Source organism: Panthera uncia (assembly GCF_023721935.1).
Source record: "Panthera uncia isolate 11264 chromosome A3 unlocalized genomic scaffold, Puncia_PCG_1.0 HiC_scaffold_11, whole genome shotgun sequence".
Taxonomy (NCBI): Eukaryota; Metazoa; Chordata; class Mammalia; order Carnivora; family Felidae; genus Panthera; species Panthera uncia.
In genome coordinates this window covers 84,897,307-85,031,509 of record NW_026057578.1, presented here as the reverse complement: position 1 = coordinate 85,031,509, position 134,203 = coordinate 84,897,307, and the positions used below count along the sequence as shown (strand labels likewise).

At 40.5% G+C, this 134,203-nt stretch overlaps 5 protein-coding genes and 1 non-coding gene across 27 annotated transcripts in view; 5 read left to right on the top strand and 1 right to left on the bottom strand.

Moving 5' to 3' along the window:
• Window positions 1-54,443: 54,443 nt before the first annotated feature.
• On the top strand, window positions 54,444-59,389 carry FAM136A (family with sequence similarity 136 member A). 2 transcript variants are annotated; one of them, XM_049651635.1, is made up of 3 exons: window positions 54,444-54,584; window positions 55,495-55,635; window positions 57,883-59,389. In XM_049651635.1, exons 1-3 carry the CDS (start codon window positions 54,498-54,500, stop codon window positions 58,069-58,071), a joined length of 417 nt encoding a protein of 138 aa, XP_049507592.1. In that variant the 5' UTR covers window positions 54,444-54,497; the 3' UTR covers window positions 58,072-59,389. The 2 variants fall into 2 exon arrangements, with proteins under 2 accessions (XP_049507592.1, XP_049507593.1); XM_049651636.1 differs by lacking the exon at window positions 54,444-54,584 and adding an exon at window positions 54,869-55,082.
• Window positions 59,390-60,564: 1,175 nt separating this feature from the next.
• SNRPG (small nuclear ribonucleoprotein polypeptide G) lies at window positions 60,565-71,500 on the top strand. Its single transcript, XM_049651638.1, has 4 exons — window positions 60,565-60,679; window positions 64,286-64,308; window positions 65,591-65,715; window positions 71,303-71,500. Exons 1-4 carry the CDS (start codon window positions 60,648-60,650, stop codon window positions 71,351-71,353), a joined length of 231 nt encoding a protein of 76 aa, XP_049507595.1. The 5' UTR covers window positions 60,565-60,647; the 3' UTR covers window positions 71,354-71,500.
• A 512-nt stretch (window positions 71,501-72,012) lies between these two features.
• On the bottom strand, window positions 72,013-83,701 carry PCYOX1 (prenylcysteine oxidase 1). The gene is made up of 6 exons (XM_049651634.1): window positions 83,522-83,701; window positions 82,234-82,440; window positions 81,004-81,178; window positions 75,826-76,037; window positions 75,341-75,493; window positions 72,013-74,917 (listed from the first exon to the last, which is right to left on the bottom strand). The coding sequence occupies exons 1-6, from the start codon at window positions 83,631-83,633 to the stop codon at window positions 74,259-74,261; spliced, it is 1,518 nt and encodes a 505-aa protein (XP_049507591.1). The 5' UTR covers window positions 83,634-83,701; the 3' UTR covers window positions 72,013-74,258.
• Window positions 83,702-88,550: 4,849 nt separating this feature from the next.
• TRNAG-CCC (transfer RNA glycine (anticodon CCC)) lies at window positions 88,551-88,621 on the top strand. The gene has a single exon. It is a non-coding gene; the product is annotated as a tRNA-Gly (tRNA).
• A 171-nt stretch (window positions 88,622-88,792) lies between these two features.
• TIA1 (TIA1 cytotoxic granule associated RNA binding protein) lies at window positions 88,793-122,084 on the top strand. 21 transcript variants are annotated; one of them, XM_049651624.1, is made up of 14 exons: window positions 88,887-89,169; window positions 90,640-90,744; window positions 97,767-97,869; window positions 101,748-101,846; window positions 102,606-102,660; window positions 102,833-102,865; window positions 104,091-104,178; window positions 107,359-107,434; window positions 115,482-115,590; window positions 115,986-116,081; window positions 116,198-116,282; window positions 116,658-116,781; window positions 117,951-118,096; window positions 119,399-122,084. In XM_049651624.1, the coding sequence occupies exons 3-14, from the start codon at window positions 97,852-97,854 to the stop codon at window positions 119,523-119,525; spliced, it is 1,056 nt and encodes a 351-aa protein (XP_049507581.1). In that variant the 5' UTR covers window positions 88,887-89,169; window positions 90,640-90,744; window positions 97,767-97,851; the 3' UTR covers window positions 119,526-122,084. The 21 variants fall into 21 exon arrangements, 16 of the variants coding, with proteins under 16 accessions (XP_049507590.1, XP_049507589.1, XP_049507583.1 ...); XM_049651617.1 differs by lacking the exon at window positions 90,640-90,744 and having other exon boundaries at window positions 88,885-89,169; window positions 117,954-118,096; XM_049651616.1 differs by lacking the exon at window positions 90,640-90,744.
• Window positions 122,085-133,231: 11,147 nt separating this feature from the next.
• Window positions 133,232-134,203, top strand: part of CA3H2orf42 (chromosome A3 C2orf42 homolog) — a 31,259-nt gene continuing 30,287 nt past the window's right edge. Inside the window, exon 1 of the mRNA XM_049651615.1 lies at window positions 133,232-133,286. The gene's annotated coding sequence lies outside the window, so the exon portion shown is untranslated. The remainder of the gene's footprint in view (window positions 133,287-134,203) is intronic.

Here is a 134,203-nt window from a genome sequence, read left to right as displayed (position 1 = left end):
AAATAAAATAAAATAAAATAAAATAAAATAAACAAAAAAAAAACAACAACAACAAAAATGGACATGTAAACAAAGAACAAACAGATGGTTGCCAGAGGGGAAGGGTGGGCAGAGGAGGGAATGAGTGAAATAGATAAAGGGGATTAAGAGGTACAAACTTCCAGTTATGAAATAAATAAGTCATAGAGATGAAAAGAGCAGCATAGGGAATATAGTTAATAATATTGTAATAATGTTGTCTGGTGACAGATGGTGACTATACATGGCATGGTGGCATTGAGTAATATATAGAATTGTCGAATCAATACCTTGTACATCTGAAACTAATATAACATTGTATATCAATTATACTTCTATAATTAAAGAAAATAAAAACCGATGGGCGAGAAGAGCAATGTCCTTTGAGAGCTCACTGAGAACTGCAAAAGGAAACTTCCACAGAGCACCTAGAATTGGCTGAGAAGCTCATAGTAGCCAGAAAAAGGAGGAGCACTGGACCCAGTATGTTCGTTTTCTAGGGCTGTGCTATCAGCAATACCACAGGCTAGGTGTCTTAAACGAGAGAAATGTTATTTCCTCACAGTTCTCGAGGCCAGAAGTCTGAGACTGAGGTGTCAGCAAAGTTGGTTTCTTCTGAGGCCTCTCTCCTCAGCTTGTGGATGGCCACATGCTCCCTGGGCCTTCACAAAGTCTTCCCCCTTGTGTGCAGCTGTGTCCTAATTTCCTCTTCTTATAAGGATACCAGTCACATTGGATTAGGACTCACTAAATCTCCTCATTTAAACTAAACTACTTCTGGGGCGCCTGGGTGGCTCAGTCGGTTAAGCACCCAACTTCAGCTCAGGTCATGATCTCGCGGTTCATGGGTTCAAGCCCCGTGTTGGGCTCTGTGCTGACAGCTTGAAGCCTGGAGCCTTCTTTGGATTCTGTGTCTCCTTCTCTCTCTCTCTGCCCGTCTCCTGCTTGTGCTCTATCTCTCTCTCTCTCTCAAAAACAAATTAAAAAAAAAAAATTAAAAAAACTAAATAAACTGAACTACTTCTTTAAAGGTCCTGTCTCCAAATATAGTCACATTCTGAGGTACTAGGGGTTAGGACTTCAACAAAAGAATGGGGGGTGGGGAGGACACAATTCGGCCCATAACACCCAGTACGTTTTTTTCTGAATATACTAGTGGGGAGTTGTCTAAATTCTACAAAGGGAATTTGGGTGAGTCTGGTGGACATTGGCCTACAAACCATAGTGGGGCTGGAGTCCCTTGAGTCCAGCAACCAGAGCAGGACTCCCCGAAGAGTCACAGGTCACCCTGCTCTGAACCATGCCACACAATCTTGTCAGATTCTCTTCACCGATCTCCACGATCTCCACGATCTCCACGTGCAAGTACAGAAGAAACAGAAGACTTTCTGAGGTTCTCCCGCTAGTCCATCTACGTGGAACACAACTTCTGGGTTAAAGAGGAAGAGGCAGATACTAACAAGATGAAGGTTCTGCTGCAACCCTGGCCTGGGCCCAAATGAGCAGTGTGCCCTCAGGCCTTGAGGCTGTCAGGCCGCTGCCAACCCAGCCAGCCTCTACCGAGCAGGCGAGGGGTGGGGGGGGCCTCACTCCTCCTCCGGCTTCACACTTTCTTCATATTCTTCCCACTTCTGCAGCAGCTTCCTGCAGACAACTCTGTCAGTGCCTGCCTGGGTTTGGAAAAACCACAAAAGCAAAAAGCAAAACAGTATTCTAATTAGTAAGAAATACTGTTTTAAGTCTTGAAAACAGTCAATCTTGGGATGCCTGGGTGGCCCAGTCAGTTGAGCATCTGACCTCCGCTCAGATCATGATCTCTTGGTTTGTGAGTTCGAGCCCCGTGTCGAGCTCTGTGCTGGCCACTCGGAGCCTGGAGCCTGCTTCGGATTCTGTGTTTCCTTCTCTGCCTCTCCCCCACTTGTGCACGCGTTCTCTCTCTCTCTCTCTCTCTCTCTCTCTCTCTCTCTCTCAAAAATAAATAAATAAACATTAAAAAATGTTTACAAAAAAAGAAAATCTTAAAGAATCTTATAATTCTATAAGAATTATATTATATTATATTATATAATTCTATAAGAATCTTAAATTCTATAAGAAACCAGCCATAAAGATAGCACAGAAATTATATCACACAGGGCAAAGTGCATGTTGATTTAAAAAAAAAAACATGCAGGCAGTAGGAACTATGTTATGAATTATGCCCCATATTTGGGGCACTGGGACAACAAAGTTCAAAGAAACACCAAAAATGCTACTCTAACCTTGCCTGGACTCACCTGACCATTCACAAGTGAGCCTGTCCACCTACAAATGTGCAGGTCACTATTAGATGAAACTTTGGTTACTTGTTTACCTAAAATCACACAGCCCTTTGGCCCACACTTGTCAGAAGGAATACATAATATTGGACACAAAGCAAAATGCCAAAAGCCACCCAAACCTTTTGTATTCACACTCCCTTAAAGTTACAGTGCTTTCCTTAACAAAGTCAGTGGGGCAGGCCAGTCACATGAGATATCCCCAAATTAGTTAAGGTGACTTCCCACTCACAGCTTCATGGCCCCTTTGCTTCCCACTGATAATTCAGCATTAGCCAGTCCCAGGGGGGTTTTATGGGCCTGGCACAAAGCACTGCCTTTATGGAAAACATGACATGTTCAAGGAATAGCAAACGGTTCCTCGTGCCTAGCAGCACCTCGGATGTGTTTTGCTTTGTAGAAAGTGAATTTTTCCTCTCAATGTCCAACTACACATGAATTCTAAGGAAGACTGGCTAACCAGGTGTGTGCTATATAGGAATTTAAAAATTAGAAAATCCAAAGTCCAGGGCGCCCTGGGTGGCTCTGCCGGTCAAGCGTCTGACTCTTGATTTCGGCTCAGGTCATGATCTCACTGTCAGGATCAAGCTCCGTGTCAGGCTCCATGCTAGGCATGGAACCTGCTTAAGATTCTCTCTCTCCCCCTCTCTCTGCCCCTCCCTCATTTGCTCTCTCAAAAAATAGTAATAATAAAATATGTATGTGTGTATATACATATGTATATATGCATATGTATGTATATGTATATGTGTATATGTATATGTGTGTATATATATGTGTGTGTATATATATATGTATACATACATACATATATATATATACACACATATATATGTGTGTATATATATATAAAAGATATACTATATATATATATATATATAAAAGATATATCACAATATATATATATATATATATATATATATATATATATATGAGAAAATCCAAACTCCATGTGTGGAAAACAAATCATACCGATGGAAAATGTTGTCTTCTCATTTGTTAGTACTTAGCAGATGCACAAGAAAAAGTGAATGAATGAAGGATCCTGACCATTTGGTCCCACACTGGTTCCCATCCTCAGTGAGAAAGAGAAATGTCCATGGGACCTTCATTCCCTTGCATCTGGGTTCCCAGAGGCCACTTCATAAGCTGCCCAGGAGAGTGTAGGAAGTGAACACCCTATTTCTTAAATGTGTATTTTTTCTGCTGGAACATCAATGATAATAATTAATATCCACATTGGTTTAATAAAAAGTGTTCATTTCCCCCCCATATAATCAAAATAAAAGTTGACACCAAAATAAAGAGCATCAAAAAGAGCTCCAGTATGTAAATGTAATTAGACATCCCCATGACATTCATGGCTTTCATAGCAACAGAATGTTAATTATTCTGCAAAAAGAGAACAAGGCAGGTAAGCATTCATTTGTGGTGATAATACAGTTTGGTTTTTTTATTCACTAGGGAAAGTCTGCCACTAGCCACACTCTGACGTTATCCTAATCAGGGAAAAGGTCCAGCCCTGACATACTACAGCCTTAAGGAGAGCACAGGGCAGGATGAATCAACCCACCTATTAGGATAACAAATCGAAAAAGAGATTGGACGTAGGATAGGTTTAAATGTAGCCTCCAGAGCCTGGATGAGATGGGAAGTCCCAGCTCTGTACAGGAACTGGCTGTGGGCAGATGAGGAGAACCTTCTACCAGGACCCCACCTCCTACTGTGCCTGGTGCCAGCCCAAACCCCCAGGGCATGCAGATGAGGTAGACAGTACAGCCCTGCCCTACCCTTGTGGAAGTGACAGTCCTTCTGGGAAGAGGAGACCGATGCCCATAGAATTATCAGGAAACAATCCAGTCCAGGTGCAAGGTGCTGGGTAGAGGCTCCAACCACGCAGAAAAGGGAGGGACGGATGGCCTGTGTTAGCAGAGTAGGTTCTCAAAGGAGAAGGACTTAAACTGGGTGCCTAGGGAGACGAATGAGGGAAAGCATCTGGAATGGAGGGAAGAAAAAAAAAAGGTAGAAAGAGATTTCTTAATAAAATGGAGTCATATCTAAAGAGTTGTTGGGAGTTTTCTACATCATGGGTTATTAATTATGGAAAACTCATGAGAGCCTGGTTCTCTCTTTCTCTCTCTCTCTGTTTCTCTCTGTGTGTCTCTCTCCCTGTCTCTGTGTCTCTCTATCTGTTAATGTGCATTTTCTCCAGTTATGAAACCAGAAGACAGCATTCTGTAATCTGTACTTTCAAGAAAGTAGAGGCAGACCTCTGAGGTGGCTCAGAGTCATTTAAAAATTATCATTAGCTACTAAGGGTGACTCTCCACAACGCCCTGTAAGCGGGTAGATCAGGTAGGAGTGGGTCATGATTCATTCTTCCTCACACCAGAAACCAGGCACCCTGGTGGGGTAGGACGTGGCCCCTGACTTCTCTAGAGCCACTGACAGAGACTTTCTGGAGGGTTGGATGAGCTTGCTCAGCCCGCCTCTCCTGAAGGCTGCTGGGACTTACTGGAAAGGGCGCAGCTCAGGAAGGGAACACCACATCAAATCTGGGGAATTCAAGAATGAGGCATCAAAGCCTGAATCCACTGCACCCTTCACCCACAGAACTTCTTTCCCTAAGCATCTCATAGGTTCAAAACATAGGTCCCAGAAGTTTGGCCACAAGGATGGGCCTTATACATCATCTGCTTGCTTCACAAGCAAGGACATTAATCCTGAAGCGTTGACAGATCTACCAGAAGTCACAGAGTTCATGCCTATCAGACTGGAGCCCAGGCTTCCTGGCTCTGAGTCAGGACTCCCTTGACAGTACTTGGTAATATTAACAACCAGAAACCAGCAAACTATTTCTATAAAGGACTAGAAAATACTTTAGGCTTTGCAGCTATCACAGCTACTCAACTCTGCCTTTATAACTTGAAAGAACTCATATAAAATGTGTGAACACATGGATGTGGCTGTGTTCCAATAAAACTTTATTTATAATAACAGGAGGCTGACTGGATTTGGCCCACTATCTGCAATTTGCTGACATCTGAACAAGAGTATTGATCATTTATTGATTCCTTACAATGTTCCAGAGCCTGTGCCAAACATTTTGCAGGTATTCTCTCAATTCTCAACAGTCCTGTGAGATTGTTATTCCTACAGTTCCACAGATGTGAAAAGCAAGGCTCAGAATGATAGATAACTGGCCCAAAGTCTGGAAACTGTAACTAACAGAGTCAAAAGTCTCCCTAGGCCAAAAGTCTCCCTAGGTCTTAAACTCCAGGGTCTTAATTAATCATCAATAGTCCATAGTACCTCCCAGATGCATTAAAACCTTTGGCTTCAGATATATAATGAAACTCCTTTCAAGATTGCTCCTATCTAGACATACTGAGAGAGTAAGCAACCCATTCCAGTTTGCCTGGGGCTAAGGGGCTTCCCAGGATGCAGGATTTTCCATGTAAAACTGGGATACTCTCAGGCAAACCAGCATGGTTGGCCACCCTCCAGTCAGGCATTTTGAGGGTACATTTGTGGCCTGCTCAACAGAACAAAGTAAACATTTGTGGCTACCTGAGGCAGGATTTGAACTGAGGCCCATTGCCCTGGGTAGAGCAGAATGCTATAGAATAAAGTCACATGACAGACCAAGGGAAGAGGGTTTCTGGGAAGAGAAGGATGACAAGGATGAGTAATTTCTCTCAAGAAGCCATGAGGAAGTCATATTTATGCTTCCTGGTTGGACTGAACCATTCTTTCTATTTCTCCTTAGACTTACTCAGTCCTCCAGGACCCTTGAAGGACTCCTGCTAGAGGTCTACACACTCCTATTTGCACAATAATCAAATAGGGAAGGAGAAATCACTGGAGCACTGGTCCTAGTAGAGGGCCAGTTGGGGCTTTGTATGTATCTGAAACATACTTGGGTCCCCTACCTACTTTCCAAGATGTCACAATCCAATCTGCTTCCTTTGAGAATCCTTTCCCCCTTTTGCTCTCCCAGTTTCCTCTCTGCTGTGTTCCTATATCACTCTGTACATCCCTCCCATAAACTGTGTTGCTGTCATGAGTGTATAATTATCAGTTTGGCTTGTCTATCTTCCTGATTAGACCTTGAGCACAGTGCTGGCCACTCCCATTCAGCACCATGTACCGGGTGCCTAGAAAAGAATATGTCAGAAAGAAGTTCTCAATAAGTGTCCATTGAAAAAGAAATGTGTTAGTCCAAGGGAAGAACATTCCCATTAGACTTTTAGGATACCATAAATGCTCCACATTTCTTTTGTTTTTGATAAATGGATACATGTATGGTCACCAACTAGGATGCTGAACACACAGTGCATATCCTTTCAAGCTTCTCTCCAGAGGTTGGTCCAGTAAATTTTAGTCTTTCCAATCTCTTAAGACACCATTTCTCAGGACAAAGGATAAGAAAAAGAAATTAAAAGTATCTGGATTGAAAGGAAGAAGTAAAACTATCTCTAGTCACAGATGATCTGATCTTGTATGTAAAAAATCCTAAGAAATCCACTAAAAATACTATTAGACCTGATAAACTAGATCAGCAAGATTGCAGGATACAAGATCAAAATACAAAAAATCAATTATATTTCTATGCATTTGCAATGAATAATCTGAAAATGAAATTAAGAAAACAAATCAAATAAGAAAGAAAGAAAAGAAAACAAATCCATTCACAATAGTATCAAAAAGTAAAATATTTAGGAATAAATTTAACAAAAGAAGTGCAAAATTTTATACTCTATTCTAAAGACTACAAAATGGTCTTGAAAGAAATTAAAGAATTTAAATAAATGGAAAACCATCCCATGTTCATGGATCAGTAGACTTAAAATTGGTAAGATGGCAAAGCTCCCCAAACTTACCTACAGATTCAACCAAAATACCTATCAGAATTCAGCTAACTTCCATATAGAAATTGATCAGATAATTGTAAAATTCATATGGAATTTCAAGGGACCAGAATAATCAAACAGTCCTGTAAAAGAGCAAAGTAGGATTCACACTTCCCAACTTCAAAATTTACTACAAACAACAGTAATCAAGACAGTGTGATAATGGGGCGCCTGGGTGGCGCAGTCGGTTAAGCGTCCGACTTCAGCCAGGTCACGATCTCGCAGTCCGTGAGTTCGAGCCCCGCGTCAGGCTCTGGGCTGATGGCTCAGAGCCTGGAGCCTGTTTCCGATTCTGTGTCTCCCTCTCTCTGACCCTCCCCCGTTCATGCTCTGTCTCTCTCTGTCCCAAAAATAAAATAAAAAAAAAATAAAAAATAAATAAAAAAAAAAAGACAGTGTGATACTTGCATAAGGATATACATATAAACCAATGGAATAAAAATAAGAGTCCAGAGGGGCGCCTGGATGGCTCAGGTGGTTAAGTGTCCGACTTCGGCTCAGGTCATGATCTCACAGCTCGTGGGTTCAAGCCCTCCGTCAGACTCTGTGCTGACAGCTCAGAGCCTGGAGCCTGCGTCAGATTCTGTGTCTCCCTCTCTCTCTGCCCCTCCCCCGTTCATGCTCTATCTCTCTCTCAAAAATAAAATAAAAACATTTAAAAAAATTAAAAATATTAATAAGAGTCCAGAAATAAACCCATACATATATGGTCAATTGTTTTTCAACAAAGGGTGCCCAAACCATTAGATGGAGAACACTCTTTTCAACAAACGATGCTGGATAACCACATGCAAAAGAATAAAGTGGGAACCTTACCCCATACCGTATTCAAAAATTAACTCAACGAGTCGTTAAGGAAATGCAAATCAAAATTACAATGAGATACCACTTAATAACCACAAGGATGGCTACTACAATATTAAAAAAAAAATAACAAGTTTTTATGAGGATGTGGAGAAGTTGGAACTCTTCTGCATTGCTGGTAAGGATGTAAAATGATACAGCTGCTGTGGAAAATTGTTCCTCAAAGAGATAAACATAGAATTACCATATGACCCAGCAATTCCACTCCTGGATATTTACTCGAGAACTGAAAACATATGCCCACATAGAAACTTTTACATGGTTGTTTATAGCAGCATTATTTATAATCACCAAAAGGTAGAAACAACCTAAATGTCCATAAACTGATGAATGTATAAACAAAAGCACCACATCCATACAATGGGATATTATTTAACCATAAAAAGGAATGAAATATTGAAACATGCTACAACATGGATGAACGTTGAAAACATTATGCTAAGTGAAAGAAGCCAATTACTAAGGACCACATATTATATGATTCCATTTATATGAAAGTCCAGAATAGGGAAATCTATAGAGGCAGAAAGTACATGGTTGTTTAGGCCTAGGGTGGGGTGGGAAGTTGGAGGTGGGAGGGTTGCTAAAAGGCACAGAGCTTCTTTTTCAAGTGATAAATGTTCTAAAATTAATTTTGGTGATGGTTGCACAATTCTGTGTGTATATTAAAGAGCAGGGAATTGTACACTTTAAATGGGTAAATTGTATGGTATGTGAATTATATCTCAATAAAGCTGTTCTTAAAAAAATGAAACTCTATTCCTCCCCCACACTTCCATACACCCACACAAAGCCATGCTGTCTCCAGATCTGTTCCTGGAACTTTTTAAAACTGGGTCAGCTCATTCCCTGACTTTAGGAAACTGATCCTTACTTGAGACTTCTGGGCCCTTTTGACAGTTTGAGATAATTGGCCATTTACGCACAAGGGCAAAGTAGTACCTGGATAATTACTAAAGCCACAGTCCTGAATCACAGGAGTTTGGAGTTTGGAAAAACACATCAACCAACTCAACAGCCAGGTTTCCATGAAAGGAGGCCTCAGCTTCTGATAACTCTCAAGTACATTCCTAACACACTCCACCCTTCTCTAGCTCCTCCTTTACCATTTTGGCAAATTTCCCTCTCCCTTCCCCCTTTCCCCACCCCAACAAACTCTTGACTGAGGAAAAGCAAGAACATTCCTGCCATCCCCTTTCCAACCGAACTCAACCGCCTCCAGCCCCCGGCTCACAGGCTCACACGTAAAGGCCAACTGAACTCTCTGATCTGAGTTAAAAGCTTTGTGTTGTGTGTGCTAACAAGCTGTGTGTGTGGGGGGGGGGGGTGCCTTTTTCCTCTAGCTTGGATTACCTAGCTTCCAAGTGGGCCAACTCTGGGAGAAACCCTCCCAATCAATGCCTTCAGTTGAGGTCTAAATGTCCATGCCTCTTACTCCAGAGGAATAAGAAACAGACCAGAGGAAAAACATGTTGCAACACAATTATTGCATTATTTCTCTATAACCAAGGTCTCCAGGTGGGGGGTGGGTGGGGGATGAAAGGTTTTCATACTTAATGAATAAATGCCTTGTAGTTCTCTTGGCTTTTCTTTAAAGAACTCCAAACACATCGCAAATGTTCTCTCAGTCTTCTGTATACCACCCCCTCATCAAGGAGAGAGATGGAGAAATAAAGCCCATTTCACAGATCCAGAAATGAAGGCAGCAAATAACCTGATAACTTTACTGATCGCCAAACAAGTTCTCAGGCTACAACTCTCATCCTCAAATTAATTTCCCACATTCCTTCGAATGTTCCTCCTAGAGTCCCACTAGGCCAAACTCCCTTCTTCCATGATGTCACCACCAAAACCCAGTCCACGCTGATCCTTGCTTTTCTAGAGCACACAGTCACTAGTTATACTGTATCATATTCGCTAGTCTTTTTCATGTGGATGGGGTATCCTAGCAGAGTGGTGCCCTGCAAGAGATTAAATTTGTGGGGTTTTTTGTTTGTTTCTTCATTTTCTTTTTTGTAAAAGGAGAATTCCCCGCTTCTTCGAGGCATTGGCCATGATAGGAGATAAAATGACCTAGAAAATTGTTATCTGAAAGAAACAAATATATAAGATTTTTAGGACATGACAAAGGAAGAACATCTGTTGAACTAAAAAATAAACTGAACTGAAACCCAATTCAATGGAAATGGAAAGGAATAACCAATATAGAGTGTTGGGATGGTTGGTTGGTTATTTATAAAATAATTTAGGGGTGCCTGGGTGGCTCCGTTGGTTAAGAGTCCAACTTCAGCTCAGGTCATGATCTCACTGTCTGTGGGTTCGAGCCCTGCGTCGGGCTCTGTACCGTCATAACAGCTCAAAGCCTGGAGCCTATTTGGGATTCTGTGTCTCCCTCTCTCTCTGCCCCTCCCCAGCTCACGCTCTGTCTCTCTCAAAAATAAGCGTTAAAAAAATATTTTTAAAAATAAAATAAATTAATTTAGATTTTGACCTTACACTGTATATCAAAATCAATTCCAGGATAATTGAAAAGCTAAATGGAAAAAAAAAACAGATCATAGCTGCTGTGATGGTTAGTTTTAGGTGTCAACTTGCCTGGGCCACAGGATGCCCAGATATTTGGTCAAATATCACTCTGGTTGTTTCCGTGAGAATGTTTTTAGATAGATTCTCATTTAAATTCATAGACTGAGTAAAACAGATTGCCCTTCATAATGTATCTGGGCCACACTTAATCAGTCAAAGACCTGACTAGAAGAAAAGATTGACCCTTTCTTGAGCAAAAGGGAATTCTCCTGCCTGATGGATCTTTGACTTGGAACATTGTCTTTTCCGGGTTCTACAGTAGCCTGCACCCTTCAGACTCAAACTGGAACACCAGGTCTGAAGATCTGGGGCTTACCAGCCTCCATAATCACATGAGTCAATTCCTTATAATAAACCTCTTTATACACACACTCACACACACACATACACACACACACGCACACACACACACACACACACCCTGTTGGTTCTGTTTCTCTGGAGAACCCTGACTCATACAATGAGGGGGAAAAAAAAGTAGATTATAAACCTTGGATTTAGACAGGAATTTCTACTCTTAAAAATGATGATAGGCAGATTCTACTCCTGAAATCATTAATGCACTGTATGCTAACTAACTTGGATATAAATTTAAAAAGTAAGTAATAATAAAAGTTTTTAAAATGATAGGAAGGACCATATGGCAGAAATCCTCAAACCTCACCTCAATCTGTGCCTCAGAATTATCGAGGGTCCTGAGCCACTCCCAGGAGTCTAGTGGAATTCGTCTGGGACAACACTATGGCACTGGTATTTTGTTAATGCCTCTCAGTGATTCTAATACACAACCAGGCTGACAATCACTGCCTTAAGGAAAAAGACTAACATGTTTGACGGCATAAAATGTAATGCCTAGCAGGCTTCCAGATTTAAAGTCATGCACTAAAGGTATGCCTTCCTCCTTCTCGCAGAAATCATTTTTAAACAGTAAGAACAAGAACCAGAAATATAAACTCCACTTTTGATGAAATTAAGAGCCATCTAGAACCCATATCATAATCGTGCAAGTAGAAGAAGAGAAATGATGAGGCAGAGGAGAAACATAAGTACCTAAAGAAAGAGTACCAATGAGAAGCAAGATATTGCTAAGCAGAACTCCTAAGCCACTCAGAAACTGGAGGCACCCAGAAACACAGAAGAGAGAATAAGGTGTGGGGCTAAAACAGAACGATTGGTTGAAAGCCCATAAATGGAAACCTTTAAACCTACAGTGATCCCTTCCTCAGGCAAGCGAACAGGTGACAGCATTTTCCCCATCTCCAGGAAGTTTAGTCTCTGGAGAAAGTGAACCAGATAGACTCCAAATCCCAGGCACCACCAGGAAGGAGTGGATGAAATGCAGACCCCAAACCAGGAGCTAAACCAAAGTCTGCACGTTGAACCATAGTGAGAACCTTAGCCCCTTTTGCTTGAATGGCTACCAGAATGCTTACTACCTGATTTATAACCCCAGGCAGGGGGGTGATGGCTTGACCAAGTGTCTAACTTGGGGTATTAAAGGTAAGGGTGGGGAGCACGAGCTCTTCAATAGAAATGTCATTTGCGAGAAAGACAAGAGTCTGTACAACTTGCCCCATGAAGCTTCAGGTGCAGCAGGAGGAGCCCCTTTCCTTGCATGATGAGAAGTTACTAGAAGTGAGAGCCTCCACTGACTGGTGGCTTCAGAGCTATCTCAACTCCATTGAGCAGACTTCTAGAGGAGTGGGTTTATCCTCTGGGACAACTGTCAACACAGACAAAACTGGCCTTTACAGGAAAAAATGACTTCTTAAATGTTCCTGTATCAAGAAAGGAAAAATGAGGCTCACTTCGGTCATAGGATAAAGTACTGAGAGCCTCAAAGCCCCTCCATGGTTTGACCCTGCAGCCCACCTCATTCCAGGGACCCTCACAGACTCCAACACTAGCCAGGTGGAGATCCTCTTAGCAACCCCCACATGCCAAGCTCTCCCCTGCCTCCCAGCTTTCATCAGCTCTTCTCTGTCCCTGGAACCCTCTCTCTACCCCCAGCTCCTACTTGCTCCAAATGGTCCAGAAGCAAAGATGCACTGCTTCCTCCATGATAAGATGTAGAGAAAGTTTAAGCAATGGTTCTTAGAAAACAGAACTTTGCGCGTCTAACTTCTGCACATCTTTCAGGTCTCACCCACTGAGAAGCTTTCACTGTCCTCTCTCCCTTACCCCTCAGAGCTTCTTTTTTTTTTTAAATATTTTTTTTTAACGTTTATTTATTTGTGAGACAGAGAGAGACAGAGCATGAACAGGGGAGGGGCAAAGAGAGAGAGGGAGACACAGAATCTGAAACAAGCTCCAGGCGGTCAGCACAGAGCCCAACGCTGGGCTCGAACTCACGGACCGTGAGATCATGACCTGAGCCGAAGTCGGACACTTAACCGACCGAGCCACCCAGGCGCCCCTACCCCTCAGAGCTTCTTTGAGGTACCACCAAGCAACTACTCCTCGTGTTAGAAAAGGAGCTCCTCCTACTGCCCCTGAAGCTTCATGGGGGAAGTTCCATAGGCTCTTGTCTTCCTCTCAGTTATGAATACCTATGTCCTCTAATGTACATGTAAGGAGATGTCCTGTAAGATGATGGGGAAAGGTTGGGGCAGATGGCATGAGCCACTTCACAGCCTTCTGGACACTGCAGAAACATTGGTGGAGCGCCTGGGTGGCTCAGTCAGTTAAGCATCTGACTTCGACTCAGGTCATGATGTCATAGTTGGTGAGTTAGAGCCCCGCTTCGGGCTCTCAGTGCAGAGCCCACTTTGGATCCTCTGTCTCCCTCTCTCTTTTCCCCTCCCCCACTTGTTCGCAAGCCCGCCCTGTCTCTCTCTCTCAAAAATAAATAAACATTTAAAAAGAAACATTGGTAAAGGACCTGAGAGACCAATTGCCCATCCCATTGGTTCCCATGGATGCAGAGAAATAGTTCCAAGGATGGAAGTGGCCCTGTAAAGGAAGGAGGAAGGACCTTTGGGTGTCCAATTGTCTTTCAGCCCCACTATTAAGCCCTTGGGTTCAGTAAGACAAAAAACAACAGAAAGTAAGTGGCAAGCTCTGATCACTAAGGAACTCAAGACTCCATCACTAATATTGCCTCACTTCCTCTTTTTTTTACAATTCAGAGTTTTCTAAAATTTTCAACAAATATTAGTTTGGGGGAGGCTATTTATCTATTTTTATTGTGGTAAAATACACGTAATGTATAATTTACCATTTTAACCATTTCACATCATACATCTCAATGGCATTTCATACATTCATCACCCCAATTCGTCAACATTTTCATCACCCCAAAAGGAAACCTCATACTTACTACACAGTCACTTCTCATTCGCCCCTCCTACTAGCCCCTGGCAATCATTCATCTACTTTCTATCTCAGTGAATTTGCCTATTCTGCATTTAAACTTTGTAAAAATGGAATCACCCAAAATTTGTCCTTCTGTATCTGGCTTCTTTCACTTGGCATGTTTTCTAGGTTCATGGTGCAGCATTTTTCAGTACTTCATTCCTTTTTATAGTTCAGCAATATTCCATTTTATGGATATACCTCATTTTATTTATCCATCCATCAGCTGAGTTTCCTCTAACAAGTATTACTTTTGCAATCAGGAAAAAAAAATAATACAGTTTTGGATTGTTGTTTGTTTTGTTTTACTTGGGTTACCAAATCCCTTCTGTTCATGAGGCAGGAGGAGATTCATGCTCTAGTTTTTCTCCAGCCACTGAACAAAGGCAAATACCATATTTTCTCAATTCTAAGGCTCATGGTGTGTGTTTTTGTTTTTTTGTTTTGAGAAAGACAGCGAGTGTAAGCAGAAGAGAAGCAGAAAGAGAGGGTGAGAGAGAATCCCAAGCACACTCAGCATGGAGCCTGATGCAGGGCTCAATCTCATGACCATGAGATCATGACCCGCGCCAAAATCAAGAGTCGGATGCTTAACCAACTGAGCCACCCAGGAGCCCCCTAAGACTCATGGTTTTTGTTTGTTTCTCGGTTTTGATTTTTTTTTAATGTTTCTGAAATGTGAGTGCATCTTGTAATCTATTTACTTTTACCGGGGTGTCTCTTTCTCCTTTCTGTAAGGGTACTATGTTTAGACAATTTTAAAACACCATCAACGGGGCGCCTGGGTGGCTCAGTCGGTTAAGCGTCCGACTTCAGCCCAGGTCACGATCTCGCGGTCCGCGAGTTCGAGCCCCGCGTCGGGCTCTGGGCTGATGGCTCAGAGCCTGGAGCCTGCTTCCGATTCTGTGTTTCCCTCTCTCTCTGCCCCTGCCCCGTTCACGCTGTGTCTCTCTCTGTCTCAAAAATAAATAAACGTTAAAAAAAAAAAAATCACTTTAAAAAAAAAAAAAAAAACACCATCAATAGTAAGAAGCACCATTTTTTTATGTACCAAAAAAGCAAAAACAATGGCAATTTATTACACAATGCTTTGCTACTCTTATAATGTATCTGAACTTATTAAAAGAAGAGTTCTTTTTATTGAACATGGATTTTTATCTTATTCCATCCTTGGGCTTACATTCAAAAGGAAAATTAACAATCAATTAAGATTTTCCTAGGGGCGCCTGGGTGGCTCAGTCGATTAAGCATGCAACTTTGCCTCAGTTCATGATCTTGCGGTTCACAAGTTCGAGCCCCGTATCAGGCTGTGTGCTAATGGCTCAGAGCCTGGAACCTGCTTCGGATTCTGTATCTCCCTCTATCTTTACCCCTCCCCCACTCGTGCCTCTCTCTCTCTCTCTCTCTCTCTCAAAAATAAATAAAAACATTAAAAAATTAATTTAAAAAAAGATTTTCCTAAACTTTCTACACATTCAGAGTCCAATCCTTCAGAATCACTTTTCAACTCAGAGTCCTCGATGTTCTCTAATTGGTTACGTACATACTCTCTTCTGTGGTCCCAAAGCTGTTGGTGACACAAACCTTCTAAAAGGAGAGTTTCATCATCTTCCAAGCCACTGCCACCCATTCTTCATGGATTAAAACTGACATTTCCAGAAGTTAATAGAAGGTTTTCAGATAATAACCAAAGAGTCTTATTCCTTCCTTAAATGATTTGCTGACTAAAAGGTCTAAGAGTGGAAGCTGCCCATTCAAGCCAACAGGAATAACAATCAAATGAACATGTGTGCGTGCATGCACCATGAACACCACATCATGATTACCACCTGCTCAAAAGCCCTCCTAAGGCATCATCTTTTGCAAGAAAACCCCCAATTAAAGAGTTGTTTAAAAATTGTTTCAGGGGCACCTGGGTGGCTCAGCTGGTTAAGCGGCCAACTCTTGATCTCAGCTCAGGTCTTGATCTCAGGGTCATGAGTTCGAGCCCCACTCTGGGCTCTGCAATAGGTGTGAAACCTACTTAAAAAAATTTTTTTAATTGTTTTAATTTTAGAATCCATGGAATGTGATGTTAAATCTATGAGGCTCTAGAATCAAATTCATTCCAGCCTGTATGATCTTGCTGAAAAGACTAAGAATAGAAATACACAAAGAAATAGCTATGCATCCCATGTGGACCTTTACCTTGAAGTAATTGGGGGAGCTGTGGACATCAGAGCTTCAGAAAAGACTTTCAGAAACCATCCAAGCTATCCTCTCACTACAGATGAAAACCCTGAGGGCCCCCAAGAGGCTCAACGGCTCGCTGCATCTGTCTCAGATGGAAGAAAGCCAGTCCTCCTGTCATACATGCCAACATGTAGGCGCACCACACACAGTCCTAACGGCTAAGTAAACTCATATTACATCTTGCCGGGAAAAATTGTAGGAGGCTTTCAGAGGGCCAAAAAAGATTATGAGCGCCTTTCATTGTCTGTGAATAAGGTGTAGAAACAGATAAAAATGGGAATTCCTTGTATCCTTAGAAATGCAAATGAATTATATCTAGTGGAATGTGTATCACCCTCCGGATAGTCCGGTTTAGCATCTACTTGTAAATTCATTCCAGCATCCCTTATTGTCTGTATCTCTGTAGTTCTTTCAATTCCCCTTTGAACGAGTTGCAGCATTTTCTGGGTCCCTTATTCATTAATGATTTAAATAAAATCTCTGGTGTGCTCATTTTACACTTGTATGAGAGTCGTACTTTTACCTTTGAAAAATTATCCAATAACTGTCTCTAAGACAGAATGTCAGTCAGCCACTAAAAATTATGTTTACAGAGTTTTTAGCTTGAATGACAACAAAACTGTATAAGAAATAATGTCAGGTGAAGAAAACAAGATATAATATTGAAAAATACAATGTGATTCAACTATGGCAAAAATATAAAGAAAATCAAATGGAAAGAAATAAGACAAACTATAAATAAGAATTGCCAATACTTAGTACTTAGGTACTAGGAGCATGAGTGGGGTTTTTGTTCCTACTTCATTTTTTTAAGTTTATTTATTTATTTTGAGACAGAGAGAAAGAGAGAGAGAATGAGCAGGAGAGGGGCAGAAAGAGAGAAAAAGAGTCCTAAGCAGGCTCTGAGTTGCCAGTGTAGAGCCCAACAGGGGGCTCAATCTCACAAACCACAGGATTTTGACCTGAGCCAAAATCAAGAGTCAGATGCTTAACCGACTGAGCTATCCAGATGCCCCTGTTCCTACTACTTTTTTTTTTTTTATTTTTTAAGTTTATTTGTTTATTTTGAGAGAGAGAGAGTAAGAAAGCACAAGTGGGGTAGGGGCAGAGAGGAGAGAGAGAGAAAATTCCAAGCAGGCTCAGCACCATCAGCACAGAGTCCAATGTGGGGCTCAAACTCTCAAACCATACATCATGACCTAAGCGGAGATCAAGAGTTGGATACTTAACTGACTGAGCCACTCAGGCACCCCTGTTCCCGCTTCTTTATATCATTCTGCACTTGGCACATTTTTACAGTGAACATGAATTCATGAATTGCTTTTACAGTCTCTCTCTCTCTCTCTCTCTGTCTGTCTCTGTCTCTCTCTCTCTCTCACACACACACACACACACACACACACACACACATCTTTGAAGAGGAAAAAATAAAACATATTCTATACTCAAAGCAATACCTAAGACACTGAGAAACAGGTAGAGCAGGGATTAGGAAACAAACGGCACCTGCAAGACAACAAATGACCAAGTGCCTCCACAGGGGAGATGGAACTGGCACTTTGCCAAGAACTGGAAGGGCCTCTTGCATTTCATGGATATTTTATTTTTCCTTTTAACAATGGAAATATGCATGGTTCAGTGTTTGCTCCTAAGAAAACAACTTCTAGACTAATCAGTGTAAAATAAATAAAGATTTAAATTTAAATTATATGTATAGCCTGGAAAAAACACCTACTCAGACTTTAATCTCCACCAAGATGCTCATTAGGCAGTTTAGTGAATGCTTATTACCTGTCCCTGTCAGAGATAGTACCAGGGCCTTTTCTTTTCATCAGGAGACCTACCAGAACCACATTCTGGACCCTTCCAGAATTACATAAACCAGAAAAACACTCCAAAACTTTGTGCTTAACAGAGTCCAGTTACTGGTGCAAAAAGACACATGCCACATAAGGATGAAGTTCAATGCTCAAATACGGTAATGAGTTTGTTTATAACCATTTTTATATCTTCCTTTATAATAGCAGTGTATTTGTATGTTCATCAGATGCCTTTCTTAGGCCAAAGCTCAGCTCCCTCCCACCCCCCCCCCACTTTCCCTGGGTCTGATTCTCTGACAGTTGCTACCACATTAAGAAAGGAGAAAAGGCATGGTGACCCTGTGTAGTTAACTGGTAGCTCAAGCCCTCCATTAACCCCCCAAGTTCTCCTCCCTCTGGGAAGGGAGAGGAGGGTTAGCCATGGAATCCATCATGATCCATTTGTGGACAATGAAAGTGACTCCTTCCTCACTCTTGCCTGAGTAAAAATAAATTCACAGAGGGGCGCCTGGGTGGCTCAGTTGGTTGGGCATCTGACTTCGGCTCAGGTCATGATCTCACGGTCCGTGAGTTCAAGCCCCACGTCGGGCTCTGTGCTGACAGCTCAGAGCCTGAAGCCTGTTTCAGATTCTGTGTCTCCCTCTCTCTCTGACCCTCCCCCATTCATGCTCTGTCTCTCTGTGTCTCAAAAATAAATAAACGTTAAAAAAAATTGTTTTTAATAAAAATAAATAAATAAATAAATAAATTCACAGAGAGATAGAGAGGACCCGAAGTGGGGTGTGCAGTAAGAAGGCTTAGAGAAGAAGAGATTTGCAAGAATCGGCAGTTCTGAGCAAAGCCCCCAGCTGCTGAGAGAAAGGGCTCGTTTCTCTGACCATTTCTCATCTGGGGCTACACTTGGGATATTCATGTTTATTATTTGCACCACCTGCTATGGACTAAATTGTGTCCCCCCAAAATTCATATGTCGAAGCCCTGACCCCCAATGTGACTGTGGAGATGGGGCCTTTAGGAGGTAATTAAGGTTGAATGAGGTCACAAGGATGGGGCCCTGATTCTACAGGATTAGTGTTCTTATAAGAAAAGACACTGGAGAAGTCACTTTCTTTCTCCTTGTAAATACTCAGAGGGAAGGCCTTGTGAGGACAAAACAGCCATCTACCACCGGTAAGAGAGGCCTCATCAGAAACCCACCATCCTAGACCTTGATCTTGAAATTCTCAACCCCCAGAGCAGTGAGAAAATTAACTTCTGTCATATTTTGTGATGGTGGCCTGAGTAGACTAAGATATCACCCCTTATGTTCTTAAAGAACCTGTGACTTTTTCTTAAAAAATTGTACATCTATCCTTATTTCATTTAAAAACATTATGTGGGTTGGGGCGGCTGGGTGGCTGGGTTGGTTAAGTGTCTGACTCTTGGTTTCAGCTCAGGTCATGATCTCACGGTTTGTGAGTTCAAGCCCCACATCAGGCTCTGTGCTGACAGTGCGGAGCCTGCTTGGGATTCTCTCTCTCCCTCTCCCTCTCTGCCCCTCCCTGACTCACTCTCTCTGTCTCTCTCCCAAAAATAAATAAATTTTAAAACATTTTTTAAATAAAAATAAAAACTTTATATGGGTCCTTTCAAGAGCAACAGTTTTTAATTATTTGATTTTATAAAATCAAATAAACTAAGACATTTTTTTAAGCACTTACTATGTGCCAGATACATTATGTGAAGCTCTGGAGGCATAAAGATAAATAAGACACAGCCTCTGGCTCAGAGAGCTTATCATCTGGTGCTGGGAGGACCAGTGTTCTCAAATAGGGGCTAATGCCTGAGCTAGGTCCTAGGCTGACCCAGCCAAAGTCTGGGGAGCTGAGGCTCAGCAAAATGAGCCTTGATTTAGAACAGTCTGGAAATTCAGTTTCTGATAATTCTGCTCCTAGAAATGTCAGGGCTGCCCTGGGAGCCTCTATTGGCAGGTTTGGGAAATGTGGAGCCCAGGAAGAGAGGAGAGGGCAGTCAGTGGCCATCAAAGATTTAGAAAACCTTTCTGCTTCTCACACATCCATTCACCCTGTGCCCCAGCAGGTGAGTAGGACCACCCACACCAAACCCACACCCTCTTGGCCACCCAGCGCCTTCCTCTGGCTCCCTCTGTTCTGCCCACCTCCAGAAACTATCTGTGCCCAGAAGCACGTTCCCTGGGATTTTTAAACCTAGTTTGCATTTCAAGAGGAAGTTAAGTTGCATTCCTCGATTGACTTTATATTTACCTCTTCCACTGGCTGGCGCCAAGCTGCTGGAGCCCTCTGGACAATAAGCCTCTTCTCTTTGAAACAGGAAGTGTCATTTGACCCAGCCTAAAAGAGTGGTCCTTCTTGGAGCCTCCTGGAGGAGTGCCACCCAGGATTGGCTCTGGTGCCTCCGTCTGCCTCCTCCACCCCCTCCTTGGGCTGAGGGGGCCGTAGGGTGGGATCAGGTAGTCTCTGAGGAAGCAGGGGATGGGGACCCAGGAGAAATCCTTACTTAAAACTTTCCTATAGCTAGAAATGGAAAAACTGGGTCATGTTTGCTAGAGAAAGACCAGTGTTTTGGTCTCTACCACTTTTAATCTAAAATAAAGTAAATGATAATGGGGCACCTCTGTGGCTCAGTTGGTGAAGTGTCCAACTTTTAAATTCGGTTCAGGTCATGATCTCATAGTTTGTAAGTTCAAGCCTCACATCCGGGCTCTGCGCTGATGGCATGGAGCCTGCTTGGGTCTCTCTCTCTCTCTCTCTCTCTCTCTCTCTCTCTCTCCCTCTCTCCCTCTCTCCCTCTCTCCCTCCCTCTCTCCCTCTCTCTCTGCCCCTCCTCCACTCACACTCTCTCTTGCTCTCTCTCTTAAAATAAATAATAATTTTTAACTTAAAAAAAATAAAACAAATGATAAAATTATTGTAATGTAATTATAGATTGTCTGTTCCCCAAGCTGTGAGTTTTTCCAGGACAGCAACCAGGTCTTACTCATTTCAAATCTCCAAGGACAGAATTCTGAGTGCCCTGGAGAATGAACATATTAAGGCAGGAAGGAAAGATGGAAGGAAGGGAGGAAGGGAGGGAGGAAAGATTCAGTGGGGCAACTTCTTTCCATTTCTCTAAATAATTTTAAGTTATGATAGACTGAGAATTTAGATGTTCTTCTATCCAGTCCAGGTTACACAATGCCCTGGGACATACATGCAAAGTTACTTGGCTAAAGTACAGAATATTTGTATTATTTCCCCAGGGGTGCCCAAGGCAAGGTTGCAGAACTGAGATAAGAAAATTCAGAAAGACACCTCAAAGCTGTCAGTTCCCACCACTGTTAGTTTGCTCCTGAAATCAGATTGACAGGAAAAGATCAGTGAAGTTGGCTTTGTTTCATTGAACAGGTTGCTCAGTACAAACAGACTATTTCACATAAAATGGTCTAATTACATTTCAATGAACCTTCTATGACATATTCAAGCAGCCCAATTTGCCTTCTCTCTTGGGAAGGTATTATATATGAAAACAGTTTTGTCAGATTGTAATGCTCTATAAAAATGTCAGCTAATTAATTTTTCTTTTTAGTGTATTTTTTTTACATTGTAGACAAGGCTAGAGTCCATGTGCAATATAGAACAGTAGGTAGTTTCAAGTATCTTTGAAGTCACACAGATCTTAGGTTCAAATCCAGACTCTACCTTAATCGTCATGTGACCCTAAGCTAGTTAATTTCTATGAGCTTTAATTTCTTCTTCTGTAAAATGACGTCACAAGAGGTAGTGGGCAGCAGACATAACACATGTAAGTTCCCAACAGAGCACCTGGCCCAAAGTAACTGCTCAAAAACATCAGCTAATTAATAATAAATAATAACAATTAATAATAAAAACATAATAAGTATTAGCTATTACTAATCAGTTTATTACATGTAGGGAAGTTAAACTCTTTTGAGGAAGATAAGATGTCTGATCCTTTCACCCAGACAAGCTGGGGCCTGGGATATTGAACAAAGTTGTAGCTTTGTGTCCACCCCCCCCCCCATCCATCCCCCAACCCAGAAAATCTACTGCCAGGCAGCCTCTCCAGGAGATTCAGCAACCCAAAGACATTGTACAGAGAGGAGGAGACTCTGAGTTTGAGAAGGCTGAAGGGATACCATCAGAACCAGATGAACTCAAAAGCGTCCAAGTAGAAAGTAGAAGAAGAAGAAGAAGAAGAAGAAGAAGAAGAAGAAGAAGAAGAAGAAGAAGATGATTAAGGAAATTTGAGACCCCAGAAGAAAGGTTGCAACTTTCTCTTACTTCCTTTTACTACTAGAGTCTTCATTTACCTGTGGCTAGGAATTCATAAAAGCACCACCAGGGCCCAGATCTCTTCCCCATCTTTCTCCAACCCAGTGTTGTACTAGTAAGTGTTTAACAACCAGCTTGGGTGGGATGGCCTTTGGCATATAAATTTTACTGATATAAAGGATGTCTAGTACATAATTTACAAATAATAGTAAAATATACAATACTCTTGATTGTGAATTCCATAGAGCCAAAGGCTTTCACTGATTTTTAACAACCTCTTGTATGGATAGACAACCTAAGATCACAGTTGGCAAATGAGTATAGATCTGAATAATTGTGGGTTCATATTTCATTTATAGTAACAAGTGAGTTGTTCATTATAATACTAGAAGAATATTTCCTCATTTGTGTGCCATTCCCAATATAACAGCTACAGATATGATACACTTGTAAATTCAATCTTTATCATTAATATTTTCTCCATCACCTCAAGTTCCAGAATCATTGTATTTGTATCTTCACTGAGAATATTCTTTCCTCAGATATCCACATGGCCAGCCCCCTCACTTCCTTTACACCTTTACTGAAAAGTAACTTTTTTAATATAGCCTTCACTGTCAACCCTACTAAGATTGCAATATCCCATATTCAAGCATACATAGATATGTTCAATCCTCCTTCTAGGCTTTATTGTTCTTCTTAGCATGTACCACTTCCTAACATTCTCTATATTTCACTTGCATATGTTAGTTATTCTGTCTCCCTTACTATACTATACTATAAGCTCCACAAGGATAAGGATTTTTGTCTGTTTTGTTCACTGTTGAGTCCCCAGTGCCTTGAACAGTGCCTGGTACATAATAGGTGTTAGTAAATATTTGCCGAGCAAATGAAAGAATGTAAGAACTCACACATCTAATCAATCTAATGAATCATCTGGCCTCACTGGTTCTACCTTCTAATAACATTCTTATTCATCCTCTGGTCTCTATCTCACTGCCTCCACACCACTGCAGCGGGCTAGACATGGAGATGCACCACGTAGACCCCTCTTCAAGAAAGGACTTGTCCTGCCAACAGCTCCATATCAGCTGAAGAGAGCCACCATCCTAAGGCAGCCCAAACCCAAAGACTGAACAAGACAGGGGTGTAAATTCCTGGCTTTTCCATGCTAATGAAGGACATCTGTCAAGCCAAATACACTCCAGAGCTTCCAGTGGGGTTGGCCATGGCTTTGTCATGCTGTAGAGGGGAGGAAAACTTCTCCCTTCTTCCCTTCTAGAGTCTTTGGCTGATCTAATAATTAAATTGACATAAGACAGGTTAAGAAGAAAAAAATTGGGGGGCACCTGGGTGGCTCAGTCGGTTGGGCATCCAACTTCAGCTCAGGTCATGGTCTGACAGTTTGTGGGTTCAAGCCCCACATCAGGCTCTGTGCTGACAGCTCGGAGCCTGGAGCCTGCTTCAGATTCTGTCTCCCTCTCTCTCTGCCCCTCCCCTGCTCGTTCTCTGTCTCTCTCTGTCCCAAAAATAAATATACATTTAAAAAAAACTAAAAAAAAAAAAGAAGAAAAAAATTTAATTTCATATGTACAGGAACCCCAAACATATGAGGCTAAAGACAGTCAGACGCTTGAGACTCATATGCTATCCTGAGCTAAAGAGAAGGGGGTGGGATTTCTGACTTCAGGTGAGACAGATCAGAAGCATTCGGGGTGTTATGGCCATAGTCAGGGAGGGTCTGGGACTTCAAAGGGGAGGAAGGCAATTCACAGGAAAATGGGAAGGGCAAAAGTTTGGTAAACAAATGTTTGCCATACCATGCAGATAAGTCTTTTTGATATAAAAGTTATCTCTGGTATTAGCCCTTTTCCTGGTACAGGCTCTCTATTTAAATTCCTTTAAGTGGTTAAGGGAGAAGTGAAAAAAAAATAACAAACTCTCCCTGAGTCAACTGGGCCTTGATAACCTTCAGCTTACAACATCCACGTGCCACCATGGCATGTTTTGGGTCACATATTTTGCTCCCCCTCACCTGCATTGCAGTTTGTCTTCTCTCTCTGCCCACTCCTGCTTTCTCTACTCTCCTCCTTATGAAAGAATAAATGCCCTGCCCACCAAACTCATCCTAGAGTTTTCTTCTGGGAACCCAAAAGGCAGCAAACAACTACTGTCTCTCACTAGCGTAGCCCATTAACTGCCTCTCTGGTCTCCCCAGTAAGTCTTCCCTTCCAACCAATCCCCCACCCCCACTGCAGCCAAAGAGATCTTTTCTAAACCCAACTCGACCCCATGCTTAAAACCTTCAGCAGTTTCCCATTGCTCTTAGCACACAGAAGCAAAACATAACCCAGAAGGCCAGGCATGGTCGAGCTCCTGCCCACCTCACCTGCCTCAGCCCCTGCCACTGTCCTGGCACTTGGTGCTCCATCCAGATAAGCCACTTTCTGATGTATCATAACCCTTCCCACTTCTGGATTTTACTCATGTGATTACCCCTGCCTAGGCCAAGGGTTCTCAACTCTGGCTTCACGTTAAATCCCCTGCATGCTAAATCTGCCTTTCTTTAAATCTCAATGCTCAGGCCACATCTAAGACCAAGCAGATCAGAATCTCTGAAGAAGCACCCAGGCTTCAGTATTTTTCAAACCTCCCAGATGATTTCACAAAGCAGCCAAGATTAAGAACCACTGGCATAGAACCCTGCTACTCAAAATGAGGTTCCCAGGCCAATAGCTTTGTCATGTGGGAGCTTTTTAGAAATGCAGAAATGTGGGCCCCATTCCAAAACCAAGATGTCTAAAAGACTGGGTGCACAGTAAAGTCAAGTGCTGGCCTAGAGCACAACCTCCCACCCTCACCTCACTTCACCTACTGACTCACACTCACCCTCTCAGTCTTACTTTCCCAGTGAAGCCTTCTCTCACTTTACCATCCTGACACAGTCGAGTCCCTGGGTGCTTTCCTGGCGCCCTGTGCTGCTTCATGGCTTTTATCACCACTGAGCTGCAGTCATTATGTAATGATTCTATGGATGTCTGGGTCCCCTGGTAGAAGGTGAGTTCCATTAAAGCAGGAATCAGTTCCACTTTGTCCATTATTATGCCGCCAGCACCAAGAAAGGTGCCCGACACATAGTAAGTCTTCAGTAAACATTTGTTAAATCTTTAAGTAGCTTCCAAGTCAGCTGGAGATCTCCCAAGTATTGCCCACTGCTGGAGGAGGAGGTGAAGAAGTGGCAGGGGTGAAAGCTTATTTGCTATGAAGAGAGGTGTTCTGAGGCTATGTGAGAAACTGCTTGGCAGCCCCTGGAGGCTGCGAATCTCACTGATAAATAGGTTGGTGCCAGACCTGAAGGACACAGGAGGTGTGAGGGATATAACGTATCATCTGGATGAGGCAGAATAGAAGTGGGTAAAGGAGGAAAGAGATGAAATCTAGAATGGTAGAGGATCAAGAGTGTTCACAGACCAAGAGAAGATGAAGCACAGACAAGTACTAGTAGATGTTAGACATACTGGACACTCCATCTTAGTATATTCATTGATCTCAGAATTTTATTCTCTCTCTCTCTCTCTCTCTCTCTCTCTCTCTCTCTCTCACACACACACACACACACACACACACACCCTTTTGCACTGATAGAGTTCAGCATCCTCATCGCTCTCAGAATAGAAAGCTCTTGTTTTAGCAAAACCTGAGTCGAGCTGCAGAAATGTACCATCCTGAACCAGTGAAGACCCTGTGTTATAGTGGAGAAGTAGAACGTGACGTGCCACTTATCTCAGGCATGGATGGAAAACAGAGCTCCTGAGCATAGAGTTCCCAGCTCCTTGGATGTCAGCAAAGTGGTGGGTACAGGGAATGAGCCAAAGGGGTCTCTCAAGCCTCTGGTAAGAGTAGGCTATCAGTGGTGGCCTCGAGATGGTGGTAATGGGCCTCCAAATGAGCTTCCCTTCTCCAATAAGGATTATTAGTTTGGAAAAACTGAAGGGTTGGAAGCAGTCGGCTATATCAAGCAGGGCTTCTGAAAACCATGTCCACTGATCAGTTCATCCCACGCAAACTTCTAGACAAGAGGCTGGAATCCCACAGCATAGTAGCCACTAACCTCATCTTTACCCTCCCAATCACCCTCAGGTTAAAGATTCACTCATGATTTATTCACTTATTTGGCAAATATTTGCTCAGTGTCTGTTATGTACACTGTGCTAACTCTGGGGACACAGTAGTGAAATTAAAGATCCTCCCCACTGTCTCAGAACTCAGAGAAAAGGGAGATGGTTTTCAGACATTATTGAGAAGAGCCATCAACCATATCATCATATATAGACATATAATTTTGGTTTGTTTTTATTTACATAGCTGTGATCATACCATATGTACAAATATATTATTATACTTACTATTATTATACCTTATAATATGCATGTCCTTTGTTATTTTGAATTTTTATGAACATCACTTTTACGACACATAATTTGCCACACAGTGGACTTTTTATTTGGTCATCCTCTGAGTACAAGACATTCTGTCAATTTCAACTTATAATATTATATATAATATTTATAAAATATCTTTTGGGGCACCTGGGTGGCTCAGTCAGTTAAGCGACCGATTCCTGATTTCAGCTCAAGTCATTATTTCACCATGGTGAGATCGAGCCCCATGTGGGGCTCTGTGCTGGGTGTGGAGCCTGCTCAAGATTCTCTCTGTCCCTCCACCCTTCTCCCCTGTTTGCACTCTCTCTCTCCCTCTCTCTCTCTCTCTCTGTCTCTCTCTGTCTCTCTCTCTCTGATTGATAAATAAATAAATAAATAAACAAACAAACAAACAAACAAATAAATAAATATCTTTGTGCATAAAACTTCACTTAGATTTCCAGATTCGGGTTTGGGGTCAAAGGAGGAGAAAGAAAAAAAGTAACACTTGGGGAAGCTCATGGTAGTCTTTTTTTTAAACATTTTTTAAATTTAAATTCTAGTTAATTAACATACAGGGCAATATTGGTTTCAGAAGTAGAATTCAGTGATTCATCACAATTACATATAACACCCAGTGCTCATCATAACAAGTGCCCTCCTTAATACCTATCACCCATCTAGCCCATCCCCCACCTCCCTCCTTCTATGAAAGTTCACGGTATTCTTAAATCTGCTGACATACTTTAGGACACAGCACAATTCCTCAAATTTTAGAAGACCACACCTTTGTAGGAGGCACATTTCATTCCCCAACCTGCCCCTGGAGTTTCTGGAGGAATTGCCACACCCACAGACAGTGGAAGGGGCAGATCCCCACTCTGCCTCAAGCATACAAGTTGATTGGATCAGGTTTGAACACATGACTCAAAATCAGCCAGTCCATTGGCTGGCTAGAAACCAAACATATTTTTATCCTCATAAATACTAAACTAGGAGACCCAGACATCATAGAAAATCAATGGTAGGTATTTATGGAAAAAAGACATTAAATTAAAGTTAAGATGGCCAGTCTAGACCAGATACGAGATATATGAGCAGAAGCACTTGGTCGGAACGAAAAGGGAGAAAAGAGGGAGATGAGCCTAGAAGAGCAGAGAGGATGAAGGAGAGAGAGTGACCTTTGTTTCTGCCAGCATTCCAGTTCTTATCCCAGCCCGGCTCTATTTTCCACCTTATGTTCTGGGAGATACCCCTGATCTCCCCCTCCACCCCCAAATAAATCCCACTTATCACTTGATCTAGCTTGAGTAGGTTTCTGTTCTTTTCAACCAAAAGATCATTGATTAAACAAACAACGTCAGTATTTCTTGCAGTCAGAGAGTATCAGAACTGGAAAGAGTCATACACAATAAACAAAGCCCTCCTCTACTCAGCAGTAGTCATGAGGACTGTGGGACTGACCCAGTCCCCAGATCCAAGAGCAGTCTGTAAGCCAGTCAGGCGAATCCCACTTACCTTCCCCGCAGTGGTAGATTCTCATATCTCCTAACAGTGATAGGCTCAGAAATCGGCATGTCACTTAAGATGGTCCAATGAAAGCAAATAGTCCTCCTCTATTTGCTTGGGCCTGCTTTAACAACAACAAGAAGAGGGAGGAAGAGTAAGAGAAGAAGAGAACACCCTTCAATATTATGAAAGTAGCACATGTTTCCTGAGGAAAAAATTAAGTTCAGGAAAGGATGAAGAAATAAATAAAAATAGCCTCACTGGTAATCGGGAAAAGGCCAAAGAAAACCAATGAGACATCACTTTTCATTCATCAGACCCGCAATTTTTTCCTTATGATCAAGTGTTAATAAAGTAGTGGAAAGCGGATACTTTAATACTGTAATGGGAATATCAATTATTACAGCCTGAATGGAGGGCAAGTTTCAAGTACCTAATGAAATTTAAGATCTTAGGACCCAGTGTTCTATATATCTGCCTAGAGGAGACTATTGTTCCTGTGCCCAAGGAGTTGTGTTTAAGGATGTTGACTAAAGCATTGTTTGCAATAGTGGAAAATTAGAAAAAAACCTACATATCCATGAAGAAGGGACTAGCTACATCAATATAATAAAGCCATACTATTGACTAGCATGCTGTAATTAAGAGTGAAGCAGATCAATGTGTCATAATAACCAAGACATGTTGTTGAGTGAAAAATACAAGTTGAGGAAAGAAATGTGCAGTCCAATGTCATTCATGTTTTTACATAAGCCACCAACACAAAACAACCTGATTCTCATCTGTGTGTTCCTATATGTGTATGAATGCACAAAAAAAGCCCTAAAAGGAGCAATGGCCAAAGGGGACTTTGTTACTCTTACCATAAAGTAGTAATTTTGTTCAAGAATGCAATAACATGTTAACTGTGTGATTTTACATTAATAAAATTAAGGTTTTAAAAATCTGTGTGCATATACATATAGACAAAAGAAAACCTGGAAAACACACAATGAACAAAGAAGCAAATAAAATAATCTCTAATCCCACTGTAACTGCTAACCCTCCGGAGCCCTTTTGGAAAGCGTCAGGGATCTGCTCAGTCCACTCAAAGCATGCCCAGCAGGCCATCAGCTGCCCTTCTGCCCACAAGGGAGCCTGGCACCATTCAATCCAGACTTCCTAATCCAAATAGCACCCTAGACTCTGCAAAGGTCACGGTGCCCACCCACCATTTGTAATTCAAATACACAGCACAAAATAAAATTCTGAATTTTCTCATGACTACTTCAGTGCTTTTTTTTTTTTTAAGCAGTGAATATCAAAATGTCTCCAAACCAATGCTCTCCCCTCCCTTTCTTTGTTTGGGTATGTGTTTTGTGTCCCTGCTTCTTGGTGCCCTGAACCCACTCACAGTGGGCCTGTTGACTAATCCCACACTGCTCCTCTCCCCACCCCCAAGAAGGCTGTGTTTGCAAAGACACACCCAGGTTGCCTGCCCCCACCCCACCCCACATCTATCCCTCCTGTTTCAGTCTTGCCATTGTGTCCCAGGCAAGTTGCAGAACAATGAATTCTTAGCAGATGATGATGTTGCCCTATCTCCACGTTCTGAGCCAACCCCAGTTATGCCTGGCATCTGGAAGTCAGCATTTTGTAGGCTTCTGTGACATTTGAGAGTTCACATCCCACTTCTTCCAGCATTTGGAGAAGAGAAGGAAGGACAGAGGGCTGCTCTTGTCACCACCAATGAGCTCATCCTTCTCGGAGAAGCAATTAGAAAGCTGAATTTCACCCTATGAATCAGGAAGCTTGAACTCAGGAAAAAGCACACATTCCCCAGCTGCCTGACCCACCCGGCTGACCTTTCTATAAAAAGGAGAACTAGACTGAGGCCTCCTCCCTAGAATGAGATAAGTGACTAAACAAGGAAAGACAGTTTTGACAGAAACAAACCCTTCATGCCATCCACCTGAATCCTTTGATTTCTGTGTTCCTTCCAACCTCATTCTTTGGGTTGTGGCTCAAGTCACATATCTCTAGGAATGTTCCAAACTTCAATGCTGGGGGCAATCTAACACTGCAGGGTTTCAGTTTCTCAACCTGCAAACTCTGTGATCCTAGGGCAAAATGTCCCTAAGCATTACCATCTCAAAAGCATGGCTATACAACTACTGCTAGATAAATGGCCCAAGGGGTCTGACTTGACCCCTTATCCATATTCACTCTAGACTGAAGCCATTGAGTTGCCATCCATAGTCTTACAGGATAGTGGCCTGGTTGTCCTACCACAGGCTCCTCAGAACGGAGAAGTCTCCATGTTGTTAGCCATCTGGTCTTTCAAACTCAGCTAACCATGACAAGCCTTCAGGGCAACTATCCTCCCATCCTTTAACAGGGCGAGACTGCTCCTGTTTTCTTACTAAATTATTGCTTTACATTTACTCAAGCATATCTCTGACTTTGCTTTTACTTTCCTCGGTGGGAATTTTGAAGACTTTGGCACCAGGTCTACAGGTTCTTCTCTCCCGGTTGGCCAGCAGCCATGGCCCTCCCCCTCTCTGCAAGGTGTCTGATTCATCCTTTGAGGCTTCATGAGACAGTTGTGAAGATTTTGCACTGATTCAGGTTCTGAGTTTGATTCAGGCTTAGAGTTTGCACCCCTGAGTGCAATAGCCTCTTTGCAGCTTTATAATAAATGGTCTGTGTTATTGTAAAGCACGGCATTGGCACACATTAATTCTAAATGATCCTCTGGCTCTTCTGTGGACTGGTGGTCATTGTTCCATATATCCTCTTTTATGGTACTAAAATCACTAGTGTTTGATAATATTAGAATATTCAAAAATCACAAGGAACGAAAAGAAAGTTCTTGGGTTCTTGCTCTGTAATTGACTCTATTGATTTAAAGCTTGTGGAAGGAAAGGCAACACTATGAAGACAATAAAAAGGTCAGTGGTTGCCAGGGATGAAGAAGGGGGGAAGAGATGAAAAAGCAGCACACAGAGAATTTTAAGGGCATTGAAAATACTCTGGATGATAATATAATGATAGGTATATATCATTATACATGTGTCCAAACCCATAGAATGTACAACACCATGAGTGAACCTTAATTCACTTGGGTGATTATGATGTGTCAAGGTAGACTTACCCTTGGTAAAAAATGTACTACTCAGATTAGTGATGTTGATAACAGGCAAGACTATCCCTGAGTAAAGACAGGAACATATGGGAAATCTCTACATTCCTCTCAATCCTACTGTAAACTTAAAACCACTCTAGAAATACTTGGGTGGCTCAGTCGGTTAAGCCACCAACTTCAGCTCCGATCATGATCTCACAGCTTGTGAGTTTGAGCCCCACATCGGGCTCTGTGCTGATAGCTCAGAGCCTGGAACCTGCTTCGGATTCTGTGTCTCCCTCTCTCTCTGCCCCTCCCCCATTCACACTCTGTCTCTCTCTCAAAAATAAATAAACATCAAAAAAAAATTTTAACTCTAAAAAAATTAAGGCTTAAAAAGAAAAAAGAAAGAAGAAAAAAAAAACTCTGGAAGAGATGTCTGCTGTCCATCTTGGCTTAGCTAAAGAGCTTCCAGGAGGCTGCTCAGAGGTATAAATTCCAAACTTCTAGGAACCTGACCTCAGAGGCATTCTCCTTCATTCTCCATAAGGTCTTCATTTTGCTTCTTTTAATCTCCCTTTACTCTTCTTTGATTACCTCCACCCCTTTTTCTTCACTGGGACCCACTTTTCTCCTTTCTTTCTCTTTTCATTTTTCTGCCCTTATTTGTCATGAACATTTTTGTCCTCAAAGAGGCTTAAATTATGTCCCAGCCTATATACTAGATTAGGATGGACCCTAAATCCAATGACTAATGTCCTTATGAGAAGAGGAGAGAACACACAGAGACACAGAAGAGAAGAGCATGTGAAGATGGAGGCACACCCAATGAAGACTGGAGTGATGCAGCCATGAGCCAAGGATACCAAGGATGGTCAGCAGCTACCAGAAGTAGGAGAGAGATATATAACAGATTTTTCCTCAGGGTTTCCAGAAGGAACCAACCCTGTCATCACCTTGATTTCTGACTTCTGGCTTCTCTAGAAAAGAATAAATTTCTGGGGCACCTGGGTGGCTCAGTTGGTTGAGTGCCCAACTCTTGATTTCAGCTCAAGTCATGATCGCACAGTGGTGAGATAAAGCCCTGTGTGGGGGTCAGGCACTGGGTGAGGAACCTGCTTAAGATTCTCCCTCTCTCTCTGCCCCTCCTCAACTCATGTGCATACACACATGCACGCTCACTCTCTCTCAAAAAAAAAAAAAAAAAGAAAAAGAGAAAGAATAAATTTCCATTGTTTTAAGCCAAAAAAAAAATCAAATAAAGTCAACAGTGATTGATTAGGGTAATGGTTGCTCAACTTCATGAATATACTAAAAAACACTGAAATGTATACTTTAAATGGATGAGTTATATAGTATGTGAACTATATCTCAATAAAGCTGCTATTGTTTTAGCTATTATTTTTTTTTAGTTTATTGATTTATTTTGAGAGAGACAGAAACAGTGCAAGTGGGGGAGGGGCAGAGAGAGAGAGAGACAAAGAATCCCAAGCAGGCTCCTCACTATCAGCATGGAGCCTGACATGGGGCTTAACCTCACAAAATCATGAGATCATGACCTAAGCCTAAACCAAGAGACGCTTAATGGATTGAGACAACCTGGTGCCCCATAGCTATTTTTTTAATGTGTCCTGACCCACCAGTAGCCTCCTTTTCTCCCACTTTCAGGACCAGTTTCAGAGGCTTCTGTATACATTCCTCATAGAGGTGTTTGCTCCACTCATGCTACTTGGGCTTCTACATCAATCCCAGTCCTAGGGCCTTCCCACCACATCCACTACCCCACCTACCCCAGCCAGGCAGAAAGAGAAAGAGAGAGAAGCAGAGACAGAGGAGGAGGAAGAAGAGGAGGAGGAAGAGGAGGAGGAGGCAGTGGATGGGGAAGAAACTGTTCAAAGAGAAAATACAGAAAATAATATAGCACATACCTACTGAGGAACATTTAGGTTGTTCCCACTTTTCCCCTCTACAAAGAAACACAATGGCCACTCTTGTGCACTAATGTGAGAGTGTCTCTAGGGCATAGACTAGAGTGAAAATGTTGGGTTATAAGGTATACATTCAACTCCCCTAGACACTGATAAGTTATTCTTCAAAACAGTTGAAATAACTTACATTCCTACCAGCAATATGTAAGAATTCCCATTTACCCATATCCTCACCAGCCCTTAGTAGATCAGACTTTTTTTTTTTCTCAGCATGATGATTATAAAATATTATTTTAGGGGGGCCTGGCTGCCTCGGGTAGAGAATGTGACTCTTGAGCTCAGGTTTGTGAGTTCAAGCTCCATGTTGGACATGGAGCCTACTTAAAAAAAAATTTTTTTTTAGGGGCACCTGGGTAGCTCAGTAGGTTAAGCATCCAACTTTAGCCCAGGTCATGATCTCATGGTCCATGGGTTCGAGACCCACATCAGGCTCTGTGCTGATAGCTCAGAGCCTGGAGCCTGCTTCAGATTCTGTATCTCCCTCTCTCTCAGCCCCCCCCCTGCTTCCCCACTTGTTCTCTCTCTCTTTCTCTCTCTCTCAAAAATAAATAAATGTTAAAAAAATTTTCAAGGGTATAAAAATTTTTTTAATAAAATAAAATGTTATCTTATTCTAGTGGCTATTTCTATGATTACCAGTGGAGTTAAGCATCTGTCAAAAAGATTATGGATATTCAGGTTCTTTCTCTATGAATCACCCATTTATATCCACTGCCAATTTTCTGCTGCATTATCTGTCTTTTACTTACTCATTTACAAATCTCTATATATCCTGGTTACTTATTATGTGTCATTATATGCATTGCTGACATCTTCACTCAGTCTATAGCTTGTCTTTTAACTTTGGTTATATTTCAGTATTTGCCAGGTTTTAATTTTAATATTATCAAATTGGTTCATGGGAGTTTTGGGATTTATTTGAGAAATCTATCTCTATTCTACAAAAGTATTCTTCTGTGTTTCTTTTTAAAGTTTTACACATTTCTTTTACATTGGTGTTTATATGGGATTTACCTTGTATGTGCTATGAGGAAGGGATTTAATTTTATTTTTCTCAATGGAGAACCATTATAGAGAGAATCTGAGCGTATTTATTGAATAGTCCATTATTCCCTATAATTCATAATACTTCACCATTAAATTCAAGTTCCCATATATAGATGGAGACCTCAGAAACTCATCCTTCTCCAAAACTTGCAATTTTAATTTCTATAGATTTATGATAAGTCTTAGTAACTTAGGGCCAATATTCCCACCATATTTTTCTTCAAAATTCTTAGTTTGTCTTGATTCTTTAACTCTTTAATATTAATTTTGTTGAATTTCATGAAAATCCTACTCAAAGATCGACTTGAATTACATTAAATTTGTAATTTATTATTTGGAAGAAAATTCTTCTCATTCATGAATGTAGTGTATCTCTCTGTGTTGGTCTAGTTTCCCTCAAAAAAACAGAAAAACAGGGTGTGTGTGTGTGTGTGTGTGTGTGTGTATACAGAGATTACTTTTAAGTAATTAGCTCATACAATTGTAGGGTCTGGCAAGCCCAAAATCTGCAGGGCAGGCCAGCTGGAAATGCCAGCAGGAGTTGATGTCTTAAGTCCTAAGGCAGCCTGACGACAGAATTCCTTCCTCCACTGGGACCTCAATCTCTCCTCTTTTTTTGTTTTTTTGTTTTTTTGTTTTTTTGTTTTTTATTTGAGAGAGAGAGAGAGAGAGAGAGAGAGCATGAGAGAACAGGGGAGAGGGGCAGAGGAGAGAGATAGAGAGAAAGAATCTTAAGCAGGCTGCATGCTCAGCACGGAGCCCAACGCAGAGCTTGATCCCATGGCCCTGGGATCATAACCTGAGCCAAAATCAAGTCAGATGCTCAACTGACTGAGCCACCCAGGTGCCCCTCTTTTTTTTTTTCCCAAGTAAGCTCTACGCCCAATATAGTGCTTGAACTCATGACCCTGAAATCAAGAGTCGCATGCTTTACCAACTGAACCAGCCAGGCACCCCCTCAGTCCCTTCTCTTAAGGTCTTCAACTGATTAGATGAGGCCCACCCATATTATGGAAAGTAATGTGCTTTACTCAAAGTCTACTGACTTAAATGTTAATCTCATCTAAAAAACACCTTCACAGTAACATCTAGACTGCTGTTTGACCAGTTAGGTACCATAGTCTAACCAAATTGACACAGAAAATTAACCTTTATACTTTCTGTATTTTTAGGTCTTCTTTTATGCTCTCCATAAAGTTTTTGCATATCTGTTTGTTAGATCTATTCCTGGACTTAAAGTTTTTGTTACTGTTGGAAATAGCATAAATATTTTTGAACATTGAATTGAAGCATAGCGTTCATATGATAAAGAGCACAAACCATAAATGTACAACTTGTTGAATTTTCACAAACTTAATACATATATAAAACTAGCAAACAGAAAACACAGAACTTTATCAGCATCCTAGAAGCCTACTCTCTCCCAGGAGCTATCCACCCCCTTCCCAAGAGGGACCACTGTTCTGACTTCTTTCTTTTTATTCAAGTATAATTAACATAGTATTAGTTTCAGATGTACTATATGATTCAACATTTCTACACATTAGTGAGTGCTCATCACAACAAATGTACTTTTAATCCCCATCACCTATTTCACTCATCCCCCTACCCTCCTCCCCTCTGGCAACCACCAGTTTGTCTCTATATTTAAGAGCCTGTTTTCTCGTTTGTCCCTTTTTCATTTTGTTCTTCTTCTTCTTTTTAATGTAGTAAGCTCTATGCCCACCATGGGGCTTGAACTCATCACCCTGAGATCAAGAGTTGCATGCTCTACCAATTGAGCAAGCCAGGTCCCCCTGTTTTTTTTTTTTTAATGTTTATTTATTTGAGAGAGAGAGAGAGAGTGCAAGCAGGAGAGGGGCAGAGAGAGAGGGAGACACAGAATCTGAAGCAGGCTCCAAACTCTGAGCTGTCAGCACAGAACCCAACATGGTACTCAAACTCACAAACCATGAGATCATGATCTGAGCTGAAGTCAGATGCTTAACCAACTGAGCCACCCAGGGGCTCCCCTGTTTTGTTTTTTAAATTCCACACATGAGTAAAATCATATGGTATTTGTCTTTCTTTGACTTATTTCACTTAACATTATACCTTCTAGATCTTTCCATGTTGTTGCAAATGGCAAAATTTATTTTCCGATGGCCGAGTTTTATATGTATAAATATCACATCTTCTTTATCCATTCATCTATCAAGAGTCCACTGTCCTGACTTCTTTTTATTTTTATTATTTTTTTTAATGTTTACTTATATATTTTTGGGAGAGAGAGAGAGAGAGCACAAGTGGGGGAAGGGGCAGAGAGAGAGTGGGACACTGAATCTGAAGCAGACTCCAGGCTCTGAGCTGTCAGCACAGAACCCGACACAGGGCTCGAACCCATGAACTGTGAGATCATGACCTGAGCCGGAGTTGGACACTTAAACCAACAGAGCCACCCAGGTGCCCCCCACTCTCCTGACTTCTAACACCATAATTAGTTTTACCTGGGTTGGGGCTTTGTCTGAATCATATAAAGTATGCTATTTTTAATAACTGATATCTTTATCTTAACATTATATCCTATTGTGACTCTTGTTCTAAAGGGGTTTGGACCCTCAGAACAGACTGGAACACCTATTCATCACCTTTTGATTCCAGAACATATGCCTGGGCTTTTTGAGGAAGACCCTCCAATGACAGGATTTTAGGTCTTTTGGATGGGAGGAATACAGGGCAACGTGAGTAATAAGGGGGGGGGGGGGGCGCTGCATAATTGCTTACAAAACCTCATTCTCCCACTCTCATGTTTCTAGGGCCCCCAGGGAAGGTCAGGGAAGGAATTCTTGGAGAACTCAGCAACATCTGAGGGACCCTCTAGGACTCCTAAAGCTGAGCAAGACATTTATAAAACTAGGACTAAGGCACAAAGGACTCAAAGGAAGAGTCTGAACTTAAAAGTGGGGGCATACCCAGCAGTATAATTGAGGAGAGTGTAATAAAGAGATGAGTTCCAATGATGTGAACAAAGGTAGGAGTACTGACAACACTGACTCCATCTTTGAGCTTCCACTGTTCATGTCCGCATAATGACCTCCCTCAGGGCTCCGTGTTCTAGGTCCCCTGCAGGTTAAGTATGCCCTGCCCAGAACATGAATGTCTTGTTTCCATCTTCCCTAAAGTGACACACAGAAGGCTTCACTTTAGATAACCAGTAGAGATGGGGCGTCTGGGTTGCTCAGTCAGTTAAGCATCTGACACTTGGTTTTGGCTCAGATCACGATCTCACAGTGAGTTCGAGCCCCACATTGGGCTCTGTGCTGACAGCACAGAGCATGCTTGGGATTCTCTCTCTCTCTCTCTCTCTCTCTCTCTCTCTCTCCCTCTCTCTCTGCCCCTCCCCTGCTCACTCTCTCTCAAAAATAAATAAACATTAAGAAAAATACTTTGCATAGCCAGTAGAGATGACTGGTACACAGAAGGTCCCACTTTAGATAACTACCCTGTGACCTCACTACCATGCCCCTTGCTCTATAAAAGCTGAGGATTAAGATCTGGACTTGGTGGAGAATAGCTGTGTACCGTCTGGATTGCCCATCCAATTCCCCTGTCAACAAGCTACCCTGAATAAAATTCTGTAAATCGTATAGGGGGCCTTGCTTGTTTTGCTTTTCAGTCTTAAAGTGCCTTCTCAGTCTGGATGATACTTGATACGGACCTTCCTGCACCTTCAGACAAGATTAAAGGAAACCAACAATCTTGTGCTTCACCCTGTAGCTAGCAATTATGGGGAGCTGTTGTTGTCTCTAGACCTAGAGGAGAACGGGAGGGATGGTTGCTAGAATCAGAGAGATCCACAGCTATGGGAGAGAACTATCCAATGGGATCCCCAGCCTTCAGTAGAGAGAAGCAGCCATTGCCAACCCATGGCCCAGCCAGTCCCATTAAGCATTTAGCACCCTGCTCCTTTTTTTTTTCTTTTTTTTTTTATTTGGGGCACAGCACAAGTGGGGGAGGGGCATAAAGAGGGGCTCAGAGGATCTGAAGCATGCTCCGTGCTATCTCACAAACCTCGAGATCATGACCTGGCCAAAGTCAGACACTCAACTGACTGACCCACCCAGGTGCCCCTAGCACCCTGCTTCTTAAAGCAGAGGCCCATTGATTGAAATAAACAAAGTAAAAATCGCAAAGGACCCTCTACGTCTTTTTTTTCTTAAGTTTATTTATTTATTTTTGAGAGAGACAGATTGACCGTGAGCAGGGAAGGGGCAGAGAGAGAGGGAGAGAGAGAGAATCCCAAGCAGGCTCCGCACTATTAGCATGGAGCCCAACTCAGGGCTCAAACCCATGAAACTGTGAGATCGTGACCTGAGCTAAAACCAAGAGTCAGATGCTTAACTCACTGAGCTACCCAAGCGCCCAAGGGCCCTCTACTTCTTGACCCCATCCCTTGGTCCTAAGATTGGTTGAGTTCTTCTTACAGTCAAGGCAATCTGCAGGCTTATGTTCATTGGCCCACAGAGCTGTTTCAGTCATTTGTCCTGAGCAAGGCAAGGAAGAGCTAGGTTGGGTCCGACCTTGGTGTTCCTGGATCAGATGAAAGAGGCCATCAAAATCTCCCCACCTGTCCTCACTCAAGCAGTTATTGACTGATGAGCGATGCAAGTAAGGTGAGCACAGAGGGGTACATACGGTGATCAGGGTAAACGCAGGAGCAACAAGGAAACACAGAACCAAACCATCTGGACAGCCATCCAGCCTCTAGGCAGTGCAGGTGACACACTGGTGGGAAGTGTTAAGGAAGCCCTCCCTTTGGATATGACATACTGTGGGCTGCCTCGCCTGGGTCTCCTCCCGGGCCTGCCTTTCAGCTGGGCGCTAAGACCCCTCCTGGACACTGGCAGTCCCCTTTTCACCCAGCAGCAAGCCCTCTCCCTACAGCTGCAGCCACATTGGCCTCTGGTTCTCCTCCCAGCTTTCCCGAATTGAAGTGATGGAGTAAGACACCATCTCCCTGACTCCCTTTTTGTATCACTCCCCAGAGATGAAATACCCGGGAATCTTGATTTTAAGAATTTAACTGCTAATCATTATAGGATAAGAGGGAATACAAAAAATGATAAAAATGGGTATATGTTAAAAATATTCCAGAGTTAAACCACGTTCTTGAAGTCCTGGGGTTGAGACAGGAATTCTGACGATCTCTGAGATGGAAATAATAATAACAATATAGCAGATATGGGTGTTTAGGATTAGCAGGTACTTTGCATTCCATAAGTGCACAGAGTCAGTAGAATTAATCCTTTTTGGCAGATGAAAAAACAGAGGTTCAGTGTTATGTTCCTTGTTTAAGAGTACAAAGCTAGTTGGGGCACCTGGCTGGCTCAGGCAGAGGAGTATGCAACTCTTGATCTCAGGGTTGTAAGTTTGAGCCCCACATGGGATATAGAGATTACTTGAATAGATAAAACTTTAAAGGAAAGGGCGTACAAAGCTAGTAAGAACCGAGCACAAGGGCCACAATGTTTGCACTGCACTGCCCTGCCTTGGTGGACTTCACCTTCCACATTTACACATTTACTCCTGAAAAGGCAGATTTCACTATTTGCTCCTCTTCCCTTTAACTAGACCCTGAGCAAATGTCATCAGAACCCTTTCCTTCACACCGGTTCCTCTTCCTGGACTCAAAACAGAAACATGGTTGCTCTGTCTTGTCTCAAATAGGCAATTTGCCTTGCCAAGGGTCCCTGAGCTAAGTGATACCCCTTCTGTGAGCTCCTGGATGGACCTGGAATAAGCACATCCCTCTTTGCCTCACAGCCATATTCTTTCCATGTATAGGTGAAGCAAGGAGCTCACCAAAGAAGAGGATAAAGCCTGCAAAAGGAATGATTTCTATTTCACATATTATTGGAAGGATAGAGTAATTTCTGTGAAAACTCTTAACGCAGAATAGATCCTAATTATGTGTGAGTTGAAACCAAACAGGCTTTTTGCTCATCTCTGACTGAAAACTCCCCCAAGCCACCATCTACCCCTTCCTCACTGCTCACTCTGGAAACAGAGGCTGTTTGAACCAGCTCAGCTAACCACCCCTTATCCCTCAACCTTGACCTCTTTCCTGTGTTATCAGTTTCTCCTTGTCTCTCTTGCTCTCTGTCTCTCAGAAGCAAGGGCCACCTTACTCTTCTAAGGCTAACTCTCCATCTGGACCTTGACCCCATCCCCTCTGGGCCAAGATGTATCAATTACTCCTTTTTAGGCTGATTTCTCCTCACCTGTTTCCTTTCCCCACCTATGTACAAACTTAGTCTTGCCCAAGATTAGAAAGAAAGAAAGAAAAAGAGAGAAGGACAGAAAGGGAAGAAGGAAGGAAGGAAGGAAGGAAGGAAGGAAGGAAGGAAGGAAGGAAGGAAGAACATCTTGACTCTGTCTCCCTCTCAAGTTTCTCCCCTTTACTCCTCCCTCCCATTACCACTGAATTCCTTATAACATCCTGCTCACTCCATTTCCTGCCAATGTCATCAGAAAAGTCACCGACAATTGCCATGTTGCCAAATCTGATGGCCTTTTGATTTTGCTGCCACACTAGACCCATAGTGCCACTCCTTCTTCCTGGCAAGTCTGCCCCAGCCCCTGTCACCATTCATTCCATTCTCCTCCTGCCCCTCTGACCGTCTCTCATCTTCTGAGTCTCCTTTGCTGCTTCCTCTTCTCTTTAAATGCTAAATTTGCTTAGTTTCCTCTCCTTGGGCCCTTTCTCTTCTCACTTTATACGCTGTCCTGGGACAAGCTTACAATATTCTTCATTATTCCTCCAAATCATCATGTCTAGTCCCTGAGTACTAGAGGCATGGAGCCAGCCATGCTTTATTGAGAATAGTGGGTTCCATGAGGGTTCTAGGGGTGGCACTATCATACCCATAGCTTGGGCTTATGCCTGGTGACGTGCAGGCACTTTATACTTAGCTGGCAAAGCAGACCATACGCAAGGCCTTCTGCTAGGCACTGGGGTAAATGTGCACAGACCTGAAACCTTGCACGCAGGTCACCAGCTCTCCTCCTCCTTCTTTGCTGGGTTCCTTTACCCTGGGGTATCCACAAGGCCATACACACCCATCGTGGCCATCACATGTTCTATGCAACAGAAAGAATGATCAGTTCAAACAGGATAAGCTGCTCCACTTTTGCCAACATTCAAATTCCTTTTTCTCTCTTCCCAACATCCCACCCATCCTCCAAAGTGAAACAGATCGAACGTCACATGACAACAGTGCCCTCTAGAGGAATGCTTTTCAAATTGCAATGGTGCCCTCTATGTGGTATTGGCAGCACCAGTACCTTCCATCACACTGGCTCTTCTTCCAACGTGACTTCGTCACTGCACCCATCAACAGGTGGAGTTCATGTTCTTTCATCGGCAGTTGGGGTGGGCTTGTGATTATGGAGGAAGTGACGTTATGTGACTAAGCTATCTTCTCCCTGGCTCTCAGCCTTGGAGCCCTGAGCTACCTGTAATGTAATCAGTTCAACTGCCCTGAAGCTGCCATGCTGGGAGGAAGCCCACACTAGCCCATGGGGAGACTACATGAGAAAGAGTCCAGCCCTACCCTCTCCCCGTCCAGTCACTAACTGACTACAACCACTTAGAGACCTAAGTCAGAACAGCCCTGCCAAGCCCTTCTCAAACTCCTGTACCACAGAAAACATGAGAGGTAATAAAACCATTGGTGCTGCTTTAAAATACTAACTTTTGGGGTAACTTGTTATGCAGCAATAGATCAACTAGAATAGTGGGTCATGAATTCAATTTGGTGTGTCATGACCGGTATGTCTAAAAACTAAGTAGAAGAGAACAGAACAGAACAGAACAGAACAGAAAATATAATAATAAAGGTCTAAGTATTGAGAAATTTTTTTTCAATAACCATATGTGTTTGTATATGTTATACTGGATCAAGAAATAAAATGTATTTGTTCCCATGAGTCATATAAAATGCTTCAAGTCTTGAAAATCCAGACTATTAGTGCAATCCCAGAGGTTACAAAGACCAAAGCCCAATGAAGCTGATGTGATTGCAGTGAGTCAAGAGCATGAGAGTTCTACGATCTTATGAGCACGTTACAGGTGGGCCCATTTAGCTTTACCACCCAGACTGGAAAGAGGTGATTCCCAAGAAAAGGGTGTTTTAGGTGGTTCTCACATGTTTTTTCTAGAATACTTAGTACCTTGATTCTCTCAGTAAATATTCTATTACATCAATAGGATATCTGAAACAGTATGATGACAGTTTCTCCATGAAACTCCTGTATCAGATTCACTTGAGGGCTTGTAAAAATTCAGGTCCCTAGGCCTCTGTTGCAACAGACAGGATCAGAGGTTTGAGGCCCAAGACTGCACCTCAACCCAGCTCTGCAGAGAATCATCTGCATAAGAAAGTTTGAGATGTACTAAGTCACGGGGAGGATTGTCAGCGACGTATTTGAAATTCAAATTCCCTAGCAAATGAATTCCCGTATCACGCAAAGGCCTTTAAGCTAGTCAGAGTACTGAGAGGTCTCACTGTACCATGGAAGTAACTGGAAATGGCCCTGGTTATCAAGAAACCTCATCTAAAATTCCTTTCAAGGGAGGGCCAAGCCTGGAACATCTTCATCTTTTAAAGAAGAGATTGTATGGGGAAGGGAGGGCGGGAGGAAGTGGAATAAAATACTATTTTTACTGCCCCTGAATTTAAAAATTCTAAAAAGAGTGTCTCTGTGTGTCTGTCTAGGTGTGTTCTGTAACATATATTACAATATATATACAACATATATTACAATATATATTACATACATTGCTATTACATGTTATGTATATTACAAAACACACTCAAACACACCCAGATATATTATAATAAATACTCTTTTCTGTACATTATGATGTTTTGACATCTTTCAAAAATCTTCCCTGCCGAGGAGAGACTGCCTTTCCCTGTGGCCCAGCCAGGAGCATACACTTGATATGGAAACTGAGCAATCAGAGCCAGGCCTTACCTCCTCTGTCTGGCTGGAAGCAATACTCCTGTTCCTTAATCATTCCAGAACCAGGTACAAAAAAATTGTCCTCCCACCCCAAGTAAGAGCAGATTTGGATTGATAAACTTTGCAAGGGTCGCTGTGCTTCAGCTCGAGAAGCGTAGGTCTTACAAGTTTTATCAGACTGTCCAGCGTGCGCCAGCATCTAGGGACCACCCCCTATAGCTTAGAGCGACTGAAACTATTCAAAGTAGCCAAAACTGTTCACCCTGCTCTGCCTTACCTTTCCCAAGGAAACCCCAATAAAGGCCCTGGGCTAAGTGCTTCCCTTGCTCCGGTCTCCTGACCACATCGATGTCTTTCCCATGAGACCCGGTAGGGTGTACCGTGCTTCCTGTCTCTAGGACCTGTGAGTATAATCAGCTGTTTTCCCGAGACTTTCCTGTGTCCTCTTATGGCTGCACCTGATGGACTGTAGTCTCATAAAAGAATACAGTTCTGAGGCACCTGGGTGGCTCAGTCGATTAAGCATCCGACTTCAGCTCAGGTCATTATCTCACTGCTTGTGAGTTCGAGCTGAGCCCTACGTCAGGCTCTGTGATGACAGCTCGGAGCCTGAAACCTACTTCAGATTCTGTCTCCGTCTCTCTACCCCTCCCCTGTTCTCTAGCTCTCTCTCTCTCTCTCTCAAATATAAAAAGTCAAAAAACCAAAACCAAAAAAAAATTTTTAAAAAGGAATACAAAACAGTGTTTGCATGTGTCTCTGTGCCTATGCCTGAGTGTGTCCACACACACACACACACACACACATGCTTTACTTCATCTGATCTCAAGGTTCCCACTGGAGGGGAACCTATACCTTTTTTTCTTCTTTCATTCCCAGAGTTCCATCCCTACTAATATAGATTCACTGGCCTGAAAGAAAATTTAGAGATCCTCCAACCCCGTGCTTCCTTAAGAACTTTAACAATAAAATGCTCTTTTTTAAATCATCATCCATTGACAGGGGCTCCTGGGTGGCTCAGTTGGCTGAGCGCCTGACTTCAGCTCAGGTCATGACTTCAGCTCAGGTCATGATCTCACAGTTCCTGGGTTGGAGCCCCGCATCGGGTTCCGTGCAGACAGCTCAGAGCCTGGAGCCTTCAGGCTTCGTATTCCCTATCTCCCTCTCTCTCTGCCCCTTCCCTGCTGACACTCTCTCTCTCTCTTAAAAAAATAAATAAACATTCAAAAAAAATTTTTTTAAAGAACATGATGAAAGCTCATTTTTAAAAAATTAAAAATAAATAGGGGCGCCTGGGTGGCTCAGTCGGTTGAGCGTCCGACTTCGGTTCAGGTCATGATCTCGCGGTCCGTGAGTTCGAGTCCCACGTCGGGCTCTGTGCTGACTGCTCGGAGCCTGGAGCCTGTTTCAGATTCTGTGTCTCCCTCTTTCTCTGACCCTCCACCGTTCATGCTCTATCTTTCTCTGTCTCAAAAATAATAAAAAATAAATAAATAAAATAAAAATAAATAAATAAATAAATAAAAATAAATTTTAAAATGTAAAAAAAATTAAAAATAAATAAATAAATAAATAAATAAATCATCCATTGACAGAATGTGAGCAGGATCACTTGACTTCAACTAAGCAGCCAAAATGGTCTCACAGGGAAGTTAAGTGCTATACAAAACGATTCAAAGTGTATTTATATGCTGTTTTATCTTATAATAGAGTGAAAATGTTAAATCATTTTTATTGCATGAAGAACAAAAAGCACAAACTCTGACCAAATTGTGTAACGATTACAAGAGGCCTGACAGGGCAGCGATCATCCAGGAGATGGCAGACCTCCACCCCCACCAGTGTTGGTCATCACTGCCTGTCCCTGCAGCATACCCCCCACCTCTGGGTCCCAGGCCTGGGTCACCACCCTTCAAAGATAGCCTATTACAGAATCATACCCACCATGTGTGTGTGTGTTTCTATCCTATTGCATGTTTTTAAATACATGTTTTAATGTTTGTGTATTTATTTGTTTATTTTACTTTTTTTAATGTTTATCCATTTTTGAGAGACAGAGCATAAGCAGGGGAGGGGCAGAGAGAGAGGGAGACACAGAATCCGAAGCAGGCCCCAGGCTGCTTCAGTCAGCACAGAGCCTGATGCGGGGCTCAAACTCACCAACTGTGAAATCATGACCTGAGCTGAAGTCAGACGCTTAACTGACTGAGCCACCCAGGCGCCCCTGTTTTTAAATACATTTTTTTTTAAAATACCTGCATTGTTTTGACAGTTTGGCTTTCATTGATTTTAGGAATTGGGGAATCATCTCACAGAAGAGAAATTTATTAACACTGATTTAACCTTATTTTTGGTTGGGAAAACTGAGTCCAAGAAGAGGAAATGATCTCCTCAAGGTGGTAGATTATTCTTGGTTTCAGACTCTTAAGAGGAAAAAAGATTTAGAGAAGATTCGCAGGCATGCTAAGGACATCTCCTGATCTCCATCCTGAGGGGAGTCTGGGGCCCCCGAAGGACTGGTGGGCTGCTGGCAGTCGTGGGGAGAATCAGAAGAACTGGAGCTATTTTTTTTTTTTTTTAACATTTACTTATTTTTGAGACAGAGAGAGACAGAGCATGAACGGGGGAGGGGCAGAGAGAGAGAGAGAAGGAGACACAGAATCCGAAACAGGCTCCAGGCTCTGAGCTGTCAGCACAGAGCCCGACGTGGGACTCAAACTCACGGGCTGTGACATCATGACCTGAGCCGAAGTCGGCTGCTTAACCGACTGAGCCACCCAGGCGCCCCATTGCTGGAATTTTCAAGATGTTGAGTAGTTAAAACAGAGATTTGGTCCTTGGGCCTTATTTGGATATTTTATTATTTTCTTAATATGTATAACCATCTAGAGAGTTTATAAATAAGTCTAAAATGGATGAGTCTAATTTGCCTGTGTGTCCTTAGTCCCAGCAAGACTCTACTCCCACACTCTGTTGACAATGCTGGCAGAAGCCACGATGACATTAGATCCATTCAGCTCCGCTGTGACAGTGGCATCATTATATAGACCTCACGGGATAAACAACTGGCTCTAAGCTGCCCTGATTTCCCTTGAGTTCACAGGAGGAAACTGATGGGAAAAAAAAAAAAAAAAAAAAAAATCTGCCACCTGGTTACAACTTTTCGTGTAGTGACACCTGCTGCCAGGACCTGGAGACGCAACGTGAAAACCTTGGTGCCTATTTTGGGAGAGGCTCTGGACCTTCTGTTCTTGTTCCAAAGGTCTTGCCCAAGCCCTCACTCACCCACAGCAAAGCCCATGGATTGGAAGCAGGTGTTTATGCAGATTCCAGTTGTGGATGAGGAGGTGACACTACAGAAGAGCCTAGGAAGCAAGGGATGGCTGGAGAGGCTTCAAAGTGGGCACAAGCACTCGAAGGAACCTCCTGGTACAGGAAGTGGTCTCAGAGCAATCTCAAACAGTTATGTTGAAACTTGAAGAATGTGTAGCCTTCTTTTGAGGAGGAAACTTCCAGGCATGAGATTGTTTTTGCAGACTTGTCCACTGACCTACCCAAGGTTATAGTTAGAGAAAATACTTCAATATTTAAGTTAAAAAAAAAACATTTTGGAGTATGATTTAGTGCCAATGTGATGGTAAACAGATACAAACATCAGTCCTGAAATCATATGGGAGAATCTATACAAGATTTGGTCATCCAGATAGTCTAAGACATGCTTGTACTTTTTTAAAGATTATCAGCAAAATATAAATCAATATTAAAATTTTGTACAGAATGAACAAACTCTAAGAATACTCTGAGGCCCCCAGTGGTTCATGGAGAAATATTGGGTAGACCCAGTTTGGACTTGGATGGATGGCTGTGATCAAGAGAATCAAGGTGGGCGTGCAAGGCTCAGAGGGCAGTTGGACTCTGGTTAAAAAAATTGTCCCTCCACCCCAAGTAAGAGCAGATTTGGACTGATCAACAATGCAGGTGTCCCTGGGCCTCACCTCTGGATGAACCTTGAAAGTTTTACCAGACCGCCCAACCTGCTCCATCAGTCATAAGGGGGTCGCCTAGAGTCAAGAGGAAGTTACTGGAAAATGCAGAGGGGGTCAAGGGGCAGAAGAACAGCTACCCATCTTTAAGTGGACTCAAGACGACTGAGGTCAAGGCTGAGCTTGTCCTAAATAAGGGACAAATGGGATGGGTCCCTGGGGTCAGAGACACAAGCTGAAGCAAGACCCCAAAAAGTCACCATCCAAGTCACAGCACAGAGGCAGAAGGTTGGAGACATAGTGATAATTGGACTAGCCTTTCCATTGATACAGCAACCACTGACCAAACACTGGTTAGTGCAATATAATCAGAGACTTCCTCCTCCAAACTCATTTAAATGTAGACTATAGAAAAGGGAAAGATTCCAAAATCTTACATAATGTGGAATCCAACATCAAGAAAAGTACAAGGCAAAAAAACTACAGACCATTCTCCTTTCTTTTTTTTTCTTTTTTAAAATTTAGATATCATTGACATAGAACATTATATTAGTTTCATTTGTACAACATAATGATTCGATATCTGAGGTTTTTTAATGTTTGTATATTTTACAAAATGATCACCCCACAATAAGTTAAGTTAACATCCATCACCATACATTGTCACAAAATTGTTTTTCTCGTGACGATAACTTTTAAGATCTACCCAGCAACTTTCAAATATGCAATACAGTACTATCAGCTATAGTCATCATGCCATATATTACATCTCCATGAGGCCACTCATTTACAAACAATAGTTTTTAATCCTAAATAAAACACCAGCAAATTGAAGCCAGCAGTATTAAAAAGAATTACATATCACAACCAAGAGTGATTTAGCTGAAGAAGGTAAAGACAATTCTACATTATAAATATTAGTAACACAATTTATTACATTAATAGGTTGAGGGGAAAAAAGCCATGTGATCATCTTAATAAATGCAGAAAAATAATTTTGTAAAATTCAGTACCCATTCTTGGGAATGGATCTTGCTTATTCTGTCAAACTAGGCAGAAAGCCAAGAGAAATTGGCCTGGGTATGGGTGTGGGGCCATGAGCTAGCAGAGGACAGGGAAGGGTTGGTAGCCTGCAACCTCTCAGGCTGTGACCTGCTTGAGGAAATGGTCTGCACGAGGGGTGGAAGCTCCACATCTGACATCTCTGGACCTCAGCCCTCAGCCCAGGGAGTTTTCCAGTCAGGGCTCTCTTTTTTCTTACCACATTAAAATTTTTTTTAATGTTTATTTATTTTTGAGAGAGAGACAGAGAAAGAGCAGGGGAGGATTAGAGAGAGACAGAGACACAGAATCTGAAGCAGGCGCTGGGTTCCAAGCTGTCAGCACAGAGCCCGACGCAGGGCTGGAACTCACAAACCGTGAGATAGTGACCTGAGCCAAAGTCGAATGCTTAACCGACTGAGCCACCCAGGCGCCCCTTTCTTACCACATTTACAAAAGCAGTACATGATCCTTAAAGAAAACTTGACAAAATACTGAAAAGTAGAAAGACAAACACAATTATAACTATTTCCACCTTCAAAACAACTTTGCAAATGTGTCAATGTATCTTAAACTGTTACAAAATTTGCAAGTTTGTGGAAGTGTCTTTATTAACATAGTTACAGTGATCGGATCAAATATGCTTGGTGGTCCCAAAGTCATACAATGAGGACAGGCACTGTTGCATTTAGAATAAATTCAAAGCTCCTTTACACATCCTGCAGGCTGACGTGGGATGGCCCTGCCTGCCTCGCCCACTCCTTCCTCATCCCCTGACCCTGCTAATAAGATGCAGTCTCTTTCCTGCTTCTCTGCTTCAGCTGCAAGGTAAACAGTCCTCTCTGCTCCCACTCAGCCTGACCCCAAAACAGCCACCTGAACCTGGCCCCAGAAGTGCCTGAAGAGTTCATCCTGCCCCTAGAAGCAGGCATATCCAGTGACATCAAGCTTAAACTATAAGTTTCTACAGGCACCTCTGGGCTGGGGAAGCAGGCAGCAACCTAATACCGGTGCCTGGACAACAGGGTGCCGAGGGGAGAGAGCTCCGCTCTGAGCCTTGTCAACCAAATGCTGGAGGCCAAGGCAGGGCCTGCCCCCAGGGCCCAAGCTGCAGCCTCTTGGAACATTGATGCCTTGCTTGAGATGTTCTCTAGCTGCCTAGCTCAGCACTCAAACCTTCTTAGGCACTTCTGAATCTTCATAAGCAGAAGTCCACTATCGTGGGTGAGGCAAAGTATAATCTATTCTCATTATTCACATAGTTGTATAAATTTGCCATGAGCACTGAATTAGCGAATACTGAACTGCTCCAAGGGAAAGTACAGGGAAAACAGGGAGATACAGGGTTCCTGCAAACCTGTGGTCACATTTTTATCAACTGATTAACACACAACCTTTTGTGCATAAATGAACTATTTACTACCCAATAGGTGCCAGGGCCAATCACGTGGTTATTTCATTTACTCCTCAGAACAACCCAGAAAGGGCACCGTTTTTGGAGAATGAAACAAGTAACCCAAGGTCTTTGAACAAGTAACCCAAGGTCTTTGAACATGCTCTTTGGGACCAAAGTGGTTATTAGGCAAATACCAAGTATTCAGTAAATGTCACTTCTCTCTTCAGAAAGTCAATGGTCACTAAGGAACAAAAAATACAATGCAGGACCCACCCTCATTGAGAGGCTTAGGCTCCAGTCACAGATCTCTCCTTAAGAGGAAAAGCAACTCCAGAGGCGCCTGGGTGGCTCAGTTGGTTAAGTGTCATGATCTCAGCTCAGGTCATGATCTCGTGGTTCATGGGTTTGAGCCATGCATCAAGCTCTGCCCTGGTGGTGTGGAACCTGCTTGGGATTCTCTCTCTCTCTCTCTCTCTCTCTGCCCCTTCCCCACTTGTGCTTTCTCTCTCTTTCAAAATAAATAAACTTAAAAAAAGAGGAAAAGTGACTCCAATGTCCATCCTTAAACTTTTCTTTTTTTTTTTTTTTAATGTTTATTGGCTTTTGAGAGAGAGAGAGACAGAGCTCAAGAGGGGAATGGCCAGACAGAGAGGGAGACACAGAATTCGAAGCAGGCTCCAGGCTCTGAGATGTCAGCACAGAGCCCAACGCAGGGCTCAAACTCACGAACCGTGAGATCATGACCTGAGCCGAAATCGGACGCTTAACCGACTGAGCCACCCAGGTGCCTCAATCCTTAAACTTCTTTTCCACTTCATTGTTGTGCTCAAAAGAATCAAGTGAAAAGTGAACCAAAAGTATCCCTGGTAACAAAGTAACAATTATAGAACACTATACACTCTAGACAGTGCATGTGTGTGTATATTTGCATGTGAGTTTATGTGCATGTGTGCACACACATATATGGAGAGATTAACAGCAGATCCTCATGATTAACTACTATAAACATGTTACCAGGATACTTCTATCAGAAATACTTTGTGTACTCTAGCAATCCCATTAAACCTGCCACACACCAGTTTACCTGCTTTCCTAAACTTACAGACAGAAAGATAATTGTTAACCCTTAGAGAGCTTTACATGGGCAGGAGAGGAGAAGTGAGTTAGGAGAGTGTTTTCTTCAAGTTGAAGTTGCTGAGAAGAAAACGAAAAAAAAATCCCATGGTAGCAATCAGATTGTTGGTACCAAAGATGAGTGACCCAGGGCGGGTCCCCAGCAAGCAGGTACTAAACTAGGATGGGCCACGCCCTCGAGAATCAGAATAGCATTCTATGATCAGAGGAGGCAGGAATGCATCTGCTCAGGAAGTGGGGCAAGGCAAGGCTGTTATTAAGGCAATCTGGGCACAGCGGTGATTATAGGCGGGCCAACCTGTCAGAATGAAAAGAGAAATGCATAGCACCAGCTCCTGCCATGTAGCGAGCTTTTGCATGCTGACTTGTGTCCAAATAATATTATCTGGGCAGTTACATGGCCTTAAGTCTTTGTGGGGAAAGCACCTAATAGTAAAAATAATATTTTTTTAAATGTTTATTCATTTTTTGAGAGACAGAGAAAGACCCAGCATGAGCAGGGGAGGGGCAGAGAGCGAGGAAGACAGAATCCCAAGCAGGCTCCAGGCTCTGAGTTGTCAGCACAGAGCCTGATGCAGGACTCAAACTCACAAACCCGGACATCATAACCTGAGCCAAAGTCAGATGCTTAACCGACTGACCCAGCCAGGCGTCCCTAAAGTACTTACCATTTGAAAACAAGATATCATAGTACTGGATATATATTTTATTACTCCAGTGTTTAAGAAAAATATATCCACATAGGGAAAAAGACTGGAAAGTAATCAATCAAGACCATGTGGGGGAGGGTGTGGCCCTTAGAGATGATGGAGCAACAGAACTGAACTGAAGTCATGGAGCTGCCATATGAGGCCTAGCCTGCTTACCTTCAGCTGATCTATGTTTATCATGTTTAATCCAAAAACTTTAAGAAAAATGCCAACAATGGCATTTAAAATAGTGAGGTAGTATTTATGGACTTAAAGTTTTTAGTTTATTATTGCTTTTGTCTGGTTTCCAAATATTTTTCATTAATTACTTCCATAATGAAATAAATGTATTCATTCAGGGGCGCTGGGTGGCGCAGTCGGTTGAGCGTCCGACTTCAGCCAGGTCACGATCTCGCGGTCCGTGAGTTCGAGCCCCGCATCAGGCTCTGGGCTGATGGCTCGGAGCCTGGAGCCTGTTTCCGATTCTGTGTCTCCCTCTCTCTCTGCCCTTCCCCCGTTCATGCTCTGTCTCTCTCTGTCCCAAAAATAAATTAAAAAAACAAACAAACAAAAAAAAAAAACCGTTGAAAGAAATAAATGTATTCATTCATTAGACAAACCTTTACAAAGGGGTTAGTATGCACCAGATACTAAGCAAAGATCTTTATAAAGATAAACATGGTCCCTGTCCTCCTAGAGATCTTAATCTAGCAAAAGAAATGAACACAGGGGGGCGCCTGGGTGGCTCAGTTGGTTAAGCGGCCGACTTTGGCTCAGGTCATGATCTTGTGGCCTGTGAGCTGAAGCCCCGCGTCGGGCTCTGTGCTGACAGCTCAGAGCCTGGAGCCTGTTTCGGATTCTGTGTCTCTCTCTCTCTGACCCTCCCCTGTTCATGCTTTGTCTCTCTCTGTCTCAAAAATAAATAAATGTTTAAAAAAATTTTTTGTAAGAAATGAACACAGGACAAGTGAGCAGTAGTCACAGACAAGTACAGGATGCTAAGAGAATGCATGACAGAGGAGCATATGGTGTGGGGAAGGATGCAGTTAGACAAGTCTTTCTGATGCCATAAAGCAAGTTTCAACAAATTTCAAAAGATGGAAAATATACAGAGCATGTTTGCTAACCACAATACAGTCACCTCTCCAAATGATAGGAAAAAGTTACCTTAAAAATAGCTGGGTGGCTCCGTTAGAGGAGCATGTAATTTGACCTCCAGATCATGAGTTCAGGCCCCATGTGGGGTGGAGAGATTACTTAAATAAATAAAATTTAAAAATAAATTTTTACCAAAAAATCCATATGCTTGGAAATTAAGAGATACATTTCTAAATAATCCCCAAATCAAAGAAGAATTCAAAGTAGAAGTTAGAAAATGTTTGAACAAAAAAAGTAGGGGTCAGGGGGTGCCTGGGTGGGTCAGTCAGTTGAGCAGCCAGGTCTTGATTTCAGCTCAGGTCATGATCCCAGGATGGTGGGATCCAGTCCTGCCTCAATCTGTGCTGAGCATGGAGCCTGCTTGGGATTCTCACTCTCTCTCTCTCTCTTTTTCTCTCTCTCTGCCCCTCTTCCCTGTTCACATGCTCTCTCTCTCAAAAAAAAAAAAAAAATGGGGGGAGGGTAGGAATATTTTTTAAAATGCTTGAACAAAAATACCATATATCAAACTTGGAGTGGGGCACCTGGGTGGCTCGGTCGGTTGGGTGTCCGACTTCGGCTCAGGTCACGATCTCGCGGTCCGTGGGTTCGAGCCCCGTGTCGGGCTCTGTGCTGACAGCTCAGAGCCTGGAGCCTGTTTCGGATTCTGTATCTCCCTCTCTCTGACCTTCCCCCATTCATGCTCTGTCTCTCTCTGTCTCAAAAATGAATAAATGTTAAAAAATTTTAAAAAAAGCAGTATAAGAGGTACACATGTACAGCTGACACCTGAACAACATGGGTTTGAACTGCATCAGTCCACTTATAGAGGGATTTTTTTCAGTAAATACAGTACTATAAATGTATTTTCACTTCCTTATGATTTTCCTAACAACACTGTCTTTTCTCTAGCTTACTTTACTATAATATAGCATAGCATACATTTAATATTCAAAATATGTGTTAATTGACTGTTTATGTTATCAGTAAGGCTTCTGGTCAACAGTAGGCTATTTATTAGTTTTAAAGTCAAAAGTTATATGGGCAGGGGGGGGGGGGCGGGTGGTCAGGATCCCTAATGCCACATTAATCCCACATTGTCCAAAGGTCAACTGTGTATGTGTGTGTGTGTGTGTGTGTGTGTGTGTGTATGAAATTCCAGAAAGATAAAATTCATCTGTACTAACAGAACCCAGATCAGTGTTTGCCTGGGGTCAGGGTGGTGGTTAGGAGGAGAAAGGGTGGAGACTGACTAGACCGTGCAAGGTTTGTTAAAATTCCTCAAACTGTTCATCTAAAATTTGCGCTTTGATCTGGATGTTAATTATATTAAATATTTTTTAAGACTCCGAAGGAAGACAGGGAAAGAGGGAGGAGGGGGGAGGGGAAGGAGACAGGGAGCCCCAGCGTTCCCACGAACCCGCTAGGGATCAGGCTCAGCACCGCACAAGAGGCGCGGGGTCGCAAGCCGAGGTCGGTCGAGGTCGGTCGAGGTCGCACTGGGATTGCAGGCGGGTGGCGTGCAGTTCCTCTTCTCCGACGCCAGGCGGCGGCGTGGGCCGGGAAGAGCGACAGCGACCCTGGAAGAGGCGGCGAGGAGGCGGGTCTGAGCGCCGGAGTCCATGTGGATGTAGCGCGGGGTCGCCATGGCGGAGCTGCAGCAGCTGCGGGTGCAGGAGGCAGTGGACTCCATGGTGAAGAGTCTGGAGAGAGAGAACATCCGGAAGATGCAGGTAGCGGGCGGGGGCCATGGCGGAGAGTTCCAGCGGTTCGCAGTTCCCTTCCCGCAGCCGTGACGCGCTGCTGCCCGCCTTCCCGCAGACTCGAGTCGGGGTGTCCCTGGGGTCGCCGCGGCGTCCTCAGAAGCACCTCTTAGTCTCAGAACTCCTGGAGCTTCCGCCGAGAGGTTGAAATCTGTGATCCCTCACCACGCGCAAGGCCGTTCCCCCCCTTCCTCCCCTCCCCCGCCCCAGGCCAGCTCGAGGGAGCTGGTGTTAGACCCCGGACCAGGGTTAGAAAGTTCCCTGGGTGAAGCGTTCTGCCTACCCCGCTTGTCTGTCTTGAACGGCCCCTTCCTCAGGTGACGAGGCCGAGACCCAGAAAGGGCACGGCCAAGGTGAAACACCGGAAAGGCAGAAGCGCTTGGCCTCCTCCGTGGCCGGGTGATACCTGCTTCTGTGTCGCTCCACACAGCTCTGGTTTATATGCATTTCTGCTTTGATCCCCTAAATGTATGTGGCTGTTAGTCCTGCCTCCCTTACTGAATTGTGGGTTTCTCTTGTAGTGCTCTGGAGTCATTGATTAATGGATCAGTGGCCCCCTTGTGGAATGTAGATTTCTAGGTTACTGACCTCTGAACCCTGTAATATAGGTACTGGGTTTTCAGAACTTGGCTTCAACTTGACCAACCGCCACCTTCTTCGTCCACCTAGCCATCTGTGCAACAAGTGCCAATGAGCTAGAAGCAAGAAGACCACGAAACACTCTGCTAGGCTTCGAGGATAATTTTCCCATTTGTGGTTTTAGGTTGTTGATGTCTGTTAGAAGGAGAGGTGCAAATGTAGGCGCTCCTCTGTTGCACTCCATGGTTATCTCTGCCCCAGAGGCTTTCCTACCTAACTTCACTCTGCCCACCCTCCCCAGGGCCTCATGTTCCGGTGCAGTGCCAACTGTTGTGAAGACAGCCAGGCGTCCATGCAGCAGGTGCACCAGTGCATTGAACGCTGCCATGCACCTCTGGCCCAAGCCCAGGCCCTGGTGACCACTGAGCTGGAGAAGTTCCAGGTGAGGAAAGCCCAAACAGAAGACTCCGGTCCTTGATATTGCTCTTTTGCAGGAGATGATAAGTGTTTGGTTTTAATGTCTTGGTTCTTTTAACATTTGAACAGTCCTATGGCCAGCCAGTCTTCACAGGGTTTGAAATTTGTGAAAAACTCCTGGAGGTTGAGTGCTATAAGTATTTCCCATAGAAACAGTGTTGTAAAAGGGAGTTCATGATCAAAAGCCTTTTTCCCCCATAGACAAAAAATATAATACATATAGTGTATAGTATAAAGCTTTCTAAAACATGTATTAATTCATTCTTAAAATAGTACAATCCCCAGGAAAGTGAAGTAGGCTAGTCTTAAAGAGGTGCAGATTAGGGGCGCCTGGGTGGCTCAGTCGGTTAAGCGTCCGACTTCAGCTCAGGTCACGATCTCACGGTCCGTGAGTTCGAGCCCCACGTCGGGCTCTGGGCTGATGGCTCAGAGCCTGGAGCCTGCTTCCGATTCTGTGTCTCCCTCTCTCTCTGCCCTTCCCCCATTCATGCTCTGTCTCTCTCTGTCTCAAAAATAAATAAACGTCAAAAAAAAAAAAAAAAAAGAGGTGCAGATTAGAGCAATATCCTGCCATCATTTTGTGGATTTTCCCACCCAGAACCCCCCCCCCCGTTTGCTATACCCAAAGGGCAGCTCCTGTGTCACTAAAGAGCAGTCATTTATATGAAGCATTAGTATTGCTGACTCATTGATGCCCTCCTCACAAGCCCTTCTGAGGTCGCTAAGAGCAAAAGGTATCCACTGTATCTGTCTCTGGAGAAAAGGGTAGCCACAACTTCATTTTATTCCCTTCCTATGACTATACTTTCCTGCAGGTTGGAAAAGCAGAGCCCCCTTCTGAACCAGTTTTTCATAGCCTGAGATTCTGTCTGCATGGGAAAAATTGTATCTAGTATACAATTTTTACATTCTGCTATACAGAATTCTTAAAATGACTGACACTGTGAGGAATAACTTAGTCCAAGGTCCCGAACTACAGCTAATTTTGTAGATAGGCTCTTTGAAATTTTGATTCTTGAATTGCTGTGTAACTTTCTCCTTCTGTTAGTCCTCTACAATTAGATTTACTCTCAGATTTACTAATTAGATTAGATTTACTCTTCTACTCTGCCAGAACTGCTCTGGCCACTCCCCTCTATGGAGCTAAATCCAGTAGTCCTTTCTCATCCCTCATCTTACTCAACCTGTCTGCATCACTGACACAGTGATCACTCCCCTCCTCCTTGAAATAGTTTGTTCAGTTGGGCACCAAGACACCTCTGTCTGGTTTTCCACCTGTCTCCCTGCCCATCCTTTCTTGGCCTCCTTTCCTGCCTTTCCCCTCTCCAGCATGTGAGCATGAGAGTGCCTAGGGCTGTCCTTGGACCTTTTCTCTTTTGGATCTAGTTCTCTAGTCTCATAGCTATAAATATCTGCTATAAATATCATATATAGCCTGACAATTCCTACATTCATTCATATCTCTAGACCAACTTCACTCCTGATCTCCAGATTCATATATCCAACCTCCACTTATTTTGTCTATCTTCCCTCACTGAAATATAAGTTCAATGAGGGCAAGAACTTTATCTGTTTTACTCATTGCTATAGTCACCAGCATTAGAAGAGTACCTGGCACATAGTAAATACTCAATAAATACTTGTTGAGTGTTTTTCTGTTACAAGGACAGATATTAAAGAATCAAAATATTTCTAAGTCTTTGTTTTTAATTTTTTATTAATGTCTGTTTATTTTGAGAGAGATTGCACCAAAGCAGGGGAGGGGAGGAGAGAGAGGGAGAGAGAGAATCCCAAGCAGGCTCCAAGCTGTCAGCACAGAACCCACTAGAGGCTCCATCTCACCAACCATGAGATTATGACCTGAGCCAAAATCAAGAGTCGGGCACTTAACCAACTGAGCCACCCAGGCACCCCAAAATGTTTGTAAGTCTTAACTATAGCTGACTAACAGTAGCCACTGGGTACTTCTCATTTCCTGGGAGGGGCTTCTGTATAATTTATTCTGTCTTGTAATGCTTTGTCTGGAACCTCCCATGCTACCCTCCATTTCAGTCAGGATAATCTTGGTTAATTGCACTATAGTGTCCCTTTAATTGATCAAGATTATATTTGTCAAGCCAAAATATGTAGCAGAGGGCCTAGCACATGGTATGCACTTGGTAAATGAAGGCCAGCCTTTCAACCTTCTCTACCATCTTCCTTCTTGCCACAGGACCGCCTGGCCCGGTGTACCATGCATTGCAATGACAAAGCCAAAGATTCAATAGATGCGGGAAGTAAAGAGCTTCAGGTGAAGCGGCAGCTGGAGAGTTGTGTGACCAAGTGTGTGGATGACCACATGCACCTCATCCCGACCATGACCAAGAAGATGAAGGAGTCTCTCTTGTCCATTGGGAAATAGAAGTCTTTGCAACTGGCCATCTGGGCTGACAGCAGGAATCTATTTAAAAAGAGAAATGGGAGTTTTGGTCTTTAAAATGAAGTTTATGAAGAAATTAAGGATGGCAGCAAGTTTGAGGCATGTGTCACTTGCCTCTGGACACTGGTTCCTTTATGTTTCAACCCTGGAAAGTGAAATGAAAAAAAACTGGTGCTAAAATTTGGGTCGGAGATAGCACAGGAGAGTTTTTGATAACCTAAATTTCACATGCTTGTCCTGGCACTAGGGATCTCCCTTGTACTAAGCCAGAGCCCTCCAAGGTACCAGATTCTCTTTAGCATACAGGTACCAACAGGCTGGCAGGTTCCTGTTAACCTTTCTGTGATCTGGTGGTATGAGCAGAGGTGTTTCTGTTTGTTGCCAACCTCCTGTTCACCAGAAGGGTCACTAAATCGTTTTCCATAAGCTGTAAAACAAAGTCCGTGAGGTCACTAATTTAGAAGGGAAAAAAGGTTTCTGAGTCTTTGTTTTGCTTGGTTTTATTTTATATACAAGGGCATGAAATTGATTTAAGATGTGGCATTGGGAGAGGTAGTTTGGATAAGAACTTTGAACAGTTCTTATGGATATCTGTTTCTGCCAACGAGGATGTGGATATGCATTTCTCGAAAGATGCATTACGTCTTTCAGCTGGAGGACCCTGCAAAAACATGAGAGGCGATGTTACACTGGGTATGGAGAGACCTTCCGTCTCACTGGCTGCCATGGTGGGCCCTGAGACTGTCTGCAGCAGAGTGACAGGAAAATCTTACAGTGATACTCTCCCTTGAAGGGAAGTGGGGGGGTTGATTGCACTATATACCGGTATCCAGGAATGAACATTGAAGGAGGAACTGTTGCCTTCTTAATTAAGAGAAATATTAAGTACTGGATATGGAAAAACATGGTTTTTACAGAACAGAATGGAATGAAATCCTAAACTCAGCATTGCTTGTCTCTCCCCCTGAAATAACAGAGCCATATCGAGACAATCTCTTGGCAACAGGAAGGTCAAAGGAGAAAAAGTAATCAACTCAGGGGTGAGCTGTGATTCCTTTAAAGCAAAAGAGGGGCAAACCCCGCCCCTATTACCAAATACCACTTTTGCCTGGGGCCTTTACAGCAAGCAGTGTTCCTGCCCCAGCTCTAGCACCTTTTCATTTTGATAAGGACCTTATTGTCTTTTTACCATCTTATTACTTAAAATGATAATATAGCCTGTGTTTGGTGTTTCAAGGCTGTGATATATTTTCCTAGTGGTTCAGTTTTAAAAAATAAATAAGGTTTAGTTTTTCCTCCACTACTGTGTTTCTTGACATATATCTGGGCAATGAATATATAACTTTCTTAGGATGCTTCTCCTTGTAATGTGAAATAAGTTTCTTCAAATGTCATGAAGAGTGAAGATTTGTTATGAGTTATGGTTCAAATGCAGGACTGGTTCATTGTAAATGGGAGAAACTTTGAGGACAGGCACTATGACTTAAAGTCCGTTAATGTAAAAAGAAACTGTCTATAAGGCTAAAAAAAAGAAAGTCGATATGCATTTCAGGTCTCTAGCTTCAACTTAACAGTAACAGCAAGAGGTAGAGGGGTAGTTAAGGAACCCTCTTGAGAAAATGCAATGTCTAGGATTTTGAGTACCAAGAATACAAACTATGTGATGAGTTTAACTAAGTCTTTACTATCATTAGTATTAAAATAGATCCATTCCTGAAAATTAGGAATGAATTGAATTTTGGACAATCATCCCCTCCCCTACTTAGAATCACCAAGGCTTTACTATTTTGGCCTAAGTCTTATGTAATACCAATTTTATTTATCCATAAATGTGTATTCCTCTGTTTTGGATAACCTAACTGGGAGCAAGTCAGAGATCACTTTTTACATTTGAATTGATTTTTAAGTCAAGAGTGTCTCAGAGATTACTCATGTTTTTTATATAGGAGCAAGGTACATTAAGTGGGGTTCTGGAGACATTGTTACAAGAATTGCAGGACTGTCAGGGAATACACTTCCACGCTATAGATTAAAGTTCTTAGAAACTGAGGCCAATCACCCAACTTCTCTGGTGTCCAGAGGTCTCTAATTGATGTTACTGAACCCTAAATTTACCATGACAATATGTAGGAATATACGCCAAAGAAATATTAAGGGCCTGCTCCTCCAGAACCTAGATTCACTTAGTATATTGAAGAAGATAACCGAAACAATGCACAAAGAAGGGGATTAAGTGGTTTCGCCTAAAAGCTAGAAACTGAACCATTAAGCCAATCTTACACACGAGGAAACGGAATTGAGACGCGAACTTGAGGCCCCACCCCCTCACCCCTTCTTGGCCAATCGCTGGCGACGCAACCGAAAGCTCGAGCCTGATAGGCGAGTTAAGGCCGCCCCCTAAGCCGTAAGTATCGCGAGGTAAAATGTGAAATCCGCCAACAATGGATTGGCTGACGGGATTGGTGACGTCAGACGCAAAACGCCGGGCCTAACGCGGGAGCGTGAAGGACTCCACGAATTCCGTTTGGAGGCATCTTTGAGCTCGCCGAGTAAGCATCATGAGCAAAGCTCACCCTCCCGAGTTGAAAAAGTAAGTATGTGAGAGGCCTGCGTCTAAGTAGTAGCTTCTTTCCGTGCTTCGAGTTACTTAGGTCCTTCTCCATTTCCTCCAGTGTGCCTGGCGTGCGTATTCGGGCCGAGGCCGCAGAGAGCCTGGGAGCGTCTCGCGCCTGTGCCTGAAGCCCGCGCAGACATCTCGTTTAGGCTTGGTCTGCATGGTTTGGTTACCACTGACGGACAAGGCGCCTCTGTACTGTCTTCTCGCCTCTCTAGCTGGATCTTCCGAGCCCACGTCTCCCAACGCACTCTCATGCTCTTTCTCCTTTGCTTGGAGATCTGGGGTGCCATTCTTTGTTGAACATCTTGAATAGCGTTAAGTTCTAGATAAGGTGGCTGGAGAGTAATTTATATATAAAGAACTAAGATGGGCAGAATGGACGTGCTTAATAGTGTATGAGGAGTCAAAAGTAACTTTTTTTAAGTTTATTTTGAGAGAGTGAGCACGGGGGTGGGGGGCAGAAAGAAAGGGAGAGAATCCCTCCTAGCAGGCTCTGCACTTTCATAGTCAGAGGCCGGGCCTCCAGCTCACCAACCCTAGTATCATGACCTGAGCTGAAACGAAGAGTGAGATGCTTAGCTTACTGAGCCACCCAGGCATGCCCTATAAAGCCACTTTAGTTTTTTAGTTTATAGCTGTCTCTGAGGTTTTGTTTTGTTTGAGAGAGTTGTAAGCAGGAGAGGGGCAGAGGGGGAAAGGTTCTCAAGCAGACTCCAGCACCAAGGAGCCTGCTGGGCTTCATCTTAGGAGACTGAGATCATGACCTGAGTAGAAATCAAGAGTCCCACGCATAACCGACTGGGCCACTCAGGTGCCTCAACTTTGAGCTTTAATTTGGAAATCCTATTCCTTTCTTTTGCTTTCTTGTGCTTAAGTTAAATGTGAATGTCATTTGATACCTGGCTCTGTTACAATTTGTGTGAGAACCTTCCTTGTTTTGTTTTGTTTTGTTTGTTTTTTCCTGTCAGAGAAGACTAGGGTTTTGGGTTTTTTTCCTGCACCCAGTAAAATCAACTCCAAACAGGATATTCCTACTTAAGATAGACGCAGTTTAAAGTTTTAACCTCTTCAAACAACGCCTGACTGAACTTAACATGTTCCATGCCTCCTAAGTATGTCTCTATCCTGTTTAGACCATGTAATGCCAGGATTCTTGCAGGTAGTAGTTGGATAACACAACAGATACAAAATTGTTTCAGGGATCAATTTGGGAGAAAGCCATCTGGCCTCTGTATAGTTCCAGCTCCATAAAGAAGTCAGACTTAATTGAAAGTCATATTTACATTTAAATGCACATTTGTATCAAAGCCATTTTGTGCAAAAATTATAAGCCTAACTTTAAGAAAAATCAAAATTATTGTGAAAACGCTAATCTGAAACTTACTGTTTTATTGATGAGCTGATAAAATCTTACAGGTATCCTGGATTTATCAAGAACTGGTAAAATGGTGATTATTTTTTAACAAAAGAGTCGTTCTCTACGTGTAATGTTAGATTTCCTATTTGAGAATTTCAGAGGATGAAACTAGCTTTAATATTTTTCTCATCTCTACATTTCATGTGTTGTGAAATCCTTTGAGACCTACCTTGAAAATGACCTTAAATTTTTTTTTTTTCCTTTACCGTCTCATAAATACCATCTTTTACTCTTTTATGCCCTCCTCCTGGTTTAGCCTAACTCAGTAGTTCTTAACTAGGGGCTAGGAATTCGGGTTCTGTCAGCAGGCATCTAGTGAGTAGAGGCCAGGGATGTTGTTAACATTGTACAATGCACTGGACATCCTTCAACAAAGAATTATCTGGCCCCAGATGTTAACGTGGAGGTCAAGATACCGAGGCCTAACCCAATTCTCCCTCCCACCTCTTAAAAATTGCTGCCACAGTAGTCTTGCCAAAGACTGGACTCTGTTTTACTAATTTATCACTGTCTGCATGGTAAAGTCCAGAGTTCTTGACCCGGCATTCAAGCTCCTCCATCTGAAATCCAAGCACCAAATATTACACACACTAATATTTGCCCTATTCTCCAGCCAAAATGAACCATTTGTATTTGCTTAAACTGTCTCACCTGCTCTGTGACCTTGGGCAATTTAGTTAACCTTTCTGAGACTCAGTTCCTCATCTATACAGTGGTGGTAATAACAATATATAACTTTATATAGTCATCATAAAGATTAAGTAATTTGTGTTATGTTGCATTGTATATATCATATTAAAATAAAATTACCATACTAAATATTTTTATTTGTGTGTCTTCTCACACCTTTTGTCAGGCCTGTCTTAATTTATATATATATATTTTTTTTTTTAATTTTTTTTTTTTAACGTTTATTTTTATTTTTGAGACAGAGAGAGACAGAGCATGAACAGGGGAGGGTCAGAGAGAGAGGGAGACAGAGAATCCGAAACAGGCTCCAGGCTCTGAGCTGTCAGCACAGAGCCCGACGCGGGGCTCGAACTCACAGACCGCGAGATCATGACCTGAGCCGAAGTCGGCCGCTTAACCGACTGAGCCACCCAGGCGCCCCTGTCTTAATTTATATTTAAATTCTCCCATGATATGTTCTGCATTAAAATTGCATGAAATTTCATATTTTGTAGCCTGTAACTGGAAGAGGGAAAAACTGGTTTGACTACATAGCTTAGTATTCTCATAATATCCTGCTGAGATGGAATTTCCCTGTTTAATCCAGATTTTTTTTAAAGCTTCAAGATATGTATTTATTTTGCTAAAAAATACTTAAGTGTTGAGGAATATCTTGAACACTTAAGATTGATGCTTAATATTAAATAAAAGAACGCTCCTTATTGTCTCAAATATAAAATAGCTATTGATTTGGATATAGTTTTATTACCTTCTAGTTTTCTCACAGCTTTGGTTTTGCTAATAACCAAAATCTAAACACATCTTTGTTTTTGTTATGGCTATAAAATCCAGTCATCAAGGGGCGCCAGACTGGCTCAGTTGGTAGAGCATGCAACACCTGATCTTGGAGTTGTGAGTTAGAGCCCCATGTTGGGCTCTAAAACTTAAAATTTTTTTTAATGTTTATTTATTTTTGAGCGGGGAGGGGAACAGAGGATCCAAAGCTTAGGCTTCATGCTGACACCCATGAGCCTGATACAGGGCTTGAACTCACAAACCATGAGATCATGACCTGACCCAAAGTCAGACACGCTCATTCCACTGAGCCACCCAGGCGCCCCAAAAATAATTTTGAAATCTTTAAATATAGTAAAGTCCAGTCATCAAAAATTAGGTCAGTATTGAACAACAAGAATGTTTTTGTAATTCGTATCAGGATAAAGGCTCATTTGATGTACATTAATATATTCTAAATCCATTCTATTTTTATTATCTTGCCCCTTCCTAAATTCTATTTCTCTGTGTAAGTGCTAAATGAGGTACCCCTTTATTCCTGCCTCCTTTACAGCAGTACAAGGTGTTTGCTATTTTAAATTTCATTATTTTTATTGTCCAATTTTAACAAATTATATTGACTGTACCTACTTTTGTGCTTATTTATGCTTAAATTTTTTTAATCATTTATATAATTTTACCCCTTTTTGCTTTTTCAGATTTATGGACAAGAAATTATCATGTAAGTTTTTTGGGGGTCTTTTGTTTCGTTTTTAGTTAGTTGCTTTCTGCATGTGTCTTGGCAATATAATGTTTGGAGCAACTTTATAAAGATTGACAGCACACAGGACCTCTAATTCACATCCATTAATTAAGCAGGTTTATTGAAATCCTACACAAGCAATTTTGTTATCTAATCTTTTTTAATGTTTGTCTTTTTATTTTGAGAGAGAGAGTGCATAGGGGAGTGGCAAAGAGAAGAAGAGAGAAAATCCCAAGCAGGTTCCGCACTGTCAGTGCAGAGCCCATTGTGGGGCTCAATCCCATGAACCGTGAGATCATGACCTGAGCCAAAATCGAGTCAGACACTTAACTGTCTGAGCCACCCAAGCACCCCCCTAATTTCTGATAGTTAACAGATTGCACAGTACTATTTCCTAGAAGCCCTCCCTCACTTAGACAAAATTAATGGGATTTTCCTATTTTGTGATATTTAAAAATTTATCAACCTTTTTTCCTTTAAAGCAAAGGACTTGGACTAGGACTAAAAATCTGACCTGTACAGTACTTGAAGTATATAGGAGTTAAGACCAGGGCTTCAAAGGCAAGCAGCCTTCCCTTTGAATTCCAGTTCTAGCCCACAGTACTTGTAAAACCTTGAACCAGTTTCTTAAGAAGCTCTATACTTCATTTCCCTCATAAAAAGTTATGATAATTCTACTGGATAGGATTTTCGTAAGTTTTTTTTTCTTTAAAATTTTATTTTAATTCCAAAATAGTTAACATACAGTGTTATATTGGTTTCAGGTGTACAGTATAGTGATTCAGCACTTCCATGCATTATCCTGTGTTCATCATGGCAAGTGCACTCCTTAATCCCCATCGTCTATTTCACCCATTCCCGTACCTGGATTTTTGGGGGGGTTTGTTGTTGTTGTTATTTTTGAGAGAGACCAAGTGTGATTGGGGGAGAGGCAGAGAGGGAGACACAGAATCTGAAACAGGCTCCAGGCTCTGAGCCGTAAGCACAGAGCCTGACGCGGGGCTTAAACTCACGAACTATGAGATCGTGACCTGAGCCAAAGTCAGACACAACCGATTGAGCCATCCAGGTGCCCCCCCCCCCCTTTTTTTGGTAAGTTTAAACATGGAATTAAACGTGAAATGTTTAGCTCACTGCTTGGTAGATAATAAGGATAATGGATTATATATCTCAGGTACCTGAGTTTTATTCCACTTAATTTTTAATGAACAGTTGATATCTAATGGTCAGTTTTATTAAACTTCTTTTTCCCATTTTATAGTGAAATTAAATGGTGGCAGACATGTCCAAGGAATATTGCGGGGGTTCGATCCCTTTATGAATCTTGTGATAGATGAATGTGTGGAGATGGCAACTAGTGGGCAACAGAACAATATTGGAATGGTGGTAAGTAAAGATAGAAGGTTTCTCTTAGAGATTTTGTATTTATCTTGGAATAAGGATTAATTTCCCTTCTATTAAAGTCTTGGGGTAAAATGGAATTAGGAAAATAATAGGCAAGATTAAACTTTCCATCTCCCATTTAGTTGGACATTGGACATATGGCAGTCATTCAGCTGTGATGTAATCTCCATTCCTGTAGGTTAGATCTGAATCTTACGCAGAACACTCTGAAGTTCTTGGATTGAAACAATAGTAAGAAGTCATTTTTGACTTTGCTTTAGCAAAGTCTTTATAATAGAGGCCAAAGTCAGTCCTTCATTATAGTCAATTTTAACGTGCTTATGAATTCCCAGAAAATCTTCTTATGCATGTTCTGTTGAGGCGCCTGGCTGGCTCAGCCAGAAGAGCATGTGACTCTTGATCTCGGGGTTGTGAGTTTGCTCCCCACGTTGGGTGTAGAGATTACATAGAATCTACATTTTTGTTTTTTAAGATTTTATCTAACAAGTGCCCATGTGATCCAGATCTGCCAGGCCAAATTATACTTTTTGATTTTAATTGTATGTATAATTAAACCCAGATTTTCTGATTTGTCACACCCAAATTTAAAGGTGGCCTTCAGGGTAGGGGCACCTGGTTGGCTCAGTTGGCTAAGCATCTGAGGTCATGATCTCCTGGTCTGTGAGTTCAGGCCCCATATTGGACTCTGCTGACAGCTCAGAGCCTGAAGCCTGCTTTGGATTCTGTGTCTCCCTCTGGCCCTCCCTGACTCACACTCATGTCTCTCAAAAATGAATAAATGTTTAAAAAAAAGTTTTTTTTTTTTAAAAAGTGGCCAAGCTAAAAGTTGCAAGGGATGATCACAGTGACAGCCATTCACATGAAAGAAAATAGGAAAAAAACCCAGAAACAATTATAGGAGTAAACATTTCTGTATTCATTAGGGCATGGTGGTATGGCTACTGAGAAAGTTTTTGATGTTTGTCAACAAAACCCAGACTTTGAACTCTACTCTTTGTCCAGCACAGGACAATATACCCAGTAAGTGGTAAGCCCCAGGTTTCTTGGGAAAAGTAAATTAAAAAGGACAACTTCTACTTTAGCAAATTACTGAACATAAAGATCTCTAAAAGGTGGTAAAAGTTCATAATTGTTAGCCTTGCCTTTTTTTTTTTTTTAAGTTTGTTTATTTATTTATTTGTTTGTTTATTTATTTATTTATTTATTTTGAGAGAGAGCACGTATGGGCACACCAGAGCAGGGAAGAGGCAGAGAAGGAGGAAAGAGAGAGAGAGGGAGGGAGAGGGAGAGAGAAGGAAGGGGAGGGAGGGGGAGGGAGAGAGAGAGAAAAGAGAAACCCAAGCAGGCTCTGCACTGCAGAAATCAGGGTCAGACACTTACCCAACTGAACCACTCAAGTGCCCCATGCCTCACAATTTTTAATCACTCTTTCCAAAGTGTATGTTAGTGCTTCTTGCAAATGCTTTTCCATTTGAAAAACTTTGATGGTCAGGGCTGGAAAAACAGCTTAAAGTCAGTCTCTAGATAGGGACGGGGGAGACTCCCCTCCTCCTCCAAGTTTTATGCAAACTGACCTTCCTTTTAAGGTACATTTTCCTTGAACTTCTATTGAAAATGAATAAAACTGTGGACAAATCATTAGCACCTAGTTTCTTCTAAAAACAGTTCTTAAATAGTCCCAAGATTTTTCTCTAGCCCTTCCTCTTACAAATTCAGAAATATTGATTCTAAGAGGGTAGTTTTGATTTTTAGTTCATATCTCAACAGATTTGTTAGATTCAATAACGATTTTGATGTTTAAAAGTCAGTTCTGGGGCACGTGGCTGACGTCGATTAACTCTTGATTTCAGCTCAGGTCATGATCTCACGATTCATTAGTCCAGGCCTCAAGTCAGTCTCTGCTCTGTCTTCTTGGGACTTTCTCTCCCTCTGTCTCTGCCCCCCTGCCCCCCCGCCCCCCCCCACCATCTCTGTCTCAAATAAATAAGTAAATAAAACTTTTTAAAAGTCTGTTCTAATTTGGGAAGACAAGGTTTCAGAGATTTGTGTGACACTTCTTGGAATTTTATCAGAGAAGGAATCGAACCTAGATCATGCATCTGTCTCAAAATTTTCCCCCTGAATTTTTAAATTTTTTTTAATGTTTATTTATTATTGAGAGATGGAGCATGAGCATGGGAGGGGCAGAGAGAGGAGGAGACACAGAATCCAAAGCAGGCTCCAGGCTAGCACAGAGCCCGGACGTGGGGCTTGAACTCCTAAACTATAAGGTCATGACCTGAGCCGAAGTCGTATGCTTAACCGACTGAGCCACCCAGGCACCCCTCCCCCTAAATTTTGATGGCCTTAATTGTTACACAGAAATTGGTTAAAAGCAGTGCCATCTTGAAGTCATTCAGATAATAAGTACCTACTTACTGTGTTAGGCAATCAGCTCTTCCACCTCTGATGCTTGTTGTGTGACCAAAAACATGTTTGTGTTAGTAGGCAATACTTGCAGCTGATTAGCACTTGGAAAGTGAAATAATGATAACCTATCAGTTGTCCTTAATAAAAAGACATTCTAAAGAAAATGCAAGGATGGCTTTTCTGAGGTTGAAAGAAGGGAAACAAATAGGTTAGTTTTGTTTTTACAAGTTGTTTGGCAAAGCCAAACATTGCCTTTGTTATTCCCTTGTTCAAGTCATTGACCCATCAAGGCCATTGAAATGACTTTATACTATTATATTTAGAGAAGTGTGTGTTCAGGGCACTTGGGTGGCTCAGTCAATTAAGTGTCCGACTCTTGATTTCGGCTCAGGTCATGATCTCACAGTTCGTGGGTTTGAGCCCCGCATTGGGCTCTGTGCTGACAAAGCTGAGCCTGCTTGGGATTCTGTCTTTCCTTCTCTCTGCCCCTCCCATACTTGTGCTCTTTCTCTCCCTCTCTCAAAATAAACAAATAAACTTAAAAGAAATGTGTGTGTTCTGAAGGGGAGGTAATCTGTATCTGTTAACTGGATAATTACCTAATGATGTCTCAACTAGCCTCTTCTGAGATATCCCCAGAGTTGTCAGTGGCCTCACTTCTGTCTTCAAGATTCCACTCCATCCCTAGAGTTCCCCTAAGAGTGTAGTAAAAATTCTATATTAAGATGCTGCATAGTTCAAGAGTTCCTACTAGCTTTGTGGTTCTATAGCTCCATTTTAGGTTTGTATTCTTTATTAGATAGCTCTGCCCTTTCAAGAGACAAAGAGCCTTTGCAACACTTCGCAAAAACTAGCCTTGAAGCACACAAGGAGCACTATGGAATTCTAGACCTGATGGTTCCAGTTTGATTTGGAGAATGAGGCCTAAACACAATGAGAAAAGAGGAGAATTACTATATAACAAAGGTGTCCACTCACTAGCCTTATTTCGTGTACTACATGAGAGGACAAAGAAGTGTGCAATACCTACCATTTTAGAAGATGTTGATGAGAGTGACACAGTGTTATTTTGTTTTTTAATAATGCCCCCAAAAGCCTCTGATCTGAACGTTTGAGTTATATGAAATAACTTCTCTGCCATCCTCCCCTTCTAGGGAAAGGGGTCAGCAGAAATGGACACATTTAGCAGAGAGCAAAGAAAGCTAGTAGTTTTTCATGCTTTGATCAGTGAGATCTGATATTCACCATCTGTTGCAAATAACCCAGGAATTAAAACTCTGAGAACTAAATAAGCATATTGTTTAGATTTTTATCCCTAACTTAGGAGTATAGGCTCCTTCAGTCCCTATTTTCAGGACATTGTTCTTTTTTCATGCTGCTCTTTATTTCTTTGCCACCTTCTCATCATGCTCATTGCTATTTGTATCTGCCAGGCTCCAAGACACTTTCCCACCTCCAAGACATTGTTCCTTTCCAATCTGTCAGCTGCAGTAATCACATGCAAGTTTGTTTGTTTTTTTTTTAATTTTTTTTTTTTTAACGTTTATTTTATTTTTGAGACAGGAGGAGACAGCATGAACGGGGGAGGGTCAGAGAGAGAGGGAGACACAGAATCCGAAACAGGCTCTAGGCTCTGAGCTGTCAGCACAGAGCCCGACGCGGGGCTCGAACTCACAGAACGCGAGATCATGACCTGAGCCGAAGTCGGATGCTTAACAGACTGAGCCACCCAGGCGCCCCGCAAGTTTGTTTATTTAACAGGGACTTACTGAGCCCTCTCTGTGCCTGCTACCGCTTTAGGCACTGGGGATACTGCAGCTGCCCTCATAGAAATGACATTTTCAGAGCCCCTGGGTGGCTCAAAGTGTCCGACTTTGGCTCAGGTCATGATCACGCAGTTTGTGGGTTCGAGCTCTGCCTCGGGCTCTGTGCTGACAGCTCAGCCTGGAGCCTGCTTCAGAGTCTGTCACCCTCGCTCTCTGCCCCTCCCCCACTCACGCTCACTCTCTCTTTAAAAAGTAAACATTAAAAATTTTTTAAAAATAAAATTTTCCCGAGGAAGACCATAACAATGTATATGATAAATAAAACAAATAGAATGAGGGGAGAAAAGAACAAGTTACAGCTATTTTTACTTCAGCTGCCTATAGGCATAGCTCCACTTTTAATCCTAATCAGAATGCTTCCATTTCTAGTATTTCCTCTCATCCCCCTCCTGTCTTTTCACCTCAACAGCTCTACTGGACCTGATCTGTGATTGCAGTGTGATCTACAGTCCACCAGGGGCTCCTTATTTTCAAAGTCCCCTTGCCTTCTAGTTTGACGTATTTTTCTGACCCTTGTATTCTAACTCTCTTGAACTGTTACTGGCCATTTCACCTATGCTCATAAATATCCTTCCTTATCTTCGTTTGCAGAATGATTACTGATTAAGCACTGTGCTCTTTATAACTTCTCTTCCTGCCTCTAAGCTCCAATTCTTTTATTGCCAGAACAGTGGTTATTCCCTCAACTGTGAAACTTCACTGTCTTACATGGTTTTATGATGTCCTCCAAGTATCTTAACATTGGTGTTTGAAGTCTTCTAAGATTTGAGTGCAGACTGTCTTTGTTTCCCATTGCCTGTCATAACCTTTTACTGCATTCAAATTAGAGTCTTTCCTTATCCCCCTATACTTTTTCATCTTGGTTTTGTCTAGAATTTCTGGTCTTCCTGTCAAAAATCTACCCCATTTTCAAGACCCAACTAAATGCCATCTTCATAAAGCATATTTTTCACAACTTCCATCCTGGTTTCTTCTCTAAATAATCTTGTATACCCCTAAACTGACATATTCTGTACATTTATCCTATTGACTTAACAGATTCCTTGGGACTGAGAGGAACATGTTGAGTACTGCAGTTTAGAAGATGAAATGAGTCATGGGGACTTGACATCTCAAAAGAGTACTTGTTACTCTTATTAAATCTAGAAAACGTACATCTTTTTTACAAAGGGCTTAGTAGCTTCTTGTCATAATTAAGATTTATGTAATAATAACCCTGTGGCTTGAAAAAAGGCCTCACAAACTGATTTTTAATACTGAAAAACCATTAATTTTGTGAAAATTCTTTCATCAGTATGTCAAATAAACTGTGTTTTTTTGGTTTTTTTTTTCAGGTAATTCGAGGAAATAGTATCATCATGTTAGAAGCCTTGGAACGAGTATAAACAATGGGTGTGTTCACCAGAAGAAACCAACTGCTTCCACGTGTCCCCTTCATAGCACCTGTTTTACTACAATATAAAAATCAGGTCATGCATTTTCATATTGAACTTTTTTGTTAAATAAACTTTTTTAATAGTCAAAAAATGCTTTCTCAGACATTCCGAACGTGGAAAATTGAATGTTAGCTTTTACTCTAGTTTTTTCTAACACAAACTGTTCCTGGTTGAGACTGATTTATTCCAAAGCTTTTATGCATTAATATTGAAGAATCTGATTAAATGTGAAGCATGGCTAGGATGGCTTTTTTTCATCTTTTAATGGAAAGATAAAGAACCTGCAAACCTGAGCAGATTTCTTCTGAAACATTAACTGTAATTTTCAAAACTCTTGTAGTAGTTTTGATGTACTCTTGACTTTTCCAAGTACATCTACATTCCAAGTATACTGCAATTGAAGTAAAACACAGGAAGTAACGATATAGTTGTTTATTTTGAACATAAACAGGGAAGATTTTTTGAATACAAGAATAGAAATAGAACTCTAGAGAAAAACATTCCAGTGTTTTGTGGTTCTTTGTAGAGTATAAAGAATAGAAATAATGCTGCCCATAATATATTCATCTAGGTCATAAATTTTATGGCGCACAAACTCAGATGAAAGGATACATTACAGATGGTTATATCATAAACCTAACTTCAAGAAACCTACCAAGCAGATGCTGTACTTTTTGTGATCTGGTAAAAAAGCCTGCAAATCTTAAATCACTTTAACACTATAAAATGTATATTCGGGTGAGTATGTAAGATATTTGCAAACCACAACATAATGGATGGCTTATATGTATCTCTAAAATGTTTTTTCTGGTTTATAAAAAAATGTTTACAACAAAATAGCTAGAGCGATCAAACCAACTTAATCCCAGTAAGGGGAACTGATGTCAAGTCTAGTACATTTTTACTCTTCTCTGGCAGCTCTTTAAATTTTCACTGATATGGACAGGCATTTTTTGCAACCACATAGAGCTAAATTATAGAACTGGTTGTACTAAGCATGCTTCCTAGACCAAGAGCATCACGTAGGAACTTAACAGAGATGCGTATTTTCATCTTATGCTTGATATGTTGATAATATGTTTTGCTCTTGGAGGAAGCAATTTCCAGTGCCCTTTTGGAAAACAATCAGATACAACAGCAACGTTTTAAATTGGGGTTCTGGTAAGTAAATACAGATATCACAAAATAAGTCTGTGAGTAATAGAAATTAACTATTACCAGTTTTTATTCACCAATCTTTAACATATATATAACACAATATTACATTCTCTACAATATTGTCTTCATTAAAACCACAGGGGGAAAAAATGTGACTGCGTCTTAACAAGTAAAATTTTTAAAAAGCTGACCTTTTGACAGAGCATAGATTTAATCACCGCCTTTACATCAAATATATCTTGGCAGTTTTATCAGCATATTAATATTCACAATTATAGTAGAGACAAAATCATTTTAAGTAAGAATCAATATTTTGCTGAATATCTACTGCCATAATCTGGCGATGGACTTTTTTTTTCTCAACGATACTTATTTCTGTTATAGTTACTTTTAGAATTCACAAGCTTTTACTTGTTTTGTCCTACTAGTGACTAGAGAGACAGCCATTCATGATCTTTGTATGATAGATGTAGAACTGGTTCTTAAGTTTGGTTGCATATTAGAATCATTTGAGAAGCTTTAAACTCTTACAGATTATTCCAGTGTGCAGCCAAAGTTGAGAACTGCCTTAAAAACAAGATTTCAGCAACCGGTTTCTCACCCCAAATGCTACAGTAGTTTTAGAAGCATTTAAGTTTGAACATAATGCTGGATTTGACCAACTGTGGTGTCATTCTGGATCTCCTAGTGTCAACTGCTCTGGAGAAATCTAAGTTGCCTCTTGTCTGTCAGTGCTTACTATCAAGATTACTACTAGAGTTCTTATTGAGAGAAATGATTCTTCACAAAAATGAACCTGCTTTGATAATGCATTCAGTTTCTTGGGACTTTTAAGGCACTAAAAACCCTTTGGAGACATCTTAAACCCCCACATTAGTGATTCTCAACCCAGGTTGCACCTTAGAAACTTTTTAGCTACAATGCTGAGATCCTATCCTCAATCCATTAGATCAGAATCTCTGGTTGCATGGGGGTCTTTCAATATTTCTTAAAGTTCCATAGGTGAGGATTTGATAATAGACTGCCAATTTCTTAAATCAATAGCCTGTATTTGCTTTCATTTTACTTGAGATTTTTGTATGACAAAGTTCTACTCCTAAGGCTTCTGAATTTCACCCCTAATAAAATAAGGGGGGAAGGAATCCAAAGAATATTCAGAAAGTCAAGGCTTCTAGCATGGGCACATCTACTTTGAAAAAAAGGTATAAATTAAAGCCAAGCATAGGATACCAGCTCTAATAGTTAAGTTTTAACTATCTGACTGAAGGTCACTTCCAGCTGTGAAGCACAAATGAACTAGTCCCCAACTAAAAGTTAACATCTTTAAATTCTTTCTCAAGTGCTCAGCTTGAAATAAATTCAGGGCCTCCACCCACCAGACCTAGTGAATCAGAATCTCCAGAGGAGCTAGAGAAACCACATGCTTAACAAACTTCAGGTGATTCTATACTGTTGGCAGATATTAAAAGAAGAGTTAAGAAATTTTGGAGATGGTATAAAGATAGTAGTTAACTCCTTCATGCTTAATTAGAAACCTGTTATTTTCTCATGACTCGCTGGGATTACTTTTGTTAAACAGTACTAATATATGGCAAAATATCAGATTCAAAATCATCTCTGCTCAGATTGTGTTCTCTTTTGCCAGTGATATTCCATTTGGAACCAGGAGGGGGAAAAGAAAGTGATCAGTATCATTTCATAGTTCAGTTTTAAGTTTCTCATATAAGTCCTCTTGGTCAATCATGTCTGTGTGCCCATTCCAGCGATGATAAGCAAGGAGAGCAGCATTGTGGGCTGCAATGGCACTCATCTCCATGGCACTTGCTGCACACTCTATGCCATTGAGGTAGTAAAGTCTATCGTGGAGTATGATGGAGGGGCATTTCTCTGGAGGCTTATAGCGAGGATATGCAAGCCATGGCTGCTTCACAGCATAATCATAAGACAAAAAGAGCTTTAATATTTGTTCTTTAGTGAGGATTTCTTGAGAAAAGATCTTCCAAACATGCGCCCTTTCTGTTGATGGTTGAGGATTATCATTTTCTGTTACAGAGGACACAATCCCAATGCTATTAATGAACAAATCTGAATTATCAGTGGTTAAGATTGTACTGAGATCAAATTTGTCTAAGGCTCTAGAGCTAAAAAGAGTTGAATTCAGTTGCCCCTTAATTAAAGTTGTCACTATATGTTGGTAGTACTGATGGAATTCCTCAATTGGAGGATCAAAGTTGAGAAAAGTTATGTTGGACATTTTTCGATTCAATGGAGTGGCCACCAAGACGATATCATAGAAGTCTGAACGTGTCTCAGATCCAATTTGGTAGACCACTTCATACATCTTTGTGGGATTTCCTAGAGGAAAGAAGCATTCATGTTAGTCTTTCTAGCACACTATACTTTATACCTTCCAAAAATAATTATGTTAATAGTTTATAAAGTAGAAAATAGTTAAGGTATAATTCTAAGGAATTAAAAAGACTTTTAGGGGCACGGGGGTGGCTCAGTCAGTTAAGTGTCTGACTCTTGAATACCTTGTCAGGAAGTAAAAAATACGGAATTTTTACTTTTAAGAATGAGATTATTCTTTAATTCCAAGGAGACATGCCACTGTACTTGAGTGCATTTGGGAATATTTCTATGTGGCACAACATACACACAATTTATAATTCCATCATTTGGAAATGAGTACAAGATGACAGAAGAGTGGTTTTTCTCCCTGAGCAATTATTTTCTAGAGGGGAAATCAGGAACAATAAAATAGAATTTCAGGCTCACCTGTCCACTTGGTCCTTGTTTTCTCCTCTATGTACATTACTGAGCCAGTTATAAGGTTGCTTTTGGATGCACGAAGGAGCCCTGAGCAAACAAGTTTATTTCCACCTTCTACTGCCCAAAGGCCAGAATCCGCACAGGACATTGATACTGCCCCTGTCAGTGGTAGGAAAAAAAAAAAAATGTATTTTAATTCTGACTCTGTAAAAGTCCCTCTACCTACTTTCTCTTCCCAATTCAGGTGAGTTCTACTCCAAATGTCTCCAGACATTGCCAAATAGCCCCTGAGGGCAAAATCTCTATGAAAGCTAAGGACTCTCTCCCCCTAAAAATGCACAGATCTACATATACACAATTTTGCCAACAATGTCTGAGGTTTCAGAAAAAGGTAAGTCTTCTCTAATTCATAGCCTAAAGTAAGGAGTCACCATACATCAGGTAAGCCCTTTTGTGAGCTAATATCCATAATATTCCAAGCCTGGGCTTACCCACAAAGCCATTGATGTTCATGCTTTGGCCATAATTGACCCTCATGACAGGAGCAACAATTTCATTGAGGAATTTCTCAGAGAAGCCTGCTTTCTGCAAGGTTTCAAGAAGTGTTCGGTTAAGCATTCCAAGGAATTCGTCCCCTCCAAGAGAACGTAGTAACTTTTCTACGCTACTGAAGGCATAGTCATGAGACTGGTAGCGGTAGATCCTTTTGAAAAGAAGAGGAATAGCCATTAAACACCAAACAAGATGGGAAGGGAAATTGCATCATAAGATTCAAACTTTTCATATCTCCTTCTACTGAACTTCTACCTATCATGTAAGATGCACCTCAGTCACCATCTTCCCTGGGTATCCCAGAAGTTCTTATCCCCATCCCTACTCCCACCTCTGGAAGTACACTGTCCTTGTGTACTCTTCTGCATTAATAAGGTCACTGCGAGCACTTTTAAAGAAGTGGGTATGTCATATGTCTCCTTCAACTTTTTATCTTCCAGCAGCAGTTAAACATTTCTAAAATTAAACTTTATCTTTCCACCAGGCTTGATCCTCTCCACCCACCCCCTATCCCAGCCAAAATGTAGGCTGGGATGTTAGTTCACTGCTAACATCCCACAAGTCATCCTCAGTTCATTTAATTCCAAATTTAAATATTTTCACTTCTGCTTCTCCCATCAAAAAAGAAAACCTTTCCAGTCTTCCCAACATCTCTCTTCATTCTCATTTCCCTGATCTTAACTCAGGATTTATATTCAGACTACCAAGCTGAATAACTGATCTACCTACCTGCTTCCAGTTTTGTTTCTTTGAAACGTTTATGAATCTCTCAGAAACCTAAAACACATCTTTTGTCATCAGCTTATGCAAAAAACAACTTGTGGGGTGCCTGGGTGTCTCAGTTGGTTAAGCATTCGTCTTTAGCTCAGGTCACAAACTCGCGGTTTGTGGGTCCAAGCCCCACTTCAGGCTCTGTGCTGACAGCTCAGAGCCTGGAGCCTGCTTCAGATTCTGTGTCTCCCTCTCTGGTCCTCCCCCGCTTGTACTCTGTCTCTTTCTCTCATAAATAAAGATTTAAAATTTTTTTAACTTCTTACTGCTGCTTAGTAAATAAACTCCTGACCAAAAAAAAGGAATGGATTTTAGAGCCAAATTCATCAAGTCTAACTGCCTTTGCTCTAACTGCAGACAGAGAAACAAGTAAAAGAACTCTGAAAGTCTCTTGACAAGTAGAAGGCTCAAGCACAAGCTGCCCCCTGTGCCCTCAACCACACACTTACCCTCCACTGAACAAACCTGACCCATTCACTGATACCTGAAAATGCTCTGCATGTTGCTCCAACACTACATTAGCTCTTCTCTCCAACCAGAACACACTTCTTTCAGCTTGAACCCCACCTGCTCTGCAAAGTTTTGCCCAACTTCCCAGTTCACAGTACCCATGCCACTCATTCAGCACTATTACTTAATTTTTAGAAAATCCCACCTGATATTTTCTTGAACTTCACGAACTTAAAAGAATATCCACATAAATTAGTTGATGCTGACTTCAAAATGTTATTTTTCAAGTGAAAAAATGAGAAAAGTTATTTTTCAAGTGATACAAAAATGAGAAAGACCGGATTCCTCTCCCTCAAGGAGCTTACAGTTAGGTATAGGTAATAAGGCATATGCACAGATAAGTAATGAAACAAAGGAGGAAATAGGTGCCAAAGAAAGAGCTCTCTCAGTGATCCCAGGAGGAGAATTTTTACAATTTTCTTCTCTCAAAGTTGTAAAGTTTTTGAGCAGGGAAATGTCACATCCATTTCAGTATTACCTCCTATCTACCAGTGAGTATAGTATATAAAACATTGAATACATTTTTGTGGGAAAAATTGATACCAGTGCCCAAACTGAGGAACAACTCACTCCTTCCAACCATATCAATCCCTAGGAACTTAAAAAAAGTAGAGGGTGAAAACACTGAGTTCTCACTTGACAAAACAGACTGAGAGAAAAAGGGATTCTCAATAAGATTTAACAGCTACTTACTCATCAGAAACCATGAAGGCCAGAAAGTAGTGGGTCAAGGTGTTGGTAAGGCTGGTTCCTTCTGGAATTTCTGATGGAAGATTCCATTTTCTTGCCTTTTTCAGTTTCTATAAACCACCTGCATTCCTTGGCTTGTGACATCTTCCTAGCATCATTCCAACCTCTTGTTTCCATCATCACATTTCCTACTACTCTGATCCCCCTGCTTCCCTCTTACAAGGACTCTTGTGATTACACTAGGCCCACTTAAATAAGTGAGAATGATCTCCCCATTTCAAGATCCCCAACGAAATCATTTCTGCAAAGTCCCTTTTATCATGAAAGGTAACACGTTCACAGATTCCAGGGATTAGGGTATAGACATCTTGCAGGGGCAGGGAGGCATTATTCAGCCTACCACAGGGGGCTACTCCATCGATACAAACAAGAGTTAATAGTGCCTTGCATCAAAGTGTAGCAGTGATGTTAGTGAGAAGTGGTGGAATTCTACATACATTTTAAAAACTGATAGGATTAGGGGACCTGGGTGGCTCAGTCAGTTGAGTGTCTTGACTTCAGCTCAGGTCATGATCTTGTAGTTCACGGGTTCGAGCCCCACATTGGGCTCGCTGCTGTCATCAGAGCCCACTTTGGATCCTCTGTCCCCCTCTCTTATGCCCCTACCCCACCTGCTCACTCTCTCTCAAAAAATAAACATTAAAAAAAATTAATAAAATTTAAAAACTGATAGGATTAAAGACAGACTGGATTTGGGAAAGGAGAGAGAGAAAAGAGTAAAACATTCAAAATATTTGTTAGGAGTAAGTGAAAGGATCAGTCTCAGATCAAGAAATGTTAAGGGGCACCTGGGTAGCTCAGTCAGTTATGCATCTGACTCTTGATTTCCCCTCAGGTCACGATCTCCCAGTGTCTGAGATTGAGCCCCACGTTGGGCTCTGTGCTCTCCCTCTCTCAAAAAGTAAACATGTTCTTGATTTATTGGAAGAAACAAATGTAGGATGCATGGCCCTTTGAACAACATAAGGATCAGTGCTATATATTTGATGTGTAAGCAAATACTAAAGACCAGAGAGGCAGTAATTCAAGGAAGTTTGGTAATTGTTTTCTAAATTTGAAAATAGTAGGGGTGCCTGGCTGGCTCAGTCCATAGATGATGTGACTTGATCTCTGGGGTCAGGAGTTAGGGCCCCACACTGGGTGTAGAGTTTATTTAAACAACAACAAAAAAGTATAATCTATGTATCCCATCACTGGGTCTTTTTCACAGTACTATAATATCCAGAATTCACTTTAAAAGTGATTTCTTAATTTCTCCCAGGGCAATTCTCTACATGCCAAGCAAGCCACTGGTAAGAAAACTAACAGATATAGGCAGGTCTGCATCTGGTGCCATCTGAACTTGATTTTCCTGTAGAGCATGCAGCAACATGCCACCTACCTTCTCTACAAAGTTACTGGCTATTTCCACCCAAGTCCTATATATTTTCTTAGTTACTGGTTTATTGCTTGTCTCTCTACTAGAACGTATATTCTTTGAGGACAGGGATGTGTTCTAGGTTCTACATCCACAGGATCCAGAATAGTGCCTGGCACATAATTAGGCAGTCAATATTTGGTGAATGAATGAAAGATTACTACTTTAAAATAATCTGCACTGTAGCTGACCTTAATGTGCCCACTGGAAAGGTGTTCAAGGAATCATCCCAACAGTGATGTTTAGAAAGAGAAATCCCCAGGGTGCCTGGGTGGCTCAGTCGGTTGAGCTTCCGACTTCGGCTCAGGTCATGATCTCGCAGTCTGTGAGTTTGAGCCCTGCGTGGGGCTCTGTGCTGACAGCTCAGAGCCTGGAGCTGCTTCAGATTCCGTATCTCCCTCTCTCTCTGCCCCTCCCCCATTCATGTTCTGTCTCAAAAATAAACACTAAAGGAAGAAAGAAATCCCCAACTACCCTAAGTTAAAAAGCTAGAGTGTGTTTATCCTACTCAACCCTTAAATCTGTCCGTGTCAGTACTTAATCATATGACATGTAATTTTACCTTTTTTAACAATTTTACTACATTGAAACATTCATAGTAATGAAATATCCTTAGCACTTACAAGCTGAATTTCTCCAGCATCTAAAATTGTCAACAAGCGTAAAAATTAGCACAGGCCAATGGCCTTGGGAAAAGTAAAAAAAAAAAAAAAAAGAAAAGAAAAGAAGGCTGCATCTTTCAAAGTTAGACCAGTTATTTTATTTTTCCTAATTACCAAAACAATATACACAGAAAAGTTTGAAAATACAGAAACACTTAAGAAAAAGTGGAGGGGCACCTGCGTGGCTCAGTGGGTTAAGCGTCCGACTTCGGCTCAGGTCATGATCTCATGGTTCAGGAGTTCGAGCCCCGCATCGGGTTCTGTGCTGACAGCTCAGAGCCTGGAGCCTGCTTCAGATTCTGTGTCTCCCTCTCTCTCTGCCCCTCCCCTATTTGTGCCGTCTCTCTCTCTCAAATATAAATAAAAATATTTTTAAAAGGGGGGGGGGTGGGGAGTGCCACCTGTATTCTCACTACCTGAAACAGTGCTGGAATTTTTAAATTCTTGGGGCACACAGCTGATACTCTGCCTCAGGCTACTGGCTCACTGAAACATCATGTCACAATTAAAGTTCATTTAAGTTTTGTGGTCCTTTCTACCAGCTCTTTCACACATTACCTCATTCATCCATACAATGTCAGCACAGTGCAGAGATTAAGTGTGAGAACTCTGGAGCCAGAATGCCTGGGTAGGAACTCCAGTTCCACCACTCACTAGGTGAGTGTACTTGCACACTTGAAACCTCTGTGCCTCCACCTTCCATATCTGTAAGAAGCTAATAACTATACCTGAGAGAGGTGTCATAAGAATTCAAAGCATTAACATTTGTAGAGGATTTAAGAGTGTGTGGCAGAACTAAATAAGTATTTGCAAAATACAGTCAGAAGCAAAAATTACTCTCTTAATTTTCAAGTGGATAAACAGTCTGCATACTTTATATAAACCATTTGTCTAACAATCTTACAAACAGACCTTAAAATTAGGTAGAGAACTGTTTCAAGAAATTAGAATTTCTAAAGACCATCTAACTAAAAGGTCTTAGGTTAAATGGAAGGGGAAAAAATTACCTCATAAACTTGTCCAATATATCCTCTACCCACATGTGCATTCGGAGGGACTGAAATCCATAGTGCCAAATTAGTTTAATCATGTTAATTATGAACCAGCTGCTCTCCTCAAACACCAGAGTCTCTCCATTATACACCCCCATTAGGCCACCAAAGCCCTGAACAGTAGACAGACCTGCAAAAACAGAAAGGGTTGGCTAAGTCAGTGGTTTCTGTGTTGACCAAAAGAAAGAAGGTAATCTGAAGCTATCAGGGATACTCTGAAGTCAGTGAATTCCAGGTTTCCCCCAGTTCTCAGAAAACATATTAAAGGAGCTCTATCTTTAGAACAGCATGTAATACACTGCTCATTCATTATACTGTCCAAAAGCAGATATCTATTTAGATGGGTCAGATGCTCATGCAGATATGTCAAAATTAGACTGGCTATTTTTAGTTGCAAAAGACTAAAAAGTGAAAGGAAAATGCCAGAATACCAACTGAATTCAACTTCCAAACAAATGTTAGACAGGAGTATGACCAGCATTAGTTGCTCCTGGCATACATTTGTCCTCAGGAAGGAAAGAGACCATAGGAGATGTGGAAGGCAGCAAAGGGAAAGGAGGCATCCCCATTCCTGTGCAAATCCTATTTTGCATAATTGGGTATTTCAAATAACTAAAAGGAGGTATAAATTACACAATATTCCCTGAGCAAAGGGCCTGCAGAGGCCTGCTAGCCTTTCCTCACAACCTGTCTAGCTCCTCTGGTGGCAGGGAAGTAGTCATATGTTCCAGGTTCTAGGCACACGTCTGCACCCATGCCTGTGTGAGTGACTTTAAGCCAGACATTTCAAACTTTGGGCCTCATTTCCCCAGCTGTAAAATGAGTACACAAGGTTTCTACGGACTCAAACCATTCTTTGATTCTTCAGCTTGAACCCAGAGGTTTAAGAACTGAGAACAGCAACCATCCCCACCCCACCCTACCCCCAACCCCCGCCCCCGCCCAATGGCTGTAATTCCAGATAACTGAAGATACAGATAACTAGTGTCCCATTACGGGGAAAGTGGCTCCTAACTAAACTTGTACTTGTACTAATTGCTAGCAGCAAAGTGAGGAAAATAGTTTTGCCAACTTCTCTGTAAAAAACAATTAACTAAGCAGAAAAACTTCAGATCCCTATCTGATAAAAATATCCATGGATGGTCACACAGAAATCCACTTAGCTCTTAAGACCAAATGACATACCCAGGTCCTTGACAAAACGCTTCATGTGCAGATTTAAAGGATGGATGACAGAACCTCCTGCCTCGTATTCTTGCCCTCGCACAGTCATGGTGGCCAGGCGGCCTCCCACCTCTCCTCTTTCAAACAGGTCAATCTTCACATCTTTCCCAAATTTCTGCCGCAGATAATAGGCTGCTGAAGTGCCACCAATTCCAGCTCCAATAATTGCTATGGGTGGGGAAAAAAAAGGAACAGTTTCTTTCCCTCTCACCCAGCTATGTGGGTTTTGTTTTTGAATAACAGATGTTACTTAAGGCTATAATCACCAATTTAGGGAAGCTGGGCACAGGAGGCAAGTCACAGTTGCTGTGAAGCTAAAACTCTGTGAATCTAGGCAGACGCTGCCCACCCCCTCGCCCCGACAAAAGTGGTATTACATTCACGTGCAAATGGACATTAGAATTTTTTTTTTTTTTTTTTTTTTGCCAGATCCCCAAGGGTTCTCACAGTTCTTTGTCAAGGCACCACTGGATCTGCACACCCTTCTTTGTGTCCAGCGCATGGGAACAGAGGAGGTGGGCCTTTCCAGCACGTATTTCCAATAAAGTGGCCGCCATTTTTACTAAGATTTGTTCTGTCTCATTAATATAGATAGGTTAATGTTCCCACAAAACAAAGCTTTACCGGGAATAAAAAAAGCAAAACAAACGCAGCAAAAACCATGAATGAAACTTTAGAGTGGATTATTGCCGCTGTGTAGTAGTCCTAGATAGGGAAATTGTGCAAGCTAGGGCCTCTAGGAGCAGGCCCACCTCGGCAAAGCAGGTGATGGAAATGGGGTTCCAGTTCAGCCTATCAAGGGAAGCAAACAGGGTCAGCTTGTTGGCACTGCTCGGTGTGCTACGGCCGCGTGCGCCTGTCATCTGCACAGCGAGGTGGCTCGTAGTTCCAGAACAAACCAGAAGACTGGCCTCCCAAAGGTGAAGCAAGGGAATGAGGAGAGGGGCCTCCCCCTCCCCAGCCCCCAGGCCTCCAGAACAAGGGGCTGCAGGGACGCCTGGCTGCCCTCCGCCCACCCCAAGGCCCCCTCCATGGCCCGTTCCCCAAGTGGGCACATCGACACGCCCGGGAAGACGCGGTCCCTGGGGCATCGACAGTGGCGAGCCGAGAAGACTATGACCTCCGAGAAGGATTCGGAGCGCGTGGCCTGGCGGGCTTCGCAGCCGACGGGCCTGGTGCACTGCGCAGCGGCCGCCCGGCGCCGGGCGCGCTCCAGCAACCCTCCCGCGCCGCCCCACCCCTCACCTACCGATCTTCTCCGGCGGGGCCCGCAGCTCGGCGCTCCCAGGGCACCCCCAGCTGCCCATCAGCAGCCACAGCCCCAGAAGCGACGAGCCGAGCTGCCCAGCCGTGCGCCCCATGGCCACCGGAGCGCAGCAGTCAGCTCCGAGCGTCCCACCGTCGGCCAGTTGCTGCGAGTCTGCGCGCTCTGCACGCCCCGCCCCCGGCCGGCCTTGCCCCTCCGAGCCCCGCCCAGGTCCGCTTCCTGCCGGCGCGGGCTCCAGCATCCCAGTTTGGCGCGGGCTCCAGCATCCCAGTTCTGCGCGTCGCTCCAGGAGCTCCCAAGCGTGGTCAGCCCGGTGCCCAGGCAGGCCTCGCACCCTGCTTCAGGGACATAACAAAGGCACCAGGGGCGGAGGCTCACCCAAGTTCGCCGCCTTACTCCCCATCTATTCAGGTGAAGCACCTTACTTCTTCACTACCGCCCTCTTCTGTCCCTTGAACCTCTCCCTGTCAAAGAATGCACAAAGCAAATCTCTGTCAAGAACAGAACTGTGGAGCAACAAATGCTTACTGAGTGGTCACTGTGTTTCGGGACTGTTGGGCATAAGCATAAAATGAATGGTTAAATAGTGGTAGGTGAAAGGGAAAATGAGGGAGACCAGGGATGGGGTCTTCCAAGGTGAAAAGTAGTGACAGACATGTGTGCCCATATCACACGATGCAACATTATGCAAGTATTAAAAAGAATGTAGGATCCGGGTGCCTGGGTGGCTCAGTCTGTTAAGAGCTGGACTTTGGCTCAGCTTATGATCTCCGGGTTCAGTTTGTGGGTTGGAGCCGGTCTGTGCTGACAGCAAGGAGCCTGAAGCCTGCTTCAGATTCTGTGTCTCCCTCTCTCTCTCTGCACCTCCCCTGCTCACACTGTGTGTGTGTGTCTCTCTCTCTCTCTCTCTCTCAAAAATAAACATTTAAAAAAATTTAAATAGGTGAGAAAAACTAGTGACTGAGTGATGGGTTTATAAGATCCCTTTCTGTAATTAAAATTACACCATCTCCACTCTTCACCTCCCCTCCAAAAAAGAAAACAAAACAAAAACCCAGTATATGAATATGTAGAATAGTATGGATGGAAGGAAAATAAGTTGAATAGAAAGAAAGATTGAACTTGGAAATAGGGAGTGTAAAATCCAATGCAAAGAGCATTCATTCATTGGACAAATTTTTTTGAGTTCCGAGTGGCAAGCGATGTTCTAGGTGCTTGAGAAAAATCAGTAAACAAAACAGATTTTTTAAAAAGTTTTATTTTAATGAAGCTGGCATTCTACTGGAGGGAGATATGATCATTAGAATAAGTAAATTATACATTATATAGAGTGGGGTAAGAGGAATGAGGAATGGGTTGCAATTTTAGGATGGTCCTGGTAGGCCTCATTGAGCAGGATAGCATTTGAGCAAAATGTTGCAGGAAGTGATGGAGTAGATCAGGCAAGTATATGGGGAAAGAGCTTTCTAGGTAAGGAAAACACCTGGCATGTTTGAGGAACAGCAAGGAGGCAAGTAAAGCAGAAGAAGAAGAGGACAGCAAAGGTGTTAATAGAACAAGATGCAAATTATACAAGAAATAAACACTTCTAGTTAAGAACATAAAAATATGAAGATTAAACCTCATTTTTCACTACATCTAGAAGTTACAAAGAAAGCACTACACTCTGTGTGTCTTTTAATTTCCTTTTTCCAAACTACATTATTCCCACAACACCTTAGTGTGTTAAGCCTACTAGGCCTTCAATGAATATGTGTTCATTAGAATTGACCATGTTAGTGACCTTGATATGGGTGTCATATTTGGAAACTTTCACTGCTGCTGATGAAACCTTGGGAAAGAGTTGACTGAAAGAACTCTCAGTGAAGAGACGGTGTAAAGGACTTGCAAAGTGGAAGGTGGGTCAAAGGCTTTCTCATTCTGCACTCTTACTCTTTCAAAATAACACTGCCACTGAAACCCCAAAATATTTTTTAAAAGGCCATGGAGGAAAACTGTTACCACATATACGAAGAGTAATAATAAGGTGATATAACAAACATTCATTCAACAGAGTACTGTTCAAGAAAGCTGTCGCCCTAGTAGGCTAAACACTGACTAAGGTTTTCTCCTTGACCAAACTCCAGCCAAGCTCCTCTGAGCAATCTTCTCAACTAGACAGGCCTCAACCTTGGCTTATTAAGACTCGAACAAAACACTAACATTTTCTAACAGTTCAAAGCTATGTCCTTAGGACGACCCTAGCTACCTTTAAACTGTCTGCCTGAGAAAACTCAAGGCTGACAAAAGACTTTACTGCTTGTTCCAGCCAACACATGAAGATAGAGCCCCTGTCTCATAGCCTCTTGGGAGGGTAGGGGCCTAACTGAGAAAGTTACCACCCTTTCTCTCAACTTTTGTAATTTTTCACTTCCTGGACTCTACTGTGCCCCTGCTCATCCCCATCCCTATTCTCCCTTCAAAATGCCAGGTTACATCTGTACAAATCAAAGTTGAGTTCAGTTTACTATGGACTCTTCCCTATTGCAATAGTATATTACTGATTAAAGGTAAAACTTTAGTGCTGGCTTTGCTTATTTTTTGACAACACTTAAATCTATAATTCTGCCACTGCTCCATGTTTTTTTAACTTTTTTGAAAATACCTTGAAAAAATTCATTTTCATACCTTCTTCCTTCCTCACATCTAACTTTTTTCTTATTCTACATAACCTAAATAATATTTACTATCTGTTAGGGAAGACAGGAAATTCAGAAGCAATATAAGAAAAGATCAACATATTTGTCAGATGGCAAAAGATAGAATTTTAAAAGTTAAAAAAAATAATACATGAGAAAAATAGCTGTCACTAATATGACAGTCAAGATTGTCAAGAGCAAACAAAAAGAGCTCTACAAATTGGTAAGAGGTAAACAACTCAATATAAATACAGCCTATATAAATAGGCATTTCACAAAAGACAAAGCAAGTGCCAATGATTAAAAAAAAAAACAAAACACACGTATGCAAATGTGGAGGTGTGGAGTCAGTGGGAAATCTCTATCTTCCTCTCAATTTTTTTTTAAATGTCCATTTATATTTGAGAGAGAGAGAGAGACCAGAGCATGAGCAGGGAAGGGGCAGAGAGACAGAGAGAATCCGAAGCAGGCTCCAGGCTCTGAGCTGTCAGCACAGAGCTCCACACAGGGTTCAAACCCACAAACCGTGAGATGATAACTGGAGCCACCCAGGCACCCCCCCAATTTTTTTTAATAAAGTTCTTCAAAAAATGAAATACATGTAAAGAGATACTCAACTTCAGTAGTAGTTTAAAAATGCAAATTAAAACCAACATGTACAATTTTTCATCTATCATATTAGCAAAAATTAATAAGACTAATACCTCAATGAAAGAGAAAACAGAGTGGAATGGATGAGCTCTCCGGAACTGACTTTTAAACATTGTTGATGGGGGTGTCAATAACTAAAACCTGTTAAACACAGTTATCTGTTTTATAAATATATATATGTGTATATATATATTATATGTGTAATATATGTATATATGTTATACGTATATATATGTATGATATATATTATACGTATATATATTATATTATATTATATGTATAATATATGTATATATAAATATACCATCTAATTCAAAAATCCCACATTTGGGAAACTATTCTAAAGAAATAAAAGAATCAGTTATAAGGATACAGGTACTAGGATGCTTACTGCAACATTGTAGTAGAAAAACAAGACAAAACAAAAGCAGGAGTAACCTATTATATGTATTTTATATATAAATTTATATTTATATAATATATAAATTAACAAATATATATTTATATGACATATACAAATATATACTCATATAACACATAATATATAATAATTTAAAACTTACAAAACAACATAATAAATTTTTCATAAAGGTTTTAAAGTTTAAAAGATACTTGTGCTATATCCATACAATGGCATATTATTTGGCCAAAAAACAAATGAAGTATTGATACACGCTACAACTTGTATGAACCGTAAAAAGCATTGTGAAAGAAGCCAGTCACGAAGAACCACATGTTGTATGATTCCATTTATATGATATTCCCAGGATAGGCAAATCTGTAGCAATAGATTAGTGAGTAGGAAGTTGGATGGGGTGGGGGATAGAGAGTGATAGCTAATTTATAAGAATTTTGTTTTTGGAGTAATGAAAGTGTTCTAAAATTGATTATAGTAATGGTTGCACATCTTTGTGAATAAACTAAAACCACTGAACCGTATACTTCAAATGGGTGAATTATATCACAAAAAGCTATTTTAAAAATACTACCCACTATTAACTCTTGTCTTATTCATCTTCAAAAGACTAATATTTAATATCTTTGTGTAAAATGAAGAATGTGCCACGGATTCGAAAGACAATTCCAAAAATGTAAACCTTAGGGTGTAGCCTAAAGAAACTATTCTAAAGAGGATACCACATTTTTGGATGTGTACATTCTCCTATGTTTAAAAATATTTCACAAAAATAAACAAATATAAAAATATTTCACATAATTTATAAAATGCAACACGAAATGTTTAATGACTACACTGAACCACATCTCAGAGTCCTAATTTTTCCGCCTCCTTCGAGGAGGACTAAAATTTATATATCTTCAGATTCATTTGGTTCTAGGATTATTTGACCGATTTGCATTAAGTCTTTCTTAAGTATTTTCCAAAGTGCATTGAATATACCAAGGAAATGAAAATATCTGAAAATATTTTCCTGGTTCTCAAAAATTTGGTTAACATCAAGACAAATTATTTCTAATGCGCATTTAATGAACAATAATTTAATGGAAATAGGAATCCCACTCAACTGTATTGGGATGAGAGAAGACAATATCCTTTTTTATAACGATGAAAAATAGCAGACTGTAGACCCTTATTATTTTTGAATGAATAAACATCCTCATGTAGGAACAAATGCTTGCTTGTAGAAAGTTCTAAAATACTTCAGCAAGGTAGACGGTCACCAGCGCCGCTGGTGTAGTGGTATCATGCAAGATTCCCATTCTTGCGACCCGGGTTCGATTCCCGGGCGGCGCACACAGCTTTTGCTATGAGATGATTTGAACACTGTCACTCTTTTCTTCCTCGGGAAACACTTAGAATTTTTAATTTCCAAGAAGATTTCTCTTTATTATAACTCACTGTTGAAACATTCAAATTTGGAACCGTATGACAAAAAACTACACAAGTCCCGAAATAGTTAATCCTTACGCCTGCGCAGTCTGAAACATCCCTAGTGTCGGCTAGAAGAGCGGCTGCGCAACAAGTGAACCTATGGATTGAGGGAGGTTGAAAGTGCAAGATTATTCTGCGCCTGCGCGGCCCGGGTCACTTCGCTGGCTGCTCCTAAACTCCCGGCTCGCCGCCATCTTGTATCGGGGCTTCATTGTTCGCGTTGCGCCAGGGGGTTTAGTGTAATTGCCGCGGAAGGAGTAGACGGAGTAGCCTCCGGTCAGCCGAGAAACCCCGCTATTCCGCAGCCATAGCCGCTCAAAAGATTTGGGAGGTAGTAAAGGGTAGGGAGCTGGACCCGGAGGCGCCGCCGCGACAGCAGCAGCCATGGAGGACGAGATGCCCAAGACTCTGTGAGTCTGGGGCAGCGATGAGGGGGGCGGGATGGTGGTCGTCCCGGAGGGAGGCCTCGGCTCGGCGCGCTCCCCAGCCTATTGTTCTCTGTGGACTCCCAGATATCACGGCTCTTCTCCGTAGCGCACACCTGGATGGTTAGAGACCCAGCCCCGGGCTGTGAAAGGACAAGGTGGAGGGAGAGGGTGAGCCCCTCTGAATTAATCGCATCGCCTGAGCTACACCATAGCGTGGCCTTTGGCCCCGCCACGGGCCGTCTGTGGTCGTAGGCCTGGAGAAAAGACTTTTTCATTCAAACCTTTTTTCAGAACTCCGTGAACCTTTCTCTTTGTCCCATGCTTTCCTTCTCTGTTTTTCCCGCTCCCCCCACCTTCTTCATTAACCTCTTTTGATCTCTATAGCCGTCTCTCTTTCATTTCACTTTGATTTCCTCCAGAAACTCTCCTCTTCTTTTCATTTGCTTCTTGTTGATCGCTTTTCTCTTGAGGCTACTTGTGCTCAATTTTTAGTGAGATAAACTTTATTGTTGCAGTTGCCAGTTGGAAAAAAGCCAAATAGTTTTCTTTAACCTCTCTTTGGCTTTCCTTTTGTAGTGCCCCTCCCCCGACCATAAAGCCGAAAACCCAACACCGTAAGGATTTGGAAACTGCTTTTTTTGAAATGGAAATCTCACCCGGAGGTGTATATAGCTCTCGACTGAGGGGAAATGGATTTAATGCATTTTTATCATCGCTTGCTACTTTGTGATTGACATGTTGGCTGAACAAGCGGGCAGATTTTTTGAAGCAACAGTTGATAAATACCTTAACAGATTTAGTCACCTCTGAGATTTGTTAGTGTTAAATGATCTCAGCTGGGGATATTTTCTTTGTCACGTTGCTTCCCCCACAGCGTTCTCCTTTGTTTTTCAAAGTATTCTCTGAAGAGGTGATTTTGCCTTTGTTGCTTTTCCCGAAAAGAAGAAAAGGCCTGATGAATTTTTGACCTGGCTTTTTGTTTTTATTTTTAGAATACTGGCGATTTGAGAACTCCATGCGTTAAAAATACAATTTCAGGTTTCTTTCTGAAACTTTGTAGATGTTACAGTTGTGACGAAAATTGATCGATTATTTTTTCGCCACCAAAAGTGTTTCCGTTTTTAATCTCTGAGAACTATAGTTACACTCGTTTTCTTAAGAGATCAGTACACTTTTTGCTAGTTTATCTGGTAATCTGTTACTTTGAATATCTTCTTAATATGATGCAAGAATTATTGCAAAAAGCAAGGGTGTCCCTTGTTTTTTGAAAGATTGTAGATTAATATTCCTTAAAAAACTATTAGCCTCATAGGCTTTATGGAAACCGTTTTTTCCTCCTGCCTCTTTGCTAGAAGTATGATAGCCAGCAGCATATTGGATTAAGCACTGCTCATCTTTTATAATGTCTTTAAATTTAAGATTCTTACATTATTTTGAAATTTTTAATTTCAGAAACTGCCAGAAATATCTGGGAACTTAACCTTTTTATTACGTTGATTTGGGAATATCAAATAATGAAGACAACTTCAGCTTTCTCAGGCCAGTCTACAAAAGCAGGTAGTTAAATTGTACTAGTATGGGGACAGGGGACCAACCATTGCAGGAGAAATAATGAAGGAAATTTTATTCAAATACTTACTGAATGCATATGATTGCTAGGTTCTTTGTTAAATGCTTTATATGCTTGTTTAATCTTCATCAGAACTGCAGTAAAAAGTCCATTTTTGCAGCTGAGGAAGAGCTAAGCTTAAAATTTAAGTAACTCACCCAGGGTCATATACCTTTTTGTTCATCATCCTGCAACTCTACTGTCCTCAACTCTTTAACTCTTACTGCTAAGTGTGCTTTGTATTATTTACTAGAACACTCCATCCAAGAATCTTTTCCCTAAAGTAGTCCATGCTCTAACATTGCCTGTTATCTCCCTGGTTTCTACCTCCTCAACCAAAACTCCCCATTCTTCCGGTAAGACCAGTCTTGATTAAACATGAGTAAGTTAGTTAAACGCACAAGTTTTCCCAGCAGTGTTTTTACTTTTTATATAAAATGTTTGTTTTAATGATCCTGCAAGTCAGGGTCTTTTTAATATGTTCTTAGCACAGTATCTAGTCTGTGGTAAGTGATCACTACATTTGTTTTAAAAGCTGGTATAATTCCAAGCAATGAATCAAGATTTTCATTCTTGAGGAAAAGGTAGTCTAAATCTCAGTGTCATCTGTGTACCTAAGTGGCTCAGAGGAAATACCTTCATTTGCCGCAGATGAGCGTTCATCATTGTTAATTTAGAGATTGCCAGTGTTCAGTTTCTTGTCAGCAGTACCTAGGAGACATTGTGAGAAGTGGTTTGATTTGGGGTATATTTTGAAAGTAGAGCAACAGGAATTACCAAGAGACTGGAAGTGGGGTGTGAGAATGAAGTCAAAAATTAGTAGGTTTGTTTACAAATGTGTAATATCAGTCATCTAAAAAGTTTGGGGGCAGCTGGGTGGTTCAGTTAAGCGTCGTCTTGATTTTGGCCCAGGTCACGATCTCAACAGTTCGTGGGATTGAGCCCCATGTGGGCTCTGCACTGAGAGTGTGGAACCTGCTTGGGATTCTCTCCCTCTCTCCCAAAACAAATGAACTTTTAAAAAGTTAATTAAAAATGTTAGTTTGTGACACACCTGGTTGGCTCAGTTGGTAGAGCATGTGGACTCTTGATCTCTGGGTTGTAAATTCCAGCCCCACTGGGGTGTAGAGATTACTTTAAAATCTTAAAAAATGTTAGTTTGTTGCAAAATGTAAAAATGAGAACAGTCTTGAGAGCATGGGGTCTTAGGATGTCTTGAGGCACAGCTTTAGATACATTTATTCAGGCTGGTTTAGGTATATGGTCTGAACTCCCAAGTGAAGGAAGTGCCAGCTACTAAGAGGTCCAGGTATCAGAAAAGTGACAATTGTTAAGTAATAGGTTATGAAGCTGATGTATATGTACAAGCGTTTGCTGTTCTACGTGATTTCATAATTAGTAAAAGACACACACATTTCCTTCTGAATCAGCGTAACTCAGGCAAAATGGGATAATTATCTAGCAAATTGGAAATGTTCGATAGTAATTCTGAGAGTATACAGTTATCTCTTTGACAGATATTTACAGAGTACTTAAAATGTTCCAGGTAGGGCTGTCAACACTAGATATATACTATGAATAAAAATGAGAATCTCTACTCTTAAGGAATTTGCTATTAGATAAAAACTTATTCATGTTTTTAACTCATTTACAGAAGCATCCTAGCAAATTCTGCACTTCGATACAGTGTTTGCATGTCAAACCCAATACAGCATTCTGCTTTGTAAATTTTTACTGTAGGTTAAATTTTCTAGAGCTATACTAATAAAAATGAGTATTTTAAACATTTTGGATTCCAGTTTTGTAACTATTTGAACTTTATCAGCTTCAAAAATGTATATTAATTAAATTGGTGTGAAATCCTATCCCTGGCAGAACTGTTTAGTGTTAATTGGTAGCATTGATGACTTTTTCCATTGATTCTTCTCGAGCAGTTTTTCATTTTGAAAAACTTAAAACCCACAGAAAAGTAAAAAAAAAAAAAAAATACTACGTTGAGGACGTAGGTACCTTTTTTGTGGATTTACCAGTTGCTAATAGCCAAATTTGCCTTATCCAAGTATATTTTTTGGATGAACCATTTGAAAAGACCTGACATTTCAGGCCTAAATGCTTTGCCATGTATTTCCTAAGAACAAGGGCATTGTCTTACATAGCCACAATACAATTTTCATATTAAAGAAACTATTTTGGTACACTATTGTTAGCTAATATATACAGTTCCTATTCATATCTATCCAGTTGCCCCAGGAAGACATTTTTTAGTCCATGGAAGTCTGTTTGCCATAACAGCTCTACACAGGATTGGCACATAATCTCAATGTTGGTATAATAAATATCAACATGGGATACTTCAGTCTACGCTGTTAACGAGAAATCCATGGAACAGCTAAAAAGGGATAGTTTAATGTTTAAAAAAAAGCATTTGAAAAATAAAAACTTATATAAATGTAAGAAAATTACATTTTTGTTTAGTGGTCTAATAGACATGACAGAGAACCTTGGCTTACTGCTGCTCCGGTATCAATTTTTGTATCAGTTGGGATTTTTTTTAATGCAAGGAGCAAAAAATTTAAGCAGTAAAAGAATTTATAAAAACAAGCTATTGGATACTCCCACATTTGCAGGAAGGTTATGGAACCTGACTTAGAAAATGTTCAGGAAAGAGAGACTGCTGTCAGGCCACAAACTCTCAGGATGCTACTATCACATCCACTGAGAACCAGATACCACAGCCTCCACTTTCACTGGACATGGGACTCCACTGCTGTTTGCCACCAAAATGGATTTTCTTCAGTCTCTGCTTCTTTGTCTTCTGTTTGTCTATCTTTGTCTTCTGTTCTCAGGACTAGTTACTCTAATCAACCTCGCCTAGATCACATGCAGGGGAGACTACAAAACCGTATCAAGACTTTCCGGCTTCTATAGAGAAGTGAGCCTCTGCCATAGAATGAGGATTTCTCTAAAACTAGGAAGCAAGATGTTTGGCAGCGCTCCCCAAAAAATAAGTAACCAACTACACATGTAACTTAAATCTGTGCTGTTAATTGGAAATCCTCTTGGCTTCAGTAACAGAGTAGTATGTGACAAAGTATGGAACAGCTAAAGAAACTAAATGAGAATGAATTTTGTAAAGTATGGCGTGTTCTACAAACTATAAGAAACTTGTTTATTTTTCCATTGAAAGTATCATGAGTATAAAAAGGGTCTGCAGATTTTAAATTTGGGCTTTCTGTTTCAGATTAATATTTATTTAGCAAATAGATTTGGAAACATTAAGCTACTAAAAATTTGAAGTAGGTAGGTATTATTTTAACTTATTGTTAAGCAAAACTAATATGGGTTATTTTTATTTGCATGAGGAAGAAAAATATTTTGCTGTTTGATTTGTTTGATATGAAAATGTTATATATGTTACTTGCAGTTTATTTTAATGGTGTTGAAGATTGAGAGCAAGTTGTTTGTGTAACTTCTCCTAAAAAGCATTTCTCTAAACAGGTGTATGTAAAATTTATATGTAAGAGGCTCCTGGAGCTTACAGTAAGCAGCAGTCCGCATTAAATAAACAATTGTAAAGCAATACAAATCCCAGTGCTTTTTAAAGTAACTTTTTAAAAAAATTACGTATCTTCAAAGTAGGTAATATCACTCAGAATATATCTCAGAAAATTGGACAATTTTGGGAAGAGTAGATGATAGCATTTTGGTTCCCTAAATACTGCCCACTTGTCACTAGATTATCTAGCTTTAGGAGAGTAGATGGTAGAATTAAATTTTCGGAAGAGCCATTTTTTTTTTCATTTAGACATATGCAATCCTAAGATTTTCTTATAGCTATGAGTCAGGTGAAAATAGGCATAGAAGAGTTGAAAAGATGGTACAGAGTTCTCACATAACCTTCACCCGGCCTCCTTTAATGTAGAAATCTTACAAAACTATGGTATAGTTATCAAAACTAAGAAATTGGCGTTGGTACAATACTGTTATTAACTACAAGGTTTATTCCAGTTTCCTCAGTTTTTCTACTAATGTCCTTTTTCTATTCCAGGATCCAATCCAGGATACTACATTGCATATAGTCGTCTCATCTCTTCACCCTCCTTTAATATGTGAGGAGGAGATGTCTTTCATGACTGTGGCATTCTTGAGAGGGTTTCTCCCACTATACAGTGACTACTTTTTTTTTTTTAAACACTATTCATTAGAATTGAGTCACTAAGACTAGCCTACACTCAAGAAGAGTGAAATTAAGCTTCACTTCATAGAGGGAGATGTGGATATACATTAAGAGAACCGATTCATTGGTTAGAACCAATCATTAAATATTTCAGAGGAGATACTTTGAGGCTCTACACATATTCTATTTCTACTTAAAATTTTCATCAAGTAAAAGATCCATGGGTGGATCTTGCCAATAGCAGTTATTACTGTAGTGGTTTAGTGGTGATTTCCCTCATTCCTTCTACATTTATTGATTAGAATTCTGCAAGAAAAAGCTAACCCTCCTCCCCAAATCTAGGTTACAGTCAAGGATTAGTCACTGTATTTGGTTGTCCGTGTCTTTCAAAAAAAATTTTTGTTTTCATTTTATTTATTTGAGAGAGAGAGAGCCAGCATATTCATCAGGGAGAGGGGCAGAGGAAGGAGAGAGAGAATCTTAAGTAGGCTCCATGCTTAGTGTGGAGCCTGACATGGGTTTGATTCCATGACCCTGAGATTATGACCTGAACTGAAATCAAGAGTCCCGACACTCAACTGACTGAGCCATCCAGGTGCCCCTCAAGTTTCTTTTCATCAAGAACAGCCCACTCTTTTTAATATTTTTAGGACTATTTATTTATATATTTTTTAAGAGTCAGACACTTAACTGAGCCACCCATGCACCCCTAGGACAATTTTTAAATTATTATCATTGTTTATTTTTTGAGAGAGGACGCACGTGTGCACGAGTTGGGGAGGGAAAGAGAGAGAGACAGGGTCTGAAGCAGGCTGTGTGGCGTTAGGGCACAAGCCATGAGATCTTGACCTGAACCAAAGTCAGATGCTTAACCAACTGAGCCAAGTGGGCACCCCAGGACAACTTTTTTTTTAAAAGAGATCAAACGGGCACCGGGGGACTCAGTGAGTTTAAGTGTCCGACTCTTGATTTCCACTCAGGTCTCATGTCCGCACAGGTCATGATCCTGGGGTCATGGGATCGAGAGCCCTGCATTGGGCTCAGCACTGAGCATGGATCCTGCTTAAGATTTCTCTCTCTCTCTCCCTTTGCCTCTCCCCCATGCTCATATGCGTGTGGTCTCTCTCTTTCCCTCTCTCTCTCAAATAATAAATAGATCAAACAAGCTGTCTTATATAATACTTCATATCTGAATTTGTATAATTGTTTTATATGTCCAATGTTCTATAAACTTAGGTCTGAATTTAACCTTGACTAGATTCAAGTTAGTTTATTTGAATACTTCATAGGTGATACTGTGTAATTTATATTGTACAACACAACACAATTTCTCGTCCATCCATAAAATGATTTAAAGTTTTGATCACTGGCCCTCAGTGGTGAAACAGCCAAAGCTCTCTCTTAGGGTAGAGTTTTCCCTTTACAATGTTAAGTAATCTGTGTTATAACTTTGGGACCCTGCAAATACCCATTTTCACACCATCCTTTCATGTAATGGTTTTGCATCCATTAATGATTCTTGCCTGACTTAATCATTTCAGTAGGGCTTACGCATTGTTTACTAATTTAATTCTCTCTACACTTATTGAACAGCATTTTTCTGTAAATGAGAGTTTCACCCTCATCAACTAGAGCTATTAGATTATACCACACTGGAGTTTCTACTCAGGGCAAGATGAATGCTTAATTCCTTCCCTTTAATTACCGATGTTCAGGAAAAGGACCTGATGTAATAGCCTCTGATACTGGAAAAATTGTTGTTGGGTATAGATGTTGCTGTTGATTTTTGAGTATCATTACCTGATCTTTAAATGTTGTTCATTGTTTCTGAGGACTCAGTCCTTCTCCCTTTGCCATTTTAACCTATTCCAATGCTTTTGTGGTAAGCACTGAATACATGTCTATTGAACGAGTAAATGGAAGGAAGGAATTGAATCTATACTTTCTGGCATGTGTGGATGTTTATTTTTCTGGGGAGAAAAATGAGCAATTACAGTTGTTGGGAGACGCTTTCTGATTTCAGAAGTGATAGACCTCCAACTCTTAACATATCTAGAAGTAATCTCATTTCAAAATCCCATTTTTAAAATTTCTTTAAACCCTTTAAAGATTATCCCAGTCATGTGGTCTTGTAATACACCATTTACATTAATTACATTTGTTAGTCACCAAGGCATATTATCTGTTAAAAGTCTCCTGGAATCCTCCTCCCTCTATACTTCACTGATTAGTAATATTCATTGGAAGATTTCCCATCCCTTCGTGACCATGTGCAACAGGTGCTAAGTGATTTACCCATGATTTTTCAAAAATATATTGTGTAAACCAAAGTATTGGTTGGACAGTATAAGGGGAATTGTGTGAATTAAAAATTGAGGAAATTTTAATGTTCTCAGTAATACTGTAGAAGTAGAACTAACTGCAAAGCTTCCCAAAATCAATTGTATAAAATATTCTACACATCTAATAATTCATTTGAGATTTTTTAAAGTGTATCTTCCTAAGGTAAGCCTACAAACTTAGAAACAAAGAACAGGTTTAATTTGCGAAACCTTGACTAAACACACATACATAAGATTCTCCTCTACTAGTGGTGTCAATGTATTTACAAGTAACATGTCATACATCTGCTTTGAAAGAAAATTTGAAGTTCTCACAAACTTAGAATCTCTTCCTAATAGTTTAAAGCAGAGATCTACCTATTCTCCAAATTTCTTTTTCAGTAAGCAACTTTAGAAACCGATGCAAAAGAAGCAAATTTAAAATGGTAAGTTGTTTTTCTTTGTGTTTCAGATATGTCGGCAACCTTTCCAGAGATGTGACAGAAGCTCTAATTCTCCAGCTCTTTAGCCAGATTGGACCTTGTAAAAACTGCAAAATGATTATGGATGTAAGGGTATTTTACTTAGTTAACTCTCTTCTTTTTTATTTTTTTATTTTTATTTTATTTTTTTAATGTATGTTTATTTTTGAGAGACAGAGTATGAGCGAGGGCAGAGAGACAGGGAGACACATAATCTGAAGCAGGCTCCAGGCTCCGAGCTATCAGAACAGAGCCTAACGTGGGGCTCGAACTCAAGAACAGTGAGATCATGATCTGAGCCAAAGTCGGACGCTCAACCAACTGAGCAACCCAGGCACCCCAGCTTTCTTCTTTTTTAATACATAATTTAAACCCATGACTTCCAGGAATTTTTTTTAAAGAATAGTTTTATTTTTATATTTTTAAATACGCTCTATATCCAACATGGGACTCTTGAACTCACAACCCCAAGGTCAAGAGTCACATATTCACCCAACTAAGCCAGCCAGGTGCCCCTCCTCCCTGAACTTAGTTTATACAAAGGTGCCTGATTGGCTGAGAAGAACATGCAACTCTTGATCTCAGGGTTGTGAGTTTGAGCCCCACATTGGGTATAGAGATTACTTAAAAAAAATAAACTTAAAAAATAAAACCTGCAAGGTCATTAAAAAAAAATGAGGCACCTGACTGGCTCAGAAGAGCACAAAACTCTTGTTCTTGGGGTTGTGAGTTCAAGCCCCACATGTGGTGTAGAGATTACTTAAATGAAACTTGAGGAAAAAAATTAGGTCGTATAGTCTAAATTCCTAGTAACTTTAATATCTGAATCAGTCTTAGCTAATGAGTTTAATTTGTTTTACTAATAAATAAAGGAAGAAGAGAATGGAACTAATCATTTCCTGAGCAGATGACAACTATAGTAGGTTCTTGTTTTAATGTGCACTGATGCATCAGCATTGTTTTATATGTGGTGTCATTGGCTAATCTGGAAAATCAGTTATTACAATTACATTGAGAAATTAGGTCAAAAATAATAGGTTGTGAAAGTGGGTTTTTTTGTTTTTTTATGAAAGTATTTTTAACTTTTAAAATGTCATGATTCAAGCTTTTCTTGCATGGTGGCAGTTCCCATCGATCAGACCATAATGTATAGAAAAAAACATTGAATTCATTCATCTGTGATTGCTGTTAACCCTGAAGCATAGTATGCATAAAAAGGCAAGTCTGGGGCACATGGTTGGCTCCATCACTTGAGCATAAAACTTGATTTCGGCTCAGGTCATGATCCCAGGGTCATGGGATTAAGTCCCACTTTGGGCTCCACGCTCAGTATGGAGCCTGCTTATGATTCTCTCTCTCCTGCCCCTCTCCGCTACTCTCGAGTTCTCTCTCTAAAATTAAAAAAAAAGACTGAATTCCAGTCTATTCACACTGTTGGACGGGTGTTCATATTTATGAATGTTATAGTCTTTGGAATATGAAGGCTGATAGTGTGAATGCTTAGGTTCTTTTTATGTAAGAAATACAGTTTTTTCTGGGTACAGATTAAGTAAAATGAAGATACTTTTTCATTTGATTACACTTAAATGTAAGCTGTTTTTTCTGATCACATTCTGATGCCTGACAACACTGACCTTTCTAATAGAATTACCATTAAGTGTAGCATTAGTTTGAATTATGCAATTTTTAAAACATTTTTATATTCTCTGATTTTTTTTTTAAGTTTTATTTATTTTGAGAGTGAGAGAAATGCGGCGTGGAGGGGCAGAGAGAGGGAGACAGAGAGAGAGAGAGAGAGAGAGAGAGAGAGAGAATCCCAAGCAGGCTCAGCCTTGTCAGCACAGAGCCCGATGCAGGGCTCAAACCCACGAACTGTGAGATCATGACCTGAGCCAAAACCAAGAGTCAGACGCTTAACCGGCCACCCTGATGTTTTTAAAAAGTCAGAGCCACCCTGATGTTTTTAAAATAAAATAATGATTGTCTTGTGGTTGCCTCCTTACTCTAACGTTTTTACAAATCCTTGCCAATCACTTGTTTAAAAAATTGTGCTTGAAACAAAATAGTATATTTCTTTAGTGTCATTCTGGTCTTTTGAATTAGTTTCCTATTTTAACAATTATACTTAGATTATGGAAATAATTAAAAAATGGACTCTAAAGTCATATTTTCCAGATAGGTATAAAATAGGGGTGTTTTTCTGCCGCTTTAATTTACAGTAAAGCATCCAAGCTTCACCTATTATCAGACCTCAGATACTTGAAACATCAGAAAAGAAGAGAATTTTTTTTTTTTTCAACGTTTTTTATTTATTTTTGGGACAGAGAGAGACAGAGCATGAACGGGGGAGGGGCAGAGAGAGAGGGAGACACAGAATCGGAAACAGGCTCCAGGCTCCGAGCCATCAGCCCAGAGCCTGACGCGGGGCTCGAACTCACGGACCGCGAGATCGTGACCTGGCTGAAGTCGGACGCTTAACCAACTGCGCCACCCAGGCGCCCCAAGAAGAGAATTTTTAAAAGACTTCTAAGCAGGCAAAAAATTGTCAAAAAGTCCACATTCTTTTTGTTTTTTTGTTTTTTAAGTTTATTTATTTTGAGAGAGAGTGAGAAAGAGCAGGGGAGAGGCAGAGAGAAGGGGATAGAGTATCCAAAGCAGGTTCCATGCTGGCAGCAGAGAGCTCAATGCAGGGCTCGAACTCCCGAACGGTGAGATCATGACTTGAGCCCATGTCATGATGGACACTTAACCAACTAAGCCACCCAGATGTCCCCCACCCTTTTTTTTTTTCACAGAGGGAGAGCATGCAAGCTGGGGAGAGGGGCAGAGAGAGAGAGAGAGAGAGAGAATCTCAAATAGGCTCCACACTCAGCACAGAGCCCAACTCAAGGCTTGATCCTGCAACCCTGGGATCATGACCTAAGCCAAAAGCAAGTCAGATACTCAACCGACTGAGCCACCCAGGCGCCCCAGAAAGTCCATCCACATTCTAAGATCTAAAAACTTCCTTTACCAGAAAACCTCTTTAGTTTTCAGAGCCCGAAACAGGTTTAAAAAGGTTGGGTGAGATTTTCTACTTAGCAAATTAGAAGTAGTAAGGATATATGTGTGTTTATAGCAATAAAAGGTAACACATAACAGGGAAGGGAGAGAAAAGATCATTAAAAGCCAGCACTGAGAAACCATGAGTCTGGTCAAACTTAACTAATGTCTGTAGCATAAAAAAATAATTATATGATAAGAAATGTGTGTTTAGCTTATATATCCATCCATCCATAAGTAGGACACTTAATCATTAATACAAAATTCAATTATACGTAGTAGTATAGTATAACCTGTTGAAGAAGATAATTTGTTTTGTTTTGTTTTGTTTTGTTTTAATGTTTATTTTTGAGGGGGTGCCTGGGTGGCTCAGTTGGTTAAGCATCCGATTGACTCAGGTCATGATCTTGTGGTTCATGAATTCAAGCCCCATATTGGGCTCGTGCTGACAGCTCAGAGCCTGGAGCCTGCTTCCGATTATGTGTCTCCCTCTCTCTCTGCTCATCCACTGCTTACTTGCTCCCTCTCTGTCTTTTTCAAAAATAAATAAACACTAAAAAGAGAAGGTTTATTGCGGGGGGTGTGTGGGCTCACATTGAGGAGGGACAGAGAAAGAGGCAGAGGATCTGAAGTAGGCTCTGTGCTCAGTGCATAGCTGGATGTGGGGCTCGAACTCACAAACTGAGATCATGATGTGAGCCAAAGTCAGAGGCTTAACCAACTGAGCCACCCAGGTGCCCCAAAGAAGATAATGTTCTATAAAATTACTATATTTCATTTTTTAAGTGTTTACTTCCTTATCTGAAGGTTTACTTATAGAATGGACCCTTCATTTTCCTTGGCTAATTATTGAGATATACAAAACTTTACGTAATTCCAAGGTAATAAGAGTGTACAACTTAAATTTGACTTTTGTGTTTCTTCAACAGACAGCTGGAAATGATCCATATTGTTTTGTGGAGTTTTATGAGCATCGTCATGCAGCTGCAGCGCTAGCTGCTATGAATGGGCGGAAGATAATGGGTAAGGTAAGCTGTCATAATTAAAGAAGGTGACTTGAGGGATGTCTTGGTGGCTCAGTTGAGCATCTGACTCCTGATTTTGGCTCAGGTCATGATCCCAGGGTTGTGGGGTTGAGCCCTGTGTCCAGCTCCTTACTGAGCATGGAGCCTGCTTGGGATTCTCCCTCTCTCTCTCTCTCTGTCTCTCTCTCTGTCTCTCTCTCTGTCTCTCTCTCTTTCTCTCTCTGCCCTCTCCCCCACTTGTTTTCCCTCTCTCTCTCAAAGTGAATGAATGAATGTGACTTGAAAATTTTTATTGCATGCACTTTTGTTTATCTTTTGGAAGTGCTATATTCACATTATAGCAAAAGGTCACATTTAATATTTGAAAGATGGGATTAAGCTTTTAGAGGACATGTTTATGTTGGTATTCTTCATGGTGCCTCACACATGGTACATACTAAAATATTCGTTGAATTACTCAAGCTTGGATGAAACGTCTAGAACTTTGGATAGTAATAGGGAAGAATAAAAGGAAAGAATTTATTGTTACTTTAGATAAGAAAGGTTAGTTGAATGTTAACAGAAGTACGTAAGATTAGGATTTGCCAACATTTGCGCAAGTATAGGTTAAAAGATAAGTATTAAAACTGACCAGAACTGGTATCCCCTTGAATGTTTCATCTACAACATATACTTTTCTATGTGTTTATAGATATAAATCTTGTTAATAACTGATTTTGAGCTTTATTTTTATGGAGTATAAATGTTGAAAATTTTTTTTAGGAAGTCAAAGTGAATTGGGCAACAACCCCCAGCAGTCAAAAGAAAGATACAAGCAGTAAGTATATTTTATACTCTTTGAACGTTTGTTTTTATTGTACACAGTAGTTTTATTATAAAGCATATAAACATCATACATGTTTGCAGTAATGTTTTGATCGTTATCCTAAGATATGATTGAATGTGTTTGTGTTAATAAATTTAAGAACAAATCTAATCTTTGTCATCAGGTAGTACCGTTGTCAGCACACAGCGTTCACAAGGTAATTGTATCTTCTTAAACATAAAATGAAATCTCTTGAAAGGGTATTCACTAACCACTTGAAGTTTTTTTGTTTGATACCGGGGGGAGGTGGGAGGGAGGAGGTCATATTTCTGTTTGTCTCTCAGGCAATATTTTTCCCCCTTCTTCCCAGTGTTGACCAAGTGTGGCTTGTCCACTACTTTGGTGCTATTTCAAGCTCTCTGACCCCCTTGGTAGCAGCTGATGCCTTAGAAATACTTTCACCAACTAAAGGGCAAGATACCCTGCTTCCTTGAGGTCATGGTCTGTGCTTCATACCCAGATCTTCTGATTGCTTGAGTTGCTCCTGAAACTGTGTTTCCCAAATGGCAATCCAATATGTTGCTTAAGGCCTGCCAAATGGGGGTAACTTTTCTTTCCAAATATACTTTGTCAAAGTTGATGTATGTGTTCCTTTAAAGTGTTGATCCAACTATTTTGTATTTTTAAAATGTTTCCTTTTTTGTGAACATTGTCTTTAAAAAAAAAAAAAACTTCACATATGGGATCGTTATTTCTCTCCAATGCTTTTTTAATGGTTCTGATATAAAGTGAAGGGATTACTGTTTTCATTCTGTTGCCTTCAGTCTTAGTTCACTTGCACATGGATTCACATAAACTGAATGGTGTAATGTCTGGGCAACCAAAACTGTTGGCTTTTGAGAAAACTGTCAAATACTTTAACATCAAACTGTTGCAATGCAAGGTATTTCTTTGATTGTTCTTCACAAAATATGGTTAAACCAAGTATATCATGTAGTTAGCTTCAGCAGATTGTCTTAACTGAGGCAAATCTAGTCTACGTATCTCACAGTACCACTATTTTATTTTAATTTTAAAACTTTAATGTAGTGGTAAACTGGATAAATGTAAATAATTACTATTAGAATGGTAATTAAGTCATTAAATTTTTTTGCAAAACTTATACTAGTTTATTGTCTTAGACCAGTGTAGTCATTGGCTGTAAGTAGAAATAGAATTGTCAGTTTCCAGTTAGATATGTCACAGTCTTTAAAGAGAATCTTTCCTATATTATGACCTTGATTCATTATGTGTAAAATTGATAGAATTTGTATAGACATAGGATAGTGTTAAACTTTTCTATAATCCATAAATTAAGATTACTTTATTGAATAAATTTTAATATATTTTAAATTCTAAAATTTTATTTTTCTTTTCACTTCCCCTTCCTTCCCTTTTATAAGATCATTTCCATGTCTTTGTTGGTGATCTCAGTCCTGAAATTACAACTGAAGATATAAAAGCTGCTTTTGCACCATTTGGAAGAATATCGTAAGTAACAGAAGATAAACTTAAACTGATTTTAATTAGAAACAGTCTTATGTAGAAGTAATTTGAAAATCTGTTATGAATTTTGGACATTAATTTTTTAACATTTGAATGTAATACATTTCGTTTAGAGACTATTTAAGCAGTTTATAGCCCAAGACTGTTTTCCCATTGATAAATAAATCTTCGGTCTTCAATTATTTTAAAATCCTTTTTCAGTTAGCATGAGCTCTTAAGAGACAAATTTGCTATTGTACACATTGTTTCTTTTATATAGTGTCTTGCTAACTTGGTCATAATCTTTAGTAACCTTGTGCTGTGACTAAGGTATTTGGACCGTTGGGGCACTTCTATGATACCATGCATTTTGTGTCAATAAATATATTTTAACAAAAAGAAACCTTAACAATTGACCCTAAAAAGCAGTTGTTAAATGTTAATCCCCAGGTATCTACTCTTTTGTGGTTGTTGTTACTGTTAATAATAATGCCTTTATGTATTTTGTGTAGCACTGTCTTGCTTGCATTTGTTATTAATCATACAGTTTAGGCCCTTTGTAAATAGCTCACTGAAGGTAGTGTTCATCATAAGAGAACTTCAGTATTTTGAAAAGCATGCCATAATACAGTAAGAATAAGTTGATTACAGTATTTACTTATAGGTACTTGTTGAATTTAGAAAACAGATTTTTGGGATTTCTCGTTGCTTTATTATTTTTCTAGCTAGAAAGAGTAGTAAAAAGGGCATGTTAGCTTTGGTTTAGTTTGAGAAACAGACCAACAGCAGAGATGAAAAAGATGAGGAGACTGGAAAATAAATGCCAATAGTATTGGTGGTAGATTTGGAGAGTTTTCATTTGAAGAGTTGTAGTTCATTGGTAGGATGAAAATCAACAGTGAACATGGAATGGCCGGAAGATTAGGGTTTATAAATGGACTCTTCTGTTAGGCAACATTTTTCTTTGTGAGAACTGATTAGGAAAATAAGTAAAGTTCTAATTTACTGATTGTTCCTTTTAACCTATCTTAGGGTTTTCATGATGGTTAGCTTGCTTTCAAATATCTAGACTGGAAGGTCTTAACCTGTGGCCTCTCAAAAGCTCTATAAATCTCTGTATACAAAATTTTGTGTTTGTTTTCATTTTGGTATGGAGTATCTTTGTAAGTTTTATCCTATTTTCAGAGTAGTCACAGGACCATAAAAGGATTAAAGAAGGATTAAAGAACCCTGATCTAGATCTTTGCTGCTTCTTCCTTAGAGAATCCTTTCAGAAATAAGTAAGACTTAAATATATTTCAAGGCTAACATATCCTGAAACTTAACTTTAAGAAGAAAAAAATTTTCTAACATTTTAACAGATTCAAACAGCTATTTTATTAAATGCTTTGATTTTGGTTGAAGTAGCTTCTGTGAAAACATGGGGATTTTAGTTTGGGATTGGATAAAGATTGTTTAACAATCAGTGATTTTCAGTTAAATGACATTCAAATTTTAATAATTTCATGACTTTAATCATGTATCAGTAATTTCTTTTTGTTAAATATGTTGGTATAATAATTACAGTCTAGATTTTCTTATGATTAACCATAATTATTGATGTGTGTGTGTGTGTGTGTATACATATATATATATATATATTTTTTTTTTTTTTGTAAGTCCTTTCTTTATAACTTGTAGATGATAATTTTAATTTGAGGTAACATATAATGTTTAAGTTTTAGGCTACCCAAGGAGTTAGTGTTCCTAAATTTAAAAGAACCATTCTCAGTTGGTAGCATCATTTCCTTTTTCTGTTAAAGGAGATAAATATATATTGAAAGGTTCTCGTCGTGATAGGTATTCTCTGTAGAAATCCTACAACAGTGCTCAGTTTATAGATGGTGTGTAGTAAGTGGTGGCCTATTAGAATATGTAGTATAAAAGATATAGTACTTTTGTGCCCTAATTTATACAGTTTATATTCCTTGAGTTTAGAGTAGTTTAACAAATTTTGCTATAGAAGTGAATCAGCTACCAAATTAAATGCATGTGTACCATACCGATAATTTAATATAAGTATTTTTTCATATTGAGAAGTGACTTGCATTAGTTTTCCCTTTCACCACCACCTCTTTGTCATTTTGACTCTAAACACTTAATAAATCACTTCTAAATTGATCGAAATGTGCTTATGTATACTTTAATATAAAATTATATTGCATGGCTTTCTGACTTGGGTTTTTGTTGTGAAAGTGCCTGTTTTGTTCATGTGTCCTGAGAGAACAAGCATTGTGACATACCTGGCTAACTTAAAAGCAGATTGCCTGTGAAGCACAATTTGAGTCCAATTTTTTGAGGTATGGAGTTTTAGCTATCATGGCTGGGTTTTTTTACTCAATCTCAAATAATAGGGCTCTGGTTATTTTGCAGAGTATCTCTGAAGAATGGACAGAATTGCCCTGGCTAACTACAAGCTACGGTTCACAGTGGATAAATGTTGGCGTGCTTTTTTACTTTCTGACTTTTTAAAATTTTGCTTTTATATCTTGTAGTTTCCAATCAATCTTATATGATTGCTATTTTAAAATTCAGTATAAAATCTTTTCTTATATAGTTTAAAACTAAAGTGTGTGTCTACTGTTTTTCTTCAATGATTTAGCATTTCTGAAAACATCAAGTTCTCAAAATTTACCCATAGTCCAAAAGGGGGGTGTCAATTGATCTGAGAAAATGAAGTAATTTAATTAATTTAGGAAATATACAGCTTTTCATTCTTTCAGTTTCCAGTTTTATATTTTAATTTTTTAATGATTAGGTAGTATGTGGTATCAAATAGAAAATTATAAATTGCATGGTTAAAGAAAGCCATTCATCTAATGTGCCTGTGAACCCTATAAATGGTTAAGCAATTTCATATGAATAGCTGCTTTTACCATGCTTAAGATTTGAAAGTTTAAAAACTTTTTGAAGTGGGAGGCAGTTTTTGTACAGTATATACATATATGTTTAAGTAGTTATTGATTTGCATGTTTATAAAGCCTCGTTTGCTAATACATGATAAATGTTATAGAATAAAAAGGTGAATATTCATTAAAGGTTCATTTTAATGAAGATGAAACATAAAAATGAGTTGTGTATGACATTCTCACTTGATACACAGAGGAGAGTGTGTAAACCTAAACTTCTGATTATTTCTGATTTCAGAGATGCCAGAGTGGTAAAAGACATGGCAACAGGGAAGTCTAAAGGATATGGCTTTGTCTCCTTTTTCAACAAATGGGTGAGCTCAATTAAAAAGTGCATGTGCGGTCCTTTAAGAGTAAAGAATAAAAGTACTCATTTTGTTTTAATGATTTTATTTCATCTGCCATTTGCTCATTTCACTGATAATTAATGCCTTCACAAGAGGGTATCTTTTTTTTCCTGTTTGGTCATTTATTCAGCATTTATTTAGCACCTGATATATGCGAAGTACTGATAAAATGTTTTCAGAATGTAGAAAGTAGAGATGTTTAAATTATCAGCCAAAGGTAGATATTGAAAATCTCATTTACTTAGTTAATTCATTATCTCCCTGTTTTGTATTCTCATGATAATTTACACTTGATCTTAGCCAAAAGGCCGAGAAGCGATATTCTCATGATAATTTAAAAGTAACTAATAACGTTTTCTGTGTTTGCTTCATATATATGAATATGTATAGCTTTTGATTATTATAAATTGATTTTTATATATGTTATTTTACTGATTTCTCTTAGTTGTAGTAATTTTCCATTGGTTCTTGTGGGTTTTTTTTGTTTTTTATGAATTTCTAAAATGTAAAATTCTATCATCTGCAAATACATACAATTTTATCTAAAAAAGGTAACTCATTAGGGCACCTGGCTGGCTCAGTCAGAAAGCCAGGGGAGGAATTTGAGCCCCACATTGAGTACAGAGATTACTAAATAAATAAATAAATAAATAAATAAATAAAATGCTCCAGTTGGTGGGAACTTTTAAAAAATTATATATTAATGTACTTGAAAATGTCTTCTCATTTCTTTCATTTAACAATCATTTACTGAGCACCAATTTGCATGCACTTGAAATTTTCAGGTTTTGTGGAAAAGGAAGGATAGTGCAGTTTGTCAAATGAGAGACAAGGGTAGGGTAAAGGGAAACCCTTTAGTGTGACAGCTGGAAGAAATCTTTGACATATCCTACATACAATGTAATCATGTGCTGTTGTTTTTAAAAATAATACACACACACACACACACACACACACACACCATGGAAATCTTTCCGTAACCAGTAATTATAGAACAATATAAAGAAGCTCTATAATTACTAATTATGGAAAGATTTCCCTGGTAAATTAGATGAAGTTTCATTTGTGTTAAAACAAAAAAACAAAAAAACATGTATTTGTTGGGTATCTGTTCTAGCAGGGATAAACAAAAAACTTGCTGCAGAGTTTCCTGTTTGGCGGTAGGAAGCAAGAGGCAAATGGAGGGCAGAGTGGGAAGCTTCTCACATTATACTGTTTGAATATTGAACCTTGTAAATAGATTATAAATTCAAATAAATGATTTACCTATTTTAGTGTAATAACTCAAGATTCAAAATAGTTAAATGCCAGAGATATCACACTTCAGAAATACAGGGGTGAATCGTGGGAGAATATATATGCACTGGAATATATGCTAAGATTTCATTAATTTTAGATCTTAGTGTGTTGCTTTTATGTTACAACTGTCATTCCGAAGATAAATAACAGAAACACTACTTTCTGTATAAGAACGCCTTAGGGAGTTAAAAAAAAAAAAAAAAAAAGAATGTCTTAGAAAATGAGCGAGCAGGGGCTCCTGGCTGGCTCAGTCTGGAGCATGTGACTCTTAATCTCATGCAAGATTAAGTGAGTTCGAGCCCAATGTTGGGCATAGAGTTTACTTTAAAAAAAGTTTGAAGGAAATGAACCATTAAGAGTTTTTGATAGGGGCGCGTGAGTGGCTCAGTCTGTTAAAAGTTCAACTTCAGGGGCGCCTGGGTGGCGCAGTCGGTTAAGCGTCCGACTTCAGCCAGGTCACGATCTCGCGGTCTGTGAGTTCGAGCCCCGCGTCAGGCTCTGGGCTGATGGCTCGGAGCCTGGAGCCTGTTTCCGATTCTGTGTCTCCCTCTCTCTCTGACCCTCCCCCGTTCATGCTCTGTCTCTCTCTGTCCCAAAAATAAAAAAAAAAAAAAAAAAAAAGTTCAACTTCAGCTCAGGTCTTGATCTCACGGTTCGTGGGTTCGAGCCCCGCGTTGGGCTCTGTGTTGACAGCTCACAGCCTGGAGCCTGCTTCGGATTCTGTCTTCCTCTCTCACTGCCCCTCCCCTGCTTGCACTCTGTCTCTTTCTCTCTCAAAAATAAATAAACATTAAAAAAATAAAAGTTTTTGATAGTATGCAATGTATTTTAGAAATATTTTTCTTTAATAAACGAGTTATATGAAATAGATACTATATCATTTCTTAATGGCTTCCGGTCAGGTTTATGACCATGTTACTGTGCCAGTTTCTTCTGGGTTTTAAAAAATACATCTGTTTGCAGTTATGCCAAATATTGTCAAACTTTCTAGTTACTCTGCCTGCTTACAGTGGAACTAATGTCTGGTTATTCCTCACAATGAATTCTTACTATCCAGATATTTTCTATAACAGCTTGCAACCATTTTGCCCAGAATTTATTTTCTAAATCAGAAATCTGCCTTAACAATGTTTACATGGCTTGCAAGTTTGGGTAAGAGAATGTAGAATGTACTGCAATTGTATCTCAGCTATTCATAGTAACATCATATTTTGGGATATGTTCAAATGTGTTATGCAGTGTAGCTGTCATCTTCCTTTCATGAAGTGAAAATGTCTTCTAAGAAAGTAGGTAAACCTGTGAAGAAAGTGAGTAAGCCTGAGAGGTCAGGGAAAACCCATGTATTAGAAGATAACTTGAAAATGGTAAAGCAGGGGCGCCTGGGTGGCTCAGTCGGTTAAGCGTCTGACTTCAGCTCAGGTCACGATCTCGCGGTCTGTGAGTTCGAGCCCCGTGTCGGGCTCTGGGCTGATGGCTCAGAGCCTGGAGCCTGCTTCCGATTCTGTGTCTCCCTCTCTCTCTCTGCCCCTCCCCCGTTCATGCTCTGTCTCTCTCTGTCTCAAAAATAAATAAACGTTAAAAAAATTAAAAAAAAAAAAAAGAAAATGGTAAAGCATATTGAGAGGTAAAAAGATAAAAGTTCTGCCATATGCATATGTTACCTACCAAATTTAAGAAGTTTTTTATGTAAGATGAGAAAATAACAACCAAGAGTGTTGTTGGTTTCGAAAGCTTTACTGTTTTTGTTGTTGTTGAATTTTTTTTGTTAACGTTTATTTATTTTTGAGAGACAGGAACAGAGCTTGAGCGGGGAAGGAGCAGAGAGAGGGAGACACAGAATCCAAAGCAGGCTCCAGGCTCTGAGCTGTCTGTACAGAGCCCAACGTGGGGCTCGAACTCATGAACTGCGAGATCATGACCTGGGCTGAAGTCGGATGCTTAACCAACTGAGCCACCCAGGCGCCCCCCTCAAAAGCTTTACTGTTAATCATAGCATCATATTTAGGAAAGGTAGAAAAATACTTGATACCATGTGTTGATAGCCACAATTAGTATGAGTTCCTTGGAGGATTGATACATAGGATTTTAATATTTTGTGCTATTTTGGGGAAATAGGTTGAGGGCTTTGGTGGACTAGGAACTAATTTTTTCTATTTGAGATTATGGCATATAAACCCCTACTATGTAAAAATCACTAATCATATTTAAAATAAAAGAGAGTCAGAATATCTATATATGGCCTCTGGAGTCAGCCAGAGATGGATTTGTATCCTAATAGCCATTCCTATGGTATGTTAATTTTGAGGAAATAATTTCATTTCCTAAGTTAGTATTTCAGCTTCTGTAAAATTTGTGTTATGTGATTGGCAGTGCTCTGGTGTTGTGAAGTGCCACAGCCCTAATTGCAGTTACCCCCAACTCCTTTGCCTCTCTTCTTATGTTGGATGTTTTAGGGACAATTGCCAATACCGATGGAATGTAGCTTTTCTGCCTACTCCGAAGTAACTAAATACTGCTAAAGAAAAATTGAGTCCACTGGTTTTACTTCTAATTTAACACTGAACACATTTTAAGTGAGTGCATGGTACTATCTTTGTAAACCTGTTCTTTAGTTTGACTTCCCATTGTTTGCTGTCTCTTCCTGTCTCCTCAAATATTCCTTCCCCTTCTTCATCATCACCCAAGCCGATGACTTTATGTTTCACTGAAAAAATAGAAACTATCATACAGGAATTCCCTCAGCTTTCAACCACCAAACCTACATAGAATTCATCCACCTTCCTTTTCCTCTATTACAGTAGAAGATATGTCCTCCCTGTAAAAGGCCAAATCCCTCACAGTTGGGATCCTGCCTCTCTTGCCTTTTCAGGGACTTTGTTCCTATGCTTATTCTTTTGTTTTCCTACTATAGCTTTATTGAGGTATAAGTCACATACCATAAAATCTACTTGTTTATTGTGTATAATTCAGTGGTTTTTAGAATATTCACAAAATTATGCAACTATCACAATTTTAGAATATTTTCAATACCCCAAAAAGAAACCGTCGCTGTCCTTTTCCCTCTATGTTCTCACTTCCTCAGCCCTGAACAACTTTTTTTTTTTTTTTTTTAAGTTTGTTTATTTTGAGAGCGAGTGCTAGCAGGGGAGGGGCAGAGAGAGAGGGAGAAATCCCAAGCAGGCTCTTCACTGCCAGCAGAGTCCAACACAAGACTCCCAACTCATGGACCATGAGATCATGACCAAGCCAAAATCCAGAATCAGATGCTTAACTGACTGAGCTACCCAGGTGCCCCAGCCCTGAGCAACTATTAATCTACTTTCTATGTATATAGATTTCTCTGTTTCGAACGTTTTCTGTAAACAGAATTGTATAATATGTTCTTTGCTATACTCTTGTCCTTTGTCATCAATCTTTCCCTTTGTTAGATCATTCCCATCGACCAGAAAACATGTTCTAGTATATATTAATCAAAACCATACTTGGGGCACCTGGCTGGTTCAGTCGGTAGAGCGTGGGTCTCTTGATCTCGGGGTCATGAGTTCGAGCTCCATGTTGGGTGTGGAGCCTACTTGAAAAAAAAAAAAACAAACTTGATTCCATATCCCTTTTCCTGCTGTGTCTCTATTTCTCTGCCGTAATTTAGAATCAAACTTCTCAAAAGATTTGTTTCCATACTGCTTTCACTTCATCTCCCATTCACAACTGTCTACACAAACACATGCACATGCCATAAAAAGTTTCTTCCTTCTCTTATGAGTAGTTTTGTTTGTTTTCTAGGGCTGCTGTATCAAAGTACCATAAGCCGAATGACTTAAAGCAACCAAAATTTACTTTCTCAAAAGTTTTGGAGGTAGAAGTCCAAAACCAATGCTGTTGTCATGGCTATGCTCCCTTTTAAGACTCTGTGGAAGAACATTCTCTTCTTAGTTTCTAACAGTTGCCAGCAATCCTTAGTATCCTTGGCTTGTAAATACGTAAGTCCAGCCTCTGCCTTTGTCTTCACATAGCCCTTTTAAGTTTATTTTGAGAGAGAGCATCCAAGCGAGAGGCAGAGAGAGAGTGAGAGAATCCCCAAGCGGGACTCAGTCCCATGAGATCATGACCTGAGCCAAAATCCAGAGTCAGATGCTTACTGACTGAGCCACCTAGGCACACTAAACATTTTTTTTTTTTAAGTTTATTTATTTATTTTAAGAAAGAGAATCACAAGCAGGCTCCTGTTATCAGCATGGAGCCTGATGTGGGGCTCGAACTACAAACCATGAGATCTTGACCTGAGCCGAAACCAAGAGTCAGATGCTTAACCATCTGAACCACCCAGATGCCCCTGTCTTCTCCTCTTCTGTTTTTAAATTTTTTTAAATGTTTGTTTATTTGAGAGAGAGGGGGAAAAAAACAGGAGTGGGGGAGGGGCAGAGAGAGAGAGAGAGGGAGACACAGAATCCAAAGGAGGCCCCAGGCTCTGAGCTGTCAGTACAGAGTCCAATGTGGGGCATGAGCTCACGAGCCATTAGATCATAACCTCAGCTGAAATTGGATGCTTAACCGACTGAGCCACTCAGGCACTCCTCTCCTCTTCTTATAAGGACATCAGTCATACTGTATTTAGGACCCACCCTGATCCAGGATGATCTCATCTTAACTAATTCGTCTGCAAAGACCCTGTTTCCAATTTTGATCATCTTCACAGTTGGGGGAGCAGATGGTAGTTAGGACTTTATATCAATTAAAGGGACACAGTTCAACCCACAACAGTTAGCATTTCATGAATTGCAAACTGGTAAGTGTGGTAAACAATGTGTGTTTCTTTTTAAGAATATGCATTTCCTTTTCATGTATCTCAAGAATAGCCTTTAGCCTTGAATCTGTTTCTTCTTTCATGGTAGATAAAGCCTACTTTTGACATAACAGATAAGAATTGTACCCCATTTACTTTTCAGTCCACTGTAAGCTGGCTTTTGTTCTCATTCTGTACCAACAGTACTCTTTTCAGATTTACTGCTAGATTTCTATGTCTTTGGCTCTGTGACAGTACACTTTTGTCAGTTTCTTCCTTTCATCACTGGGAACTTCTTAATCGCCTTAGCTAGTAATTTTTTCTTTACCTAGTTTTCAGATTTTGTTGTTTCTCAGGGCTCTGTCCCAGGATGCCTTCTTTTTTCTTTCTGGTCTTTCTTCATGACTCTGAATTTCATATCTCCAGTTCAGCAGTTTACTTTTTTGTGCACCATGCTTACTAACAAATAGTTTTAGTTTAGATGTCCTACATCTCAAACATAATGTGTCCTTTTTTTTTTTTTTTTTTTTTTTTTTTTTTTTTTTTTTAAGTTTATTTTGAGAGAGAGAAACCGTCAGGGGAAGGGCAAAGACAGGGGACAGAGGATCAGAAGCTGGCTCCCTCCACCCTGACAGCAGGGAGCCTGATGCAGGCTCACCATTCACAAACCTGTGAGATCATGACCTGAGCCTGCCTAAGTTGGATGCTTAACTGAGCTACCCTGGTGCCCCATCAAACTTAATGTGTCTTAAATGGAGCTCTTTGGTTCTTCCTCAAACTGTTTTCCTCCTCCCTCCTAGGTTTCTTATTTCAGTAAATGCTAACTAACACTGTCCTCCCTACTGCCCATGCAGGAACATAGGTTATCTTTGATTCCTCCCCTTTTACTTACTGTGCATCACCACAGTTCTGTTGAGTCTTCCTGTAGATATATGCACTGCTACTGCACTAATCCTAGTCACCAGCTTTTTTTTTTTTGCTGTAGGTATTGAGTTAGTTTCAGAGTGTCTTTTTCCTATTACTACCCATGTCTGTAAACCATTCTCTTCCTAGTGCTAAGAATGGCCCTGTTAAAACATGAATCAGATCATGACACTCTCCTACTTAAAATCTTTTAATATTTTCCTCTGGTACCTGTTTTTGCTCACTAGATTCCACTAAAACTAGTTGCCTTTAACATGCCTTTTTATTCCAAACATACTAAACTGTTTCCTGCTATAACATACTTTGCAGTGCTTTTCCCTCCACCAGGGCTTTCTTCCCTGACGTTTTGACTTGGCTAGCTCCTGTTCCTCTCAATTTCAGTGTAAATGTTATATTTCAGAGAGACCTTCCCTAATCATGCTGTCTAAAGTAGATCCCAAAGCCCATATTCTCTATCCCATCCTTTTGCCTCTGTCATGGCATTTACCACAATTTGTGATAATTTAATTTGTGGCCCCAAAAGAATGTCTGCTCTGAGGCAGCAGAGACCATGTCTGTCTCATTAACCAGCGAATCCCTAGCACTTAATCTGATGCCTACCTAGAACATGGTAGATGTTCAGTGTTTACTTGTTAGATGAATGAGAAATGAAATACTGTCATTAAGAAGCTTGTTGGATTGTGTAAAGTGAGATTTTCATCCACAGTCTGAGTTATTAAATGAACTTTATAAGGGGCTTTGAACTTTTTTAGGGAATTAACATTCCCAGAGTCTGATATCCAAATAAAAGAAAGATAATTTAAAAGCACCATTACATTTTAAGAAACCTATCATATATTGTGTATTTTTAAAATTTACTTATTTAAATGCAAGTTAACTATTGTGTATTTTATAAATAAAGCATTTTCATTCAGAAAACCATTGTGAAAACAGCTGAATTTTCTCTACTGCTTGTAGTCACTCAACATCAATTAATAGTGGCTTCTTTGTCATTTCTAATGTGCGGAACAGGATGCCGAAAATGCCATTCAGCAGATGGGTGGCCAGTGGCTTGGTGGAAGACAAATCAGAACTAACTGGGCAACCCGAAAGCCTCCAGCTCCAAAGAGTACATATGAGTGTAGGTGTATTGGAGAAGAAAAGGAAATGTGGAATTTTGGAGGAAAATACGCTAGATTTTAAATGTTAGAGCTGTTCCTGGAGACTTATTGCAGAAATAGATGAGAAGCAAATCAAGACTACTGTCCAAAATGTACTTAGTTTTCATTTTTGTGATTTTAAATAATAAATGATATTATTTCTAATGTCAAGTCTCCTATTAAAGAGAGAATATTGAGTAATTTTTTTTAGATAATCTTGGGCGGGGGGATTAATCCTCAAGCAAATGTAGTATGTATTCTATACGCATTTTGGTCAGGGTAAAATTTACCACTATAGTAGTGTAGTCAATGTTACTTTTCTCTTTCTGAACATTTCATTTCATGAGTTTAAAATACTAAACTTTTCCCTCCCCAGCAAACACCAAACAGCTGTCGTATGATGAAGTTGTAAATCAGTCTAGTCCAAGCAACTGTACTGTATACTGTGGAGGTGTCACTTCTGGACTGACAGGTATGGGAAATTTACTTGTGTGTCATCTTGAGGTTAATGTTTTTACTGAAAAGCTTAATATCTGTATAGGATTTTATATAACTTAGTGTGGTTTGTTTTTGTTTTTTGTCTAATAGAACAACTAATGCGTCAGACTTTTTCACCATTTGGACAAATAATGGAAATTCGAGTCTTTCCAGATAAAGGATATTCATTTGTTCGGTATGGGTGGTTTATTCGAAAAAAAAAATTTTCTCCCAAAAAATGTTTGAATGTTTAACTTAGTAGTTTTCTTAAAAATTTACCTTGGTTAGAGAAATAGAAATTTCTCTAGCATTTAGCAGTATTTGCCACTGTTTTTTAATTGGTTCCCTCCCTGTTACCACAAGGCCAATAAAACATTATCTATTAAGAAGTTTCTCCAAAACTATAAGACTTTTGAAAAAAAAATATAGCAAAGAAAATAAACAATCGTATTGATTCTTTTGTATGAACTACCTGTTTTATGTCAAGCTCAGTTTGATTTTTAAAAATAGACTTTATTCATAAGTACTTTAAACAGTTAATATTGGTGATTCTTAGTATTATTTCCAATAGGTTCAATTCGCATGAAAGTGCAGCACATGCAATCGTTTCTGTTAATGGAACTACCATTGAAGGCCATGTTGTGAAATGCTATTGGGGCAAAGAAACTCTTGACATGATAAATCCTGTGCAACAGGTGAGAGGGTTCTTGACTTTTCACAGTAATTGCTGGGCTAACAATAGGTTATTTTAAAATGAAATTGTTGGAGGGATGCCTGGGGCCGAGTCGGTTAAGTGGCTTACTCTTGATTTTGGCTCAGGTCATGATCTCACAGTTCATGAGATCAAGCCCTAAGATGGGCTCTGTGCTGCATTCCAGAGCCTACTTGGGATTTTCTCTCTCCCTCTCTCTCTGCCCCTCCCCAGCTCATGTACGTGCTCTCACACGCTCGCTCGCTCGCTCTCTCAAAAAAATTTTTAAAAAATGAAATTGTTGATAGTCCTTGTTTCTAGCTAAAGTGATTATCTATAAGGGCTCTTGTTACATGTATTATAGTTCTAGAGTGGTAGTTTACCTGGCAGGGTATTCAATTTTTTCTTAACACTTGGTAGATCTATTCACATACTATTTGGAGAACTCACAAGCATGTTTGACTTAGTTGAAACAAAACCTATAAACATATTTAGAGCTTTGGCATTTTCTTCTAGATTTTTGCTGCTTTTGTTTTTCCAGGCAGCTTTAGTGGTTTCAAATGTAATCCCATAAAAATTTCTGTGAGGAAACTGTAAATGGAGCACCAAGACAAGAGTAGGAAAATCCTAAACTATGTACGTTTCTTAGGTAAACTGAATATAGGAATAAGTAATTTTCAAATCTTCCCTATCTAGTTTACAAAACATTTAAACATTATACTGGGTGTTTAATATTTATTACTAGGGCCTTACCTGCTACCTTACAGAATGTGCCATTCAGAGCATCATGTAGAGTTACAGCACTATAACTTCACTTCTTTTTCTTTTTTAGCATTCATTTTATAAGCTTTTGTTTATCCTTTATTTTTTTTCTTTTTTAAATGTTTTTGAGAGAGAGGGCACGTGCGTTCGAGTTGGGGGAGGGACAGAGAGTGGGAGACAAGATCTTAAGCGGGCTAACCCCTTAGAGCCCAGTGTGGGGCTCGAATTCACAAGATCATGATCTGAACCAATGTTGGATGGTTAACTGATTGAGTCACCCAGGTGCCCATCCTTTCATTTTAATTGTAATGATGGCCCTATGTATTATGGCTATATATTTGTGGTATATTAGGACTGTATGTGTACATACAACTTCAAATAATACTAAATTACCTGTTAAAATTTTAATAGCAGAATCAGATTGGATATCCACAAGCTTATGGCCAGTGGGGCCAGTGGTATGGAAATGCACAACAAATTGGCCAGTATATGCCTAATGGTTGGCAAGTACCTGCATATGGAATGTATGGCCAGGCGTGGAATCAACAGGGATTTAAGTAAGCATACCTGCTCTTTTCCTTTATTATTAGCCTTTGAAAAAGTCAAGAACTTAGGAAGAGATTTTAAGTAATTAGTCAGTAATGTGGTCCTCAGTCTAAAGCAAGGACTTAGTTTAGAGTGGTTTTTAATTTATAGTTTTAAGTGTATTTCTTTAAAAATTTGTCTGGAAATGTGCTGCCTTGAGGTATAACCAGTGTTATAAGATTTTTGGTAATGCTTGATAATGAATCAACTAATATTTAAGAAAATGAGAGCTTAATATTTACTAAGCTTTTTATGTGACTAAAGATCATTTAGCCATTCTTGCATACAGTTATTTTGATGCTAGTTGTTTTATTCATTATGCCTTTATTTTTCTGTGCAAAAGGATTTATGCACACATTGTTATATGGATGCCTCTTTATACACCCTGAATTATTAAATTTTATTTAAATTTTTGAAACACTGAAAATTAAAATAGTTCTTAGTTTCTATTTTAAAATAATCTTACATTTTTGGGGTGCCTGGCTGGCTCAGCCATTAGAGCATGTGACTCGATCTCAGGGTTGTAAATTCACACCCATGTTGTTGTGTAGAGATTACTTAGAAACAAAATCTTCTAAAAAGTAAAAATAAAAAGAGTCTTGTGTTTGTAATGTTGAAAAAAATTGAGTTTACATATGCTAATAATTGTTTTAATTTCTTCTTTGAATAATAAAAATGCTAGTCCTTACTGTACCAAATGATTGTTTCTTTCGAGTAGTTGTTTGTTCAGTGTTATGTCCAACCCAGGTGGACAGTTTTCCTTTTTGAGATTAGAAATGAATTTTTTCTGAATTCAAAGGGGATAAATGTTTACAGGTAAAGGGTATTTTTTTTTTGTAACTGTATTAAACTAACAAAATTAAACTGCATAAATTAAACCTGTGACGATGCTTCGTTTTTTTGGCTTTTTTCTTTATTTCATTTTGAGAGCGATTGGGAGTGAGCAGGGGAGGGGCAGAGAGACCGGGAAAGACAGAGGATCCAAAGTGGGCTCTGCGCTGATAGCAGAGAGCCCATTTCGGGGCTGGAACTCACAAACTGTGAAATCATAACCTGAGCTAAAGTCAGACACTTAACTGACTGAGCCACCCAGCACCCCAGGATGCTTGTTTTTAGGAAAAATAGCTTTTGCCTTTGCTTTCTCTGGCATAACCATTACTCTTATATTTGGGCTTAAGGAAAGTGTATTTTCTTTGTATATGTTACTTCTTGGCACTACATTTTATTTTAATCAGTGGATTTCCCCTCTTTGCTCCTTTCATGTTTTCTACCAGTCAGACACAGTCTTCGGCACCATGGATGGGACCCAATTACGGAGTGCAGCCACCTCCAGGACAGAATGGCAGCATGTTGCCTAATCAGCCTGCAGGGTATCGAGTGGCAGGGTATGAAACCCAGTAAAAAAGGACTCCATAATCTAAAGCCAGTGGCTTGAGGCTACAGGGAGTGTAGTAAAGCCGTTGTTTACTTAAAAGATTTATCAAATCAGTCAGTGCAAATGTCAGATACAATGTATTTATTTAAAAGATTCATTTTTTTAATCATGAAATTACTTATCATCCACATTGTTTTAAAAAGAAACAAGATGCTGGATGTCTGCCAATTTTTGCCTTCATTACCTTTTTTGATAAAGTTTCTCAGATCCTTGTTTCAAATACAAATGCAGGGATTGCTGCCACTTTTTTAAAATTAAGAGGCAGAAAATTGCACAATGTTGAACTTTTTTCCACTAAAGTAGTGTGCAGTTCTAGTTTGCATTCCTGATATGATTTAAAACATGTAATATAAAGATGTTAAAAAAAAATGAAGAACCAAAACTGTGCAGAGTCTAGAAGTTCTTTGTAATCTTCAGCTTGTGCACAATTCTGTTTTAGGGGTTTTTGTTTTGTTTTTTGTTTTTAAGGCATTGTTTGAACTCTCCCATCTCCACTGTTTTCCCTTGGGGTTTTTTAAATATAAATTATTAGTTTACATCATTTTTGTAACTACATTTTTCACAAATTTGTCTTGCCTTATTAAATTTCTGTAAAATATACTTAAATGGAAAAAAATGATGTTCACTTAGTTTGAAAACTTTTCTCAGATGGATTGATAATTGCATTCATTTTGTGTTTTATATGAGAAGGTGCCTCAAGAATTCCCTCTTGGATTTGTTTAAAAGGATTTTTATCTTCTGTGATATACTTTGCTGTGTACCAGGAAATATAAAAACAAAAACTTGCTACTAAAGAAAATCTCTGAAATGTGATAAGTTCTTATGAGCCCGTGTTAATTCCATGTGTCAACTTCTACATTTACATGTACTGTTTCATTCTGTAAAATGTTTTAGCAGTTTAATATTTTGCACAATTAGCAAGCTTTGTAGGTCATTTCCTTCTTAAAGGCATCCTGCAGAGTTGACAGATTTATAAGGTTCTAAGTTGTTTGCATGTGAATATCAAATACACACTTTGGTAGTCTTTGAATACAAAGTCATCTGCTCTTGTTTTTCAAGAATTTTGAGACACAAAGTTGTATGTAAAGGAAGATATTAATTTGCCATTTTCTAGTTATATTTACTCAAAAAGAGTGAATCAATTTGTACAAATGATAGCTGTGAAACTGTAGAATATCCTACATCAGGCTTGGGGTTCATTTTGAACTTCAAAATTAGCCTGAAGGACCAGCCGGGCAAAGTGTTTTTTAAATGTTCAGAGGCCAAAAGATAAACAAACAAAAAAAAACCTTAAAATCCTACCTCCTTAAACAGCCTTCAAAGAGGAGAATCCTCAGTGCAATCATTATTTTGATTCTTTTGGTACCTGTTTTCCTGGAGTTCCCAATTTTATTATTTTGGGGTGGCTCCGAGCATTAAGAGGTTTAATCTTTGATGGCATTATTCTAGTTTTGAAATTTCTAGTACATTTCAGAGTGTCGTCAAAGAGTTGTGGGAGATTTTGTTTTGTTTTCAGTGAAAGTCACAAACTTCATTCTTCCTTGACTCACAAAGGGGAAGAGTCCCCAATATACATATTTGGATGGTTCCGTTGTTTTTAAGACCTTCAGAGAGCTCCTAGTATTTAGCAACAGATAAAAGCCTGTGAAATCTTGGTTTCCTGAACTGTCTTTTCCAGGTAGGAGCAAATTAAGGTGGTCTCTAAAGCCAATACTCATGTAAACCAGAGCCCAGGAAAGACAACTCATAAGTGTATAATTCTCTGGAGCTCAATTCTATGCAGTTGTACTGATGTTTCATTAAGTCACTGTGTATTTTTAAGTGTTGATACATTAAAAGTTGCTTTATGGAAGATGAGTAAATTTTTTAAATACTTGGGAATTTTATTTCCTTGTTAAATTTTACAGATCAGGGCATGCAACCAGAAGCAGCTTAAATGAAATACTCAAAAAAATAAATAAATAAATTATCAGGAAACTATTTTTAGATTCTTCTGGCTTATGTTTCTATTTTAGGACCCTCGTTATTTTTCTTACTCAAAAATACTTTATTTCCTGTACACCTGTGGACTGCAGGGTAAATTATTTGGGCATAAGTAATTTAAACAAAAGTATAATTTTCATTTTGACTATCTTAATAATACTTTTTACTAGTCAGTATATTTTCTTATTGCACAAGTCTTAAAGTGTACATTGACTACTTTTTGAGAAGAAAGTGGTATTTCTCAAAAAGTTACTACTGAACAAATTGACATTTCAAGAACATTGCTAACTTTGGTTTAAATCTTACTCCTAGTGTTGAATCATTTAAAGATTTTTTAGCCTAAAAATCATACTGGTATTAGTATCAGGTAAGGAAATTAAAGTTTTAAAAATGGCTTCATTGTCTGCAATATTCATTCAGATTACTATAAAATACATCTGGTACTGTAAAGAACCTGAAGTGATACACATTGAATGGGTCATTAATCCAGTATTCTTTGCCCTGACTGTTTGGATATTAAAGTTCCTTTATGTTTTCTATAACCTGTGGGATCTTCTTGCAGTGATTATTGTGTGTGAAAGATTTTTTTGGTCTAGCGATATTGTTATATTCACTCAGGTATTTTTTTTTTTTTTAATCTTATTCCAGAAACCATGGTTTTCATTGGGTTACTGTTTAATACCACAAAGAATTGGCATTACATAGATTTAACTCATTATGAAACCAGGATCTCATTTTCCTTGTTGATGTTATCTCCCTGTTGAAAATGAGTTCCACATTCCAGTTTTATTCTCCTGTTCTGTCCCTGTGCTTGGCTTGTCTTCCTTTTGTATGTGTTAGAGTTCAGTTGACATTTGAGAAGGCAGTTGGCAGGGACTAGATTACATATACAAAGAAAGTTACGTTCGCTATGTGCTGTGGAGTGCTCTTTAGGTTACAGTTACATTGGAAAAGTAAAGTGTGCTTGTAGGAATTAAAAAGCAAACCCTCGCTGGCTCAGTCGGTAGAACATGTGACACTTGATCTCAGGGTCATGAGTTCAAGCTCCATGTTGGGTATAGAAATTACTTAAAAAAAAAAAAAAAAAACTCTTTTGAATGGAAGAGCAATGATTTCTAAAAATAAAATCACTTTTTTGTAAGGGTTATTCCATTTTTTCCAATCACTGCATTTTTACTTTTGGGTTTAGAACTGGAAGAACTTATCTCCAAAACAACACATTTTAATTTAACAGCCTTAATAAAATGTATGTAAATATGTCTCAGTTGAATAGGATTTTATATTATGGTCTCCATCGTTGGAGGCAGCTGAAGCTGTTCTGATAGTAATTCAACTAAAAAAGGAAAAAGTTTTAGACATCTGACTCAGGATTACTAGGCTAGGAATAGGGATTAAATACGATTTTACTAATACTGGGTAAATGAGATTCAAAGCTGCTTATCCTTTTTCAGTTCTAAAGTACCAACAGCCATGGTTATATATACCATGCAGGATTTGGAGGATCTTTATATGGAAAAAATAAACAACTCTTGAAAGAAAAGACAGATGCTGACATTTGAAGGTCCCTACCAAAAAGCCAACTGGCCACCAATCCCTTTACAGTGGAGAATGCCAATCAGTAAGTCCTGCCTATGTACACAAGTCTTCCAAACAGATGTTTAGTGCTTCACTTTTTTTTTTTTTTAAGTTTATTAAGCAATCTGTACACCCAATGTGGGGCTTGAACTCATGACCCCAAGATCAAGAGTCACATGCTCTTCTAACTGAGCCAGCGCTCATACTTTTTTTTTTAATACATTTATTTTGAGGGAGAAGAAGTGAGAGAATCTCAAGCAGGCTCCATGTTCCCAGCGTAGAGCCTGACAAAGGGCTCGATCCCATGACCGGGAGATCATGACCTGAACTGAAACCGAGAATTGGACACTAAACAAACTAAGCCACCCAGGTGCCCCCCGCAATGCTTCACTTTTAAATAAAGACTGCTAAAGATCACCAGAAATTGAGGAAAAACTTTTTGAAAGATCTAAACAAAAAGCAATTGTTAGGAATGTGAAAAACTTCAAAGTGTAATAACCTCAGATAAAAGAGGATACTCTAAGAAATTGGAAGAGATACTTAGTAAAATTTCAGAAATTAAAATAATACATTTAGTGAGAATATTAAAAAGGAAGTGTTCTAGAACAGCAATCAAAAGTGGAGGGGGAAAAATAAATAGGGATAAATTCAGAAGTTTAAATACAACCAATAGGTGTTCTAAGGAAGAGAACTGAGAAAATAAGGCAGTGGTTGAAATTTATTAGAAAATAAAATTTCCTTGATAAAGTGATGAGTTTCAGGATTGAAAAAAGGCTATTATTAAATTAGCACAATAAATATTAAAGACCCGTCAGAAAGCATACCACCATGAAATTTTAGGACATGAAACATAAAGAGAATAAAGTTTACCATAGATCAAAAGAATCGAGAATAGTAACAGTAACATTGGAAACTAGGGATCCATGGGGTAGTGTCTTCAAAAGTTTGAGTTCTGTATCCAATGATATTTTATACACACGTGCTGTCATGGGTGACCATAGAATAGACATTTTTGACCTGCAACTTCTCAAAAGATTTTCTTCCTGAATTCGCTGGTTCTCAGTTACTAGATAAATTCCATTAAAATGAGAGCAAATAAAAAAATACATGTATAGGAATGGGATCCAGTATGGGAATCCTGGATAGCAGCTGTGAAGCAACTTGGCAGCCAGTCCAGATTAATGGTGAGAGGGCTCAACTTGATTATCTGATAGATCGGGCAACGTAGATAATCCAGAGTGAGCCATTGGTGGAGGATGTGAGAAGACTTTAATGTTGGAAGGAAATCCTACCTGAAAGGAAATATTCCCTTTCTGGGCCAAATACATGTACTAAGATGTTTTGAAAGTTTTCCTAACTTACATTCATAAATAATTGTACTACTCCACTGCTTAGGATATCGTATATTGGATCTCCTCTGCTTGTCATCTGTTTACATCATTTGTTCTTAATTGTTTTTATCTTTTTGTTTGCTTTTCTCATTTCTAATCTCTGTTCCTTGAACATGCTTCCTGTGCTATCCAGACTCACTTGTGCTCCTTTTAATTTAGTCTTCATTTCTGAAATGGTTTTGTCATGTTTTGTGTCCTAGGTTAATACCAATTTCTGTTTTACCTCAGGGACATAACTTCCCTGAATTCTTCTTTTTTTTTTTTTTAATTCCAGTATAGTTAGCATACGGTGATAGTAGTTTCAGATGTACAGTAGTGATTCAACAGTTCTATGCATTACTAGTGCTCATCAAGATAGATGTACTCTTCTATTTTTTTTTTTTTTTTAATATTGTATTTGAGAGAGAGTACGCGAGCAGGGGATCCGAAGCAGGCTGTGTGCTGACTGCAGTGGGCCCATTGTGGAGCTGGAACTCACAAACCAAACTGAAATCGTGACCTGAACTGAAGTCAGACACTCACCCAAGTGCTCCAAGATGAAGTGTACTCTTAATCCCCTTCACCTATTTAACCCATCATCTCCTCCCACCCCATCCAACTCCCCTCCAGTAGCCCTCAATTTGTTCTCCATAGTTAAGAGTCTGGCTGTTTTTGGTTTCACTATTTTTTCCTTGGTTCATTTATTTTTTTCTCAAATTCCACATATAAGTCAAGTCATTTGTCTTTCATTTCACTTAGCATTGTACTCTCCCGTCCATGTTGTTGCAAGTGGCAATATATTTTTTTTTATGGCTGAGTTATGTACACACACTGCATCTTTATCCATTTGGCTGTCGGCGGGCACTTGGGCTGCTGCCATAATTTGGCTATTAGTGCTGCAATAAACATAGTGCACATATTTCTTTGAATTAATGTTTTTGTATTCTTTGGATAAATTCCTAATAGTAGAATTACTGGATCATATGGTATTCTATTTTCAGTTTTTTAGGAATTTCCATTCTGTTTTCTGCAGTGGCTGTACCAGTTTGCATTCCCACCAACAGTGCACAAGGATTCCTTTTTCTATACATCCTCACCAACACATTCTGTTTCTTGTGTTTTTTATCTTAGCCATCCTGAAAGGTGTGAGAATTCTAGTATTTCTTAGCTGCATTTGCTTTGTTTTTTAAATTCACATTAGAATGTTATATTGGCAGCTGCTTTGTGGGAACATTTTTCTTGTGTGTTTACTCCAGGGAAACTCTAAGTAAGCTTGGCTACTCTTATTTTTAGAGTGTCTGCACAAGGGCTGTGTTTATTCCTTTCTATTTATTTGTATTTGAAACCTTTGGATTTTCATAGACAAAGTACCAGCAGGAGAATAAAAGAGAGGGACCCCATTTAGGTTTCTCACTTCCTCCTTAGGCTACAATAAATTGTCTCTCTTGGGATGTGACCTTGCTCGGGACTTTTGTGCAGGCTCTCAGCTACCTGAGTTCCTTCATCCGCTACATTAAGGAACCTAATTCCTGCCTTTCAAAGAGCTCCCGTAACATGCTTTCTAAAAGACCTCTGGAACCCCGGGTACTTCACGTATCTCTCAGCACTCCCACATTTGTCCAGTCCTCACAGCAGACTCTATGCAGGGTGTGGCTCTTCTCAGAGTGAATATTTGCTGGCAATTTCTGAGATGTGCCACCAGCCCACTTCTCACCCCATTCTTCCCGACTGTTCTCTGTTGACCTCCCATCCAATACCACTCAATGTGGAATTTGTAAGTTTCTCTGCCTCCTTAGTTTCACTTAAGATATTGTTTGTGGGTCTGTGGTCATATGTTTTCCTTGTTGGTCTATGTTCTACAAGGAGTGGAAAGATCTAGATCCAGGCTGCTAACATGTTTCTACAGAATCAGAAGCCCAAAAGAATCTTTTAAACAAGTAAATCTGATTGTGACACACACGCCATTTCCCTTGGAAATGTGCTTCCAATTGCATTTGGGATGTAATCTAAAATCTTATCATATGAGGGAGCACCTGGCTGGCTCAGTTGGCAGAGCGTGTGACTCTTGATCTCAGGATTGTGAGTTCAAGCCCCACATTGGGTGTGGAGATTACTTAAAATCTTTTTTTTAAAAAATCTTTAATATGGTTTGCATTGCCATTTGTGTGATTTGTGCTTTCCATCTTGACAGCAGGCCATTCACTGTCCCGTAAGCCCTTCTGTTCCACACTCATCTTTAACACTTTATGTCAGGAGACAGAAACCAACACTAAAAATTTGAAAAGGAAATTTAATAGTAATAGCAAGAGTGGTTAACTACTAAATGGGGTAAAACAAGGACTTTGTTAAAGGGATCCAGAAGTCACAGGTGAAAAAAGCTACTACTTATAAACAGAGTGGACAACGAAAGAACTAGGGTTTTAGGAGAGCCCTGACATTCTGACCTCTTCAAAGAAGACTTGGTTCCCACAGGAATGTGCAGCCTGGTGAAGAAACCTGCCAGAGGGCATGGGCCATAGCTGGTCCATAGAAAGCATCTGTTACCAGAGAGCATGAACCAGCTAGAGCTGGTCTGTAGCAATAGTCCACCAGGTGGGAAAACAGCCAAGGTTGCCAGATGTAGCAAAAAAACCACAATCCCAAATAATGCATGTAGCATACTAAAAACATTTTTGTTTAACTGAAATTCAAATTTAACTGGGCATTCTGTATTTTATCTGTCACTCCTAGAAACATCTGTAAGCTGGTACAGCCAAAACTCCCATGGAAGGCAGCTGCAGGCAGGGGAGAGAGTGGTCTGAGGGTGGGATCTCAGATCCCAAAGACCACTGAGGAGCATCACTGGGTCTTCCATACACTGACCCACTGGCTCCCACACTGAAAAAGAGAAGAGAATCGGCACCCATAAGGGAAGTGCTTTTCCCAACACCATTGCCTCACATTATTCCCCCAGTGCCCTCTATTGACAAACCCTAACATTGAGCCAAGTGGCTCAATGATGGAGAGGAGACATGTTGGACAAAACAAAGAAGTGGATTGGGGACTGAGAGACTCCTATTATAGGGTCTTGCCACCTAAATGCCTTTTGCCTGCTGTATCTTCAGGTCTCCACTTAAATGTCACTTCCTTTAGGGGTGCCTGGGTGGCTCAGTCAGTTAAGCTTCCAACTTTGGCTCAGGTCATGATCTCCTGTTTCAGTTCATGGGTTCAAGCCCTGAGTCAGGCTCTGAGAGCTCAGAGCCTGGAGCCTGCTTCAGATTCTGTGTCTCCCTCTCTGCCCCTCCCCTGCTCGCGATCTCTCTCTCTTTCTCTCCCTCTAAAAAATAAACAAAAAAAAATTTTTTTAATGTGGCTTCCTTTAAAAGGCATTCCTTTACCCACAATCTAAGTCATAAGTCAGCTTCTCAAACCATCTTATAAAGCTTTTCCTTTATAAGCATTTGTCACAATTTTTAGTTGACCCTTGAACAATACAAAGGTTAGGAACACCCTGCTCAGTCGACAATCTGTGTATAACCTTTGACTTCCCCCAAACCTACTGTTGACTGGAAGACTTGCCAATAATATAGTCAATCAACACATAATTTGTAAGTTATAAGTATATACTGTTTCCTTACAGTAAAGTAAGCTAGAGAAAAGTTATTAAGAAAATAGGAGACAAACTAAGGGTTGCTGGAGGGGAGGTGGGTAGGGAATGAGCTAAATGGGTGATGGGTACTAAGGAAGGCCCTTGTTGGGATGAGCACTGGGTGTTAGATGTAAGAGATGAAACACTAAATTCTACTGCTGAAACCACTATTAACGCTATATGTTAACTAACTTGGGTTTAAATAAAATTTTTTTAAAAAAATCAAAATATATTTATAGTACTGTACTGTATTGGAAGAAGTCTATAAGAGGACCCACACAGTTTAAACCCATGATCAAGGGCCAACTGGTATATTTATTTGTATGATTATATCTTTAAAACTTATGTTCTTTAAAAAAAAACAAACAAACAAAAAAAAAAAACACGTTTTTCACTAAACCCAAAGCTGGTGACTATTTTCTATAATACCATATATGGCCAGTACCTGGCAAATAATACATTTTCAATACATGTTTACTGAACTTAATAAATCAATCAAATTGTTATCTTGTACAATCTGCTTTTGACCAGATGGCTTTTCTGCCATGTGCTGATAGTACTGCCAGCTAGAGTACTAGGTGTGAGGTGATAAGAGCTAAAACTAAAAGACCAAATCAAGGCCAATTCTTTATGCTATGCCAAGTGAGACGGACTTTTTATTGTAAAGGTCCCAGGGAGCCGTTGATCTAATTTGTGTTTAGCTAAGATGTCTCCCAGGCTCCTGGCTTGAGCAATCAGATGGATGGTGGGGCTAGTTACTGGGGCTGTAAAAGGAAAAGGAGAAGTTTGTGAGGGCAGGTAAGGATAGAAGCTACTTAGAGGGCAGGAGAGGAAGGCTAATGAGTTCCAGCCTTCAACATGGGCAGCTTGAATGTGTGTGACAAATAACCAGTAGGTAATGGTACGGAATTTAGAAGGGAGATCTAGACTGAATACTCCAGAGATAGGAGTCCTCAGCATTTAGGCGATAGTTAGATCTATGGGATGGAAATCGCCCAGAGAGATGCTAGAGTTAGCAAATGATGGAGGATAAGCTCAGGTGCTTCAACGTTGTTTTGTTAACTTTATTTATTTTGAGAGAACAAGAGCAAGGGAGGGGCAGAGAGAGAGACGGAGAGAGAGAAATCCCAAGCAGATTCCTTTTGCTATCAGCACAGAGCCTGACGTGGGGCTCAACCCCTGAACCAAGAGATCATGACCTGAGCCAAAATCAATAGTTGGATGCTCAACGGACTGAGCCACCCAGGCACCCCTTGAATTTAAAAGAAACTGATAAAGCCTCTAGAAATTAAAAATACAATAACTGAGGGACAGCTGGGTGGCTCAGTCCATTCAGTGACCAACTTGATTTCAGTTCAGGTCATGATCTCGAAGTTCTGGGATTGAGCTCCACCTCTGGCTCTGTGCTGAGCGCACTTAAGATTCTCTCCCTCTCTCTCTGCCCCTCCCCAGCTCACGCTCTCTCTGTCTCTCTCAAAATAAATAAAATAAACTTAAAAATACAACAGCCAAAATTAAAAATTCAGTGGACTGACTGAATAAAATGAGAAATCTAAAGTACATTTTTTAAAGGTTTTTTTTCCCCTTTTTGGGGGTGACAGAGCGAGCAGTGCACACAAGCAGAGGAGAGGCAGAGAGAGAGAGAGAGAGAGAGAGAGAGAATCTTAAGCAGACTCCACACCCGGTGTGGAGCCCAATGCAAGGCCCCATGCAGGGCTCCATCTCATGACCGTGAGGTCATGACCTGAGCTGAAATCAAAAGTTGGACACTTAAGTGACTGAGCCACCCAGGCGCCCCTAAAGGTTTTCTTTTTAAGTAATCTCTACCCCAATGTGAGGCTCAAACCCACAACCTCAAGATCAAGAGTCATATGCTCTACAGACTGAGCCAGGCAGGCACTCCTACCATACATTTAAACTAGACTTCCATAAAATAAAACAACATGAGATACATAATATTTGAAGAGATAATGATTGAGAATTTTCCACAATTGTAGAAAGCTAGGAATTCTCAGATTCAAGAATCACAATGGAGGTGCCTGGGTGGCTCAAGTTGGTTTAAGGGTCCAATTCTTGATATCAGCTCAGGTCATAATCAGGTTCATGGAATTGAGCCCCACACTGGGCTTTGTGCTAAAAGTGCGGAGCCTGCTTCGGATTCTCTCTCTTCCTCTTTCTCTCTCTGCCTCTCCCTTTCCCTCCTTCTCCCTCCCTCCCTCTCTGTCTCTCAAAATAAATAAAATAAACTTTAAGAAAAAATCTACCTCGAGGCTGAAAAAAATGATGTTCAGAGAATAGAGAAGGAAGGCCTCATTGTGTCCTCATTTTGTCTCATTGTGTCAAACCATAATGAGAATATTATGCAATCTGAGAATTCTATTTATAAGAAGGCTCAGAAAGGACTTCCAGGATGGTAATGCTTCTTCAAAGGCCCTTCTTTGGTTCTTCTTCTTAGAAGAACCCTGAGTGTGTGGCTTGGAAGGAAGAAACCTCTTCTAGAATAGGGTTGCTTAGGGGTTCCCTGCTGGCTCAGTTGGTATCTCATGCAATTCTTGATCATGGGGTCATGAGATCAAGCACCACGTTGGGTGTGGAGCCTACTTAAAAAACTACTTAAAAATAGACTGGGGTTGCTTGATAGCTTCCTTCCTGACTGGAACATACAACATATCTAAACTGAAAACCCACAAATCTCTTAGGACACATTTGGGCAATTCCATTGAAAACATTGTAAACACTCTCTCTAAAACAGAGTGTAGGAGCTCTGATACTACTGACTCCATCTTTGGCCCCACCACCTATCCATGTACCTGTGATGACCTCCCCTGGGGCCGTTTCAGGCCCCTTAGAGGTTGATGTATGCCATGACCAGAATGTGGGGAGGCTTGCTCTTGCTTTCCCTAAATTTGTTTAGATAACTAGTAGAGATAACAGTTTCCCTCCACCTACCTCCTCGATGCACAGATGGCACCATGAGGTCTGTTAAAGGTTAGCTATCAATGAATTGTAGGCAGACCCTTTGACCTCACCTCAGTGCCCTCCTGACCATCCCTCCTTTCTATAAAATCTGCAAATTTAGATCTGGACTTTGCAAAGACTAGCTGCACAGCTGCCTGGATCATCACCCTCTGGATCCTCCCTGTCAGTAAGTTACCCTGAATAAAATTCTGTAAACTGTATGGAGTTGCCTGCCTGCTTCATTTTTTGTTTTCAAAGTGCCTTCTCAGTTTGGAGGATACCTTACAGTCCCTTCTCCCCACTTTCTAACACAGGGTCTCTCAACTTTGGCACTAGTGACTTTTTTTTTTTTTAACTCTTTTTAAAAGTCTATTTATTTAGGGCACCTGGGTGGCTCAGTCGGTTAAGCATCTGACTCCGGCTCAGGTCATGATCTCATGGTCTGTGAGTTTGAGCTGTGCTGACAGCTCAGAGCCCAGAGCCTGCTTCCCTTTCTGTGTCTCCCTCTCTCTCTGCCCCTCCCCCACTCATGCTCTGTCTCTCTCGGTCTCAAAAACAAACATTAAAAAAAATTTTTTTAATAAAGTCTATTTATTTATTTTGAGAGACAGAGCAGGGGAGGGGGAAAGGGGGACAGTGGATCCAAAGCAGGCTCTGCACTGACAGCAGAGAGCCCGACGTGGGGCTCAAACTCATGAACTGTGAGATCATGACATGAGCCGAAGTCAGACGCCTAACTGACTGAGCAACCCAGGTGCCCCAGCACTATTGATATCTGGGTCCAGATAATTCTTTGTTGTGAGGGCTCGGCTGTTTTGTGTACCGTAAGATTTTTAAAAAGATGTTATTTTCTTTATTATTTCTTTAAATGTTTATTTATTTTGAGAGAGGGCAGGAGAGGGGGAGGAGCAGAGAGGGAGAGGATGAGAGAATCCCAAGCAGGCTCCATGCTCATCACAGAGCTTGATTTGGGGCTTGATCCCATGAGCTTGGGATCATGACCTGAGCCAAAATCAAGAGACTTATGTTTAAGTGACTAAGCCACCCAGGTGCCCTACAATTTTATTTTTAAGTAATCTCTACACCCAACATGGGGCTCAAACCCACAACCCCCAAGATCAAAAGTCATAGGCTCTACTGAGTGAGCTAGTCTGATGCCCCATGGGATCTTAAATAACATCCATGGCATCTATTCACTAGATGCTTGTAGCAATGCTCCCAGAAGAAGAACAACTGCTCTAGAGAATCACTTTGCACGGATACAATCATAAACACAAACCGGGACTGAAACTCTACGGTATTATTAGGTGATCATCCAGATGACCCAGGATATACTGATCATTTTAAAAGCTTATAATCAAAACAGAGTCACAAAATTGGAAAAATACTCTGGAAAAGTGTGCCCTAATCCACTTTCCTCCAGTTTGAGAAACAATATAGCAAATTAGAGTCCTGGAAAGAACCATTTCTCTTATTAGTAGATGAGAAGACTAAGGTTCTTACACAACCTGCCCACTGTGCCACCCCTATAAGTAACAGAATCAAGGCCCAAAACTTCAGGAAATCTCATTCCAGAGTTCTCCAACACACAGGCCTCATCCTTAACACACTGCACTCAGAAGCTTTCTTCAACAATGAACAAAGATTTATTCTGTGTGATTCCAAGGAAAAGAACTAAAACACATAGGAAGCCGATTTCAATTCATTACAAGGGAAAACGTTCTAGTATGTCAGCATGTGATGAAGGTAGAAAAAGATAACTTGATATAAACACACAAGTATTAGAAACAGTGAATACTTTGGAACATGACCTCCCTTGACAAAACGATAAATCATAGTAATAATACAGATCATCTTAGGCGAGTTTTTAAATCAATTACCAATGAATTCTACCAGAAACAGGGTTCTCTCAGGGCTGAAGCAGTCATGATTAGCCCTAGAACCCTATCGGTGCCTTCCGTCCCAGCAGGGTCGGCCAGAAGCACTCTGGCCCCACTGAGCGCTACAGCCTACAGGTTAGCTCAGACTCCACCAAGGCAATCCGCCGCAATTCTTACCCGCCTACAGGAGTAAACTACAACTCCCATCAGACAACGCGAAAGGAGTGGGCGGGTATTTACCGCGAGTGGGCGGCCCTGACCAATAACGACTGTTGTTACAGCGAACAGTTTGGACGCGTTTGTAAAAGGCCGCGGCAGGCGAAGAGAGAGGAGGTGAGGGCGGTCATCAGCTTCGGGCCCTGGGGCCGGGGCGGGGGGCGCAGGGCAGGAAAGGGGGCTGTGTTGACAGAAGGCGGGGGCGGCGGTGGGACGAGGGTGTAAAGCCAGGAATCCCGGCGGAGAGCGTGCCCAAGGAGCAGGGTGCTGGCCAGGTGATGCTTATGCTTGGGCCCACTTAGGGCCGGAAGTGAGCAGTCGCGCGGGAAGGATGCCGGGAAGCAGTCCCCGAGTGGTACTTCTTGGGGTGGGCCGGTTCCCGGAAGCGGGGTTCCCAGACTCGTGCCCGCAGGGCTGCTTTGGCCTTCCTCTGCTACTCCGAAGCCGCGCGGGTCTGATAGAAGCTGTCTGGCGCAGGAGTCGGGAGTCCTGGCTACTAGGCATGTCCCTTCCCCTTGTGGTTTGACAAGGAATCCTATCAGTTACAAACTCTCGTTAGATTGGTTGCTGGCAGTGAGCATTCATCAAATCACTATCTTTGAGCCAATTTCTTTAACTGTAAGATGGTAAATAGTACCCACTTTACTGGATCGTGGTGAGCAATACCTGAGTAAATGCATGGGAAGGGCTTACGTGTACTCAGTAAAAGTTATCAAGTTTTTTTATTCATGATAATCATTTGTTCTCTTGAGTTACTGTTGCTTCACAAGCATTAAACTGCATCCCCTAAACTGTACGGCTTTGCAGCTGAACAGTACCTGGATGAAAATGCACCACTTCCAGGAATCGTGGGTGGGTTAGCTCTGCCAGCACCAGTCCCTTTACACCATCTTGCTGAGGAGGCTGTTTTGTGAACTTGACGAAAAGAGACCTCTTTTTTTAGGCAGGATTCAAATACAGGTTCTTTTCTTACCTTTTTTTTTTTTTTTTTTTTATTTTTTTTTTTTTTTTTGGGGGGGGGGGGGGGGGGGGGG

Coding starts and splice junctions, on each gene's coding strand:
- FAM136A (XM_049651635.1), top strand. CDS start 54,498: ATGGCGGAGCTGCAGCAGCTGCGGGTGCAGGAGGCAGTGGACTCCATG. Junction 54,585..55,494: donor AGAACATCCGGAAGATGCAG/GTAGCGGGCGGG, acceptor CACCCTCCCCAG/GGCCTCATGTTCCGGTGCAG. Junction 55,636..57,882: donor CTGAGCTGGAGAAGTTCCAG/GTGAGGAAAGCC, acceptor TTCTTGCCACAG/GACCGCCTGGCCCGGTGTAC.
- SNRPG (XM_049651638.1), top strand. CDS start 60,648: ATGAGCAAAGCTCACCCTCCCGAGTTGAAAAA. Junction 60,680..64,285: donor CACCCTCCCGAGTTGAAAAA/GTAAGTATGTGA, acceptor TTGCTTTTTCAG/ATTTATGGACAAGAAATTAT. Junction 65,716..71,302: donor AGAACAATATTGGAATGGTG/GTAAGTAAAGAT, acceptor TTTTTTTTTCAG/GTAATTCGAGGAAATAGTAT.
- PCYOX1 (XM_049651634.1), bottom strand. CDS start 83,633: ATGGGGCGCACGGCTGGGCAGCTCGGCTCGTCGCTTCTGGGGCTGTGG. Junction 81,179..82,233: donor GCGTTTTGTCAAGGACCTGG/GTATGTCATTTG, acceptor CTGTTTTTGCAG/GTCTGTCTACTGTTCAGGGC. Junction 76,038..81,003: donor ATATTGGACAAGTTTATGAG/GTAATTTTTTCC, acceptor TCTTTTCAAAAG/GATCTACCGCTACCAGTCTC.
- TIA1 (XM_049651616.1), top strand. CDS start 89,144: ATGGAGGACGAGATGCCCAAGACTCT. Junction 104,179..107,358: donor GCACCATTTGGAAGAATATC/GTAAGTAACAGA, acceptor TTCTGATTTCAG/AGATGCCAGAGTGGTAAAAG. Junction 116,082..116,197: donor TGTCACTTCTGGACTGACAG/GTATGGGAAATT, acceptor TTTGTCTAATAG/AACAACTAATGCGTCAGACT.